Consider the following 137,420-nt stretch of genomic DNA (forward strand, 5'->3'; position numbering starts at 1 on the left):
TGAGGACCTGAACGTATTGGGTGGTCTACAGTCTGAGGCTGCAGTGTGTTTTTATACACAAATGTAACAAAGAGAGCAATAATCCAAGGAAGGTTGTCTGAGTTCAGAAAAACATGGTGTGGAAAATATGTAAATAAATGCCTCTAAGTTCATACTAAATATTAACAGAGCAGCACTTTTCCACTGTCTCATGACAGACCAATTTAAATACAATTGCCCTGCAAATACTATAGATCATATCTGGGAAAGCATAAAAGCAAAGCAGAAGTTCATATCCAGATTCAAGGTACACTGACCAGATTAGATGCTATATCCATGATATGACATTCAGCGAGAATCGGCATACCTTAGCAACTGAGTCTAAATTCTTGTCACAGGAGGCACAAAATCACATCCAAGAACAATCGAGGGAACACAATACACCTGAGGGAAAAGACGCTCTGCATTTTTTCCTGGAACTTCTCACACAGTTCCCCAGGGCATTGTTTTTACCATGTAGTGACACATGCATAGTCTTTTATTTCTCTTTTTATTTTAAAGGATAAAATAGTGGATGCAGGAATGAAAATTACTTTATTTCATAACTTTAAATATATTATCTCAGTCAGGCATGGTGGCACACACCTTTGATCTCAGCAGCAGGGAGACAGGCAGGCAGATCTCTGAGTTAGAGGCCAAGCCTGGTCTGCACAGCAAGGACCTCCAGGCCTACACAAATAAACCGTCTCAAATAAATTGAATGAATGAATGAATGAATGAATGAATGAATAAGTTTACATTTTCCTGAAGTTGGTGATTTTGCTAAGATAGCTCCTGTAACAGTTATGGGTTTCATTATGGCATTTTCATAAATATGCACCATCCTATCTTTGTTATTCATCTTTGTCTTCCCCCCTTCTCCATTATTTCCACTGGGCTCCTCTTGCTGATCCCCTCACATCTCTCAGATATCCCCTTCTCTCTTGTTTTCTCCCTCTCCACTCTATAAGATCCCTTCCTCTATTCTCAGAATTTCTTCTCCACATTTGAAAACCACACACACACACAGACACACATACATGTACACATGCATGCACACACATATTAGAGTATGCACATAAGAGAAAATATGTTATCCATCTGAGTGTGTTTCATTTCAGTCAATGTTGCATTCTTCTAATGCCATGATTTCGTTCTTTTTCACCACTTGGTGAAGTCTCATTGCACTACATGTACCATTTCTTTCTTCATTACTCAGTTGCTGATTATGTAAGGCTAGTTCTACTTCCTAGCTCTTGTGAACAGCAGCACTGTGTGGCACTAAGCATGAGTGTGCAAGGGTTCCTCCAGTGTGCTGACTGAGTTAAGTAACATTGTCACATGGTAGCTGCATTTTCAGGTTTCTGAGGAACTTCCACAGTAGTTATATTACATTTCTCTTCCCCGAGCTGTAAGTCAGGGAATCTCTTCCTCCAGGTCCTCACCAGTATCTGTTGTCATTTGTTTCCTTGACAACGGTCACTCTGACCTGAGTAAGGAGGAGTAAGAAGCCTCTTTAATCTGAATCCACATGCTGTTAACGATACTGGTTGTTTTCAGAGATATGTATAGATCATTTCTGGCTTTCTTCCATACTGCTTATTCTGCTCAGTAGCTTCTTTATGGATTGCATGCTGGTGGCAGTGTTTAAAATTCTCCTTTCTTCATATAAATCAAATACCAATCCCCTGTCTACAACATAGTTGGTGTGATGATTTGTATATTCTTGGACCAGGGAGTGGCACCATCTGGAGGTGTGGCCTTGATGGAATAGGTGTGACCTAGTTGGAATAGGTGTGTCACTGTGGGTGTGGGCTTAAAACTCTCACCCCAGTTGCCTGGAAGTCAGTCTTCCACTAGCAGCCTTTATATGAAGACGTAGAACTCTCAGCTCTGCCTGAGCCATGACAGCCTGGATGCTGCCATGCTCCCACCTTGATGATAATGGACTGAACCTCTGAACCTGTAAGCTAGCCCCAATTAAATGTTGTTTTTTATAAGACTTGCCTTGGTCATGGTGTCTGTTCACAGCAGTAAAACCTTGACTAATACAGTTGGTAAAGCTTGTTTCCCTCCCCATGGGCTGTTACAGTGTCTTTTGTTGTGCAGCCTTTTAATAAATACAAGCCCAACTGTCAAGTCCTGGAATTACTTCTTGTGCTATCGTTGGGGTGTTTTTGTTTTCAGAAAGTTCTTGCCTAGATATACTGTGTTGGTTTGAAGATGCTTAGCCCCTGGAAAGTAGGGGTGTGGTCTTTGTGAAATAGATGTGTCCTTGTTGGAGGGAGTGTGTCACTGTGTAGGTGGGACTTGAGAACTCCTAGTGCTCATGCTCTACCCAGTGTGGAAGGGAGAGTCTCCTGACTGCCTGTGGAAGACTTCCTCTAGATGCAGAACTCTCAGCTCCTTCTCTGGCACCATGTCTACCTGGATTCTACCATGTTTCCCACCATTATGATAATGGACTGAACCTCTAAAACTGTAAGCCAGTCCCAATTAAATGTTTTCCTTTATAAGACTTGCCTTGGCCATGGTGTCTCTTCACAGCAAGACTTCTGAATTCTTTGCTATTTCAAACATTTTAAACATTTGGGTTCCAATTATTGAAAACCTGAGAACATTTAGATAAGTTGTATTGCTTTGCTTCTCATATTTCTTTTGTTTCTAAGTTTCAATTTGGGCAACTGTTGAGATGAATAGCATTTCCAGTTTTACTCTCAGTGTCTTATTGTTGAGCAACCTTCTCTTAAAGATTCAATCCCAAGGGCCACTCAGAAAGGAGAAAACAAATTACCACATTATGGCTAAAGCAAGCCAGACATAGAAACACAATTACAGCCAAGTACTACCAACAGCTGTAGAAAAGAAAATTGCAAAGTAATAATGTAGAAAAAAGCACCTACTGGTTAACATTTAATGTAGGAACAATAATAGATGAATAAATAAAAAAGTAGGGGAGGGAAAGGAGGAGAAAGGATCAGCAATAAATGAAAGAAAATAAAAAGGATGGAAGAAGTGATGGAGAGGAAGAGAACGAGCAATAACCAGGAGATGATGATGGCTTCTGTGCCTTCTGCAGAGGGTCTGAGACAGGAGCCTGGGCTGTGTCCTGCCTGCCCTCAGAAGCTTTCTTTCTGTTGTTTTTAAAGCTGAGCTGCCCCTCGCATAGTCCCTCAGGCCATCCTTATCTTCACAGCAGAGTTGCCCCATCTTTTCTACCCAGGGCTCATGCAGGTCTCTGTGCTCATAGACCTACACTATGTGAGACTGGAATAGTAAATACTCAGGGCTGTTCCTTCAAGGGAAAGAATGCAATGCCTGTTATCTCCCCAGAAGGCTAGCAAACAGTGGATGAGGTCTGCTGCCAAAGATAACAGAGAAGTCACCATGTCATTAACCATATCTACTGCCAGCCTTTTGAGCAGGGGAACTGGTATTCTATTTTCTCCCCTGAGGACTTGCCTCTGTGTGTTTAACAGTCCTTGTTCCTAGTGTGCTGTGGGTGTGAGGACAGTTATGCCCTAAACACTTTGCTTCTCAGAGAGATTTATGCATGCTTTCCTGTGCATGAGGTATGGAGTCAGTCATCATGAGAGCAGTGTTCACCAATTGTGCTGTGCTCAAATATGCCTGGAAGAAACCATTCAGCATCAAGTTTGAACCATCACAGGCTACCTAGTCTTACTGAGCCCAACTGCTTCCTCTAACCCATCCCCACCCCCACAGATCGTTTCTCTGCTGTCTCCAAAGGTCCAAGAGATGCCCTGAACTTCAGCTTTCTAATATTTGTTTTTAAGGCTCTATTTTTTTTTGAATCCCATTTAGCCCTTATTTTGACTTATGTTTGGTTGAAAGGATTCCTTTCATAATAAGCAAATCAGTTATTTTTATAATGCAATGAGCTTCAGAATTATTGCAATATAGGCCCAGCTGCAATTATTCTTCAAGCAAATTCCTTCCACATGTTCTTACTTTAAGCTCATGTAAATAGGCAGATATCTAGATATCTGTATTCTGACGTCGTAGCCAGCTTGTATCTAGACATTACCAGAGTGTTGGAGATGTGGACAGTGACGATGGCTTGGTTTTTCTCCCCCACCCCCTCAAATGAAGCTTTACAAATATGGCAAATTGGCAAGAAGTCTTAGCATGGAAGACACACTGTATATGTATTTCTATACTTACTCCAGTTTTTTACATGTCTCTAGCCCTGTTCTGTGGCTCAGAACATGACATCTTTTGTATTTGGCCATTATTTAAGGCAGAGTGACAGAGGATAAATGTTGTCTGTTTCTGCTATAACATAAAGGGTATCACCCACAAATGGCTTTATCCAGTTGTCTAGGGAGCACTATTGGTAAGTTCTGAGTTGTTTACTAACTTATGTAATGTATCCACCCAATTTTTTGGTTTGTTTAATAACTAACTCTAAGCAACAAGTATTCCACCCTCCTTCTATTCTTATTCTGATTCTTTTATTTTTATTCTAGTTCGCTTATCCCCCTCCTCCTCCTTCTTCTTCTTCTTCTTCTTCTTCTTCTTCTTCTTCTTCTTCTTCTTCTTCTTCTTCTTCTTCGACAGAGTCTCCCTGTGTAGCCCAGGAAGGCCTCAAACTATGATCCAAGTACTATGATCAAAACATATGATGTATGTCCAACAACAATTGTTTCTTTTTAGCATATTAGTCTTTCACAGACTGAGATCACACTGTTTAATTTTGACTTTAAACTGATATCGGTTTTTAATATTTAATCTATTGATGTAATGATGATATTTCTCACTGTCATTAGTTTTGATCCAGACATCCGATTCACCTTCTCAGTCCCTTATTATTTAGTGTGTAGTGATGTTATAGCAGGCTGAAAAAAGAGAGTCATTGGTCTCATTAGCCTAATGGTTCTTGCTCTTTGAATTTTTCTGAAGCTGTGTTATTAAGCTATGGTTGCTACAGCCTGCTAGGCTTAAAGGAAGATGTATTTTCCAGAAACTGTGAGACCCATTGCTGGCATTTTTACAATGCACTGGAAGATCCTGTAGACCTATGAACACAGGAGGTGAGGGTATAGATCAGCCAAAAGGTTAAAATTTTAAATTGGGAGCAAAAAATAGAGAATGGATGTTTGAGCAGAGGCTGAACCTGCCTGAGCAGATCTCATATCTTAAATACCACAGTTCTTGATAATACCCACCAGAACTGAGGCATGCTCTTAGCTCTCTTGTTAGTTTTTCTGCACTTATTGATGCTGTTTACTGGATGTCATGCATATTTAGCATACCATCCTTATTACGAATACTGCTGTTCAACTATGTGAAGATGTTTCAGCATCTCATTGCTTGCCTCTGCTTAGTTTGTAGTGCCAATTAGTTAGACATAGGTGCTAGCTTGGAAAACTGAACCCAGGAAAATTGCTAAGTATTAGTGGTGGCTGCAGTGCATTCATTGGGGAACAGCTGCAATGTGTCTAGAGCTTTCTATTGTCCATTTTTCCCCACATCCTGATAAATTCCCTTGACATGTCACAGTTGATTATTTTCTACACCCACTTATCCTTTCTATGAAAATTTCACTGGTTCACATAATTTCTTTTAAAATCTATGTTTTTGTTTTATATGTATAGATGTTTTGTCTGAGTACCACATGCATGCTGTGCTCATGGTGGCCAGAAGAGGGTATCAGGTCCCCTGAGATTGGATTTATAAGTGGTTGTTAGCTACCATGTAGGTACTGCAAATTGAACCCCAGTCCTCTGAAAGAGAAGCTAGTTCTCTTAACCACTGACCCACCTCTCCAGCCCTATCCACAGAATTTGTCATGACTGTTTGCCTATGATGAATTGTTCCTATATGGTCTTCCTCTCTTATAGCACAGTTATAAACTTGAAACAAATTTTGTTAAGGATTCCATCAATTCTTTCAGTAAATAATCAGTGTAGGTTTTTCTCACTGGTAGAAATAATTTATACTTAAACATTATTGGATATTTTCTGGATACTTTATCAGGCCACATAGAAATTAGCTAGACACTGCTTGTGTAGGACCCCAAATCTAGGGACCCCCACTCTAGTCCAGGGACAGGAAGCACCCACGAACACAAGAATCCTCTCTTGTTGCAAGACGCACGAGGCTTTATTGGCAGAGCTCTGGGTCGACACGTACCTCACACAGGAGGCAGGGGAGTCGACGCTGAGGCTTGGGAGCTAGGGGTTTTAAAGAAGCAAAGGGTTAGGAATACAAAGAATTTTGACAAAGGCATGGGATTGATTCATTAACAGAAAGATTACATGTCAGCAAAAGGGGTATCAGAGCTTTGTTCCGGTGGGCTTGGGGCTTATCTTTGTACCCGGTGCCAAGGGGTAATAGACAGAAGGGAGGTTCCGGCCAGATGGTGTGGACTTAGATAAGATGACCCTGCCTGTCTTCGGATTGAGGGGAGATTCCGGCCAGATGGTGTTAGCTTAGATAATGTAGCCCCATTTGTCCTTGAATACCTTTTCATCTTTATGGCCAAGATGTTCTTAGGAATGCCTTAACAACAGCCCTGCCCTGGCATGCCTGGGGGCTGTTCTGCTTTGTTCTCAGTCCCAGATCAGGGCTGTGGGCTCCTAAACAAGTTACAATATTTCATCTTCCTTCACTTGGAAGTCTTATGGATAGACACCAGTTGTCATTATCATTTGATTCAACAAGAAGATTATTCTCGTTAAACAAAAAGTATGATCTCATCTATAATGTGACATGCATTTCCGTAAGTCAGCTTTTGCTTTATATACTTCCCAAGTGTCCTTCTGGTGCTATCTATCTATTTTGTAACTATCTATATCTATATCTACATCTATATAGATAGTTAGATAGTAGATAGATATTATGCAAAAGTTTGTGTGTGTGTGTGTATATATGCGTGTGTGTGCATTTATGCAAAGAGCTGCAGTTTGTTCTTAATGTTGCAGTAGAGTTTCTTTTAAAATAATGTTATTCTTTTCATCAGGGTGATAGTGCACACGACTTTAATCCCAGCACTGGGGAGACAGAGGCAGGCAGGTCTACACTGGTCAAGACCAGCCTGGTCTTGAAAGAAAGATGAAATTTCAAAACCTGTAAGACATATAAAGTACTCAGAAATTGCTGGTTGTTTGTGAGCCTAGAGGTTGCCTGGGGCTGAGAAAAAGGAAAAACAAACCTGGATATGCCCCGTAGTTAAAACATTCCTGGGAACAGCTTGACCATAAGATAAAGAGGAATGTGAAGACATAACGGGGCTATCTAAACTGAGTCAACAACTCACAGAACTCTGACGCCCTGCACGTACATGTAATTTTTCTGCTGATGTTTGAATAAGCCAGTAGTGTGTCGCTATGCTGAATTCCACACCCCTAAGCCCCTTACCTTATAAAAACCCCAAGCTTTTGAGCCTTGTGGTCGACATCCATTATCTCCTGTGTGGGATGCATGTTGGTCCAGAGCTCTGTAATTAAATAACCTCATGTAATTACAAGATGGTCCTTCGTGATTTTTTGGGTGCACGCTGAATCCGGAATTGAGTGGGGGTTTCCGCATTAGGTTCTAACAGTCTGCAGAGCTAGTTCCAGGACAGCTAAGGTTAAACAGAGAAACTGTCTAGGGAATAAAAGGACATAAAGACAGAAAATATTATTCTCATGTTCTACTGGGTTATCACACCTGCTCATCAGATTTTTTTGGTTTCCCGATAATCACTGCTGTGTTTTGTTTCTTCCTGCCTGTGTTGAATTGGGGAACTTTAATTCTTCTTCCATTTTATTCTGTTATAAATCTTTAAACTTAGATTTTTTTAAAAATAGGGGTTGTAGTGGTCTGAATGGGAAATGTGTCCCACAGTCTTGAGCATCTGAACATGTGATCTGCAGTTGAGGATGCTGTGTGGGGAAGTGTAGGAAGTCCAGCCCTGCTAGGGGAACTATGTCACTGGGGGGTGAAAAAGCCTCTCTTCTTCTAGTCTCTTCTCTGTTTTTTCATGCTTACAGTTAAGATGTGAGCATTCAGCTTCCTGTTCTGGCTGCCTCCTTGCCTGCTGAAAAGCCTCAATGCCATGAAGGATCCTTACTCATCTGGAACCTCAAGCCAAAACAAACTTCTCCTTCTTTAAGTTGCTTTGTGCATGGTGCTTTCTCACCATAATAGGAAAGAAACTAATATGGTGGTTAGACTCACATTCATTCTAATTTGGCGAATAGTATCTCACTGTGTAGCCCTGGCTTACCTGATACTATGGACTTCGTTTTTGGGTTGGCCTTAAACTCTTGGCAATCCTCCTGCTTCAATTTCCGGAAAGCTGGAATTACAGGTGTGAGCCACCACCCCTGGCTTTCTGATATATTCACATTATTAACAGATGCATTTAATGTATACCCTTCTAGCAGCATCGGACATAACGTATGCCCTTTAAATCATTCTTTAATATGAGATAAGCCAAGCAGGATGTGAATCCCCTCATCCTTAGCACCTGGGAACTATACAGAGATAGTGAGATAATTATTGTCTGTTGTTCATACTATATGCCAGTCATTAACTTCAACCACAGATTTTGCTAGTATTTAAAAAGCATTAGTGAAAAAAATCTTACATTCATCCTGTTTTATATGGTCATTTTTAACTTGCTTAATTTGTCTCAATTCTTTCAGAAAAGAATGTGTAGACAAACCCTTCGAAATACTCTTTCTTGCTTCCTTTATCTACTTAATCTTTAGTTGTAGTTACTCTTAACCAGACATGATCCAAATTAGAATTCCTCTGCCTATGCTTGGGGCTAAATCTGATGCCCATCAGTGTGGCTGCCCTGAGAAATTTCAACAGAAACCATTCGCTGACCACTGGCCATCACCACTGTGCTTCTGAGCATCTCCGGCAGCAGGAGTTGGTTTCACTGGTTCCTCCTCCTGCTCTGAGCAGCAGGGGCTGCCAGCTATAGAGAACATGGCATCCACTGGTCATGTCTCCATCAGATAAGCTCAGCAGTGTCATGGGTAGCTACATAGTAGATGCAGGCACTGCAGTGATGTAGCAAGACAGAATGAGGCCTTTCAAAGATGTCCTAAGCACTTGAGAATGTGTGAAGAAACGGGGGCTTATGTGAAGCACTCTAGTGAGTTCAAGTGGCATGGTCTGAACCCAGAGCATCACTATTGATGGAGAAAGGCGCCATTTGTACTCTACTAGTTCCTTCTTTGCTGGGGCAGCTTATGGTCATTTCAGTGTCATAAGACAACACAAGGGGATTAATGTACAATCTGAAAATCAGAACTCTGAAATGGAGCCAATGGCTCCCCACCCCACCGCCCACCCCCAGATCTGGGTCTCTTTTCGACACTGTAGAGGAGAATTGGTTTCTTTGCTTTTTCTAGTTTCTAGAAGCTTCCTACATCCTTTGACATATGACATTGTTTTGTTCCCTGGAATACTATGATATATCATCCATGCTCCCAACACATTTTAGATTAGTATATTATAGAGGGAGGAGTTCCCCCAATGCTCTTTAATTCTTCTATCTCTCTTTTTCTTTTCAAAAAGTGAACGGAAAGTGTGTTTGATCTAGCTAGGATTTTACTCAGATGTTCACAGAAGCCTAAGATAGCCCCTTAAGCAAGTCCCTTAACTTGTGGAATAGTTTGAATGTAATTGGCTCCCATAGACCAATAGGGAATGATGCTATTAGGAGATGTGGTCTTGTTGGAGGGAGTATGCCATTGTGGAAGGGAGCCTTGAGGTCTCATACATGCTCAAGTTAGACCCAGTGGCATAGTCTCCTTTTGTTGCCTGTGGATCAAGATGCTACTCTCTGTTGCTCCAACACCATGTTTGCCTAGATACTGCCATGCTTCCCACCATAATGATAATAGACTAAACCTCTGAAACAATAAGCCAGCCACAATTAAATGTTTTCCTTTCTGAGAGTTTCCTTGGTCATGGTGTCTCTTCACAGCAATAAAACCCTAACTAAGACAGAAGGTCAACATTTTGTTGTTGTTATTACACAAAAAGGAATCTAGAAGTGAAATCTCAGGATATAAAAATATCTGCTCAGCTAGTGAACACATTCCAGAAAGCAGAAGGGAGCTAAGGCTGACAAGGCCAAAACCTCCTTGAGGTTTTAAAACACTTATATCTCACTAGCTATATACAGCTGAAATATTACTAAAATATTACTGTCTTACCCAGCAGAGTCCCCAGGTTCCTGATATTAAGCAATGAAGATGATTGGATAGATGGTTGTAAGACATTTGGTTTTCTGCATTTTTCATACTATTATTAAAAATATGAATATAATATCCCATAAAATCTTTTAAGTGGTGAACAATTCAAAGATCTAGAAAACTTGGCCCCTCCCATTACAGACACATATACTGTAATATAAGAGTTCATGGGAGGGGCCTGGGATAACTCAGTTGGTAAAGTACTTACTGTGTTCTAGCCCAGACCCCACAAATGACCACACCATACCAACCAGCCAGCCTACAGCCTAGCCTATGTGAGGAGCTCCAGGACACCCCGGCAAAAAAAAAAAAAAAAAAAAAAAAAAAAAAAAAAGAAAAGAAAAGAAAAGAAAAGAAAAGAAAAGAAAAGAAAAGAAAAGAAGACAACGCCTGAGGACTGATACCTAAGGTTGTTCTCTGGCCTTCACATGCATGCACACACATGTGTACATGTATCCATGACTACCATGAACACACATGTACACAAACATGCAAGAATGAATAGAGAGCCACAGAGCAAAGATTCAGTCATGGCAGGGTATAGGTGGCAGATTTTCATCTGTTTAGTTGATTACCATGTGCTTAAAATGGAATTAGATCACTTTCCCTCCCTTTCCTCCCTCCAAGCTCACCCAGGGATCCTCCTTCCAATTCCCAGGCCTCTTCCAAAATTGATTCTCTCTCTCTTTCTCTCTCTCTCTCTCTCTCTCTCTCTCTCTCTCTCTCTCTCTCTCTGTATGTGTGTATGTGTGTGTATGCAGAAATAAATAAATACTACTTGCTGAGTCTGGTTTTGTTGCTTGTGTACGTATGCTGACCACTTTGTACTGGACAACCATTAAGAGGGCAGAGGATAAATTCCTCTCTCCCAGCTACCAAACATCCTCAAAGAAGCTTCTCTTTATGGCAAATGGAAACAATCACAGAACATCATGTGTTTAAGGCATGTGAATTGGCTCACATGAAATTAATAAATGGGGAAATGATACAATGTGATAATATCAACACAGTTTGAGTCCTATGCATGGGATGTCCCCAGTGCATCTCCCCCAAGTAATCAGTGACAACCTTTCTCCACAATTACAGAAAAGGTTTCACCAATACACGAGCTCATAAGAAAACCTTAAAGTGGTGCCTTCCTTTAGTGTTCGTGTATTCAAGAGTTGCTATGAGTCTCTTGATGGTTTTATGATTACTAAGGTGTGCTGACAGATAAGGTAGCTGCCAGGAAACAAGGAAAGGTCAGAGAGAAGGAGGGGTGGGGGGAAGAAGAGTCCCTCTTGATTTCAAAAAAAGGTGATAGTCCATTACTCAAGCTTTTAATTTTTATAAAGCTGGTCTGTTAAAATACACACCACACACACACACACACACACACACACACACACACACACACCTTAAAAATGTGGAGACAAGCCCCTGCCTTCAAAGCCATCTCAGAGTAAGACTGGGCAGGGGACATGCTCTTTTTTTTAATTTATTTAAGACATGCTTTTAAAATAGCTGCCTTGCTTTTGCTTGCTGCTTCTATTTGAGAACACGCTAAGCACTGTGTTCTGTCTTTCAGCCTGTGTATGCCATCTGCCATGTTGTTTATAGCATGTATTTTTGTAGAAAGCATTTTGTCAGACCCATGAGGTTTTATAAAGAAATTACAGTGAGAAAGCAAGAATAATCTCAAGGAAAACTAGACCTGGTGTAACATTCCCCTTTCACATCTTAACACCAGTTTCAGCCAAGGTTGGCTTTCTAGCCTGCTTCACTCCCTGCCTCCTTCCATGGCTTCATTTTATTTAATGTCTAGACTCAAATCTTTATAGAGGCAAAGCCTTAAGCATGTCTCTTTATAGTCTCTTTCTCAAGAAGCTGCTAGACAATGCATTGCCTACATGAGAGGGAAGGAAAGGCTTGGGACTCTCCAACTCAACACAGAGGGCCATGGGGGAAAACTCAGGATGATGCAGAACAAAGTCAAAGGCAGATGGCCATATGGCCTCCTATAGTGCACCTTGTCCATCTGCTCCAGGCACAGAGATAGCTGCCAGGAGGTGGATGGAGGTTAGAGCTAAGAACTGAGGGATCACAGCAGTTCCCCCTCATGTATAGGATACATTTCAGGACACTGTAATGCTTTAAAATTTAGGGCAGCACTAACCTCTTTATATACTATGCGTTTTCTATCCAAACAGGCCTATAACATAAATTATTTTATAAACTAGACATAGTGAGGGTAAGTAAGATGCTAATAATAGCATAGAGCAATCACCATTGACTGGAGGAGCAGTTAGGGAACAGCTGCTTCCCTATCCTGAACTATCTTTAGACTACTTGCCATCTCCCTGTGAAGCTGGGAGATGAGACAGTGTTGGCAAGCCCATCTTGAGTGCCAATGATGGAGGTTAGTAAGGAGCCAGGTAATTAAAGGTGATATGTGCAGCTGAGGGAAGATGTGACATAATTTATGCAGGGCTAGATCATATGCCCTTGCTCCTAAGGACATTTTATACATAATCACTGCAAAATGGCTTCTTTCCAGAATGAGTTATATAACCCATTAACATATAATGGGTTATATATAAAGAACTATATACCACTTGCATTTATTGCTTACTTATGGTTCCACAGACATTTAGTAGCAGCCATATCTAAACCTTTATCTTCCCCTTACAGTCTTTATTCCCTTCATTCCACATACCCCAGGCACCTTATTAGAACTGCCTACAGGAACAGTTCTTGAGCCCATCATCCACAGCAACACTATAGAGAAGAACAACATTTGACCAGTAATCAGGCTCTGCATCCTAAAGTATTATGGTTCACTTTAGGCTAGAGGAGATGCTGTGGTTGCCTTCTGGTCAGCCTGGGCAATAGGATCAGCAAACAAGAGACCTGTCACCATATCAGTACTGTAAAGGTACAAGCACAATCGTCAGACACAGGAAGGCACCTGACGTAGTCAACTTGTTAAGTATTAGGGGGTGCTTCTTGCCCATCTTCCAACTCGGCTTATTGCAGTCACTACTGTTTGGGGATTGCCTGGAAAACATAAAACATTGCTGAATGGTATTCCACATCGCTTCCTTCAGAAGACTCATTTTCCATTGAGCATTTATCTCTGCCATGGCCTTGCTCCCTGCATATCCTAGTTGCCAGTACAGCCATACAGCAGCCTCTTCTGCTCCTGGCCATTGTATCTACAGAATGCTGGCTAACCCACTGGCCTTACCATTCCCTCATACTCCTATGCTGAGTAAAGGTTTATGGCCGGTCACATGAAACACTGTCACAGACTCCTGTTTGTTTTCCTAGATGTCAAAAGACTTCGCACCTGGGGTGGCCCCACAATGAACATCCATCCTTTTTGTCTGAGGTATTTGCTTAGCCTCACCATCTACCATGGTTTGGTAGCTTGGGACTCTGGATTCTGAAAACAGCCCAAGGCAATCACATTGTGTTGTTATAATGAGGATACTGTGTTAACTTCTGATTCTCTGGCAGATGTGCAATCAGCAGCTGTGAGCCTGAGAGCTTCCCATGAATCACCTTCCCAAGGTGAAGACAAATTTTTCTCGACTCTCCAAGACCACGCCAATGGAGAGAAGAGCCTTTTCCAGGTCTGCCACATGGTGGTATCTAACCAAGGACAAGTCAGTTGATCTATCGAGTCCATGATGGTGGCACTACGGTACACATGAGTGAAGTTGCCTCTGTCAGTTCCTTTTAGCCCACAATCATTCTCCAGTTCCATTGACTTGTATAGTGGCCACTCCTGCAGTGTAAGGGGCCGTGCTGTCTGTGTTATTTTATCAGCTCCTTCTAATCGTTAAATAGTCTGAGCAATCTCTTCATGCTCCCTAGGTCGCTGATATCTGGGAGGCTGGCATTGTCCGTGGGTAGTGCTGTGGATGACCTCTGTCACTGGCTCTCAGCCTTTACTTACATTGTAAACTCACTGGCTGTCACTTGGAAGGTTGCCAGCACTCAGAAGATAGCCCCTCCCAGCATGTATTTAGCCACTAGAGACACATATTTTGTGTATGGCCAGGAAGTCTTGGTGATTTTGATTGTGGGGCCACCATAGTCATCTAAGTGTACAGTCAGCCTAGGAAAGAGAGCAAGGCTCCCATGAACTAAAATACAGTCATCTCCAGTCTTAATAAAGGCCAAACACTCTTCATACCTCGGTGGACAACTGAACACAAGGCCTTTGGTCTTCCAGAGTTCCCATAGTGTAGTACCTCAGTCATACCCTTAGCTCAAAGGACAAGGTAACCCAACTTAAGTAGTGGCAGAAAACCCTGGAGAAATAGCTTTCATATTTCTACTGGCCCAGACTTCATTTCCATGTCCTTAAGGAACCTCTAGAACCACAGGGGCGGGAAGAGCAGGGGCTTCAGCTGGTTCCACAACGCTAACAGCTCCTCCGTTAGCTGGTGATTTATCCCCCTTTTCTATCCCAGCTAGAATGAGTTCTACTCATATCTGTGCCCCTGACTTCTGCCTGGAGGCTGACTTAACCTGTGCTCTTCCCCCGTGGAGGCCATCTGAATAGCTCATAGTGCTCTGTCCCCATTTCTGGCCTTCTATATTGCCCAGGGCAACATAGTGTATACAGGTCATCATTGTATACACTGACCTACATAGTATTGCAGCCAAAGACACAAATGTGCTTCCAGAGTAGTAGCAAAACTCAAACCCCTCATTCTGATGGTAAAAATGCCTTGTATCAGGTCCCTGGGACTTCACGTCAAGCATAGCCCCTGCCATCCGTATAAAGACAGTTTACAAAGTCCGTTTATACATAGTCCCTGGCAACTTGTCCACATCAGATCATACCAGAGCAGTTCCAGCTGTTACCAAGCTTATTATCAAGTGTCCTCCCAGATTCTGTGCTCTCAAGACAAGCAAGCATTTCCTTAAAGATCTATGGGTGGAGATGGCGGTCAATTTCTCCAGCCCTCTGTGGTTCACTGCCTGCACCTGCCTTGCAGAGAGGCAGCAATCAGGCAGGGACTGGCTCCTCTGGACTCTGTCCTGCTGTCTAAGCTGCTGCAGTTCTGTGAGATTATAGGGAATGTAGATCATGTGTTTGTGACTGTCATGTGCCTTGGGCCTGACCACACTGACCCAGGGGCTACTCTGTCTTTGGCTTATTTGCCAGTGGAGCTTACAGTAGTAGGTGGGGGTATTTCTTCATACTCCGCCTTACCTTAGATGGTGGTTCCCTATGTAGCTAGAGTTCTAAATCACATTCTCAGGATCCCAGCTTCTCCCCAGAATCCCAGCTTCTCCCCAGCTCTTAGCACATTCACTGGCTTCCCACTGCAGGGCATTTTTATGACCAGGCAGCATATCTTTTCTGCTGCTATCTGATTTTCTTCTTCTTGTTGTTGTTGTTTTGTTGTTCTGTTTCTTGCCAGAGCATCTACCAGAATCCCCCAGAGCCTTTTCCCAGGAAGTGGAAGTCTGTGCACCTCATCCCAGCTTTCTGCTGGGAGTTCAGTAGGCAAGAAAAGCTACCTTAAGATATCAAATGCTGTCTTTGGGAACATCTCCTTCATGCCTCCTTCAACCACTGTTGAAGATGGTTCATTTATTTCTGGGGTCCTACACTACAATTCTATCTATACCAAATGCTGAGGCAGAGGTCAGGGGGTCAAGGAGTTGAGGATCATGAGGATCTGGGAGCTTAAAAAGACGTGTGAATGATGCTGCCAGCAGAGCCACTGGCAGGTGTGAGCATGCGCCATTTAGTAGCATTTGATAGAGACATTTTTAGAGAACCACACAAAAGTGGCATCTTGCCAGAGCTGGTTCCATAATAAGTTACATAATAACTTCGTTTCCTGATTCCTGTGGTTCCCTGGATATGCAGTAGCTGCCACGTGGATCCTCACACCAATCCCCTGCTGTCCCGGCTGGGATGAAATGAGAGGTGAAGTAAATGCTGCAGACATAGTGATTGTGCCTAGTCACTACTGTGGAAAGGTGACTGGCGCATGTGCTTTGCCGTATCTCATAGTCAGCCTGGTAGCCAACATGGCAAAAAGGACTAGTAGTTACGTGGCATGTGCAGTGTGGACACACTGGACCCAGGGCAAGTCATGTGTTGGATATGGCAGAATAGGATGAAGCAGACAGTATGAGATTTCATCTCGTACCCAAAAAAACAATCCAAAATTAGTGACTTACTTATGTCTAGAAATTTCTGTGAACATTTTTACTATTACTATCAGTAATAGTAAAATTGAAGGAACTGCACACCACAATAAAGGTGGGCACAATATATCTGGATAGTTTTGAATATAAGAAAAGTGACACCAACTTTTAGGTAGACACTGAGATAAATAATATGCAAGGACATGAACAGCTAGTTTTAATTTTACTTGCAAAACAAGAACAAAAGCAAAAACAAAACAAAAAACAGCTGAGGGCACTTGTATATCCTCACTATGTAGAATGGATTATGGGTCCCAGGATTGCTCTTGGGATTTAAATAATAAGAAAAATGTTCTGTGTATGTATGTGCAGAGTACATGTGTACATGTGTACATGCGCCCATCTGCACACACATGTATGTACAGACCAGAAGATAATCTTGGGTGTTATTCTTTCTCAGGAACCAACCACCTCATGATTTTGTTGTTGTTGTCTGTTTGTTTGTTTGCTTATGAGATGGGGTTTCTCATTGGTTGACCTAGAGTTTTCTAGTTAGGCTAGGCTAGCTGATAGGCGAATATCAGGCATTCTCCTGTTTCAACCTCACTAGTTCTGGGGTCCAAACTCATCTCTTTATGCTTTGCAAGCATTTTGACTCCAGTTCCCAGGCTTATAGTTAGAATAGGTTTATTTCTGCTAAACACAGAATACAATGTCAGTTTTATGTCAGTGACCTAGATGATCAATCTACCTTCCCAAAACATAGCTGGGACCCCATCTTTGTATTCTTTCCTAGAAGCACAGTGACAGCTCTGTTTGGGGTTCATCCACATTGCTCTTACTGGGAATGCTTATGGAGTCTCTGGCTTTAAATGCTGGTCGAACTCTTCAATCTCCCAGTACCTGGAATCCCATACAGCTCTTACTCCCAAGATATACTTGTTGATTCTTTAGGACTCTTACATAGATGTTCTGTGCATTGGACCAATTATGTGCACTGAGATGTAAGGCTTCTTCACATGGCCAGCTATCAGGAAGAGTTCAAAACCCTTTATGAGGAATAAGCTCCTTATATAAGAGCCGGAAGCACGGGGCCCTCTGGCTTCCATTTGTAGGCTTTGGTGGTCTTGAGTTACCTTTTCCTATAATCTGCCATCTTTATTGGCAACAAGGAAACCCAACTTAAGTTAAAGGCATAACAGTTAGATGTTGTCACTGCAAATGTTGCAAGGGAGGTGGCCATCTTCTTCTGGGACAACTACAGCATGTGACTGAACTTGAACAGGCAAAGAGAAGCGTCTCAATTTACCTTTTTTCCAAACACCATGACCACAGAAACCTTAAGGTCTGAAATGTTAGGAGTGAAAAAATAGTACAGACTTTGGGGCAGGGGAAGAAATATGGTTATTACAGACAGAAACCTTTTCAATTCCTCAGGCATTGCTCCAGGATCAAAGACAACAAAAAGCAGAGCCAATTCAGCTCTCGGGCGGTTCCCAGTCAGACGAATGGATGATTAATACTCAAGAGACAGTAGAGAAGAAAAGACCACTTCTGATAAAATGGAAAACTGTGTAAAGGCTAGAGCAAGAGCTAAAGGCTAAGATCCAATGCCTGGATAGGTGTAGTAGCTCAGTTTCCCACACGTAGGAAAATAAAAGAACTATGTGATTTTCTATAGGAATATGATTGGAAATCTTGTACTCCACTGGATGTGTAAATAAATGTGTGGCTGAGTCTGAGCATCTGGAACATCTGCTCTGAATAACTTGGAAATGAGCCTTTGGCACCTTTCCTAGGGGCATGTACAGTCACAGCTTTAGAGCAGAATCCTGGAGAGAGTTCCAAAATGAGAAGCAGAAAACGTTAGCACACTGGAGGAGTTCTGGCCATGTCCTAGGAAGGACCAATCAATAAATGATGGCACCAATGTCACCATGGCACATACCTGGCAAAGGACAGATGTGCTCAGGTTTGTTAATGACTTTATTCAGGTGTTCTTAAATAGTTAGTCCAGAGATTATTAAAATTTGAGCTGAGTATAAGTAGCCACCTAATATCGTAGTTTTCCTGTAAAAATTGTCCTCAACACTAGTGTGTTGCTTCCTCCTTACTAACATGCCAGTATCAAAGCTACTATAATATATCCTTGCACATTATTGATTGCTTCTTTTTATTTTCTGATACAGGAATCTTGTTTTAAGTGGGCTAATACATCTTAACCTTCCTCTTCCCATAAGTATCATTCGTGACAGCCAAGTAGACAAGATAGACTTTTGAGACAGTGACTGAGTCACCATCACCGCATGCAATGACTGACACTTCCTTTCTAGAGAAAGTCACAAGTTACTGTGACACTGCCTTAAACTTTTTAATATATATTTAGAAATATATTTTATAGAGGGAAGATATTTCAAAACTAAGTAAATTTTATTTTAGTTTCTAAGAAAAGCAGACACCAGACTAGAGGTATAGTTCAGTGATAAGGTGCTTGCCTCACATGTATGAGGCCTTTTCAGTCAGTCCCTGGCAGGAGGTAGGAGGGGCAGGGTACAAGGGGTGACAGAAGTTAATACATTACTTCTGAAGAGATTTTGATGAAAAGGTCTTGGGACTCAAGTGTTGTACAAATAAACTTATATTGTACAAATTGTGTTTAACATGCCTTCCACCGATTAACACTGTTTTTACCACCTCGAAGAGGTATGGGTTATGTGACTCTATAGTATAGCTAATGTTTCACAATGAAAACATATGCTATGATAGAACAACTTTAAAATTGCCTTGTAATGTTCAGTTTAGCCATGGGGAGTTAATAACTTACATAAGTATCATCTCTGCTACATCTATCTTTCAAATGATATTAAGGAATAATTATTCACTTTCATAAATACCTAGGCTTCGCACAAAGATTTATTCCACTGTTCTCTGTGTTGTTTGTTTGTTTGTTTATGTATTGAACCCACAGCCTCTCATGGTAGGTAAGTGCTCTACTACAGAGCAGCAGTACCAATCTTTAGTGTTCCTTTTAAATATGGTGCCACCTGTATGCATTTAGAGTGCCATGTAAAAGATAATGCAATGTAATTCTTTACAGAGCCATAGTCTCTTCTCCATGAGATTCTCTAGACTGTGCGGCAGCTGTAGTTGCCTGTGTTAAACGTGTACAAGATCTAATCAGTCATAATTCCAGAATGAATGTGGGAACCCCCCCCCCACTTTGCTAACTATTGGTAGTTGATGACTAGCTGTGGGGAAGGGGAGTCAATGTTCTCAAAGGAAGTTGCCTTGCTCAGGTGGGTGGCCCTGGACCCACGTACTTATGTTTGGGGATTTAACAGGTGGAACACACAGGTTCTACAATCTTAGTGCAGCATTCACACTGCTGTGAGCTCTGACTGCTGTGGCATCCCAGAGGTCTAGGTGTTCTGGAAGGGTGGAGTGTGAGATCCCGACTTAAAGCGTTTCTCCCTGAAAGGTAAAGCCCCTAAACGTTCCCCCAAGCTTGTTTTCCCTGATCTCTAAAAATAAAGCTCTTTGTCCTCTATAGCCAGCAAAAAGCCTTTTTGTTTCTATACCTTACAACCAGAGATGCGATAAGACCTAGCCAGGCGCTTGCCTGGCTCCCTGTACCAAGGACACGGAGATAAACTCCACAAAGAAGAGCTACAACTCACTCCCCACTCCTCATGCCTTGTAATTTTACCAAGGACACCCGCCAGAGAAGAGCTGTAGCCAAACTCCTCCCAACTCCTCCCAACTCTCCTCCCAACTTCTCCCAATTCCTCGCTTTTTCTTTTAAACCCCCCCCCCTACACTTACTGCTGGGGTCGAACTCCCTTTCCCTATGCAGCGAAAGGAGTTCGTCCTCAGCTAGCTGACAATAAAGCCTCTTGCAGTTTGCATCAGGTGTGGTTTTCTCTCGAGTTATTAGGGTGCCAGCCAGCTCATTCTGGGACTTGAGCAGAGATCTTCCCAGTTTCGGGGGTCTTACAGGAGAACTTGGGTAAAGGGCAAGGACAGAGTAGGACTGAAACCTGCTGGGAGTCCTCATCTCAACTGGCACTCCTGCTGCTGTCGCTGTGCAGTGTCTCATCACGCAGTGTCTCGTCATGCAGTGTCTCGTCCAATGGGTGGGCTCACTGGGTTATAAAAAACAGGAAGAGGACATGAAGTTAGCAGGGGGATCGGTGGGAGGAATCTGAGAGGAGTTGGAGGGTTTATAATCAAAATACATTGTATTCATGTATGAAATTCTCACAGAATAAATGAAAAGTGTAAAAATAAAACAGCATATTCCCCCACCCCCTGCCCAAGGCAGCTAGGAGATGTTTTAGGTGGTCAATTGTTTAACAAAATGTTTACAATCTTGCTGTTATAACTAGCGCTTTCAGGCTTGTGTGTTCTAGAACAAAGGCTGACCTAAGGACTTTCAGGAAGCTGCTTTGTCCTGTGGCTGAGACTTTTGCAAGAGGAAGTTACATCACTCAGAACATGTGACCTATGGGTGATCAACTCATGCTTTCTGGTAAAAGGAAACCTTCAGAGAGCAGCAATGCCAATTTTAGTAGCTCCACGCAGCTTGAACAGAGGAAATTCTCAGTTCTAAAGATTGATTTTTCTGATAATTACTTGCAGTTTTACTCCCTTCAAATAAATACCACTGTAGGCATAGCATGAGATACTAGGAAGATATTGCTGTACTGTAGGCATACCGTGAAACACCAAGGTGACTTTTAAAAGCAGCTATGTGCTTGGTTGGTCATGCTCTACCAGAATGGTAGCTAGAGTAATATACACTTACAGATTTATTTTTACATCAAGTTACTGAAAATCCTATCTGTAGCCAAACCGTGGTTGATACTGGATTTTGGGGGGAATCGCTTTAGGATCACTAGATGATTCCAAGGTAACCAGGGCTACCTCTTAGTTCCATTAATAAAATAATTGTAGGAGGCTACAGGGAAGGGCCAGTGGTTAAGAGAACTGACCACTCTTCCAGAAAATCTGAGTTCAATTCCTAGTAGCCACATCGCAGCTCATCACACAACTGTTTATAACTCTAGTGCCATCAAACCTGACACTCTCAAACAGACAAACACGCAGGCAAAACACCGATGCACATGGAATGGTAAGAATAAATAAAATGATAAAAGAGTTTTAAAATAGATTCAAGCAGAAGCTTGAGACAATTTTATTAGAATTCAAAAGAAAATATCACAGGGTAGGAGTTAGTTTCACAAGTCCTACCTACTTAATCTATCAGATCAAACTTGGTCATTAGTGTCTCCCTGCACCCCTCAGGCCCATCCTGTCACAAGGCCCTCCTGGATGATATACCCTACCCTAAACATTTCCAGCACAAGAGGCTGGGCTTCTCTGCCCCCCAGCTGCTCTCCCCTGTATAATCCAGCCAGTTTGGTTACCCCTCCTCTTTTGGGACTCATGGGTGCTGTACCTGGTCTCCCTCTCTTCCTTCCTCTCTCCCTTCTCACCTAGCTCGGGATGTCTATGCTGGACTCTCAGATGCCCCTGTCTCTGGCTATGTTCTCCCATGTAACTATCATAAACTTTCTCCTCCACCTACATAGGGACAGTCATTTTCTTTTTTTTTAATTATTATTTCTTTTTCCCCTGCATTTAGTCAGCTATAAGCCTCAAATGCTACTCAGAGGAGAGGAGTGGAAGAGGGAAGGAAATTACTCTGCTTCTTAGCTGGCATGGTATCAGTAATGTGGGACAGGCAGAGCCATGATGGAGATGGGGCGTTTTGAAGTCCAAACAGTGCTAGAGATAGAAGGAAGAAAAGAAAAAGCTACACTTTTCTGACTAATTCAGAAAAGCAGGCAGATTTAAGCAGCATGGCTATGCTCTGGGAGAGTTTGTGCTGGGGGTAGGAATTGAGGAAATTAAAAGTATATTAGCCCATTAAAGGAGAATGATTTTGTCTGTCTGTCTCCTTAGCATGACTTCAGGTAAACTACTTTCTTGGGAAGAGTCTATTCTTAAGTGGTGGCCCCTTGGCTAGGTGATTGACTCTCCGCCCAGTCCAAAGACTCTTGACCAAGGAGTGTTCCATTGATGGGTCTTCATTGGTACTCTAACATGATCATGTTTGAACCTGAAGTAATAATACTTTAATCTTACTATGTTTATATAAAGATTATCCAAATATGAGGGCCATGTATAGTAAATACCCTTAGCCTTTGAGCCACCTTTCCAGACATCTTTCAGGCACCTGTTAGTAAACTCACAACTATTAATGCACATCTGCCTTCAGATCTAATCAATCCTACCAACTGCCAATTGTCTTGCCCCTCTGTGTTCATTTCAGTGTACTCTACCTCAAATGTTTACCACTGTCAACAGCAGGCTTATATCAAAACCCTGGCAATTGGTTCCTTCCCTGTAATTAATCCAAACTTGACCAACCATGAAGACTTTCTAACTCCTTAAAGTTATTTAAATTTAGAATTTTCTACATGTCTATGCTCAGTAACTGAAACATAGCTATTGCTGGAGAGGTCTCCTGTACTAGTTCATCTTTCAGTTGCTATGTCAAAATACCTAAAGCTGGGCATTTAGAACTTTAATGAGCTCATAGCTTTGGAGACTGAAAGGCCAAAATATCAGATGGCCCCATCTGTTTAGGTTCTGGTGAGGATCTACGTGGCTGTGTCACAATTTAACCTAAATATAAAGAATTCCCCAGCTTCAGAAGAGGAAGACCACACGGGCAAGCAAGAAGCCAGAGCGTGATCATGAAATTTGGTCTTTTAGGTCAGCTAACTAATTCTACAAGCCGGGCATACATTTTTCCCCAGGAGAATGCCACTGATGGATGACCTTTAACTAGGCCCTGTCTGTTAAAGTTTCCAAATACCTCTTAATCCCACTATATTGGTGATCAGCAATGAACTTCTGGAGGCCAGGCCACCTGAAAGTCATAATGAAGGCTTGTCCTTGCCTGCAATCTGTCCTCCATGCATCAGCAGAAGCAGTGCTTTTAACGTGACTGTGTTCAGGAAGCATTTCCTATTGCCCAGCCCCATCTTAGCCATTGTCTTTTATCCTGGTGTTCTAAGCACAGTTGCCTTTCAGCTGCCTCGTGCATCAAGGTTCTGTTCACTAACTGCAAAGCTTTTCCAGTACGTCCCCTGCCCGTGCCACTTTCCCTCCATTAGTCGTTTGGCTAATTCCTATCCTTCAGGCTAAATGCTACATCTCCAAGGAGGCATTAGTGAACTTGTAGGCTAATATCAATTCCCTTCTAACATCATTTTGTATTGCCTGAAGTTTTCTTCTTTATCAAATGTCTATCAGAGCTTTGTATAGTTATTTTAGTTTTGTATTATTTTTATTCTTTAAAGCAGTGCTTTGAGGCATGTGTCAGAGCGCATGCCTTTAATCCCAGCACTCAGGAAGCAGGGACAGGTGGATTTCTGAGTTTGAGGTTAGTTCAATCTATTTGAAGCTAGCCTGGTCTACAGAGTGAATTACATAACAACGAGGAATATACAGAAAAGGCCTGCTTCAAAAAACCAACCAAACAAATAACAGTCTATTGTGTTTACAGGAAAACTGACCCTAATGGTATAGAGAGTTCACATATACTCCCTCTACTCTGAGCACAGCTTTTCATACGAAATGTACATTTATGCAGTAATTTAGTACAACTCATGAGTCAGGATGGATATAATATTAACTGAAAACCATAGTTTTCATCAGAACCCTCTGTGTGTTATACAGCATGTCTGCTCTGTCAACAATTCTCTCACACTGAGTGTTCCAGTAGTCAATTCAACTTTGATTCGGAGTGCTTCCAGTTCACAACAGACCCCAGCTAGGCAGAGATGTCCAATAAAATTGTGCTATCTTCCTTATGCTGTGCACACTTTCTAACTAGAGCACACATTTGAAAGTACTCACCGTCCCCGACCCAGGCTCAATGATTAGCTAAGAGATGACTCACCAAAGTCACCTGGAAGACCAGACTCTTGAGAGTAGTTTTATTATAGAGGAGACAGCTGGGCAGATGAAAAAGTACTAATGCTAAGATCTGGAGATCAAACTAGCAAAGGCCCTTACCCTCGTGGAACGGGCCTTCGTGTAGCGCTGCGTTCCCACTCAAGGCACCAGGAGCCGTCATAAAAATACATATATATTATATTATATTATTATATTATAAAAACAGATAACACAAATACATGCACACATGAATAAAACAGTGTTCTATCCTATGTTCTTTGACAAATGCTTAATAGCATGTATCTACTGTTATGGTATCACATAAAAAAGTCTACAGATCTTGGTAATTCACATTTCTCCATCTTTCTCAACCTCTTGGTGATCTCTGGTATTTTGGCTGTCTGTAATTTTGCTGTTTCTGGGACTGAGTATTGTTGGATCACACAGCATTGTAGTCATTTTAGGTTAGTTTCTAAAATGCATTTAAATATCTGTCTTTCAAATAAGAACTTACTAGGTAAGCCAGTCTGACCTTGAACGAACTTATAGTCCTCCTATACTTGTATTCTTAGTGGGGCATTGAAGCCACATATTGATATAGTGACCTTTCTCATGTCTTTTTGTGGCTTTATAGCTCATTAGGCATGTGTGTGTGTACATGTGTCTGTGTGTGCATGCATTTGCACATGTACACAGGAGTGCACACATGCACCTGTGTATGCAGCTGCACATTTGCACCCATGCATGGGAAGCTCAAAGGTCAACCATGGGTACCATATCCTTCCTCAGATACTGTCTGTAGGAAAACTCTGCTAATTACTTTCTAAGTCTCTGAGCTTGGTGCAGGTTTTCTCCAGTTCTGATCTTGTCCCCCACATTGGCCTCTATCTGAGGGAAGTCAAGTAGCATAAAACCCTGGAGTTCTCCATGCTAATCCGATATAGATAGGCCTTGTTCAGCTATTTCCCATTGGGGAAAAACATGAACTGAGGATCTCCATTACGGACTGTATCTGCTTACCCTGAGCAGCACTCGGGCAGCACTCCTGGGACTCTAGCGGTGAGCCAGACACACAGCCTGGCAACTGTCCACTCTGTTTTTTGAGGTAGTATCTCTTAATGTCTGGAACTCACTGACTAGGCTAAGGTGACAGGCCAGTAAACCTCCAGAACCCAGCTGTCTCTGCCACCCTAGTGCTGAGATTACAATCTTGTACCACCACCCCAAGTTTTCTTTTGATGTGAGTTCTGAGGCTGAGACTCGGGTCTTTGTGCTTACAAGGCAGCACTTTACCGATGGAACCCTTACCCAACTTTTTCTCTATCTCTTGAAGAACATCTTGTGACCAGCTTTGGTAATAATCAATAACTCTGATATAAATATTCATGGGCAGTTGTGTTGCAAACATAACTTTTCAGCTAAGTGCCCAGAAGCACAGCTAATGTTTCTTGAACATCATTCCTATGACAGAACCACAGTTAGATTTGTAAGGAAGTTCTACATTGCCGTCCAGTGGCTGGGCTCATGAGTGTCTCACCATTCTAGTTGGCAGTCGGTGTTACCAGTGCTTTGGATTTTAGCTTTCTGATAGATGTGGATTGTGGTCTCATTTTTAAATTTGCAGTCTCCTAGTTTTACAGGATTCTGAATTTCTTTTCAAATTGCTCTCCATCTGTATCTTTCAGAACTTTTGCCCTGTTTTTATTTATTTTCAAACAGGGTCTCTCTCTCTCTCTCTCTCTCTCTCTCTCTCTCTCTCTCTCTCTCACTCTCTGTGAGTGTCTGTGAGTGTTAGCTGTCCAGGATCTTACTTGTAGACCAGGTTGGCCTTGAAATCCTGCCTCTGCCTCCTGAGTGCTGAGATTAAAGGCTCATACTGCCACAGGCTGAAAGTGATTATTATAAATGCCCAAAGTCTGTATCTAGCTTTATTTTTATGAGAGGAAACCCACTTGTTAAGGACCTACCTATCCTCCACCCACTTCTCTCTCTTCCTCTTCCTATCTCCCTTCCCACATCCACTGCTTGCCCATAGCCAAGTAAAATGGCTGCCATTAGATTTGTTTCTTCTTCATCTTCTCCTTCATGATACAGAGGGGTCGAACTCACAGCTGTGTGACTTTGCTTCTTTGTTAAAGATCTATTCGGTGCATTTGTTGATTCTATTTCTCTGCTTCATTGCCTGTCATCTCTACTCTCCCTTGATTACTATGCTATACCATTAAAGGAGTTGTTTTTTTTTTTGATTTTTAATATTTTTATTACATATTTTCCTCAATTACATTTCCAATNCTATCCCAAAAGTCCCCCATAGCGCCCCCCACTTCCCTACCCACCCATTCCCATTCTTTTGGCCCTGGCATTCCCCTATATTGGGGCATATAAAGTTTGCAAGTCCAATGGGCCTCTCTTTCCATTGATGGCCGACTAGGCCATTAAAGGAGTTTTGTACTGAGTTACTGCTGTTATGAACAGAATTTTCGTGTCTCTAATTCCAATTCCTACAAGGAAGCCCACTCTGTAGTGTGATTCATGAACTCTGCCCTCTTCCCTTCCTCTTCCCCTCTTCTTTCCTCATCACCCTTGTTTTTCTCTCCTGTCTTTTAGATGCAATGAGAAGTTGGCTATCTGCACTTTAGGAGGTGGGTCCTTGTTAGATCCAAAGTCTTTAGCTAAACACAAGATATAACAGGTATTCCCTGTTCCCAAAATTGTGAGGGAAAAGTTTTTGTTGCTCCAACCACCTAGCCTTTGGTAATTTGTTCTTGTAGCCACAGTAAAACATCCTCAAGCTACATATTTTATCTTCTTCAGCATCCTTTATGATTAGTTTATTTATTGTTTGTGTGTGTGCCCATGTATATGTGTACAGCTCTCCTGCCACACAGCACAAACACGTGAAGTCAGAGGACAACATCTCCAGTTGTCTCTCTCTTTCCAAGTTGACAGTATTTTTTGTTTTTTTTTTGTTTGTTTTTCAGCAAATGCTTTTACTCCACTAAATCATCTTGCCCCTTGGTGTTTTCTTTTATTTATTTTTTTATTTATTTATTTTTTTTTTACAAACTGTGGAACCAGCTTGTTGATATCTATGACTTGATACGATTTTGACTGAGATTGGATGAAATCTATAGATGGTGGACATCTCCATAAAATGTTTCTTTGTATTTATAAAGGTGGGTGTCTCCCAGTTTACTCAGATCTTTCATTTTCTTTATAACTCCCTGTCAACACAAAGAAACCACAGCTCTCATCTTAAAGGGGATAAGAGATAGTTGATTTTGGAACCATTTTGAGTGACCATGGCCTGGGAACACAGATTTAGGTTACCTCAAATTCCATGTTCCAACAAGTAGCCTCAAGTAGCTCTCATAGTTTGGATTTTTTTGTTTGTTTTGTTTTGTTTTGTTTTGTTTTGAGACAGGGTTTCTCTGTGTAGCCCTGGCTGTCCTGGAACTCACTCTGTAGACCAGGCTGGCCTCGAACTCAGAAATCTGCCTGCCTCTGCCTCCCAAGTGCTGGGATTAAAGGCTTAAGCCATTTTACAGAACAGAGGAGGTCATCAGTCAAGGCAAGTTTACAATATGTAGGCAGGACATGGCAGTGGGGGTGAGGTTCAGGAAACCTTTCTGTAAGACGCAAGGTGTTTTCTGGCGACATTCTAAGCATTTGGATTGGTAGAAGCTAGTTGCCTGCTAATCCCATAGATTCTAAAGACCTGCTATCTATTGTCACAAGATGTTAGTTTAGACACAGGGGAACAAGGAATGGCTGTTCTGGAGGGCCAGGATTTAGCCCAAGATAAGGTGATCTTCCTCTGGACTTTGGACATTCCAACCTATTTATTTCCACAGCATGAAATTCTAATTAGGAGTTTTCCTTCACACAGATATACATTCAACTAGGCTTGTAGCTAAGTATTTTATCTTAATATATTTTTAATATTCAATTCAAATTGCTCATTTCATGCAGATAGGAAAGTAATTGACTCCTGTATATTAACCCTGTATCGTAGCAACCTTGCTGTAGCTGCTTATTCTGCTGATTGGTGTTTATTTTGTCTTTGTTTACACAGATAATCTTGCCAGCTGTGAATAGAATTGTATTTCTTCCTTTTCCATCCCGTATCTGGTTTTACAAGTTGTTCATCAGTTAAGCCATAAACTCCCTGGAGCGTCACATTTTCATTCCTCTTGTCATGTAATGCTTATTGTTTTACCAGAGATAAAATTTCAAATGACTGTGATGATGAATAATTTAGATAAACAATTGCTTGCATGCCAATGATGTCATATACTGTTACTAGGAAATGGCCTCAGCCATGGACTGGTGTAGATATTGTCAGTTTCACATATTCATGTACACCCCAAACATCTGGGTTCCCCTATCAGCACCATCAACTCCCAGAAAGCACATAGTTCGTGTTTTTAAGACTAGAATGTGGGTTTTATTTATTTCGGGGTGTGTGTGTGTGTGTGTTCAACACCGAGAGTAACAGTCAGCAGCCAATGAGCATTCGTTCTGGGAACAAAGGGTAGTAAAAGGCGGCGGGGGCTGCCAGGGAAACGAGGCTGGAGCCGGGTCTTGGGAGGATTTCGTAAAGGGAGGGTGGGCTGGAGGTCGCGCCGGCTGTGCCGCGTTGTCATGGGGACGGCGCGTGCGCCTGCGCGGCGGAAGGCGGGGGCGGTGATGACGCGCAGGGCGGGCCCCGAGGTTCGGTTGTGTGGAGCTGGAGCGGGCAGCAGGAGCGGCGCGGTCCTCGGGGCAGGTGAGTGGCCGCGGGGGTCCCGGGCCCCGGCAGGTCTCGGAGCTGGTCCGGCGCTCTGCTAGGGGCACCGGGTGGGTCTGGCCGGGTCCTCGCCCGCACTCGGTCGCGTCCTCAGCGGTTTCCGGACGGCTGGCAGGGCGCGACGGACCGGAGGTGACTACGGTTAGCTGCGGAGCCGCTGCTCTTGAAGGGGGCAGGGAGGGCCAGGGCTTGCAGCGGGGTGTGTGCACCAGGAACGGTCCCCAAGGTCTGGTGACTCAGATCTCCTTGGAGGATTTCCTTCTAATACCGGGCGGAGGGAGGCGTACAGACGTGGAAAGTTTCCAGTTTCAGAAGTGCAGTTATGGAGCCGTGGAGTGTGTGGGATCATTTGTTGTATTCGTCCTATCTTCGACACATAGCTTTTTTTTTTTTTTTTCCTGTTTTGTTTTGTTTTCCATTAGGTAAATTACTTAGAAAGTGTAGAGTTTTAAATTCTTAACACGCACGCTTTATACCGAGAACAAATGTTTAAGAACGAAAGTTACATTGAAAACAGCTGCTGCCCTGGTCAATTGTCTTACTTTTGAAATGTCAAGGTGATACAGTTCAGCAGATTTGTACTCTCATTTTCCCGAAGTGAGGACAGGACAAACCAGAAAATATGCCTTTCCATCCTGTTAACAACTTAGTTCCTTAAACTTGCAGGTCTTAAGTGGTACATAAGTATTACTGACCAGATGATGTGCACCAGGAAATAAGGAAATGGAATGACGAGAAGGCTCAGTAAACAATTACTCCATTATAGCCAGACTCACTTAACTTTGGAAGCAGATTTTAGCTGTGCTGGATCTATTAAAGAGGATTTAAAAATCATGAACAAGAAGGGGCGGATTAAGATTTTGATGCACTTTTTAATTAAGCAGCCCTTTAAAATGAGCACGACTCACCAATTTCCCCCCATTTTTGCCACTTTCTCTTAGGTAGTAAACATCCAGAGACTGTAAAAGACAACCACACACTTTAAAATACTTATACATTTAATAATAGTTCTCTTTGTATTTACTAATTGCCAAATGTTGCAACACTTACTGAAAATTTTAGCTTTTAAGGGTGTAATTAGTAAACATATGGCTCAAAATTTTAAGCAAATAAAATGTAGAGCATACAGTATAAAACCTCCCCTGTGCTTGGCATAGGCTTTGGTTGTGCCCACCAGCCAGCCATGTTTTCTCTGGCAGGCCAGTTCTTTTAAGGTCTTAGGTACTGGTTCAGATAGTGTCTCTATGGACAGACATGTAAATATGTTTCCCTCAGTTTAACACTGAGGAAGGCATGATTTTCTGCTGTATGTGTCTGTTTTTCCAGTTAGCAATAATATTTTGGATTATAACTTTCAGTTATGGTTAAGTTTGGCTGTGTTTTGGTCAGTGTCACTGTGACCAAGCTAGTAGGTATGATTGTCACCCTTTGCAAGTACATGTCAACTAAAGACATGAAGCGGTGTTACTGTGTCTGGAGTTATAATTGGAGCAAATGTCTAAATTGTAGGAGTTACTCTTCTTATATTTAACTTTCTTAAAGTTGTAAAAGGCTTTGAACAACTATATTTAAAAAACGACAGTTTCTTTCTGCTAGCTTTTTAAAAAATGGTGTGTGTGTGTGTGTGTGCTTGTGTGTACATAGTGGGAGTTGGATGGGGAGTGCAGGGAGTGGAGAGGCTAGAGTCAGCACGCCTGTGGGGTTGAGTTAGTGGTTTTGTCAACTGCCCAAAGAATGGGTGCTGGGAACTGAACAGCACATACTCCTTGGAGCTCCTGCATACAGAACTGCCAGAAACCTAGGCCCCTGGGGCCCAGACTCACAACAACTCTACAGTTTTAACTTTGTCGCCTTCTTAGTGTGTGCCCTTCTAGTGTACATGATCTGAACCTTCCTGGGCCCCACTCCTAATGGAGAGTAAGCAGAAACTCCTTCCACGTTTCCGAGGTGAAGGCTCTTTCCCCCTGCAAGACTCCTGTCCCATCACAACAGATCACAACATCTCCAGCTCCTCTTACAGCTGTTATGAAGGGTAACAGCTTCCCCTCTATAGACCCTATACTATCTTTCATTAATCTGTGACACATATGGGCGCAGTTCTCAGTGGCTGATCATTAGAATCCCCTGGGATATTTGGTTAAGAGAACAGTTCTCAAGTCCTCATGGACTCTATCAATCTGGGGAACTTGGGAACTTTTTTTTTTTTTTACTTTTATTTATTTATTTATTTACAATCCAGTCGTTGTCCCCCTCCTGGGAACTTTTTAATTTTTTAAATTTTTTTTATGCCTGAGGTAGTTTTTATCTGAAGATTAGCTAAAGTCAAATACTTCTCTTGGGACCTGACCTAAGTGAGTTCTCTTTCACTGTGTGTGTGTGTTCATTCCATGTGGTCACAGAATTTCTGTTAGGACTGATTCAGGTATGTTCTTTGACACATTACATGAACTACAAGGATTGTCTTTTGTTCCTCTGGACAATCAAGGTCCTTATTGTTTTATTTGAATTCAACACAACACTTTTTCTTATTTATGCTTTTAAATTATTTGTATTTAGTTGTCTAAAGTGAGAAGTTCCACAGTGGAGCATAACCTGAAATTTTAAGAGTGATTTCAATGAGGGAAAACTAAGCCATTCCAAAGTATTTGGGTTTGATTATACATAGTTGAAATGGGCCACATATTTGACTTGCGCTAATTTTCCCAATTACAATATGTGGTCCTACCTTTTAACCATTGTGAAGATTTCAACTATTATCTTTGTCCCAGCACATCATTGCTTTTGGTTTTTCTTGTATTTGGGTCATTAAAACACAATACTAATTCCAGATCGCAACGATCAATGAGTTATGTCAATACTGTTCGTTAATTTTTTTTTTTTTATTTCTGTGGGCAAATACAGTATCTTTAATAACTTGAGTGGCTTAGGATTATGGTGAGGGAGTACCCAATATTGTTCTTTGTTTAAAGACAATTTTCATTTAGGCTTATAAACATTAAATAGAATAATTGGTGCAGTTGATTTTTAAAAGTGCCTACATTACTAGTTCCTTCTGGTCATCTCTCTTATTTATCTGCAGTTGGCCTCTACAAATGATGCACAGGAAATTTGGAATACAAATAAAAGTTGTTAAAAAAAAAAACTGTACCATCTTAGTGAGAGAGGATGGATGAGGCTTTTCTGGAAATACTGCAGGACAGAGTTCTTCCTGTTGACTAAGGGATTTTGTTTCTCCAACTAAAAGAAGTATGTTGTTTACTCACTGATTCTCAGGTTTGAAGAATCCATCTAAAACCTCCCGGTGTATATGATCGGGTTCTTCATGTTAGACCTAGAATTCACCAGCTGGTCTCACATGCACCACCTTTCTCCTTAGCTTTCTTCTCTGTAGCTGTGGCTGAAAGAGCAGAATTTTGGCTTTCTTATTAGACTCAGCAGCAGAAGCAACAACCAAATCCTAGTTCTTCCAAAATATCACTTCCCTTATTTCAATTGTTGTGTGGGCCTAAGCGACATACCTTGCTCTGAGGGTGTTGGGGGACAGATAGAAAGTCCTTACTAATCTAGCAGTTACTTCATTAGACGCTTGATTTTTCCAAACCATGTCTACAGGGGTAATAGCATTGGTCTGAACAACAGCAGAGCCATTGGTAGTGATACAGCATCACTCTCAGGTTTTCCCACCTAAAGTAACCGTCCTTTCTAGAAGGCACCACATCTGGAGATAATATTTTTTGTAGTCTTTTTTTGTTATTGTTGTTGTCTTTGTGTTTTGAGGAGACTCTGGTATTGCCCAAATAATTAGGAGAAAAAATAATCTTCTTAACAGAAAGTCTTTGGGGAGTTATTTTCTAAGGCCTTACTGGTTCCATGGGTTCAGGGTTCTTCATCTGACATGACAGAGTATTATGGTTTCAACCAGCATGGGGCAGGCCACACATGCCTGAAGGGCTGATTGTTGAAAGGACGGGTTCTTTCCAAGGAATAAGATGAGCACAGAGCAGAAGGTTGCAGGCAGACCCCACAGATGCCAAGGACTTCTGGGGCTGCTTTGATTTCAGGAGCACTGGGTGATGCATCATGCCATCACTCCTGAATAGAAGACCTGGAAGCAGAATTCTGTGCTTTAATAGGAGTCCTAAAGGGTTAAAATGAGAACTCTTCCCTGGTGTTATCTTGTAATTGGCTTTGGTTATTATAAAGAGTCAAGAGTAGTCATAGTTCTGCAAAAAAGAGCTAAATACTTCTGACACTTGGAATTAGATCAAAGACTTAGAGCAGGGGCTTCCTCTCAGCCTTGTGACTGGGGAGGGTGGAAAGCCAGGCAACAGTTTATGGCAAAGGATGCAGTAATTTATAGGATGCAGTACAGGCTGCTTAGGGTGGTTTTATAATTGATTGCTCTGGAAATAGTAACTAAATGACCCACTTCAACTTGAAAAGGACCTGTTTGTTTTTCCAGTTACTGTATGAAAGATAAACACCTCTGGTTTCATCCCCTGTAATGATAAACAATGAGATTGTGTGATTTTGTTGGAGTTTTGGAGCACTATTTCTTATGCAAAAGTTAAAAACTGGAGGGTGCAGAGAGGCTGGAGCGAGTCTTTATCATGCAAAAGGAGGTCATTGAAGGCCCAGTTCTCTCTAGGAGCCTCCTGCCTGTGTCCACTCCTGCTCTTGTCAATTGTGAGGGGAATTTTATGTGGTTCTGGGAATCTGGGGCTGCTTGGGGAGAGTGCATAGGTGGCTGTGTAGAAGACTAGGATTGCTGAGGGAAGATGGGATGTTAGCTCTCCTGTGCTCTCTTCTAGACTGTCGAGTTAAAGGTGACTTTATTCTAAAGGAAAATTGCTAGAGCAATTGCTATGTATGAGATCTGTGACATCTCATTTGGTCTAGGTCAAAAAAGACTGACTGGATTTTTAGGCAGAGGAGAAACAAGGTGAGAACAGCATGGAGAGCCAGCATGGGGGAATGTAGCAGACTCAGCCAGTTCTTAGAGGGAAGGAAGGGGCCAGAAAGAAGGGCTAACCCTTGGCTCCAGCTGATAAGTAGAGCAAAGTGCAGAGGCTTGAGGGAAGGAGCAGTGTTAGCAGAGGTTGGAAAACTTTTGTTCATCTAGAAGGAAGCTATTCAATTAATTGCTTATATAGAAAAAAGAAACAAAACACAGCTGGAGGCTGTGATTGGCCTAAAACGAGAGCATCTGGTCCTAATGCAGAGGGGCTTGTTTGCAGTGTTGGGAGGGAAGAACACAGGGATGGAAGAGTGTTTCCCATAGTGGCTTGTGGGATCGGCTAGCCACTCCTGCTCTGAGTCCCTTTCTCCTATCTGCTGCATCTCTTTTCCATTTGTATGCTCTATCATAAACTGGAAATAAGTCGTGTTTTACTGAGATTCGAGTAGTTCTGTCAAATTATTGAAGCACTTGATTTGTAGCCATCATGCTGATAGAGAAGTTGTTAATCCCACTGTGGGAGAATAACACTACTACCACAACTTTTGAGCCAAATTTGAAGCAAGCTTTATTCAATGCTAGACAGAATGATGGCCACTGGCCAGGTCTGGACCTGAGATTTCTAGAAAATGTCTGTGTGTTACATTAGTCAGGTCCTTAAAGAGGCAAACTCCATAAGGCTATATACTTCCCACCTTCAATAGAGGCAGGCATACATCCTGATATACTTCCTGCTTATGTGTGGTCAAACATATCCTGCACAGTTGGGGCAGCCAACCTTGTTTACAGCAGTGGAAACACTTGGCTTGTTTGTTATGCTGTGAACAACCCCCATCATTCCAGGAAGTTTTCTGTCCTTGGGCAAGTGGGGCTTACACTTAGAGGCATTTTTGTTTTATATATCGTAATGTAAATATTTCATATGCAGGATACCTGATATGTGACTCCTCTGAAAGGATCATGCAGCCTCCAATGGGTTGAGTCTTGACACACAGGTTGAGAAACTGCTCTAAGTCCTTTACCTTCTATCTGCTCTGCTCTCCGCATGGACCATAACCCTTCCCTTCTGACCTCTTCCTCTAAGTTCACTAATTTGACAGAAGTGCTTAAACTTTAGCAAAATACCACTTATCCTTCCCAGGTTATTAAATGTGTTACTATTATATGATAGGTTGAGCCTGTTTCCTGAGGTGACATAGGACCAGTGGTTCTAAACCTGTGGGTCGTTACCCTTTAGAGTTGAACAACCCTTTCACAGAGGTAGCCTAAGACCATTGAAAAACACAGTGATTCACAACAGTAGCAAAATTACAGTTATGAAGTAGCAACAAACTTTTTTGGTTTGGGGAGGTCACCCCAACATGAGGAACTGAATAAAAGGGACACAGCATTAGGAAGGTTGAGAACCACTGGCTTAGGACACTAAAACAAAGGTGTGGACCTACTCAGTAGGTAAACAGCTATCTGCCTGCCTGCCTGCCCACCCGGATGACCTCAGATCCTTAAAATACATAGAGTAAATTAGGACAAAGGAGAAACAGGTAATAGCATAATAGATTTCCTTATCAGAGCTCTGAGAGTGGAGAGGATAGCTAAATGGAGCATTAGCAAGCGGTGGAGGGCTTGAGTAGTAGTACTGTAGACCAAATGGACCGAAAGCCATCAACAGGACATCCCATCCATTTCACAGAAGACATTTTCTTCTCAAGTATGTGTGCAGGTCATTTCGTCTTAACAATTTTAAAAATACTGAACTAGGAAGCATCTTTTTGATGACAGTAAAAGGAGAAATCAAGGGCTGGAGAGATGACTCAGCGGTTAGGAGCACTGACTGCTCTTCCATAAGTCCTGAGTTCAATTCCCAGCAACCACATGGTGGCTCACAACCATCTGTAATGGGATCTGATGCCCTCTTCTGGTGTGTGTCTAAAGACAGCAACAGTGTACTCACATACATAAAATAAATAAATCTTTTTTTTTTTTAAGTAGAAATCAAAATACACTCTTGATCACTTTTGTAGGGTAAAAGAAGTCAAAGGGGAAACTAGAAAATATCAGAGACAAAAATAAAATAGAATATATTTAAACTTGTGGAGCAGTTACCGGCAGTTACAAATGTCCAACATTGGTGCTGGACACTGAACTTCGATCCTCTGCAGGAGCAGTGCGTGCTCTTAAGCACTCAGCTATCTCTCTAGCCCCTCGATCTAAGTATATGCTTATAAGTGCCCAATTCTATACTTACAATTTGTTAAAAAGTCAGGAGGGGGGGAGAGTAACTAGATTCTAAAATTCACAGTAAACTGAAATGTATATATAGAGAGTGAATAACAATTAGAATCTTAAAAAAGAGTGGCGTGAGAAAGTTCATACTCAAAGCTTAATGCAGAGGTCCAGCAATGACTAGGGCGGCAGGTGGGAAGGAAGCGGTGGCAGAGGTCAGAAGTGACGACACAGTAACCACCAGCTGATTTTCAGCTAGGCCGCCAAAGCAATTCTTCTCAGAGTCGAGCTCTATTCTTTCCGAAATCTATTCTTTTAAAGAAACAGTGCTAGAACAACATCTTGACATATAGGTACAAAGAATTAAATTGCATCAGTGCTTCATCTGTGGTTTAAAAACAAAAACAAAAACAAAAAAACCCCCAAGATTCAAACTAGATCAAAGATCCAAATATAATAGCTAAATCTGTAAAATCCATAGACCAAAGCAGTGTTTTAATGACCATGAGTTAGTTCCTGTATGTTGTCTTTAATGTACAACTAGCCAGGGGAAACACATTTAACTTTATCAAATAAAAGACTTTTGTGCTACAAAGAACACTCAAAATCAAAGGCAGTCTAAGGAATGAAAGGAAAATGTTTGAAAATCTATCAGATAGGAGTATGTGATATGTCTGAACGTATACCCACCTTCAAAAGTCATTGTTTAAGTTCTGCAAACTTGAAGGTGAGAGTGAGTTTTGGGGAGTGAGATTGGGTGGGCTTTGCTCTTAGAACTAGAGCTAGAGCCCTTACAGTAGAGACACCACAGAACTGCCTTGGCCCTTCCTTCTGCCTTGTGAAGGCCCAATGAAAAGCTACTGTCTGTGGCACAGGACAGGATACTTCTCCCTGTTCTTGAGCCTTCTACTGTGCAGAACTTTGAGAATTAAATTTGTATTTATAAACTAGCCAGTTCCATTGATTTTTGAAACCTGAATGAATTTAGAACCTGATACCTAGAATTTAAGCAGAACCGTTACCATTCAAAACAAATCCAGTTAAATAAACAGGCGGGGTTTTAAGTAGGCATTTCTTCGTTGATGGAGGATGTAGGTGTAATAAGGTCTGCAAGTGGCCCAGTACACGAAAGGATGCCAGTGTCATTATTTGTTAGGAAGATGGAGTTCTGACCACATTGAGATGCTATTTCACGTCTAGCGTGGCTGTTAGCCGAACCAGACTATAGCAGTAAGGAAATGGAGAAATAAGAATTCTGAGAGTATAAAAATAGTGTTATCCTTTTAGAAACAGTTTGATCATTTACAAAAACGTTAAATGTATTGATTTAGAAGTCATGTTTTTAGTTATATATCAAAAGTATAAAAGGCATATATCTTATGCAAAAATTTCTGAAGCAAGCCGGGCGTGGTGGCGCACGCCTTTAATCCCAGCACTCGGGAGGCAGAGGCAGGCGGATTTCTGAGTTCGAGGCCAGCCTGGTCTACAGAGTGAGTTCCAGGACAGCCAGGGCTACACAGAGAAACCCTGTCTAGAAAAACCAAAAAGGAAAAAAAAAAAATTTTCTGAAGCATATATATTAACTACCAAGAACATTATTCATTATGGCCCTAAGGTCCAGATGAGAGTGAATAAACATAAAGTGGTATAGAAGCAATCTAATATATTCAGCTTAAAAGGATAAAATGCTGATAGATGAATGCCACAGCATCAATGACCTTTAGCATACCATATGGTAGGAAGGAAGCCGACAAAAGGCCGTACATTCCATTGATCTCAGTTAAATTGTCCACAGATGTAAATCCAGAGGCAAGCGGCCTACATGGCTGAAGCCGGAGTGTGGATGGCAGGGGAAGGGGCGAGGAGTCATTTGAGTGCATAATAATATTCCAGATATTAGAAGTGGAATGATTGAACAGCTCATGTTGATATGAAAAATAAATTCTTAAAAAGGATTTGAGTTTTTCTGTATGACAATTATTGCCCACCCGAGACATAGAACTCTAATGATTTTTAATAAAATGTAATGTACAGTATTAGTACCTATAGCATGATTAAATACATGGTGATTGGTTAGTAAACAGGAATCCATTTATTTTACTTTTGTTGTTTGAGACAGGTTCTTTCTCTGTAGTCCTGGAACTTGCTGTGTAGATCTGGCTGGTATGGAACTCATGATATGCTTTCTGCTTCTCCACATCTCCAGCTTTTTATTTTTGAGACTATTAAGTAATTACAACATTTCTCCCTTTCCTTTCCTCCCTCTAAGCCCTCCAATGTACCCTCCCTGCCATCTTTCAAATTCAGGACATCCTTTTTCATCTTATCATATGCATGTATGTATATGTCTTTATATTTATATTCCTAAATATAACCTGCACAGTCTGTATGTATACTTTCCAGGGCTGACCACTTGAAATTGAATAACTAATTAGTATGTTCTTCCCTGGGGAAGAACCCCCACTCCCCAGCATCTTTAATTGTCTGTATTTCTTTGTGTGGGTTGAGGCCTGTGTTCTTTCCCTGTCTGCATTGGCATGTATGTTATTGTCCATATTCAGCTCATGGATAGGCAGTTGTGTTGGTGAGACGTTTATGGATGTATTTTTAACATTACTAGGATAAATAGTCTTGCAGCAGCTCCCTGATTTCTGACACCTACGAGCTTTTTCACCCCTCTTCTGAAGTGTTTCTGAGCCTCGGGTACAGGAGGGTTTTGTAGATGGATCCACTGGGACTGGGCCTCACAACTCTGCATTTTTATTGGTTGTGGTTTTCTGTATTGGTTTCTATCTGTTGCAAAGAGAAGCTTTCTTTTTTTGTTTTTCGTTTTTCGAAGTTTTCTTGATGAGGGGTGAAACTATACTTTCTGAGGACAGATATTTAGAATGGAGTTAAGAATTATGCTAGTTTAGTAAAGTCGTGGTTGTATGTTCTTCCAGTATCCACAACCGCATTAGCGCTGAGTAGTTAGCTAGACTTAGGAAATGTATGGTGTCTTCACCATTCATCTCTGGGGCAGTAGCCATAGGGTGTATGTTTTGGGAGTCTCTTAAGACAACCCTGGCCAATAACTCATGTCTTTCGTTGGGGTGTTGTTTTAGTAAGTAACCATTACTGGGACTGAGAACGTGCACAGAGGGACAGATTGCCTGCTGATGGTTTCGTTCTGGGGCTTGTGAGATGCTTCTTAGGAGACATGGTGGGACTTAGAGTGAGTTTCCACTTTAGCATGTCACATTTTACTACCAATCCATAGGAAAGCGTTTCTGGGTGAACTGTTCCTTCGGAGAGAGCTTGATGGCTTTCTCCTGCTTTTCTGCTCATTATAGCATGGCTAACCTCGTTGAATCATCTCCCTGTGGTGGAAACTGCTAGAGAAGCAGGTTCTGTAGGAGCCTGGTTGGAGAGTGTGCTGGCTCCAGCATGGCTGAGAGGCTGGCTGCCCTTGCCAAGTGCTCAGCAGCCTCCTCCTCTCAGCAGTGCAGGCAGGATTGCAAAGGTTCAGCTCTGGGTTTGGAGAGCAGGAAATAAAGAATAGATTTGAAAGTGGGAGGTGATGGAGCAGGCTCAGTAATTTGCTAAGCCTATTAGTAATTAGAATACATTGTTTTATTTGGCTAAGTGGAAGACTCAGGTATTTACCTCAGAATAGCTAAACAAAACTTAAAATATGTGTCTGTAATATTTCAGATAATTTTATTTTAAATTGCTATGAAAAGCAATTTATGTAGCTTAACAAACATTGAACTGTTTATAGAAATGTTAACAATGAAAGGCAATAGTTTCCTTTTTTACATCCCTTTCCTCTAGATAAAACCATTGCTAAAAATATAGATGGCATATGCTAAGTTTTTCCATATACTATGAGTATCTTCCCAGTGCGGTTTGCGTGCATACTATTTTCTGTTGGCACTGTTGGTAGAAGGTACTATGTCTGTCCACGCCCAAGAGTGTCTTGTGAAAGGCTCTTTCCTGACCCTGGTTTAGCTGAGGAGCACTGTGTCAGCTGAGGGTAAGCCACATGCTTTTCTTCTTTGATTTTCACAACTTGTGAAATGAAGGGAGCTTTTCTTGACGTTTAAAATCCAAGATGAATGTAGTTTGGTAGCTGTGGGAACAGAGAGACAGTTTAGTAACAACTGTTAAATGTCTACTAACTATGATATGCCTTAAATAGTCCCATTATTTTTGTTGTTGTTTTATTTTTATTTTGTTTTTTTGAGCTTTTTTATTGTATTAAACATTTGTTAAATGTTTATATCCATATTGTTGGCTGTACATACTGTGTGATACTTTTTTTTTCCATTTTTTAGAAAATATCTGCAGAAATGTCTCTTTATCCATCTCTTGAAGATTTGAAGGTAGACAAAGTAATTCAGGTATGTTTGCTTTTCATTTAAAAACTGTTTCATAATGTTTTCTTTGTTAAATGAAACAGGAAGTATGCATTAGTTGGTATATTCCTAAGTCTGTTTAGGTCTCTTGTAGACTAAAACATTGATTAGAAATTCATTTTTATTTCTCTGTATCTATTAGCCCTAGGGTAAAATTTCTTTCTTAGATAAACAGAAGTTAAGTTGTATATGTGTGTGTGTGTGTTTGTATACATATTAAGTCATCTCTCCAGCCCTAGAGAGAGAGTATTTCCTTAAATTTGTTTTACAATTTTCAAAGATAGCTTACTTTTCTTAGTACAGTTTAAATTACAGAAGACACATGTAAGTTGTTGGAGTGTATACTATGCATGCCAGCCCTTTAGATAGTGGTAGTTTTGTTGGAGCATTTTTGTTTGTTTGTTGGGTTGGTTTTTGAGGTCTTTAGGAGGTGTGACGGACGAGTCTAGAATAAATATGCCTCCTCCCTGAGGATAAAGTGTACAGAAGCAATGAGGTAAGCGCTGCTGTTAGAGCAGGAGGGAGAGCTCGAGGGTAGACTGGAAAGTACGTCAGCTGACCTCTCTAAGAGAAGCAGAGTTCCCTCACAGGCCCTATGATGTTCCAGCAGAGAGCTAGCTGCTGGGAGATGGAGTGGGCAGGGGCAGGAAGTGGGGTGGCTCTTCTGTCCCTGCTATATTTTAAAATATTCCTGGTCCAGCCACTCAGGCTAAGAGGTTCTGATCCACGGATGGATGACACGTGTGGTTTTGATCTTGAGATGCCCTGTCAAGAAGTTACAGAAGAGTATAACATTCCTTGTATGGCCCATCTCACCACAGCAGCGAACTGGCAGTTGATGTTTTGTAAATTATTTTGCAGTAGCCATTATGATCGCTACTTATGATTGCTACTTATGATCGCTACTTATGATTGCGTTCAGCACCACATTATTGTAGAGCGTCTTCCAGTTCCAGAATCTTAACAGCCTGTGCTTGTCTGTGTGAATGAAGCCCTGGATCCGCCCATCCCCAGCACTAACTAAGCTGAGCATAGTGACATATGCCTCTCTCTCATCTAGTACTGGGGAGCTGGAGGCAAGGGCGTCAAGAGTTGATGGGAATGTCACACTCAGCTAAGTGATGAGTTTGAGGCTGGCTTCAAATACCAAGAAAGAAAAGAACATGCAGTTGATGTGTCTGCAGGCACACTGTTAGGCACTGACTGTGAGATGTGGAATGTGGTATCATTCAGTTTTTAAGGTATTCCACAATTTTTTAATTTACAGGTTTCCTTTGGGTGAAAATGATTTCTGAACTGTTTAAACTGTTTGAAGTAAAACTTCAGTTGTTAGTTTGTTTTGTAAAGTACTAGATTTGACATGTAAATAATATAAGAAAGATGTAGATATTTTTGTTATTTGCTAAAATTTTCTTTTCTTTTCCAGGCTCAAACTGCCTATTCTGCCAATCCCGCCAACCAAGCATTTGTTCTGGTGGATGCTTCTGCTGCTCTCCCTCCAGATGGAAGTAGGGTTATACTTTGCTCTTGGTGGGGTGGAGGGGCAGCGATGAATATAAAGGCCTTCTTCTCCCCTGAAATTCAGAATCTGGGATTTTGTTTTGACATGTTATTTTTTTGTTTGTTTGTTTTTTATTTATTTATTATATGTAAGTACACTGTAGCTGTCTTCAGACACTCTAGAAGAGGGAGTCAGATCTCGTTATGGATGGTTGTGAGCCACCATGTGGTTGCTGGGATTTGAACTCCAGACCTTTGGAAGAGCAGTCGGGTGCTCTTACCCACTGAGCCATCTCACCAGCCCCCCCCCCTTTTTTTTTTTAAAGAAATACTTGTTTAATTAAGAGTGATCTTTGAGTATGAAGATGAGTCTTAGGGCATAATAAACTTCTTAGTTTGATTCATAATCTTTAACATAGTCTGTTCATTAGTGGGAAACACACTCTTCCATGGGACTACAGTTTTCTCAACTGCCGCTCTCTCATGCATCCATCCTGAACTGCCTCTTTCTTACTTGGCCGGGGAACTTAGGACGTTTCCAACTGTCTACTTTCTGGGATATTTTTCAAAACTAAGAGTTGCTGTTCAGACGGGATAAACTGTAGTCTGTCCTCCTTCCACCCTGAATCAGGGCTTCAGGATGGAGCCTCTCTGTAAGACATGAAGATCCTAAGGAAATAATTAACTTACATCTTCTGATGCCATCTCTTTATTCTTTGTAATGAATCTACTCTGAAATCAAAGTAGATCATAGAAAAAGATTTTGGAAGAAGCTCACTTCAAAAAAAGTTAACTATTGTTAATGTTTAAACCGTCTGTTTGTCTCATTTTACTAGAATAAGCCTGTCAATCTTAAAGTGGTAGGACAGAGTCCATCACAGGCTTTGACATTGCCTCCTATTACTTGAGAGGAACCATCCCATCCTGTCCCATCGCTGTGTGTGGAGTGAGTTAAGTGGCTGAGGCACTAAACACTTCGGGGATTCTGAACTGAAGACTTCGTGCCATAATCCCCCAAATTTCTAATGTTGTAGGATTATGTTAAAAAGGGGGGGGGCAAGGTCATTTATTTGGAAAATTATTTTTACCTTTGAGTAGTTACCTCTCTGTGTCTTTCTATTTCTGCATTTTATATTTGCACTGGGAACTTTTTTGCTATTTTCTTAAGAGAAACAGCAGCTCTCCGTGTTGAGTAGTGTTGTGTGGGATGAATCTCCAGCAGGGTCGAAAGGAGACAGGATGACTCGCTCGCACAGGTCTACTGATGGCTAGATGACGACCTTCAGCTCCTAAGGTCTTCTTATCTAACCTTGGCTGGTCTCAGATTGTGGTAATTCTCTTGCTTCTGCCTCATAACTGGAGTCTGGGCTTAAACCCATGTTGCCACCATGGCCAGCTTTAGACCATTTTAAATGAGGACTTGGACACCTGCACACAGTGGTCTGTGGTGGGTCCTGAAGTGCACCATGGCCACAGACGGGTGACTCACTGGGTTAGAAAGCTAAGACTGCTTCAGATGGATTTAAGAGTTTACGACTTTGGCATTAAAGTGGTTATGGATTTTTTTTTCATTCTAATTGTGTCAGAGATGGGAAGATATCCTTCCATTTTACGCATCTAAATCTTTGTGCCTTATTTTGTTTTGTAAATTAAACACAGCAAGTCCATACTAAGTTGTTATTTTGAATATCCTGCCAATGCCCTTTTCTTTGTTTACTTTAGATCTGTATCCTAAACTGTATCCAGAGCTCTCTCAATACATGGGACTGTCTTTAAATGAAGCTGAAATATGTGAGAGCATGCCCATGGTCTCTGGAGCACCAGCACAAGGGGTATGTACAGTCTGACCTTAAGTCCCATAAAATGTTCTTTATACGTAGGTGTAAACCCATTTATAGGACACTCACATGCTTATAACTTTAGGGTTGAGCTGTCCTAAGCTTATAGAATTCTTTGTAGATGTATTTCTGAGCATTGTCATCCACTGGTGAATTGATTAGGTCTTTGTCTTCTGCGTTTTATCCTTCTCTAAGTGGGGTACGGCCCCTGCCGAGTTTCCAAGTTAGTTTTATCCTTTCTAGCTGTGTAACTGCACTGAGGTTTGGAATTCTGACATAGAGTTACTAAGTAGCACAATTATTTCTTAACATGTTTCACAGCAAGTCTTGTTCCAGACATAATTTCTTTCTGGATCGATTCGTCACTTGAAGTATATAACTGACATATTATTTTGCTCACATTCTTAATATTCCTCCTCTTGTAATTAGAAGCCATTTTTATTTCTATTTTTTTGTAATTAGACTGAGATTCTAGGTTTGAATGCAGTACATAGCTCTTGCAGTAATTATAGGTACAAGCTTTATGACTGAATCCACTTCTATCCTCTTGCTACCGCTTATACGGTCCCTGGCTTTTATATGTTGAAACTTCAATATTTATTGAAAGCTTACTTGCATTACTTATGGTCTTGACTGGTAAATTCGTTAATCTGCTTTGGCTCCTGGCAGGTCATGCTTCAGCTACATGCCAGAGCTGTCTAGATTCTCGAATGAAAGACACACACACACACACACATACACACACACAGAGAGAGAGAGAGAGAGAGAGAGAGAGAGAGCAGACAGACAGCGCATTATTTTTAATATGTCTAACTTGCTCAGTGGGTGGACACTTTCAAACCTCCCCGCGGTTAGGGCTAGCACATTCTCTCTTCTAACATTCCTGAATCAACTTGCTAAATGAGTATTTCATCTCTGCTACCCAAGACCGAATTGAGAGAGCAGCGCTTGGACCACTTTCCCCCTTACATGCTGGTCACTTTCTCTCCTGTAGCTCTTAGTCTGATCTCTCTGCTTCCCCATCATGGCAATTCTCCTCTCCTTACCCTCTCGCTCTACCTTCTCTCTCAGTCTCTTGCTTGCACACAATCTTCTAATCTAAATGTCCCGCCTCCATTTCTCTGTCCGGCCATTGGTTATTATCAGTGGAAGCCAGCTGGGGGGCCTGGACCTCAGGTCTCGGAGCGTGACTTTGGGAGCCAAAATAAGACAAAATATTAGAACTGATTCCCAACAATTATCCAGTTGAGAAAACAGTATTTCAACTGAAGCGATTTAAGAAATTAGATAAATGGTCAAAGATTTTCAAAGGAAAAAGTAGAACCCAGATAGAAGTAGTAAAAGCCACCTGCTGCCCTAGGATGGAGTGGATCAGTGCTGGGACCAGAACGCTTAGGGATGCAGCTTAGACCTAGGGGAGGGGTTCTAATCGTTGCAGCCTCTGAGCGGTTAGGCAAGTTGTAAGACGTGGCTCAGTGGTTACAGTGCTTGCTGCTATTCCAGAAGACAGCCCCAGAGGATATGACATCTTCAGGCATCCACAGAAGTGGCAAATACAGACATATAGATGAATTATATAAAAATAAATTTAAAGTAAAAAATGTAAAGTCAACCAACAGTAAAGTAAAAAGAGGCATGGAGAAAACAAAAATATTAATTGCTATGTTTATAGAAAATTTATCTTCTAACAAAGAAAAAAAAGCCAATTATAGCTATTATTTTAGTGTATCTGACTTCCTTTGTCCAGGTCTGTATACTTTGATCCCTTTATGTGAGCAGCATACCAGTGTCCCCTCCCCATTTGTACATTTCTTGCTTTGAAGGTAATCTGAAGTTACTTTAGAAGTATCTGCATTTATAAGGCTCTGTGGTATACTCTGTTCTTACTCTATCGTTTTGTTTACTTAATTTGTTCTGCAGATTTCTCTTAGCATATATTTCACTTAGTACATAATTCACTTCACATACCATGTAGTTTTTGTTTTTGTGTTCCACTTAGTTTTTCCCCCCAGCTTTATTGCTATATACAGAAGGTATACTGTAGCAGTGAGTTTGGGCTACACTGCTTTGTGCTCTTGGTGGGTTGAATGCTTCCAGCCACACACCCAGGAACTCTTTGGATTCACGGATGGAAGATACACACACAGTTAATTTTAAAATATCTTGGCTACGTTAAAGGCTGGGTACCCCTAAACCTTCCCCTAGACCTTTCCCTGCCACCCCAAGCCCGATTGGGGAAGTGGCCACTTATCACCCGAATTCTCACATGTCTGGTTGGCTCTTTCTCTTGTAGTTCTTGAGTCCCATCCTTCTACTCATGGTGATGTCTCTCCTCTTCTTTGCATCCTAGCCCGAGCAACTTTTAAGAGTCCCACCCCATCTCCCTTTGTCCAGCATTGGCTACTGGTATCTTTATTGATTAAACACCAATTGGGGACAAGGACCTTTAATGTTTGGACAAGCAGATTCCCAATTGAATCAAAGCATTAGAACCAGTCTCTAACAGTATACAGCATATTATATGTGTGTGCATTGTGAAATATTTCTACAATCAAGTGAACTAATACATCTTTCGCCTGCTAGAGTTACACATGTTTTAGTGTGCGGTTATAACCCTAGCAAACTTGAGTTAACAATATTAGCTGTCATGGTTACTGTGCTGCTCCGTAGAAGCACACACTTATTTTTATTATTGAAAGTTGTGTACTTTGTCCAGCTTCCTGTTTTTCCTCCGCTTATTACTGGCCCTGTCAAGTTCTTTCTCTGCCTAGCTTTTACAAACCCTGACAAAGGTCTTCTGCATCCTACTGTTGAGAATATAGAGACTTTACATAGGAAGATCACACTGTACTGTCTTTTTGTCTCTGACATGTTTCCTCTAGAATAATGTCTTCATATTATACCATATATACATGTTACACAGGGTCATTCATGTTGTCCACATGCCATTGTTTCTATGGCTTTAGTAGTAAGCCACTGTGTATATATAGACAGCATTTTCTTTAGTCTGTGTTGACAGCCACTTGTTTGTAAGCTTTGACCACTGTGACTAATGCTACTGTGAACTTGGGGATGCAGGCATCACTGGGATCTCAGGATTTTATTTCCCTTTTGATATAAGCCCAGAAGGGAGATTGTTCAATTGTATGGCAAGTGTGTTTTTCACATGAGGCTCCTGCATACTGTTTCATAATCGTTATTCCAAGTATGATCAGTGTCTTGACAGTACAGAAGTGTTTATCGGCACTTTTGTCTTTTTGATAGATAATACTTGCTGAGGGGTCTGTTTAAATCCAACATAAATTCAATTTGACTCAAGCACCAGGTTAATGTAGGTGACAAAATTTATTGCAATCAAGCCACTCCTGATTGAGTAGCCTGAAAGGATGTTGTAGGGCATATTTAAAGGAAGAAAGCATAAAGCAGGAGTAGTGCGGTGGGCTGTACCATTGTTCAATCATATTTTGACATAAAGGCTTAGCAAGGGAGTTTTTACCAATTGGAGGAGGTTCTTGGGTCTGTGAACATGAACTTAGTTTGACCCCACCAGCAACATGGAGCAGTTGTCCTTGAGATATCTGGACTCATTCAGCTGTTTCCTTTTCATAGAGGCTTTTCAGCTATTGGGAAGTCCCCAGCTCTCCTAGGGTCTGGGAGCTTGAATTTTGTTTTTCCCTAAGATTAAAGATTAAATGGAGTCTGAAAATGAAGTGGTAGTACTTAGAGTCAGTCTTGTGCTTGTTCCCAGCACACTGACACACGAGGTGGTGATGTCATTTTTCTGGCTTTGATTTTCTAATGATAAATGATCTGTCACACACCCACCCACTTGTTATCTTTGGGAAAAGCTTGTATGTAGGCATTTTGCCCATTTTTAAATTGAGTGTGCTGTTTTTGCTGTTGAGTTTTGAGTTATTTATGCATTTGGATATTTGCCACTTGCTACATGATGATTTTCAAATAACTTCTCCCATTCCATGGGCTGCTTTCCATTTGGTGAATGCTGCTTTTGTTGTGAAGAACTGTTTTGTTTGTTTTGAGGCTGTTCTCAAACTTGATCCACCCACCTCTGGGCCCCACCCCAGCTGTGAAGGATCTCATTAAGTTTGATGTAGCTCTATTTACACACAAAGATCATTGAGAGATTTGTCTTGTGTTTTCTCCTGGTTTTCTGTGCAGATCTCCACAGTTATGGCTTTGGAGTCCATTTGGAGCTGTCTTACCTTCTGTATGAGATCAGCCACAGTTCCACTGCCCTGCTCTTGGTGCCTCGGGTTTCCTAATCCCAATGTGTACACACGGAGATTTTGTCAAGAGCAGTTTAATATGTTTTTATGTTGTCTCTTTATTTCATTCCTGACTTAGAGCCTTGTTTATATTGAACTTATTTTTAAATTGATAATTTTATGATTATATCACAGAAAATCCCTGAAAAAAGAATGTTGCAAAATTCTAATGTGACGTTTAAGTTCTAGGAAAATATGTTTGAAATCAAGGCAAACTACAGTGTAGTTGCTGGCGACAGAATATCTTCTGAGAAATGATTCATGCTTGCTTTCACTGTTGCACCAACTTCATGGAAGTGCACTTACCCAGTCTAAGGTCGCATGGCCTCGTTGGGCAATGCAGTCTTTTGAGACAGCTGATGTCACTTATGTGGTTGTTAGCTGAGGCAGTTCAGCAGCAGATCCCATACACAGGGGTGCCAGTTGACTTAAGTAACAAGTCACTGAGTTTTCTCTATCCAAGGATAATGGGGGAAAGAAAACCACTGGCATTATTGTGGAAATCAGACTTCACCGGAGGGAATTTCTTAATGGAACAATATTTATAAGAACTATAACTGAGTGTGTTCCAGTTAATTGCTGTTTCTAAATACTGTCAAATTTTGTATTTTTCTTAGCAGTTGGTAGCAAGACCATCCAGTGTGAACTATATGGTAGCACCTGTGACAGGTAACGATGCTGGAATTCGGAGAGCAGAAATTAAGCAAGGGATTCGTGAAGTTATTTTGTGTAAGGATCAAGATGGAAAAATTGGGCTCAGACTTAAGTCAATAGATAATGTAAGTATATTTTTGAATTTATCTAAATAGATCACAGAATATTAGTGTCAGATCATTAAAATGAAAATAGTTTGGCTTAGCTGTAATAACCCATCTACAGTGGGGAATAGTGTGAATCCAGAGTTTTCACTTGGAGACACCCGCTTGAAGAAGCCATGCTGGAACTTGCAAGCAGATGCCAAGCTTCTCTTTTGATACTCCTTACTGAAATGAGGCCATTTGGTTTATATAACCATGTGAAAGAGTGTGTGTGATCAAATTCGGGCCTTCACATGGGCCAGCATATGGGAAAGTAAAGGGAAAATGGACCAGTGAGAATTGGGTGTACATTTTTAAACTAAGTGATAGTTATTTATGAGATGGTTCTGCAAGTTATTTCTGTCCATAAAATTTGAACTTAAATTATGAACAGGTCTTAGTAATTGAGTCTGTGAATCCCTTGTCACACTAAAGACATGAAACTAGTTCCTCAGATACATTTTAAAAGGTTAAGGACGTGGTGGGTCTTTACCTCAATTTATGATTTTCTTTTCTCTCCTTTTCTTTTTCTTCCTCCTCCTCTTCTTCCTCCTTCTCCTCTTCTTCACCATTATCTTACTGGATTCTCTTTCAGTCTAATAAATGTTCCTTAGCTCAGTGATTCCAGCTTTCCACATAGAAAATAAGTCTATTACATTATTTAACTGAATGAGGCTGACGAAGGCAGGGAAAGCCAACACTCCCTTTCCACTCAAAAAGCTGAGGGCGTGATTGTGTGTGGCCCTTTATACATGTTGAAGACACATTATAAAGTCCTGACCTCACTGACACTCGAGTGCAGTGTATTTCTGCAGAGATGCCTTGGAGTCCGTTAGCACCATTGTAGTTTACCTGCTTGGCAGAAGTCAGTGGGATGCTGCCTGTTCACAGTGCTTCATGTCTGGTCTACCATAGACTGTAGGATGGGTTTCCCTAGCCTTCCTCTTTTCTGTTTGTGCTTGGTTCAACACCTGATTGAATTTACATAAATGTGAATATCCTGTGAGTTTATTGTTACAGGTACCTTTTGTTTGTTTGTTTATTTAACCCCAGTTTCATTGGTTAAGAGGTGAATAAAGTTGTCTTTGAGTTAAAAAATTATGGAATTGTTACCCCAAACTATCACTTAAGTGTTTTTATAATTTATTTGTTTCTGTTGAGTGTTGGCTTGCGTATACATCTGTGTAGCACATGCATGCCTGATATCCTTAGAGGTCAGAAAATGATGCCAAATCCCCAGGAACCGGAGTTACCCACAGCACTGATGAACGATGTTATTTTCTTGTTCTCTAGGGTATATTTGTTCAACTCGTCCAGGCTAATTCCCCTGCCTCCTTGGTTGGACTGAGATTTGGGGATCAGGTGCTCCAGATCAACGCTGAAAACTGTGCCGGCTGGAGCTCTGATAAGGCACACAAGGTGCTCAAGCAGGCGTTTGGAGAGAAGATCACCATGACCATCCGTGACAGGTGAGCTGCTACCACCAGTCACACCTCAGTTTCCTGCTCTTTCAGGGTTCTGTAAATACAGTTGCTACTTCTCAATTATTCGGGGGGGGGGTGGAGTTTGCTGGAAATAAATAAATTTTCCTTTATTACAACATGATACAGATTTTCCTATTTGTTTACTTTTTTATTTAGTTTTGACATTTTAAAATAGTTACACCATTTTGAAACTTCCCTTTCCTGGTAAAAATCTGAGTGTGTGCCCATCCACATTCTCCTTCAAATTCATGGCATCTTTTTTCATTGGCAATCACCATATGCTTATATTTATCATAATGTTACATGAGTTAAAAGTTTTATATTTTACTAATTGTTTATTATATACCTATCTAAAATAATAATTTATGAAATATGCAATATTTATTTATAATTATAACCATTTAGTCCACATAATGTTTCTTTTTTGTATCTTATATTTGTTTTTAATTGTATTTTTTTTGATTTTTCAAATATCCTTTTTTTTTAATTTAATTTTACTTGTAATTCATTTTTTTTACACTCCATATTCCATTCCCCTCCCCTCCCCTCCCACCCTCCAACTGCTCCACCTCCCACACCTCCTCCCCACCACACCCTGTCTCCACTTGGATGCCCCCACCCTCTACCCCATCTGACCTCTAAACTCCCTGGGGCCTCCAGTCTCTTAAGGGTTAGGTGCATCATCTCTGAATGAACACAGACCTGGAAGTCCTCTACTTTATGTGTGTTAGGGGCCTCATATCAGCTTGTGTATGCTGTCTGTTTGGTGGTGGTCCAGTGTTTGAAAGACCTTGGGGGTCCAGATAGTTTAATACTGCTGGTCCTCCTATAGAATCACCCTTCTCCTCAGCTTCTTTCAGCCTTCTCTAATTCAACAACAGGCGTCAGCTGCTTCTGTCCATTGCATCTACTTTTCATTTGTTAAAGGAAAATGTTGATTTATTACAGTCTTGTATTTATGTGTTTTTCTATGTAGTTAGATTCTTTTCATAGAATTCTAGTTTTGGATATACATTTTACCATTCTTTCTGTGGATGTGTCCTCTAAGCAAGGGTTTTCCTGTCTATCTCTCTGGAAAGGTTTTATATGCTAGAGAAGTAAGTGATGTAGTAAGACAGCTGTGGGTTCAACTCTGCAGCCTATTGCTTAAGCATCCAGTGCCAGGGCCCCTGTCATGAGGACTGAATGTCACAGAGTTCCTAAGGAATCAGTTTTGAAACCAAGTCTGGTCTCTTAGGTGGTTGTGCGACTAAGTGAAAGTGAATAATCCTCCTGCACGGCAGGTGGGCTACTTTGCCCTTGGCTACTGTGCACAAAAGTGATGTGCCTCCTTCCTTCCAAGCCCCCACAAGTGTTAGACCAGTATCACACTGGGAGAGTAAACCTGGAGAGGGGGAGTTTCTTGAACTAAAAATGACATTGATCAAGAAATGTTTATTAAATTCCTAAATATAATGAAACATGAAAACGTCTATAATTTTTTTTTTACTTTAATGTGTAAAGCAGAATTTCGTAAAAGTTGGACCGGGTCTGGCAAGATGTCTTTTGTTAAGAGTACACATTCTTCTTCCAGATGACCCAAGTTTGGTTCCCACCCCAAGTAGGGCAGGTCACATCTGCCTTAATTTGAGCTCCAGGGCCCCAGTGTCTGTTTCTTTCTTCATAGGCACCTGCACTCACATGTGCAGGACCCACCTGCATCATTTATTTAAAAAACAGTAACATTGCAAGTAAAAGGGCATCACATGCTGAAATTAACCAGATCCAAAGACTGTAACTCTCAGTAAATCTCTGTACAGATAGTGTAGCTACTTGGAACAGAAGCTGTCGAGCTTCATGGTGGATTTTATATTTTCACTATAGAATATATCTTTTGAGTTATTCACCACTATAGGCAAATTCATGAGAGAAAATGAAATGATTTCATTATCTTTTATAACTCACATTGACTTCCTACATTTAGTCCTTGGTCCTTTGCCGTAATATTTACCGTTCCTTTTTCTTTTTCATGTTGTATCATGTGTACCTTTGTGTATATGCATGCACTGTTGGCTAGGTTCCGAATAAGAGGAAAGTGCTTGTTTCCTAAGATTTTGTGACTCTGTGTAGTACTATGCATTCTCAGCCCATCCATTTTTTTGTGCAAATTTTATGAATGTATTTTTCTTTAGAGCTGAATAATATGCTAAAATATGTATAATTTTTATTATCTGTACATTGAGGTTAATTCCAGTGCAGGACTAAGTGTAGGGGCACACATATCTCTGTAGCAGGGTGTGGAGTTCTCTGCGTGTACTGTATGACTAGGGGTGAAGTAGGAAGGTATTGTGTTAATTCTAGTTTTTAGTGTTCTTTTGAGAAACCTCCACAGTGGCTTTTTTCATTTTTACCCTTGTTTTTTGGTAATAGACATTTTGATGAGTGTGTGTGGGGGGTAGTATCTCAGAATAGTTTTATTTTGCATTTTCTTGATGGCTAGTGATATTGAACATGTTTTTGTGGTCTGAGGGGTTTAGACAGTTTCTCTGGGTGGCCCTGGTGTTCTGGAACTCACTCTGTAGACCGTGCTGTCCCTGATCTTAGAGATCTGCCTGCCTCTGCCTCCCACGGGCAGGGATTAAAGGGTAGATTCAAAGGCATGTGCCAGCCCTCCCAGCTGCCCTTTTTAAAATGGTTCCTGGACATTTTAAGTTATTTTGAAAAAAAAATTATTAGTTCATTTGGCCATCTGTCGATTGGTGGTTTTATTTCCTTAGTATTTAACTTCTGCGATTATTTATAAATCTGCATATTAGCTGCTTGTCTGAAGTGTGGTGAAGGCTGTCCATGCTGTGGCCTTTTGCTTTGCTGATTGGTTCCTCTGGTGTACAGAAATACTTTGCTTCCATGTGGTCCCAGCTGCTGATGCCTGGGCTTCCTTCCTTCCTTCCTTTACTCGGACCCCAGCTGCTTGATGGGTATCCCTATGGCTTCCTCTACAACTCGGAGCCATCTAGGTTTTAGAATTCTGGTCCCTTTTTATTTTATTTTTGTACCAAGTTCATCTAATTTCCCTCATCCACAGTAGAAACTCAGTTTTGCCAGTGTTATTTTTTGAATTGATTTTTCCCCCTTGTTATATGATTTGCCTTCATTGCCAAAAATTCTGTGGCCACAGCATTACCATCTGTCCAGCTCTCTGCGCTGTTGCAGTGATCCTGTCTTTATGGCCACTCCAGGCTTTGTTCAGGACTGCAGCAGTGGCTACCCTGCTGCACTTGTGAAGCCCAGCAGTGCTTGCTCCTCCTTAGCATGGCTTTCGCTGTGTGCCCTCTTTTAAGGTTCCAAAGGATTCTTGGTTTGTTTTTTCTAACCTGTAAAATCCAATATTAAAATTTTGATAGGTATTGCGTTAAATCTATAAATTAATTTTGTTGTATGTAGTATAGGTATTTTTATAATAATTCTGCCAATCCAGTTGCATGGACTTTCCATCATCAACTATCTTCTGTGATTTCCTTTCCCAGTATCTTTTGCATTGGGAGAGTCTGTCACTGTATAGACAGCTCTTTCACATCCTTGACTGGATATATTCTTAAATAATTTAAAAGGTTATTTTGAATGAATTTTTTTGGTAATTTTTTTTTTCAAAAGAGTTGGGCCAATAGGAAGATACAGCTACAGAATTTCATACTGTAAACAGAACAGATGGCCTTAAAATCTTACAGTAACACCATGGCAGGATTTTAGAAAGTCAGTGAGTGTTAAGTGGCATGACAGCTTCTGAGGCAGACCCTTGAGGCCTTTTTAAGGAGCTTGTGCCTTCCTGTCCAGTCAGGCTTGGGGAACGCCCTGCTGACTGCTTCTCTGGTGGGTCTTTCAAACTAGAGCAAGGTTTTGCCTGTAATCCCAGCAACCTGGGCTGGGTCCCTGAGCTCACATGGTGGAGAGAGCTTACTCCTGCAACTTACACTTTGTGCATGTGTATACATAATCAATAAATGAAACAAGTGAAAATTCATTCACATTTCAAAATTGAGATGTGACAAATACAGTGAAGGTTTGGTTTTTTTGTTTGTTTGTTTGGTTGGTTGGTTGGTTTTGTTTTGTTTTGTTTTGAGATTTTTGAGACAGGGTTTCTCTGAGTTTCCCTGGCTGCCCTGGAACTCACTCTGTAGACCAGGCTGGCCTCGAACACAGAAATCCACCTACCTCCAGTGAAGTTTTAAGATTTCAGTGTCTTAAGATGAGAAGTGCTGAAGGGACTCAGTGGTTTAGTGGAAAGCCATCTATCTCACTGTTACTGTAAGGTGTGCTGGACGATAGAGGAAATGTGTGTCAGTAACTCCACAGAGCACTATGCTCTTTTCTCATTCATAACGGGCGGAGGTCTTGGGAGTGAGTCAGTCAAATCATGTGACTGATAAAGGCTACTAAGGTGTTCCATATGTGTAGCAGAATCTTCCCCCAATTAATTTAATAGTAATACAAGAAGAAGCCTGTGATTGGACAAGGAGAAGGGAGGCTGAGATAAGAGTTTCAGAGACAGGGACAGAAAGAGAAGAGAGAAGGAAGGAAAGGAAGAAAGGAAGGAAGATGGAGGAAGAGAAAGACGATCCAGATTCTGCGTGGCTTTAATTAGCCATGGGTAGCTATGAATATCTTATAAGGGATGGATAATTACAGGACAGTTTGTCTTATCTTGGTGGGCAGTTTATATAAATATCAATTGGCTCTGTGTTCATTGAGTGGGTGTTTTGTGGGGTGAGAATTTACTGATATAAATCTGACATATATTACAAGCCTCAGGAATTTTGATTTTACTGGGTTACTGGGATTTGGGACCGCTGACCACAGGGGGTAGATGGGCAGAATCTGCGTCAAGAGCACCATGAGATGGGCCATCTCTGCTTGGGGCTAGCCATGGAGGCAGCGGGGTCACTGGGCGTGAGAGTAGCCAGTGATAGGCAGGTTGGTGCCATTTTTTATTATTTCCTGCAACAAGTGGCAAATCAATGTGTTGGGCAAGAATCCACTAGAAATTTAAGATTATTAGCCTGAGAGCTAGAATTTTTTTCTTTTAGATTTTTTTTATTAGATAATTTCTTCATTTACATTTCAAATGCTATCCCAAAAGTCCCCCATATGCTCCCCCTGCCCTGCTCCCCAACCCACCCACTCCCGCTTCCTGGCCCTGTACAGGAGAATTTTATTTTCTAAGTGGGAGAAAGGTGGCGCTAGGATGAGTCATGTGGACTCAAGCACGGGAACCTTGAAACAGAGAAAGGGGCTCTGAGGTCCCTTGCTGTGGAAAGACACAAGATGGCTGCTCTGAGTCAGAGAGTTGGAGAATGGAAGCTGCCTACATCTCATTATTTGCCTTTAGGATAGATTTATATACAGATTTTGTCCAAATCAGGTGGGGAATTTCACCCCGAAGTTCCGAACTAGGATGGGGAAAATTAGTCACTGACTCCAAGTAGAGAGAGCAGTGATAATTACCTGCTATTAACAAGTATTAATTAAGAATGTATGTGGCTCCAGGTAGAGAGCCCAGCAGATGGTAAGAGGACGGCTGCTCTAGGCAGAGCCCTTCACAAGTAACAACTACCTTCTTCCGATAGGCAGGTATTAGTGAAAGTCTGAATTAATGGCTTTAAAGGTGGTATAAAGATATATCGCTCTAGTAAGTCTTACGGGAGACTCAAATTCTGTCTAACGTAGGCTCCATGGGAATTTTGGGTTTATTTCCTGGCTTGACTAGCTGCCTGCTTATAAGCAGGTGTTGATAGAAGTGTGAATCAATTGTTTTAAAGATGGTATAATAAGGTCTGCAGGATAACTAACTCATATTCTCTATAATGTGGGTTCCACGGGAATTTTGGATTATCCTACATGGCAAAATAGAAAAAGCCTAAGAATAGGCACGTAGAACATTTTAGTTTACTTCATTTGTTGTGGATTATTTTAATTTCACATGGGTGTGAGTTTGAATTTTATGGTATTATTACTCCTCTGGGAGAAAGGTCAATATAAAGGGTTTCTGGTCAGTGGCTCAAGGATACGCTGATTTGGGAGAAAGGGTTTGTCTTTGCATTTTTAGAAAAGTGATTAGTGTCTGTCCACCTTCCAGAGGAATATGGATCAGGATAGCTATAATAAATTGTTAGAAACACTTATCACTTTCTGTATCAACATATCCCACGTGGCAGAGTTTGTAGGTATGTCATGTCTATTGAAATATGAAATTGAAGTCTCAGTCTAACCCTTATGCTTCAGGCCCTTTGAACGGACAGTTACTATGCATAAGGACAGCAGTGGGCATGTTGGCTTTATCTTTAAAAGTGGAAAAATCACATCCATAGTAAAAGATAGTTCTGCTGCCAGAAACGGCCTCCTCACTGATCACCACATCTGTGAGATCAACGGGCAGAACGTCATCGGCTTGAAGGTAAGGGACTCACATCACCCTGATTTCGGTACCTTTTTTTTTTTTTTGTAGAAAACATCATTTAGGTGGCAGGATTTTTGTGTTAACCCCCCCTCCCTCCTGGAATCCCTTGAGCTAGCATTCTGTAGAGATATGGGCAGGGATATATTTAGACATTCTAAATGGATGCATGTCCAGTTTTTTCAGACCAGAAATATAGAAAAGGAATAAGTCTTGGAATATCATAATACTTTGTTTTTAATAGACTTTGATTAAAATTTAGTCCATAAATTCTAGAATACAGTTAACTGTCTATGGGGCAAGCCATTCCCAAGTAAGGACTTTTGGTCAGTACCTTCAACTTTGTTACTAGCTTAAGAAAATTATATCTGTAAGATTAAAATTAAAATTCAGACATACCAGGGACTGAGACGCCAGAGATATCAGCAAGACAACATCAAAATATAGTGCGTTTGTTACCTAAGAGTAACAGTTTTGTTTATGAAATAAGGCCTAGTGAAATGTAATTCTATTATGTTTCGTCAGGATGCTCAGATTGCAGATATACTGTCAACAGCTGGAACTGTGGTTACCATCACAATCATGCCTGCTTTTATCTTCGAACACATTATTAAACGGTAAGTGGATAGCTCTTCAAATTTATGATCTCCAGCACCTGATATAAATGTAAACAGTGCTTTGAGCTTGCAGGTCTTCTGCATATTAGAAATGTAGTCATGGTGGTTCCTGACGGATGGCTTGCCTGTGAGGTATTAAGAGTGGCTGTTGCTATTCTTTCCCATGTTTCAGCAAGTAGAGAGGTACCTGGTGCTTGCTATCTATCTGTCGGAACTGAGGAGTGTAGAGTCCATGAGAGCTGATAAAGGCCAGCAAGGGCGATTCATTCCGGAGCCTTTCAGTTCCTGTGTTCCTTCATAGCTGTTACCATGCTACCTTGGAAACTTCTTCCAAAGTCCTGATATAGCACATGAAAGTGAGATTTGGAATAGACATAAACATAGCCTTTGTAATGCAATTTTTGTCTATATTTTTGGGTTTTGGGTAGAATGCAGCTAGCTACCCTCGGAGCAGGGAAAGGGGTTATTTTACAGTCTTTTGTTCTTTTAAATTACTGGTAGGTTCCTTATGCCCCTCCTTTCTGACTCGTCACAGCCTTGCTGCTTCAATGAAAGAGCCAGTCATAGTGTAAAGGATCCACACCTTCTCTAACAGATCCATCCCTGATGTAAATAGCTATTCTTTCTGGACAGTTTCTGACAACTTGGTTATCAGTTCCTTAGATCTGAGATCCATCGATGACAATAGGATAGGGCTAAGCTGGAATTGGGGTTGTCTTAAATTAACACAGCCTTCTTGAAATTAAGACATGAGTTACATGATGTGTTGCTCTCTTGTAGGATGGCTCCCAGCATTATGAAAAGCCTGATGGATCACACCATTCCTGAAGTTTAAACCTTGTACAGTGCATCACGGCTGAATGTTTCCAGTTTTCCTCTTCGGCAACTTGTCTATTTCGCACATGAAGCTTTCCCGGAGCCAGGGAGAATATGCTGCATGGAGACCTTTCTATCTTCTCTCATAGCTGGGAACCCACTCTATCTGATACTGGCTTCAGATTTTAAGATGGGTGTAGCCTTAGCCTGGTTTTACAGATGTGAGACTCTCAAAAGATTTACNGACTTTCCTAGACTGGGTTCTTTACTGGGAACCTGATGTTTTTATATAAGCCATTGTGATTAGGATGACTGGTATAGGCTTAGCTGTGTCTGAGACCTGGTCAGCTTTCTCCTAGAACAAAGCACAGTGCTAGTCATGTGCTTCAATTCTGTGGCATACTTGGACTTTAGTACGTCAGCATAGTACATTTAGAATGATTGCCTTTGATAGTTATTTTTTTAAGTTTTCTCTGTGTGAGTGTATAAAATTCCAGTTAATCAACACTGTTTTCATTCCACAAAAGCATTACACAGTTGTGTGTAGGTTGCAAGAGACTGTAATGATTGTCACTAATCTTAACTACCTTCACTTAATATGCTTCAATTGTCGCCTTAACTACAGTAAGCATTTAGAATAAAAGCCAAAATAGAATTATTGCTGCCTTCTGAAACCTGAGATGTTAGCTCTCTATTAAGCTGTTCTGTGCTAGCCCTGAGCAGCTCACTGGTAAAGCAGAGCTGCCTACTTGTATCAAGATTTTCTAGTCACTGCATAAAGGAAACGCCTAAGAGTCGCCGTATTGCTATCTGAGAAACAAATTGCTATATATTTCATGTAAAAGTTGTTATACTAAATAGAATAATTTTTGGAGTCTCTTTTTCACTTATAGATTAAGTGGGTAATATGTAATTTGGCATTTGAGTCCTAACATTATGTAACTTTAGCTAGGTTGGGTGGTTTTAGAATGTTTNCCTAGTCATCTTAATTTGTTCCATTTTCTGACTCTGTCCTATAAACNAAAATGGCAATGACACTTTATGATTTTTTCTTTCTTAGTTTGTGCCTATCCTATTATTTTATGTGATATTATTAAATGTATAAAAATGTTAAATTTTCGTCTGTCTGTGACTGCATCAGTCCTTACTGTGAGGCTAACACTCAGGTTCTTTAAGAACAGCTTTAGCTGAGACTGCCTGGAAATAAACTTGCTGGGCTTCCTTCTTGGCCAGCCTGTGGCCACCTTCACCCTGCGCACTTGACATCAGTGAAGGAACCTGGAAAGGCTGCTGTGTCTCTAGTGAAACCCGAGACCATCCACATGTATTAGTGACACTTAAAACTAACTCAAGGTTCTACTACTTTAGTCTGGTTCCTTTTCTCTATAACATGTTTATATCATGTTTCCTTTTCTCTATAACATGCTTCAGAAAATTTGTAATCTTGTAGTTGCTGTTCAGAGACTGAATGTAAAAGAAAATCATTGCAGTTTCTATATAGGCTACCTTGTTGGACATTTATAATTCTCAGTTTGATTATCCCCCTTGCTTTCTGGGCTTGGTTCTGAATATAGGTCCAAAAGAAATGAAATTGTGTTTGTTTCATTAAGTATGGTTTTGTAGAAGGAATAATACTTGTGATTCTTAAATTATTTAAATAAGACAAGAGTGCTTTCATTACAGAAAAATATTTTTAATGTAGAAAAGATGAACATTTAGTAGCATAATGAAATATAAACCATTGCTATACACAGTAACAGACTTACTGTTATTAAGAATCTGGGCACACAGCACTGCAGAAAGGAACCAGTCCATGAAAGCACATTAAAGAACCATGTTACCATCAGAACCTGGGCAGCTTGAATACAGAGTCTCCTCTTGGGGATTGAGCTGGCCAGTGCTGTCCAATGTTCCTCAGTCCAACTGGGTTTATCCTGAACACCCAGTAGTCTTCAAACGGTTGTCATGTTTGCTAGTTCTCTGTCCTTTCCCCTAACACTGCCATGTTATATCTGCTTAATGGATGACAACAAATGGCTCTGAATGAAGTCACCATGATTTAGGAAGTTGAAACCACAAATTCTTCATGTGGTAAAACTTGTAAGTACTATCATTGCACATTCACCAGTTTAAAGTCTGGTTGTACTTGATGGAGAGGAAAAGGCACTTAATACTGCAATTTCCAGAACATAATTTGTCTGTCTTCCCCTCCTGTGATGATACTGCTACACTGTTCGTTCATCCATATGCATGTCACAGCACCTGAAAGAAATTTCTGTTAGCAGTTCAACCAAGTGCAGATGTGGTGCCTGCCATAGGAAGTAATCAGCATACCTTGTGTTCCTATTATAAACTATGTAAAGGTTTGCTTTCGTTTTGTCAATACATGGTTTTATTGTTTTTCCTTTTTTTAATTAGGTATTTTCTTCATTTACATTTCCAATGCTATCCCAAAAGCCCCCCCCCCACCCCCCCACACACACACTTCTTGGCCCTGGCATTCCCCTGTACTGAGGCATATAAAGTTTACATGTCCAATGGGCCTCTCTTTCCATTGATGGCTGACCAGGCCATCTTTTGATACATATGCAGCTAGAGACATGAGCTCCAGGGTACTGGTTAGTTCATCATGTTGTTCCACCTATAGGGTTGCAGATCCCTTTAGCCCCTTGGGTACTTTCTCTAGCTCCTCCATTGGGGGCCCTATGTTCCATCCAATAGCTGACTGTAAGCATCCACTTCTGTGTTTGCCAGGCCCAAGAATAGCCTCACAAGAGAAAAACTTGCTTCTACAAAGAACTTACAAGGAGTGAACTATCTCACTATGAATCTAAAAACAAAATGATTGATGGAAACATACTCCTTGGCGAACGGTAAAAGACACATAGAGAAATGTATGGAAAGGGAATTGGGCAGCCTGTAGCCAGCCATGTGATTTTATGTCTTTTTCATTGAAAGGCTCACATAAAAATTGTAGCTGTTAAGAAACCAACTAAAGGAAGTGGGGGTGGGGGTATGGGGGACTTTTGGGATAGCATTGGAAATGTAAATGAAGAAAATACCTAATAAAAAAAAAAGAAAAAAAAAACCTACTAAACTGAGGGGGAGAACATAGCTACATAATTTTAAGATAGAGGTTTAAGAAATAGAGCATATGGAAATTGTATGTGTAAGAGTGAGAGAGGTAAGGTAGGCAGGTAAGTCTCACCTCTGCAGGGTGAGGGGAGCAAGAAGTGGATCTCCAGCAGTGTGCAAGGGCGAAGGCAAAGGCAGCAGACGAGCTTCACACGATGCTGTGCATACTGTGTAGCTCTATGCACACGGTGCTTTCAGTAAGATCCATATGGGACTCACTGCCAAACTGCCACTCAAGCCTGGGATGTAGGAGTTGCAGCCTGACACTAGTAGGCAGGAGACCTTAGTTTCCATGGTACTTTACTTTTGCATTGTCTTGGTGACTGCATTATTTTAAAAAGTCTGTTACTCAGCTTTGCCATAGTTTGCAATTTTCTATGTGAAAGTAAAGACTTCTTTCAGAGGCCAAAACAAATATTAACCTTAAAGAAACCAAAGGACATAACCACTGGCCAATCAGAATGTGCAAGGGAAATGTTAGCACAGAGAACACATTGGGTGGTGGCTGCCCAAGAGAGTCCTCCCTATTAGAAATGAGGACCTGTGTCAAAAGTCAACAGATGAAGATAGCTAGACTCCACTCACCAGTGTGGCCCTGAATCCGCTCACTGACTTTTGCTCCAAGGAGGTCCCAAACAAGCAGCTCACCAGACCGACTTCCAGATAAGACAGAATTTCCATCCCAGACAAAGCACCTGCAAGAGCATGATCAGGAGACAGTCCGTCATAAAAAGTATGTGACCCTGGCCAAGTGTGACCAAACGATCACAAATATATTGTAAATGTTATCATGGCCACTTGGCAACTGTACCTCTGCGGCTCCTCTGAGGCCATGGAGGAGATGAGCATGCCCGTCTGCACATCAATCACATTGAGACATCCATCTACACCCGTGCTGAGGATGTGGCGACTATCTGCCAGAAAGACACACATGGAGCTGCTTCAGAAAGTGCCTTTATTTCTGAATCTACTCCCTGTTTCATTTTCCTTGAGCTTGTATTCTTGAAATGGTTTGTTTTGTTTTCAGTTTCTTAGACCCTATAATGAGATGACCCTTGAAAAGGATAACACGTACCTGGGCTAAAAGCAGCATCACATACTGTCCCTGAATGGCATGAAGTCTGGTGTAATAAAGTGGCTGTAGTGAGGTCCCAAATATTCACCATGCCTTCTTTGGTGCCAGAAACTAACAGTGTGCTCACAGCATTTAAATTGATAGTATTGACCTAAGGAGAAATAGTGATAAATAATTGAATCAGATTACTCATTAGCTATGTATCCCAGGCTCATTAAACTGTCCACCCACAATGATAAAAATTAAACTACTATGCAATGTGCTGGTACAGCTAATGTGACTTATAACATTTTAGTAGCATTTTATCAAATGGATATTTGTTTTAAAATGAAGTAAAGGTCTAAGGATGCTAGAAAAAAAATACAAGTATATGAAACAATTCAGGGAGTTTTAGTGCTGTTCTCAAATGGCCTAAAATAATCTAAAAAAAAGAAGTCTGTGGGAATGTAGAGATGGTTCAGTGGTTAATAACATGCACTGCTCCTAGTAAGAGGGAGCTTCTGAGCGCCCAAATCAAGTGCTTCACAACGCCGGCAGCTCCAATCACCAGCAGATCTAATGCCCGATTGTCCTCCAGGAATGCTTGCACTCAGCTGTGCTCTCTCTCTCTCTCTCACACACACACGCACACACACACATGCGCACACGCACACACACAATCTTTAAAAAGTTAACTTCTTCCCTCCAACCTGCTGTCTGCAAATTCACCATCCCAATTGTAGACTTGAAGCAATGACTTGAAGCGATGAGTTCACCTGTGACCCCCTTTTCCTGGCCTACATCTAGAGCTGTGGTTTGGAAGCATTCTTTTCTTGGTCCAATTAAACAGCTGCTCCAGCTTTACTTGGCCTAGGTCAGGTGATACATCTCCTGCATTGGCCCAGTCTAAAGAAGGCCAGACTAACACACCAGACACACCCAAGAAGTCCACAAGCTGAGGTCAAATCAAAAAAATGAACAACGAAAGACCACAGCACCATGTCTTCTCACTCACTAACCCTATAGAAGTGTTCTCTACTCAGAACTCCCTAGATGAACCTTAGGGTACAATTTAAAAGAACAATCACATTTTTATCTAACAATTCATTTAGGAATTTAATGAGACATAAATACTTCACTTAAGTCTAACATGAGCATAACAAACACCTGAGAGATATCCAAGAACTTCAATAAAGATAATTTAAGATTTCAAAACTGAATTTAATAAAGAGATGGAAACACAAGCCAAGATGAATCGAAAAAATAACCCAATGAGAAAATTCAGGGGAAAAATCTTCTAAGCAGAAGACAGAATATCAGGACTTGAAGATAGAGGATGTATATTAAATAAGCAAAGAAAATGAAACTTTCTAAGACACATGAAAGGATTTTACAGGAAATATAGGACATCATCAAAAGACCAAATCTTCAAATTATAGGCATAATGAAGAAAGACTCCCAAGAGAGTAGCACAGACCAGATCATGGAAGGAAAACTTCCTCAAACTAAGGAAAGACATGCCCATACAAGAAGGCATGGGCACAAGAAGCACAGAGAACCTCAACTAAGCAAGACCCAAAAAGACAAACCTCACAGTGTATCACAATGAAACACTAAATGTACGGAATAGAGAAATCTGCAAAAGAAAAAAAAAGTCACATGCAGAGGAAAACAAATCAGAACAATTCCTAATTTTGCAAAGGAAACTCTGAAAGCTTGAAGAGCTTCGAACAATGCAGTCCACGTTCGGAAAGACCAATTGCCAACTTTTTACCATATCCAGCAAAAGTGTCTGCCATAATTGCAGGAGAAAGAAAATCTTTCCATGGTCTAAATATCCTGAAAAACAAAAATGTTCTAGTTAAAGAACAAAACCAAACCACTAAACAATGCTAGAAGCAAAACTCTGACTGGAGGAGAGGAGGGACACAAAGTACAGCATTTCTTTTCTAGAAAGAAAAGAAATGAAGCCTAATTTAAACAAACAAACAAACAAACAAACAAAACAACTAAACACAAACCAGAAAAAATCAAACTGACTGCAGTCTACACATACCTTTCAATAATAACTTTAAATATTAGTGGATTAAAAATCAAAATCCATTATATGTTGTCTATAGAAAACCTCAGCTTTAAAAATAGGTTCCACACATGGAAAGAATGGAAAAAGTATTCCAAGTAAGTAGAATAAAGAAGAAAAGAGGCTTGGCATTCTAACATAAGAAAGAACAGATTTCAAATGGAAACTAATCAAAGATACTATGAAAAGTACTTCATTTTAATCAAGACATTAATTAGTCAGAAATGTATGACAATATTAGACATGTATACACCAAACTCTGATGTGCCCAAGTTAGTTACAAACATACTAATGTAATTAAGGACAGATTAACACAGTCACAATCATAGTATAATTTTTAACAACCCACCTTCTCCAGTAGATAAGTCATCTGGACAAACAAGAGAAAACAAACAAAAACAAAAAAAAAAACAGAGAAACTTCAGGATGTTATCTTACCTCACATGGTCCTAACATATCTATAGAATGTTCTACCAAAAATACCAATTAATAAACATTCTCTCAGCAGCACATAAGAGCTTCTCTAAAATATGCTGGCACACAAAGCAAACCTTTGAACTAATCCACTGTATCCTTTGCAACCATTATGTAATAAAACAAAACAGCAAACAAAACTCTAATAAGTACACAAACTCATGGAGATTTAACAACTCATTATTCCATGATGTATGGGTCAAAAAATAAAAGAAAGTATTCTTGAGAATAAGTGAGAATGAAAGCATAGCCTGTGGGGCACACTGAAAGCAGGCCCACGTGGGGAGTTTATATGTAAGTGTCTACATTAGAAAGTCAGAAGGTAGCTGGGCAGTGGTGGTGCACGCCTTCAATCCCGGCACTCTGGAGATAGAGGGAGGTACATCTCTGTGAGTCCGGTCTACGTCTAGGACAGCCAAAGCTACACAGAAAAACTCTGTCTTAAAAAACAAAAGTGAAAAAATCAGAAATCATAGATAAATAACTTAATAATGCTATTCAAGAATTTAGAAAATCAAGAGGAGACCAAGTGGTTTGTAAGATAAAATAAAAATCAAGACAGAAATTAATGACACAGAAACAAAACAGTACAAAGAATCAATGAGTCTAAGAGCTGGATCTTTGAGAAAACTGACAAACCCTTGGCCCAATTAACCAAAAGAGATGACTCATATTAAGAGAATCAAGAATATGAAGGAAAAATTACAATAGACAATCAAAATACAGAACATTATAAGTCAATAATTTAAAAGTCCATTCTCCATTAAGTTGGAAAATCTTAAAAAACAAAATAAGGATGAATTTCTTGACTCATCTAAACTATCAAAGTTAAACCAAGAGGAGAGCAACAACCTAAACAGACATAGAAACAGGAGTAAATTGAAATGGTAATAAAAAGCCATCATTCTGACTGAAAATGTCCAGGCTCAGTGGATTCACAGCAGAACTACTAGATTTACAAAACCACAGCCAATCCTCTTTTCTTCATAAAAATAAAGGATCTCTCCTAAACGCTTTTCTGTGAAACCAATATTACTCTACTACCCAAATCACATAAAGACACAACAAAAACCAAAACTACATACCAATATCCCCTTTGAACATAAAATAAAGAATCCTCAATAGCATACTGGTAAACTGAATACAAGCACATACCCAAGAGATCAAGTTGGTGTTGGTGTTGGATCCTGGCAATGTAGCTAGTTCAACACACTTAAGTAAATAAACAGAATATGTCATACAAATGGACGAAAACACAAGAAGCACATAATCTCAATGGCCACAGAAAAATCCTTTGTCAAAATCCACCGTGCACTCAGGATACAAGTCCTAGCAGAGTAGGGCTGATGGGAACTGGTGGGGAACTGGCTGGAACACACCTCAACATAATAAAGGCGATATATGATCAGCTTGCAGTCAGCATCCTAAATGGAGAAAATTGAAAGCAATCTCCTAGTCAGGAAGAAGACAGGGCTGTCCACTACCGCAGGCCTTCTAAATATAGTGCTAGAAGCACTAGCTGATGCAATAAGGTAAGAGAAGAAAATGTAAAGGAAATAAATAGGAAAGGATGTTAAATATCCCTATTTGCCAGTGGTTTGGTACTGTACATAAAAGATCTCAAATATTCTACCATAAAACTTGGAGAAACAACAGTTTCAGCGAAGTGGCAGCATGCACTATCAAGTTACAAAAATCAGTACCTTTCTACACATCAACACACACACACACACACACACACACACACACACACAGAGAGAGAGAGAGAGAGAGAGAGAGAGAGAGAGAGAGAGAGAGAGAGAGAGATCATGGGTATGTGTACTTACAGTAGCATCAAACATAATAAAATATCTTTGAATAAACCTAACCAAGGAGGTAAAAGACTTCTACAATGAAAACTTTAAATCACTGAAGAAAACTTGAGAAAGACATTAGAAAATGTAAAGACATCCCATGTTCATGATCAATTTATGAAAAGGAGCATCTTGCCAAAGCAATTTACATATTCAATTCAATCCCAACCAACATATCCACAACAACATCCTTCAAAGAAAAAAAAAAAAGAATTGAAAACAAAAAAAACAAAATAAAATTCAAGAGGAACCAGAAAAGACCCCAGATAGCTAAAACAATCCTGAACAAAAAGCAGAATCAAGGAGAGACTGTTATTCCAGACTTGTAATAAAACTTGGTACTGGCACAAAAACAGACATGTTAGACCAAAGGAATAAAGGAGAAGACACAAATATAAATATATTAGTACTCGTAAGCACTGTCATCCGATTACTTGACAAAAGGCAAGAAACGTTTTCCTACAGAAAGACAGCATCTTCTTTAGTGTTGCTGGCAAAACTAGATGTCTACCCATGAAATTATACTATATCTATCCTGTTGCACAAAAATTAGATTCAAGTGGATCAAAGACCTCAATTTTAAATCTGAAATGCTAAAACTTCTAGAAAACATAGGCAAGTACCCTAGAAGATACAGGTATCAGAATTTTCTGAACATGACTCCATTAGCCAAGGAATTAAGGCCAGCAACTGAAATGCAGGACTACATAAAATTTAAAAGCTTCCATACAGCTAAGGAAACAGTCAACTTGAAAAATTAATATTCAGATTAATATTTGGATTAATATTCAAAATATAAAAGGAACTAAAAAAAAAACCCGAGTCAAGGAAACAAATGACTTAATTGGCTAAGGATCTAAACAGAGAAGGAAGAAATAAAAATGGCTAAAAATACTTCAAAAAGTATACGTTATCCTTGACAATTAGAGAAATGAAAATTTAAAACAACTTTGAGAATTCATCTCACCACGATCTCAATGGCTGAGACAACAAGGCAACTGACAAAGGAACCTGCATTCACCATTGGTGGGAATGCAGACTGGTGCAGCTACTCTGAAAATCAGTACTGAAAACTCATCAACTAAATGACCAAGCTCTTTGGCATATGCCCAAAAGAGACCCACATCCTGTGCCATAGACAGTTGCTCAGCCATGCCCGTTAGTGCCCTATTCACAGTAGTTAGGAAATGTAAACAGTGTACATGTCCTTTAGCAGATAATGGGATAATGAAAACATGCTACTTATGTGATAGTTACGTAATGGAATACTACTCAGCTGTAAAGGAATATGACTCTGCAGGTAAAACAATGGACCTAGAAAAGATTGTATTGAGTGAGGAAACCAAGACTCAGAAAGACAGATGGCGCGTGTTCTTTCTCATCTGCAGTTCCTAGCTCGAAATCTTCAGATGTGAGTCTATAAAACAGAAACCAGGGAAATGTAAAGGAACCGTAGGTGTGTGGGAGGGATAGCAGGTATAGGTGGAATGCGAAATAGAATATGAAGAAGTGGCTCCAGCTCAGGGAGGTCAATAGGGAAGTAGAGACGAGGGGCAAATACCAAGGTGGTTTGATAAAGGAATAATATTACACTATATTGAGATAAAATTATACACAATATTATACACAATACGAAAGCATACGTATCCACACACACACACACACAAACACACACACTAAGCCACCTGGACTGACAGTACTCCCCACAGAATCATAGCCTAACAAATACTCTAGTCCAGGCAGGCAGAATTGCCTTTTGAATGGTTACGGTAGTCCAAGTGACTGTTCAAATAATACAGATTATTGATATAGCTCTTGGGTGCCTCTCAGGGGTTGAGGGTGGACTCTTATTCCTGAAGACTCCACACCTCCACACTGTAGGTAAGACACATAACTCAGATGACTTGAGCTGGATCTGATCTGAAAACTCCTTTCTTGTGGCCTTGCTTCCACAGTTCAAGAAATTACTATACAAGCTGCCAAGGGAGGGAAGCCATTGAATAGTCCTACCCAGCTGCAGTGCCTGGGAACCAAGACAATTACGGCATGGTAAGATATGAGCGAGCACAGTAAGTGGCACTCCCATATCAGTGCCAACCAACAGCTATCTCATTCGACTTAAGGCCTTCTTAACAGGGGGAAGCACTGCTCGGACAGTCCTAAAGTAGGGGACTAGTGAGGTCATGACTTGGTAACTTGTTCCTACATTCTAAACTTATCCTAATACCCAAAGATAAGTACAATTACCACCCCTCTCTTACAATACAGCACATGGGGACCATCACAGAAAATAGAGTGTAAGAAACCCAGCCCCAGTGGATACATTTATATCCCAGCTCCTGAATCTATGGCTCAAGGAAAAATCAGGGAACATAGGGCAGAGAGCGTAAGAGCCAAGATACCAGGAAGTTGCCTGTGAAATCGTCTCTTTGAGAAAATGGCTGCATAAACAAGGTTGGAACAGTGGCACTAGCCATGGACATGCTAATGTGCAGAAGGGAAATTAAACAGGGTCTCATGACTAGACGAAGAACTACAAGCAACTGAGGACTGCTGGAGAGGGAGAACTAGCCTCTCCCACAGATGAGCCTTGTGTGGCTGGTGCTCAATGCAGAGCAGTCAGCCTTGAAACCATCTACACTCCACCAACACAACACACTCAGCGGGATGAATTTATATATTTTTGTACATACACATATACCTATGAGTATTAACAATTTTTAAAAAGAGGCTATCAACTTGAAAGGGGGAACTTGATAGGGACTTAAGGGAGGTTAGATGAGAGGGATTAAAGGGAGGAAAGGGGGGTAGAAAATGATGTGATTCTGTTTCAATTAAAAACATCTTAAAAAGTTATCTCTGAGTAATAAGTCATACAGAGGTGCCAAACTGCTTGCAGTGGGACTGACCCGTGATTGAAGGCTTTATGGAACAAAGAATCTCTCCATTTGAATCCCATCTTGAATTGAATACTAAGTATCTTTAACCTCGTATCTGGAGACTGAAAACTTAGCATCAATCCATGGCTGCTGAACAAAGCAGTACTGTACATTATAGCCCAGGAAACAGCAGAATGACTCCAAAACAAACGAACAAACAAACAGAAAACCACCACCAACAACAAACAAACCAGGAACAAGCTTTAGTTTGGCTCTGCTACAAGTCTGTGCACTGTTGGCCATCCCAGACAGCTTGTCACTGTTTTTAGCTTTGGGTATTGTGTCTCCTGAACAGATGGTCCCTTCACATTCTAGGTCAGAAAACATGAAGATACTACGTCCCACCTTAGAACTGACAGTTTGAAAATTAATTAGGAACAGAAGCTAATTCTCAGGGGAATGTACAAAGGAACAAATTAGAGAGGGAAAGGAAGGCAGAATCAAATACCTAGCAGGTCTTCCAAAGAGTTTGCCTATAGTCTCTAATATGAAAAAGGGAGGGGGAAAACCACACACAAAGCCAGGTACTTCCGCCCCACCCCGCTCTGGACCTAGAGCTCTGCTGCTGGACTCACGCTGACATCATGTTCAAGCTCAGCCAGTAAGTCAAACTGGTGTCTTTTTGTTCCTGGCATTTCTGCAGGAACACCGGACCACACCTAGGACAGAGCACATTGCAGAAGGGGTTTTTAAACCTTAATACAAAATTCTCAACACATTTGAAAAAACCTCCCATCCAGCCTGCCTGCCAGTAGATGCTGGGCCAGGTCCAGCTTTGCCCTTTGGGCCTCTTCCCCGCTAGCACACACCCGCCTCTGTCCATGCCCAGCCCCTGAATGTGCTGCTCTGTGCAGCTGAAGCACTGTGTGAATCAAGGGAATGTGAACACGGAAGTGTGGTGGTGTCTAATAATGTTTCAAGAACATTAACCTGAACCTCCAAGTTACTAAAATTGTATACAGGAAACACATCTATAAGGCTGGAGAAAAAATTCTGACAAACTTTGCAAAGAACATAAGAGTTTTTGTTTCCTTCTTCTTTCTTTTTTTTTTCTTGTACACAGAATCAAACTAGAAACCTAAGGAGCACTGGAGTGGCTTGCATGGGAAGACCATATAAGAGAAGAAAAGGCCTGTGGCATCCTGGAGCACAGAAACAGTGAATGTTACACGGATGCTTGCTCCACATCTAAACGCACTGATCTTTCAGTGATTCTTCAACTTTACTTGCACTGATAGGATTAACTGATCAACTAGTAGTTCCAGTCATCAAACAAGATTCTGTTCAGATTCTGTTTCTGAACAACATGCCTGTCAACACCGAGGTGAACACACTGCACAAAAATGCATAGTAAAACCCTATTTTTATTGAAGACACAACACACTTGTATTGAAGGATATAGGAAATCAAGTTGGAAACGACCTAGAAATTTCTTCTTTGCTGGCTAGCTTTTAGTGTCAGTCACTGGACCCTGTGTGCTATTAGACTGACCTTCCAGTCAAAGTGTGCCTACTTTGTACAACAATGGTTTTCCGACTGGATCTGAAGCCTACTCTAGAGGGAGGAATTCATGTCTTGTCCTATTAACCTGGTCAAAAGCCCACAGCTGGGGAAGTCCAGGGTCTTAGGTGAAAGCCTAATATTGCTGTTTTGCTGAAGATCCAAGTTGCCAATCTGCCTTCTAAATATATGTTTAGACCCATTGGTAGGTGCTGCCCTCAACCTGGGTCAGAGAAGATGTTCCCTGAAGTACACAAAGGCCCTAACCATCTGGAGGATGGGCAGGAGTGTTATGAAATGTTGTCTTCTTGATGTGACGGGGCTATGGCTCTCATGAACTCACAACAGCTGTGGTTACCTGCATTCGACTTCCACAATATCCCATCATGAACAAGATGGGTCCCCATGACGTTCTATTCTTAGCTAAGAAACTATTGGCAACTTGTTGGGTGGGGGTGCCATTTTCCTTCCCAGGTATGGCATCTGATGGGTTACTCAAGCTCTTGTGGATGGCCTACATCCATTTTCCATGCAGAAAACACTAATTGGAGTCTGGGTTTAATAGAAGAGGAGGAGGAGTTGAAGATGGGAGGGGGAAGTACTGGGAGAGTCCAGGGTAAAAAGGAAAGGAGATTTGTGTTGGATATGATCGAGATACATTATCTGCATGTATCAAACTATCAAAAATAAAACAATATATTTAAGAAGAAGCAATAGTAATATATCTTTATATATTATTTACACAGTTTCTGAAAAAGTGAAGTGATTGACTATTTTGATAGGAAGCTGAATGGCTCGCAATAGTTTATGATCCAACATTTTCAGTTACTAAGTGTATATAAACCTTCACAGTAGAGTCCCAAGATCCAGAGTACAGCCTGTCGTTATGCCAACAGATCTTACTGACAGCATCATCATGTCCCATCAGTGTATCTTGGCGTCTTCCAAATGCTATGGAATAAAAATAGCTAAAAGATAACAACAACTATTAAAATAATATCCAAGCTTAATTTTAAGATTCTTAAACATGCATTTAAGTAACAAATATTGTTTCTTAAATTCTATACTGCTGAAGCATACTGGAATTACAAATTTCTTGTTCTTGTATTATTAAGTAAAAAAAATTCAAAATTTGAATTTGAAATTAGATTATTTCTCAACTGTCTTAGCTATATTTCACCTGAGTTTAAAAGTTAGAAAAATAGATTCTAACTGGAGAAATTCTTACACTAAAACAATGGCATTTGAATCCAGTAATACTGTCCTCATCTCCAGTGTGTGTCTCCTCGTGAAAGGCCTTTTATCCCTCTTATCCACATGGGAGACAGCCATGAAGTATGCAGAATTAATCACAAAGAAGCAGGCACGGATACATACACGTTGTTATCCCAAGAAGAACTTATGACAGTGGTGTCTCCCGGCAAAAGTAAACAAGATGATAAAGCCTGAAATATAAAAGAGTTGATATCAATCATTTGTAATAATTAGTAGATCCTTCACTAGTATGATAAGATTGATATCAAATTCTTTCTATAGTGGCTTTCCTCAAAACTACCCAGGGCCCAGAGCTGGCTAAGTCTAGATGTAGGGCTTTCTCCCAAATGCTCAAATTTGCCAGAAATACACTGACCCATCTTGATGCCTCTCGTGCTCCCACAGGGCTGGAGTAATGTGGCTAATCTGGAATAGATTCATAAGAATGAAATACCCCTCTCTGTTTTGCAGACATGTGGCTATGCAAATTATACACTGTTCCTAATGAAAGTTCAAAATCTCCTGGAGAATTGACCTTAAAAATAAGGCACATTCTTTAATAACTTGTTTTATAGCACTGAACCTAAAGTATTTAAGTAGTACAGAAATATTTCTTTTCGAATAGCTAAAAGAAAAGATAGACTTATTAAGGAGAATTCTACTGAGTATTCAAGATTTTTGGTTAAAATGAAATCACTCTAGTATTAGAAAGAAGCACATAGAAACAAGCCCTCCCTCCTTCCTACCTCCCTCCCTTCCCTTCCTTATGCCAAGCCTCCCTCCACATCCAAGACTCACTCAGGCAAGGCCTTGCACATTCTAGGCAAATGCTCAAATCCTCAATGAACTTCTACCATAACACTGATAAATGAACTTACCATATTGGAAAATGATATACTTCTTTGTAGCATTTTGGATTCCTTAGAAAACATCTTCAAAGTGGAATCTAAGAGTCAGAACATAGACATGAAAGATTTCCTAAGATGCCAAAGGATAGTGGCCTTACTAACTGTTAGAGGGCAGCATCAGTGACATTTCACCGAGAACTAAGTATATATATTGAATAGTCTGAGACCTTGCCAACAGTAAGATTCTAGTAGGTATAATAACTTCATGATCAGCTGAAACCCCACAACTGCAGCACAGATATAGTATAGTAGGACATTTCTAAAGGCCTTCTTGAGACTCAGGGAAGCCCCACACATAAGTGAGTGCAAAGTTACAGAAGAGGGTTGGCAGAAACCTTAATATCAAAACAAAGCTTAAGAAAGATTTACAGGTTTGTGTGTGTGTGTGTTGTTTTTGCATGCATGTATGTGTATAATACATGTGTGCCCGCTGTGTGTGAGGCCAAAAGAGTGTTGGCTTCCCTAGAACTGGAGTTCTAGATGGTTACACAGACTAGGATGTGTGTGCAGGGAACCACACCCATGTTCTCTAAAGAGTAGCAAGTATTTTAAACTACTGAGCCATCTCTGCAGGTCCAATTTTTATTTTAAGAAAACAAAGATTTTGGCAATAGAAGTAGTTTTTAAAAATGAATGGCCTAATTATAGAGTGACATTCTTGTTCCAAATTACTTACAGATGAGAAGTATTTTTATTTTTATTTATTTTTCCTTTACTGAGGAAGAGAAATGATTTGTTGTATAGGGAACAGTGCCTAACGCAGGTACTGAAAATCCTGAGCTTAGCCCAACACACCCCTGTTTTATAAAGCTACCAGATGGAGGTGAAAAGAAAGGTAAGGTTGAAGATAAACCTGGAAGGGATCAGGGGTGCAGACACAATAAGAGCTGTAAATGTGCCTGTCAAATGCTTTCAGGCCCCGTGGCAGCTCAGATGCCAATCAAGTGCATACACTGGCTGGGAGAACGACTAACTTATAAAAGAATTGTAGTAATAATTAATAATGCAGGAATTAAGATACCCAAATGTTGAGCCAGGTGTGGTGGCGCACGCCTTTAATCCCAGCACTGGGGAGACAGAGGCAGGCAGATTTCTGAGTTCAAGGCCAGCCTGGTCTACAGAGTGAGTTCCAGGACAGCCAGGGCTATACAGAGAAACCCTGCCTTGAAAAAAAAAATAACATAAGCTACCCAAATGTCTAATGTCCTTGACTAAGAGATCCTGTGCAAATTCACCAACACAAACTCTTATGAACCCAGAAGAGAGGCTCAATGACAGAGCAGTCACCTATCATGGGGGCAAAAGTCTCAGAGATAACCTTTAGTTCTACAAATAAAACCCAAGACTTACAACTTACTTGAATGTTGATACAGATATTCCATCATGCATAACCTACTTTCTAGATAGCCAACATGGTACACTGTTAGAACGAACTTTGAATAAATTTCTTCTCTACAATAAAACTTCATATTTCAACCTAATCTTTGCAACTGAATTCATGAAAATATATAAACCTGAAACCTCAGGAAGACTTTCCTGGTCACTAACTTGAGAACAAACACAGAAGATAAAACACAACAGCATGGGACCTTTTCTTGAGAGATGGCATTAATCTTGGGACACCTTTCCAATTTGCTTTTGATTCTTTTAGGCAGGTCTGAGCGCTCACCACAAAATCTACTGAAGACAATTTGATCATTTTTCAAAACCAAAAGCAGCCACAACACTTTTCTCAAAACCAAGGATGCTCTCCTACTTAGAAGTTGCCAGGTTAAAGACAACATAAGTGCTAATCTCATAGGTGGTGGTGTCCCATGAATGTTCACAAAACCTAAGCCTACCGTGCATCTGAGGAAGAAATCGTAACCTTGAGGCAAATATCAGTAAGTATATAAGCCAGAAATATGAATCCTGAAAATTAAAACTTCAGGAATCGAAACAAAAACACAATTTTGACTTGTACAAAAATGCATCCTTTTTATTTAGCAAATCCACAAAGCAGTGGTAGTGTTTACTAAGCTGGGGAAGACCTGAAGCCTGATGGCCATAAATATAAAGCTCATGGTTCACAAGGCCACATGGGTACAGATGTCTGAAAAATTTGACAAGCGATGTCAGAGAAACTCTGCTAACCACTAGTTTTCAGCCTTCCTAACGCTGTGACCCTTTAATACAGTTCCTCATGTGGTGGTGACCCCAACCATCACATTATTTTGCTGCTACTTCATAACTATAATTTTGCTACTGTTATGACTTGTACTGTAAATATCTGCTATTCAGGATATCTGGTATATGACCCTTGTGGAAAGATCATTTGACCCCCAAAAGGGGTCACAAGTTTGAGAACCACATCACTAGAGCCTTTGTTAAAGGACATAACTGTCTGTTGGCTGCTTAATGGTCAACACAGTGCTGAAAATCTTCAAAACCCAGCTGTCCTCCTCCTTCCAGAGTGGCACTGTTGGTTCCCTGATGTGTTCAATGTGGCATCCTATACATTCATTCTGTATACCTTGTGCAGAGTTCTGTTTTACAGACTCCCAGGAGGTATGTGAAGAGAATGAAATGCCACAGATGACACAGCACAGTAACAGAATGTGGTAGCGGGGACTCATCTACTGGATGTGCTTAGCTGTACAGTATCATTTCTAAACATCATGTGTGGAAACTACAGTTTCCTGTGGGAATCTAGGACTGAAGAAGAGGAAACAATCACTAGCTCTGTTAGAACTGGCTGTCCTGATGCTAAAGCTCAGCAACTATATTCCCTTTCCACTGGGACACACTTCAATTAATGATGTTGACACACCTCCAGGAAAACACACGTGCTGTATGAGATGAATACTGCTAATGTTTTCATAGATCAGGGTAACCAAAGTCTAATGTATCATTAAGATATAGTTTTAAGTCTTATTAATAAGGCACAGGTAAATTATCAATATTAGTATTCAATGTCATATTATATCCTACAAAAAAAATAGAGCTATATGCTGAATATCAAGGTAAAACTAGCAGCAAACCTGCACTCCACAAGCTAACATGCACCACCACAACAGCCCAGGTCAGCCTCCGCCCTGGCTACTACTCCACACCATTCTGAGTTCTGTAGGCCACCAACAGACCTGGAACCTCTTGCAGTAAGGTAGTCAGAAGTAAGCCAGACCATAGCAAGAGACAATTCTTGCCTGTGACTTCATCCAGGCAACCATGTCAGCGTCAGGAAGCTTTCCCTTTTCTGGCAAACTACAACAAACATTTTCTAGTCTATTTTCTATGGAAGCAGCACATGCCAGTACAGCTCGGCTCCGATTCTGTGCTCGCAGCTAACGAGCTTTTCAGGCAGGAAGACAAACATACCTTGGGAGGTGGTAAAGACTGAAGAGCCATTGCAAGACACTGCTATCCCTGTAACCGCCCTGTTGAGAAGCAAAGTTTCAAGGATTACCGCCGGCTGTGTGTGAGGACACTTTTTCTAGGCTTCCTTCATTTTGTCTGTGTAGCTTCTTCACTTGGACTGTTTTCCACATGTCCCTGCCACTACAAGCCAATCCTTAGCAATGGCCACTTTTGCCCTGCTACTATAAAACATTCCCCCTCTTTGCTCTCCAAGCTGCAGCAGACAATGCTGAACAATGCCTGGCAAGTGGAAACTGTTTCTCCTACAATCCTGCCTTACCTGACCATCCCCAAGGTGGTGACACTAACTCTTTACCTTTGCTGGCTTCTTTCCATCGGAACACACTGTCTCTAATGTCTGCCAATGTGTATCTATGTGGGTCTAGTAGCCCCCTTTAAAGAACATCTGAGGTCAATCACTGTTACTTGTATAAGCACTAGAGGTTTATTCACACCTTCACTGCATTGTCTTGGACTACATGGTCGCTTCCTAGATGCCTTTGGGGGGGCAGTTAAGAGAAGCTAGCATGTATCTTTGGGGGTGTGTGCATGTGGAGTCCCACAGTTGATGTCAGATGTCTCCCTTGATGGCTCTCCACTCACTTTATTGAGGCAGGGTCTCTCCTTGACTCTCCAGCTAGCCAGCTTGCCTAGGGACCCTCTGGCTCTGTTTCTTGAGTTCTGAGATTACAGATGGCCACCCTACCAGCCTGGCTCTCACTTGGCCTCTAGGAACCTAAATTCCCACCTCAACAACTGCATGGCCATGCTGGCCTTGTTATTAATATGTTTTTAAGATGTACCTTTTCCTACACTATCAGTAAGTTCAAAGCTTGATGACAAACGTGCTTGTTCCATAATTTCCCACTTCTTAAGATTTGAGGGGTGGTATGTACAGCTTAGAGGTACAACACTACAGGCTGTGTGCAGCTAACCTCATCCCAGAACACCATATGACAGCAGTGATAGGACGGGAGAGCATGGCGACCCAAACTCATTTTCCTATGCTACCTTGACTTCACAAATCTGCATAGACATTTTGAAGGCCAGAACCAATGAAGGAAACATTAGATGGACACTTTCCCATGTGACTGTCTTTTACAGTTCATTCCCATGCCAAACTCCCAGCTTTTAAACAGACTAGGTGGTCTCAACTTTCTTAACGCTATGACCCCTTAACACAGTTCACCAAGTGTTGGTGGCCGCCACTATAGCATTATTTTATTATTTTTATTACTTTATTGCCATTTCTTAAGTGTACTTTTGGTATTGTTACGAACTGTACTGTAAATCTCGGAGCTGCGGGAGGACTGCAGGATGAGAAGCTGTTCGAGGCACTCTTACTCTTTGTGGATCTTGTACTGCTCATGTAGCTGCAGCTTGGTGATATTACTCCAGGCCAGAGTTTTGCTTTCCTCAGTCAGGTCTTCAAAGGACTCCTCCCCTGGAGAAACTACATGAAACAGGTGCTAAGCGAATCAGGAAACTATAGAATGGCAACTGTTTCAGATCCACAGGATACTCTATCAATGTTAAGGAAAATACACTTTCAAGGCACTTATCATACAGCCCAATACTAGCCAAGGAAACAATTTTACATCAACCATTGCCTTGAGAGCTCCAGGCTTCCTAGTGTTTGCAAAGTCCTGACTTGACCAGTTGCTTAGGCATCACAGGAAATAAAAGTCTGAGTGGCCACTTCCTTCTCAGCCCCTTCCTTTGGACAACCCAACAGTTGCTTAGGAACCCTGATGCTTTATTTTGGTTTTGAGAAGGAGAAAGAAAATGAGAACTCAAGGATGGGTTCTTGTTCCTCAAGGGGAGAAGTAGCACTCTCACTTCTGCAGGAAGACAAGCTGGAACATTTACCCTGTCCCAGGGGTCACACGATGGTGGTTAGGGTTGGTGAATAAGGGAAGATGACAGTCACCTGACCACCCTGCATGTCTTCACATGGCACTTTAGGCTGCCCTTCTCAAGCCCTCACAGGACGGGGTTGGAGGTGGGGCTTAGCTATTCTTGTAGCAGCATGCCTGAAAGGCTCAGCATGCCTGGGTGTCATGAGACAAAACTGGAAGGAAAGAAAATGCTTTGCTGATGAGAGGCTGTGGGACATCACGTGGCTCCTCCTGGGAGGCTCTGTGAGATAAGAAATGTGGTTATGTGGATGGAGGTGCATGACCCCTCCTTTCTTAAAGTTTATCTTAGCAGCCACGGGGCCTGGAGAGAGGAGATTATATACACTTGCCACATGTTAACAGAAAATTGTTAAAAGACAGAGAGACAGGAGAGGAGAGGAGAGGAGAGGAGAGGAGAGGAGAGGAGAGGAGAGGAGAGATCCAAGTTAAAAAGCAAAGCAGTTTGAGCTGAATTCAAGACCTGTATGTGGCTTTGGCAGAGTCAAGGCCAGGGCAGGTCTTTTCTAGAAAAGTATGGTGTAGGTGACTGTTAAAGCATGCACATCTGGGAGTATATATCTGCCAGTATTGCACAGCATGGGGCAGTAGCTTTAAAACCACAGAAAAGGAAGGATCCAGGGAAATCATAGTCATAATAAATGACCAGAAAAGAAGTGACTTCATTCCTTTCAACAAACAACCTAGAACAGAAACAGGAGTAGAACAAACATGTGTATTTGTTTGTTTGTTTGTTTTGTGGTGCTTGGGGCTGAGCCCAAGGCTGGGCATGTACTACAGGGTAGGCCTCTGCCACTGAAGCAGCCAATACCTCCTACAAAGGCAGACATCTCTGAGCAACTCAGGAGTCCATGTTTAATCTCTGCTTCAAAACTCTTCAGAAACATGTTAATCACAAAGACAGAAAAAAGGCCGCTCTACATTCACTCTTTACAAGGCTCACCTGGGGAGTCTGTCAGAGAAGCGTTGTAGCTGGAGGCTTGGGACAAACTTTTAAACTTGGGGGTGATCCTTCGAGGATGTGGTGTCACAAACAGCTGTTTTGGTGTCTGCCCAAATTCCAAAATTTGGGTCAGCATGGCTACTTTTTCATCAGGATCCTCAATGCTTTAGGGAGAATTATAGAAGATTATATAAAGCACAAGGTTCGGGTTCAAACAATGCAGATCAGCTGGAAGACAAAACCTCACAAAGCCACTACAGGCAAGGACTAAACTTCATACACCTTTCTGTAGTACGTTCTTTCTTAAATGATTTATTACTATTATTTTTATTTATTTGTGAATGTGTGTGAGGGAGGGCCACACATGTATGGGTACCTGACTAGGCCAGAAATGAGCACCAGGTTCCTCAGAGCTGGAGTTCCTCATAGCTCTGAGTTGCCAAACATGGGTGCTAGGAATCAAACTCAAATCCTTCCAACAGCAGTGAGTTAACAGTGCTGTTAACTGCTGAGTTATCTCTCTGGCCCCCACTTTCTGTGTTTTAGCACCTTGAAAGCAAGACATAAATAATTTCATAATTTAACTTCTCAATACATATATTAATAATTCAGATAGAACTGTTTTATAGTGAAACAAAAACCCTTGTAAACTTTTACATACCTGTTCAAGTCTACACCGCCTTCATAGGTCAGGGGATGAAACACTGAAGGAGAGATAGAAACACTATTGAAAAAAGTGTACATTTAGTTATATATACTCTGTCCAGAATGTAAGCAACTTAAACCTGTGTTCAAAGAAATTATTTTCATCTGTGAAACAGACTAATGTTCAAACTGAGTAAATGTTAATGTGTTGTTATGTTGTGCGCAAAGCTGTACTGGAAGCCATGCTGGGCTGTTATTTTGTACCTTCGTTGGTTAGCATTACCTTCTCCCTTAGAGAAGCATGAGTCACAGTACTGGAGTGGCTGCACCTCACTTGGGTCAGTCAAGTACCTCGTTCCTGATGGAGAAACTGAGGCAGTAAGCACTGAGGCCAGTGAGGCAGACTGCTTTGGCCTTCACAGGCATCGCTGGCACTCTTCTATCACAGAGTCTACTTGGTTTGCAGAGTCTGGACACAGCCCAGACTGGTTCTGAGCCCATGTTCTCCCTTCCTCAGCCTTCTGAGGTCTGGGACTCTAGCCTGTGTGCCCACATTCTCACAAGACACTAAGTGAAATGTCAGCCAATATCACATACCGTTATGGGCCCCTATGGCCTCATTCCCTTTTTGCTTATAGCCAAATATCAGATCAATCCACTCATGAAGGTGCTCAGACACGTAACCGCTTTCCAACGCATCCTTGTTCTTCTGCAGGAAGTCTTGGGGACCTGTCAGAGGAGACATCACCAGAATTTTAGGCCATCTTTGTTGTATTTTTTTTCATTTCTTATACTTATCCATGTGTGTATAAAACTTGGAAAGACATGCATGCTTCTATGTTTTTTCCTTTTAAAGATATACATACTTCTAATGACTTTTATTCTTCATCTTACATATTTTTTTTTCTAAAAAGAGTGGCAGGAACCATTTTTACAACATTTAGACCTGTCAAATATATATCAATCTCCTTGCAATGTAGACTCAGCACACTTCTGACTGGGATAGACAGAGTCTAGTTAAATTAGGTAGGTATATTTAAAACTCACAAACAATACCCTACAACAAAGAATAGCACAACTGCACTGCACTTGGGACAGCATGCTCAGGAGGCACTCACTTGAGGCCCAGGCTGGAAGTTCCACATCATCAACCATCTGCCCGCCTTGTCTCTTTCCCAGATCCAGCTTCAGACTATTGACCAAAAAGCTGACGTCTTCATCATAGAATTCTGGAATCAACTGCAAGGTGCAGGTTGGGGATATACAAACGTATTTTAAAGCATTCAGAAACCAAAACCCTATAGATCACCAGCTTCCGAGGCTACTCACCTCTTTAAAATCCGTTGCACCATCCAAACAGTTTTTCCAGGTTTCTGCAATACTAGACATGAAGAAAGTATTGTGCTGATAAACCCGAGCTATGGAGACGGCAGCAGCAGCAGGCTCTGCTCTACACCCTTCCACTGACCCCTACAGTTCCAGGTCTGCTCTGCATCCTTCCACTGACCCCTACTATTCCAGGCTCTGCTGCTCTAGCTTTCTCATGGACACAACTTTTAACATCCATGTGACCAAAAAGAAAAATATGTCCCAGTGGGTTGGTGGCACTTCACTAGACCACAGAAGAGTGAACCAAGCCCACCCCACAGGACCATAAGCACTCTGCCATGGGAACTACACTCGCTAGCCCCTAGGGGACACCATTCACACCACCACATGCACACTGCCGTAGAAGGCGCACATCCTAGATGATACCATAGATAGCAACTGCTTTGTGACGCCAGAAAAGATCAGACCACAGTCATGGTGAGACACAAAGGGATTTTGTTCACTTTTTGTATTCTGATAGGGAAATGTTAATCATATAAATGTGAAGCCAATTTTAACACTTTCACCATAGCAGAATTATTAAGAATAATAAAAATTGGGGAGACAAATCTAATTGCTCAATAGAGAATAATAGTTTAAGTAAATTAGGGTATAGTTTAAAACATGACATAGTGATTTTTAAAAGCATTATTTCAAAATAGTATGGGAAAAAAACTGCTCAGCCTGCGCAGGACAGGAGAAAAAAACATCTACATTTAAAACTTTGTTCTTTAACCTCACATAGTGGCACATGTCAGCAATTGGGTGACAGAGGCAGGTAAAGCTCAGAATTGGAAGCCACCCTGGTCTAAGGTAGATTGAGTTCCAAAACAATCAGGGCTACACAGAGAAATTGTCTCAAAACAAAACAAGACAAATAAACATCTGTTCTAGGGCTTTAGAGATGGCTCAGTGGCTACGAGCACTTGCTACTCCTCTAGAAGATGTGGGCTGGATTCCTAGCACCTACATCGTGGCTCACAACTGTCTGTAAATCCAGTTCCAGAAAAATCTTCTGGCTCCTGCGGGCACAGCATACACATGGTGGTCATGCAGACAATGTAGGCAAGCACTCATATGCATAAAATACAATTAGAATAATTAAAAATGTGTATTTTCCTATATCCACACACATTATGAAAAGTTTGAAAGAAACAACTTGTTTTTAAGAGAGGTCTTACTAGGTTGCCCTAGCTGTCATAGAACTCTGTATGTAGACCAGGTGGGCCTAGAACTCACAAAGATCTGACCGACTATGTCTCTTGAGACTTAAAGGAATATGGCTCCAGACCTTTCAGGTTTTGTATTTCTTACTTTTGTTTATACATACAATTTTTAAAAAGCATACTGTACATATATAATCAGAAAGTTTTAAAAATGGTGAAATGTTTTATCAAACCTGTTAAACATCCTATCTGCATTATCAAATCTTCCATTTTGTAGACACAGCATATACTCTGGTGCTAGAGGGGGAAAAATCAGGGTTAAGTCAGACTGTAGAGTTATCTGAGAACTAACATTGAACAGTGCACTGGGGCTTTAGGGATGGCCACTGATGCCCGAGCCTTACCGATCCTAACGAGGTAAAAGAGCACATAGCCTGGAGAAGAGTAGTGACTCCCATACATGAATCTCGGCTCAGGCATTTCCTGGTATCGAGTCTACAACAAAAGAATAAACAGCCCCGTGTTGACTCTGAGACAGGAACTGCCCGAGGCGTCAACCCTTAGCAGAGATCGGGATACACTGTTCCCCGTTCCTGCCTTAGGAACAGCAGAGGGACAATGAGAAGGCGGACTCTGCTTTTCTAGGTTTTGATGGTGCTGACATCCAACAAAACAGATGTAATTTTGTGTGTAGGAGAGGGTCTGATGCAAAGGTCCTGTTCCCCAATTGGTTCTTGATCTGTCAGTAACGAAAGTCATGGGTCAACTGCTGGGCAGAAGTGACAAGCAGGACTTCCGGGTCCCTGGAGCTAGGAATGGGATGCAAGGCAGGAGATAGAGTTCACCTTGCTTTGGAGAGAGGAAAACCAGGCAACCATGTGAGATCTCAAACCGGAGTGGCCAGACAGACTACTCCTACTGGTGGGTGGTCAGGGGAGTTTAGCAACTGATGTTTAGGGCAGGTGAGAGACAGAGATGAGAAATTAGTAAGGGCATGCTCTTCCCGGTAAGAGACAGTAGCACCCAACAACTGTTCTAGGAATGCAAGTTGTAAAGAAAAAACTGTGTGTGTGTCTTTTATCTTTGGATTCAAGGGAAGGTGGGAGGAGACTGGTAGTGCAGTCACTTCTCAGAGCTAAAGGCAAGTAGAATATGAAAATACACACTACATTTGTGCATTGCTTTTGCAATTTATCAAACAAGATCTGCATGAAAATAATTCAAGTAGGTTATCCTCCCACTTCCCAATTTAAAGCAAAGCACACAGGAACAGTGGGCACAGCAGCAAAAGGGTGAGGATGTCCTGCCCCAGCACACCTAAGTCTAGGGACTGGGCTTCATTTACTGAGTAAGCACAGGCCATGACCTGCAATGCTGCTTAGAAGCAAAGAGCCCCACACAGTACCAGCAGTCTCTCCAGTCGCTCCGGATTTAGGGCTCCCACTGGCTTACTAAGATCTCGGAAGGTTGCAGGATTTGACAAATCTGTGAATATGAACACAGTAGCATTATACTATTACTCTCCTGAAATGAGCCAAGCTCACACTTGCTTCTATAAAATAGTTCTGAAACCTGAGATAAATCCACAAGTAGTAAGCACCTGTATTATTTATAGAGCTGCAAAACCAAACAAGTAAACAAACAAAAATAATAAAACATATAAACAAACAAAAACCCAAACCCAAACCCAAAACAAAGACAAAAAAATCCAGAAACAAAACTACATTTACTTGAAAGTAACATTTGTAAATATGAGATACCCAGAATATAGGGTTTTGGGGTTTTTTTGTTTTGCAACAGGTCAAATGAATCTGTGGTTAAAGACACCTGCCATGGAGCCTGACAACCAGAGTTCAATCCCTAGACCCACATGGTAGAAGGCGTGGGCTGACTCCCACAAAAGTGTCCTCTGAACCCCACATGGGTTCTCCGTGGCATGAGGAGGTTGCATACTAATGAATGGACTGATCCTTTAGTTCATCCCTAATAAGATGTCATTGTTCGAAAGCAGTGAAAAGTAGGAGGCGGGGCCTTTGGAGAAGGTGGCTAGGGACCTGGCTTCCAGGCTGTGTCTTTCCTAGCCCTCTGCCATATTCTCTTTCTCTGCCTCCTGGCTGCCAGGCCTCCTGGCTGGCATGCCTCCTGACTCTGCTTAATACCTCCTTGGTATGATCACTGCACCCTTTGAAAGCATGGGCTGAAATCAACCTTCCTTCCGGTAACTTGGGTTTCTCAGGTATTTCCTGCCTGAGTGCAGTCACCTCTCGTAATGACTATGGATGACTTCCATTTCCCCCTGTGATTAAATGTTCCATAGTACATGACTGATTATTAGTTTTCTATTTTTGGTATTTAAAATTTCAATGTAAATTTAAAATAATGAACTAACTTAAAATTTTTAGTGAGAAACTTAAATATTTTAAAACTTGTCACTTACAACACATAATAACAGGAAGACTGAATTAAAATTATGCACTTATTTTTTATGTATGACCTTCGCAAATGTGTAAATACACATAAAACACTATATAACATTTGTCTAATATTTTGAAATAGAAATTGGCAGTCTTTGTTGAGAAAACTGAAATGAGCCCAAGTTTGTTCTATAATAAAATATGATATAAAAGGAATCACACCTGTGATGGTGTATATATGCTCGGCCCAGGGAGTGTCACTATTAGAAGGTATGGCCCTGTTGGAATAGGTGTGTCACTGTGGACATGGGCTTCAAGACCCTCGTCCTAGCTGCCTGGAAGTCAGTCTTCCACTAGCAGCCTTCAGATGAAGATGTAGAACTCTCAGCTCCTCCTGCACCATGCCTGCCTGGATACTGCCATGCTCCTACCTTGATGATAATGGGCTGAACCTCTGAACCTGTAAGCCAGCCCCAATTAAATGTTGTCCTTTATAAGACTTGCCTTGGTCATGGTGTCTGTTCACAGCAGTAAATCCTAACTAACACAACATGCTTCCCTTTGGAAGCAGCTCCTCGTTGGAACCCATGCATGGCTGCACTCACCTAGCTCTGGGCTGGAGTAATCACTTATTATCCATGGAAACACAGGGTACTGGGACAGGTCATTGCAGCTGCGGTCGGCCAGGTTGTTGAGGTGGAGCAGGTACTGGTAGTTGGAAAGGTGCCCTCGCTGCCACTGCAGCATGTAGCTCTCCGCAGTGTGTTCTGCAACGTGGTGTTCTGAGGGGAGAGGGGCCTTGGCAGTCACTGCCCTTCGCAGGGCACTGGCTAGCTTTGACTTAATGTGTCGGAACAAGCCTACTGAGTGTGGCTCCTTCTACGAGCTTCTCAATTGTTCATTTGTTCTCAAACAGATCCAGGAAAAGAAGTTATCAAGTATATTGAACTTCTACCAAGCCACTCCCAGACATTACATAACTTTACAACTACTGAGAATATGCCATGAATACACAAGTATTGTGTGATAACAGATGACAAGTCCACAGTGAGTAGCACAGAGTTCTACAGAACGTGCTGGGTTTGGACAGTTTTAAGAAAGATGGCCAGCCAGGCGTAGTGGCACACGCCTTTAATCCCAACACTCGGGACGGATTTCTGAGTTTGAGGCCAGCCTGGTCTAAAAAGTGAGTTCCAGGACAGCCAGGGCTATACATAGAAACCCTGTCTCAAAAAACCAAAAAAAAAAAAAAAAAAAAAAAAAAAAAGAAAAGGAAAAAAGAAACATGGCCACTTGCACACACTGCCCCCACATTTTTTATGAAGCCATAACAAAACCACCTGGGCTTAATCAAGCTTTCTGTAGATTCTGAAGAGGTGGGCCGCTGCCAGTTTGCCTACTACATGTTCGCTATGAACTCCAGAAAAACAAAACTCCAAAGAAAAAGGGGGGATTTTGCAACAGGACTAAGTGTCAAACCAGAACAAACAGGAAGGAAAAATGGCCTGTTAGTGAGAATTTTGGATTTAGAAAGGCTGGGATGACTCAACTTTCCCACAAATGAGTGGGTTTGCCATTTTGTTTAGAAAACTCTGCTTTTCTGCATCTAACCTCTTCCCGGGATATATCAAACGACTTAGCTCCTACCTATGCTGTTTGGCTATTTCTGTATTCTCACTTACTTTTTACCAAGTTTCTAATTAACTACCAGGAAAGGCTTGAAAACATGAAACATTTCTTTATTCTAGCTCTGGGCCCTTTGGGCAAAGCTTGAACAAACTTAGAAGTGAGTTCAGACAGAAGGAGTGGCGGCTGGAGAGCAGAGGAGCGAGCGGCTTTGGTGGTAACCTCCCTCGGCATTCACCTACACAAACATCCTCTCCCACCTTAGAACACCCTCTGGTCTGGTATTCACAAATTAAATCATGACGTGACCGGACATAAAAACACTTGAGTAGACTCTTTGTAACTCACTCAAGTTGGAGGTCATTAAAATGGGGACTTATTTAAACACATTCATCCAGAGCTTTAAAAACACACAAATGAACTATTACCAGAATAAATTCACATTTCTCTTGTTTTTAAAATATTATGTCAGAGAACAAACAAGTGTAACTATGGCAAAGTGGTGTCTGTTCTCTTATTTGCTGTCCCAGCTTCTTAGGTGCTTAACTATCTTTAATAAATAGACACAAAGAGACCAGCAAACCTAGGTATGTGGCGATATAAAAATAGAGGTCATCTCTGTCTTGAGGCTCATAGAACTTTAGGTATATGTCGGAACACAGGTCGTCATCTGTGCAAAACACTTCCAAGCCCTAAAAATTCAGAAAAAAAAATAAACAAATAGTACCATGTTCATCCTGAAATCACATATGTACATAATCTTAAAAGTCAGGTAAGCATCTATACGCTTGAGTTTTCGACCTTGTTTATATTTATAATTTGATTCAAGGATATGTGTCCCTATATTCATCTTTGTGGTCTTAAAACTCCTTAAGATGAAGAGATATACCTTAGGCAAACAATGCAATTCTCTTTGGTAGCAAACACTGCTACTGACAGTAGTTTCTATGAGTTTACAACTCTGAAATTTAAAATTAGATGGCCAATTATCCCACATTTCTTTCCTGGATATAAATGTTTAGCTTTCTTGTATATATTAAATAACCATGAAACATAACAAAATAATAATCAAATAGCCCATTCAATTATGGTTATTTAAAAAAACCTATGAGCAGAATGTGTTCTCAGCACTCAGGAGGCTGATGCAGGAGAGCATGAGTTCTGGGCCACCTGGTCAGTACAGTAAGGCCAAGTCTTGAGAGAAAAGAAAGTGGTAAGCTTTCTGGGCACCATGCTGGCAAAGTAAGATGGGAAAGGACAACCAGGAGAGCCCAGATGGGTCCCAGGCTCTGCCTCCTGGCATTAGTTAGCGAAGCGAGGGAGTGAATCCTGGATTCACAGCTGCTTTCTGTGTCTGTACAGCAGCTGTGCCTCCGGCCGGCAGCCAGAGAGCCGAACCAATGGGAATCTCGTTGCTCTGCTGACAGTGCTGGCCTATAGCAAGAGCACAGCTTTCTAATCAGATCTGTTTTCCTTGCTTTTCTCCCAACATTACAAACGGACAGAAAATAGGTAGCAAAGTGCTTGAATTTTACAACCTAAAAGTACAAAACCAAACTACTTATAGTCTGCAAGAGAAAATGAATTTATATTGACGTCAGTTCAGAACACCGAGGCCTCATCTCCTCCATGGTGATTAACTTCTAAGATGCCTATGAGAGACCAAGGTAAGTGTGCTGTGTGCACAGTGAGGGACGTGGTGGGAAGAGGCAGCCGAATGCCTTAATGGTTGTCTTCCCCATTTCTCTTTCATTGAGCTCAAGGGCTACGCTGTGGCTGGTTGTCTGTTCGCTCTCACTGTACTAAAGGACTTTGAGGGTCCTCCCAGTCTCACTCTGAGACCCAGCTACAGTGGGTACAAGGTGGGAGGCACACTGGACTGCTCTGCAAACACTGGTCTAGCCTCAGGCCAGAAGCTCTGAAAACTCACAAGGAAGAAGCTGGAGAACTCTCCAGTGTTTTGCTCTTTGAACAAAAAAATATTTTCTGCAATAGAACCTCTTATTTCCAGAAACGTTATTCCTGTATCAATTTCTAGCTTCCACATGCTCACAGACTGCACATGTGTGCTTCTAGGCCTGTGCAGTGGCCTATAAGTCATTCAGCCGCTACACTGCAGATGTGACAATCCCCCTCAGGCAACTGAACTCACCAAAGGCATGAGGCCGTGCCTCCTTTTGTAAATGCGCCGGACATCCTGCAGTGTTATCTGGACCACAGGTTTCTTTAAAAAGCACAAAGACAGTGTCAAGTGTCACAACTGTAGCTCAGTTAGAAATTGTTTGGTTGATTCTTGGGAAGAGAACTCCATCCTTGCCTTCCCAGTGCGCTGCAGGTAAACACCTAGGCGAGATCTTGAACAAATCATACCTGGTTTCACATTTAGCTTGGACACATTTCTAACCCTGGTCAGTAATCTCAGATGAAAATGGTACCTTCATCTTTCAGGTATCACAAGGGTTAGTGTATAGTGTGGAACATTCAGGAATAAGCATAAATAGCTATTCAAAAAGTCTGTTCTTTTAGAAAATTATTTGTCTGTCTGTCTGGTTGTCGGTATACCTTAGAGTGTCTGCAGGCACCTAAGTATGTAGGGCTACATGTATCTTCACTCATATGTGAAGACCAGGAGGACTCATCAGGTGCCTCTTGCTCTCTCTCTCTCTCTCCACTTATCTGTTGGGGCAGGGTCTCTCTCTGAACCTGTCTCCACTCTGCGGAGAGGTTGCTGGTATGCGTGGGATGCCATGTGCTGTGGGTGCCAAGGTTCTAGCTCTGGTCCTGATGGCTGGCAGCACATGCTCTTAACTACTGAACCATTATTGCTCCAGCCCTGAGTTTCTCTAGGGCTTGCTTTTCCCTATCATCTTTTTTATTTTAAAGAATTATGTTTTTCATCTCCTTAATATTATAGAGTATTAAAGCTCATAAATTAAAACATAATTAAAGCTGTTACCTTTTTAAAGGAAAAAATTTTGATTCTCTGGAACTTGTAATAAGAGAGAGTCAAAATTAGAAAATATTGTATGCTTAGGTAAAGGGCAGAGCTCCAACATTCCTGCTCGCAGGTGACAGGAAAGCCAGGCTATACAACAGTGAGGAAGCCTGGCCAGGGGTTAGTAATAAACACATGTGCACTGTGTCCCCCGAGGCTGTGGTGCCATACATTTTTTGCAAGTTTTTGACCAAAAATAGTAACAGTAGCAGCCAGTATCAGAGAACACAAAGCCAGCCAGCCATGTGCTATGTCACTGGAAACTTTGCCCAGTATGTGCCGCCATCTAGTGAACAAAACTGTTATGACACCATGTCTGAGGTGTTTAGAGCCAATGAAGCCTAGACAATTTCCAGGGCATACTCTTCTTCCACAGAAAACGCCCATCCCCTGTGGTTAAGGTTCCCTGCAAACGAGAGACGGGACCTGTCCTGCTATCATGGCCCACACAGAAAAGGCCCATCTCTGGATACGCAGTGAGTCTCTACTAGTGTTGGTGTAGAGATCTGAGTTTGTGTTCACTTCCTGGCATAGTTTTAGGTCTAGTGTTCTTCTCAAAGAGAAGATGGTTTCCTAGATGGTGGGAGGGGAGGGGTCCTACAGCTCCTGAGTGTGGCATCGTACATGATGCCACACTAGCTGTGAGAACCTTACACCACCACTCACGGAAGCCAGAGACCCACTGTCTGCAGTGAAAGAGAAGCAAGCAGTCCCCCTCTCCCCATCAGCTTCTCGTTCACCACAGCCTTTCCTGATTGTCTTACCCTGAGCTTCCCAGCAGAAGGAGAAGTCTCATCCATAGTCAGGAGGGGCGGACTTTCTTTGCACACTACTGGGTACAAGGTCCTTCAGAATGGCTGAAATCCAGGGGAGTGTGCACCTACTCCAACTAGACAGGGCACTAGGAAGTCACACTGCTATACAGGGTTGTCAAGTGACTTTGACCTTCCCCAAGATGTGAGGGCATAGTAATTATAATGTCAGGTTCCTGGAAAATTTAGCTCAAAGACAGAAGCAAGCACTGTACATGGCCCCGAGATCTACGTACCGGGTACCCATTGAGAGGCTGGAAATACAGGCTGGTGTCTGTAATGCACACATGCCCAGGGTTCGTCACTAGAGGCGTTACCATCTCTGCTTTGCACTCCATGTGCAGCTTTTCAGAAACACTTTGGAACCTGCAAAGATGTTTCCAGAAAAAGTAAGAAAAGTTAGGAACCAATCCACTGCCTAGGCTTAACCTCAGTGTGAGTGAGCTTGCTTATCTGTCGAAACACTACAGTCATCAAGTGACTGCTTAAATAAGCTTGACATGCTTTCAAATGGCACAATGGAGGCCTGGCTTCTTAATTAATTGAAGAGCTTACATATCACAGAAACAAATGTCTCCTAAATGGTCAGTCCTGAAGCTCTTCCTACATCATGTGACTTCCTACTTTTATATTGGTAAGACCTACTTTTAGAGCCGACTTAGAGAGCAGCGGTGCTACCTTTTATGCCAGCACTAGGGGGAAGCTGAGACAGGAGCTTGGGCCACATAGAAAGACCTCACCCTTAGCACACTTACTTTATCAGGGTTAGAACACATAATTACAATTGCTTTTAGGTCAGTTACATAAAACCACTCAAAGATGCCTTTTCTACTCCTAAAATGCTTAACTAAAAAATAACTCCATTTCTGATTTGTGAATTTAAAAAAGTAGTGTGGAAACAACTAAATTATCAATATTCTTGGGTGATTACTTTGTTAAATAACTGGATTAACAGTAAATCTCAGGGGCCTAGAAGTGCAGCTCAGTGCTAGAGCAGCGCTGACCATGCAGGAGCCTGGCTCAGTCCTGGCACCGTGATAACTAAGGAAAGAATCTCGTTTCCACGGCACAAACTTTCCTCTAACTGAGTATGTGAGAATTCGAAGGGACCCCTGAAGTTCTCGCCTAATGATCGAAATCAACTGGCAAGTGGATCAGTCCTCATGAGTCCTTAGACCCAATCAGAAACCCAAGAGAGCAAACGTATTTAAATGACCTTGACTGCAAGAGGGAAGGAACAGACCAACAGGTCAGAGGCAGGAGGAGGGTGGCTTCACAGGGATGAGACAGTCTCTAGGCTTGGACAGCTCCAGTAATTCTACAATTGTCGCTGTCAGCTTTAGTGTGTCTCTCCAGCAAATGACAAATGGATCAAGCAAGGACCACAATGGTCTGCACCCTTGGAAGGACCCTCAGCCAACTGAAAGGGAACTGTACTGCAGAAAGGGACTCAAGAACTGTATAAGGTTCCTACCAGGAACCAGGAAATATTCACCAAGAGCGACCATGCATTGGACTATGAGACAAATTCAAACACCAGAGGAGTGAAATACAAAACATGTTTTCTGATCAATTATTAATAACCAGCAACAGAAAGATAGCTATAAAATCCTCAGCTGTGTGAAAACTAAGCAACATACTTCTAACCACCTATGGGCAAAGGAAGAACTGGCAGCATTAATTACAAAATGGGTGACTGAAACGGGTCTGAAGCAGTTCTAAGTCCTTCTAAGTGGGGACCTTCTAAGATGAAGTGCTACTGTAACAAGAGAAAGTCTGATGCCTGCTCCTACAGCCTTGCTACTCGCAGCTACAGGAAGCCTCCTTTGCTCTCTATAAGCTGGAGAAAGAAATCAGAAAAGCAGACATAAGCTTTAAATAAAATGGAGGAGCAGAGCAGTGGCATGAATGTGCCAAGGAGCACGGCAAGATCCAAAGGGAACTGGAAATGCATTAACAAACATACAACTCATAAGTCATAGGATATCTGTGTTCATTAGATTATCCTTTAAGGTTGTCAGAATTTGAAACTTTTCAACATAAAAAGTAGGGAAAATATAGCCCTATTTCTTCAATAAGAGGCATTTCTTCAAAAATATAATGAAAGCTTATGTTTGCAAGTTTACTTTCCTTTTTTTTAGAAATGCACATCCTAAAAATTTTATACATTTCTAGTTATGCACATAATTAGAATATCTCATTTTATAACTACAAAAATTCCTCTCTAAATCCCTCAGTATAACATTTTGGGTTCAGGATAAGTAAATTAAAACTTTCAAAGTGAACCACTTTTTAATTTTTTTTAAGATTCACTTATTCCCTGTAGTGTTCATGAATCTTGCCCTCATATATATCTGTGTACTGCACGTGTGTACCTGATACCCTAGGAGTTCAGGTCCCCTAGAAGTGGAGTTATAGACAGTTTTGCCACCAGGCATCAATAGTTATTATAAAGATAAAATACAGAAGAGTATGACATAAAAATATAGGCAAGTAGCCCACATCTAATTAATATAAGGCAAGAAATGAAATATATCCCAAGACTGGAATAATAAAAAAGCACAATTATTTTCAGAAAATGTATTGCATGCTTAATAAAGCTAAGAAAATCAATGTGAAAACCATTAGAACAGTAAGTGCACTTTTTTGGCCCTGTGGGGAATGATAGGAAAGTACTCTAGGCAATTCTGAGGGCCAAAGAAAGATTCTCCTGAAGAACTGACAGCTAAGCTAAAATCAGAAAGCCCAGTTATCCAGGAGCAAGAGGCAGGTACACGTCCTAATCATGAGAAACAAGGGGCTAAGATGAGGGAGCAGAGGAAAGAGAATGTGAGGGAACAGAGAACAAGAAGTCTGTGACCAGCAGGATCTGCTCGGTTGCAAGCAACCAAAGTCCAGAAACTCACAAGAGCAAACATCTGTCTGGAGCTGTGAGCAGCGAGCAAGCACCACCACGGGAGAGGCTGAGACCATGCCAGGATTATACAAGACCATGTACAATCTTGTACATTGTAAGTTCCAATAGTCAAGTGATACATGTGTTCTTTACACAGGGCAAAACAGTATGTCATTGGGTTCAGGGATGATGAGGAGCTGAGGAGGAAGCCGAGCACTGAGAAGATGGACTGAGGGTTGCTATGATGCACTGGGCCAATCATAGTGGAGAAGACAAGTGGACAGGCTAGAGAGATGGCCACAGTGGGGATGCATGGGCTTTATAATGGCAGAGGTCGGGAAGGAGAAGGGCAGAGGAAGCTCTGAGGTCTCTCATTCATAGGCTGAACCATTCCCTAAGAGGAGCAGGTTTGGTGTAAGATGACGATGAAGGCAGCTCTGTCTGTGTTGCTAGAACCAGCACTCAGAGCCTCACTTGTTCCTCTCTCACAGCCCAGCCTGTTCACTGCATTCTAATCAGAAAACAAAATATGGAAATCTTACCTGTTTTTGTCAAATGATGTCCTAGCCAGACGTGACTGCAAGATAGCTGTTATCTATGAGAAAACCATTTTTAAAATATGGATGTGAATCTAAGTGAGATAAACAAAAGTTAATTCCTAACCGAACATAGCAATTGCTCAGGACACTCACCATGGCCATTTGGTCACCAAGTTTATCAAGGCAGGATGCTCTGTGCAGCTACAATGTTACAAACACACCGTTAGTTTTCCTTGAAGATAGTTACAAGTATTTGTTTAGAAGCACTGGGAAAATACTGACTACTCTGACAGGAACAATGAAGATTCTGATATGTCCAGCTTTTCCTTCTTAAATTTTCAAATTCAACAAATTCAAGTAAATCTGCAGCATGGATAGCAAAGTGACGATTATTTGTGCACTATGAAATACACGGTTTCTTGAGCATGCCTTTAGTCCCAGTACAAGGGAGGGGGAGGCAGGAGGAAGGCCAGGCTCAGCCACCTGAGCTCTCCTGCCTCAAAAACCAAAAGTGAAAACTAAACTAAAGGTTTCCGACTCAGGCTGCTCTGTGTTCTGCGGGTGCTAGTGTGGAAGGCTGGCTTACCTGTAGCAATGTCTCCACAACATCTTCCACCTTCCCAGAAACTTCCAGTTCAAAGACATACTCCATTTTTCCCTAGCAGGACAGAAGCAGCAGCTTGTCAGCCTGATGCTGTAAGAGCATCTACACAGCAACTGCCAATCTCCCTCCCCATTTCTTGTGGCCCAATCACGTCAACATGCGAAGTCAGTCACAAAAATGCAAGCATATTGTTTGTGTATGTCTGTGAAAGAGTATCTGAGTGGAATTCACACCCAAATCACTAGACTCAGTCAAACAGATTAACCTCTTCCATGTAAGTGAGTCTTGTCTGTCAAGGGCCAAGGAGAAGAAAAGACCAAAATCTCCCCCTTTGTGACTGTCTCCATGCTGGACACCGGCTTCCCTTCCCTTCAGACACACTGTTGGCTCTCCAGAGGCTGGATGTCCTCCTCACCTCACATGCTAATTCCTTGTAATAAATTCCTTCTATCACTCTCTGTCTTAATTTCCCTCCTGCACTATGTGTACACAGACATGCACAAGAACTCATGTGCACAAACATACACGCGTACACATACACACACATGCTCATACATACATAAATGCAATACCCTGATAATATGTGTTCTTAGAGAACCCTCCTATGAACCAATAGCTATATGGCTAGCAGTTGTAATACAGCTCTGTACTTTGGATAGTCTCCGCAAAGCTACCTAGTGAAGGGTACCCAGGTATGCTTTCGACTTGAAAGGAGGGTAGTCTATTGCTCATAGGGGTTTTTGTCAAAGAGTAGAGGCAGCGTCACAACAAGAGAACAGTCACAAGGTGAGACACACTTAGCAGGTAGGAAGGGACAGTTACACATAGTGGATGTGAACTGCACTACATGTTCTCTTGTCTATAAACTGCATAAGCACTTTATGTTTCATATGCTACTGGAGAAGATACAACAGGCTGGTCTGCAAATGGAGCTGACTGAGCACGTGAGGCTGGGTTTGCACAGACAACGTGGCTTTTCTAGTTCACAGACGTGTCATTATAAGGAGCTAGCTGCACCTGGCCCTTAGTGCTGTACTATCTCCTTTAGTAGGACACAGTCCCGCTGCAGTGTACTGAGTGCAAAGGATACCAACAGGAAGGAGAGCCCACCAAGTGCCTATGCATCCCTGAAAACAAATCCTTAGAATGTCTACCAAGTTAAGGCTAACAAATCAAAGACTGTGATCAAATATAGGGCACATCGAAAACTGTAAATATTTCTTGAATACTCTTAAAAATAAATTTTCAGTAATGTTAAGCAAAAAAATTTCAGCAACACATAGTAAATATGCTTACAAATTTACACGTTGAAGCTTCAGTTTCTTTCTGTTTAAAAAAGATGTGTGTGTTTTTATTGTGTGCATATGGATACTTTGCTTGCACACATGTGTATCATGTGTGTGCAGTGCCTTCAGAGGCCAGAAGAGGGCAGGAGAGCCACAGGTACCGGATTACAAATGGTTTTTAGATGCCAGGTAGGTAAGAAACCCTTGTCCTCTGGAAGAGCAGCCAGTGCCTAACCCTGAGCCTTCTCTCCATTTTTTTCCCTTCTAACACCATCTCTAAGCTTTTGCTATTAGGACTAAAGCCTGTGGAGTGCAGGGGTACTTTTGCAATAACTGTTAATGAACTTTGTTTTTTGTTTGTTAATGAACTTTGAAATACTCAGTATTACCATATTTGATTAAAGATGTTAACAAAATCATAAAAATCTTATTCATCAAAATCACTACATAAACCTCAATAACACATGAGAAACTTTACTTACCCGCTCTATCTTATACGGTGCCACAATATTGTGCTCTTTAATAAAATATATCTGAGAAAGACAAGTCAACATTGAAACAATAATCAAAAGCTTTCACTAAAAGGATTCCTATAAAGATTCTATGAACTCGAGGTTTAAATTGTTGTCACACAATCTCTATTTGCAGAGGTACCCATATTTATATTAGTATGGTTTTAAAGTCCTGACATTGAAATCACAAATGTTATATTAAAAAGTGAATCACCAATAAGTGGATACAATATGTCTTGTAAAGGTTATTATTTGTACCAAGTAGCCAATCACATAAGGCTAGGAAGTTGACAATCCAGGAGACAGTTCTCTAACAAATGGAAAAAGCAAAGGCATGGAGGTATGGCACATTCAAAGACATCAAGAAGTGATGTCTCCTCCCTCAAGGAGAGTAGCCTCATGGTGTCTGCATGAGGCCACCACTCCACCTGCATCCTAAAACAGTATAGAATCAATACCACCATCTCCAGAGTGCATCATACCTGGACTTATTTCCTGCCTTTCCCCTCACGATGTAGCTCCTCCCCTCTCCACTGCTCCTGAATCTCAAGGACAGTTGTTCTAGCAGTGTTCAGAATGCAGACACTGCTCTGTTCCTGTGTGTTCACTAAGCGCTCTGAGGAGAGCTATAATGGCACCGTCTTCCATTTCAAACAGGTAGCCGCACTGACAGGATCACACCATCCTCTGGCCATTTGTCTGACCGCCGCTGTGTAGCAAGACTCTTTGCCAGAGCTATTTGTAACTTCTTTGGGCCGTTTATCCCACTAAACTACTGAAGCCACTCCTCTGAGACCTCCAGGTCACCAAACCTCATAATCAATTGTCTAGCCTCTGTGGCTGCCATGGGAAGTTCTACCCTGCCCCAGAACTTAAAGTTCACTGGAAACCCCAACTCTTCTTTTATCTTTCTGGCTTCAGTCTCATGAAACCTAGACAAGAACACCCTGGTGTCTGCTCCAAGTCTCGGGGAGGTCTACAGACACCCCATTCATCAAATCTCCAGCAAGCTTTTCCTCCCATGTGCCCCAGCCCTGGCCTTTTATTTCAGTAAAGGGTAGCCCGATCCAGCTGGTTGGAAGTCTTTCTGGGTGCACTGCCACGCTTTTCTGCAGAATATATCCAGACAGACTAACTCTCACCATCCTGACATAAAAAAGCACCAGGGTTTCTGAGTGCCCCGAGAATCTCATCGCTCCACTCTGGACCATCACCAGAAAGATTGCAAACACATACAGATCAGGTCTGAGTCTTTGTCTTCCAGCTCCCAGTGGTTTTCTTATTTGCTCTGACTCTACAGCCTTCCACAGGTTCAGAGGTCACCACAGCAGTGTCCCTGCTCCTACCCCAGTCTTCCTGTAGTACTCGCTCTGCTTTGAATCTTCTCACTTTGACCAACTCCTATGTCTCCTAGCCACTTATCTAAAACAGCACCGCAGCAGTCCCTAACCTGCCCCACTCCCGCCCTGCTTCCACTTCCTCTGTAACATTCATCCGAAGTAGAAAAAGGACCCTTTCCTTCCCAGCTATGGAAGACCTGCAATAAGCTCAGGATGTACTAAGAAATACAAACTGTGCACACAGAGCCAGGGTTAATAACAGCGCTCCCTCCACAAAGCACCAGATGGCAGGAGCTGATTGCACCTGGAGCATTAAATATGAAGTTGAAGATAGTTCATGAATCTTTTCTTTTCTTAAAATTGGAATTCCAAAAGGCACTAACAGAAAGTTATTTAAACCAAAATCTAGCAGATTTCCTAAGATAAATGTCAACAAATGTTTAACAGTGTTCTAGGAACAAAGGGTTCAGTGATTCAGACAGCTGGGGTCACTCTTGCTACCTTTCCCTCTACTCCCAAGATGCTCCAGGCACTGTGCTGTGCAAATCTCTGGACCAAGTGCTCAAGAGCAGTCATGTCCCCACAGATTTCCTGCACCCAATTGATCACAGAATGATGAATGATGATTTGGACACTTTAGAAGTGCCCAGAACTTAACCCAGCTAACAAAGTATGTGAAGTTGCAAGTCAAAGGAACTATGAAAGACCTCTGCCCTTTCTTTACTTAGTATTTTCAGTCTACAAACTAACTAATGATATGCCAACAGAAAACTACATTTTAATTTCTAACGTGATGCCAATACTGGTTTGAGTTCAACTGTGGATGCATAAGTATGCTGAATACGGCATGCATCCGGAATGAACAAAAACCAATCCTGTAGTCATTCCAGAGAGGAGGGACTCCCCTTCCTGAGGCATGCTGGGCTGTCATGTAAGCCTGAGGTCACTTAGGCAGCCCGGCCCTGGCTTCCCACCTTTACACTGGAGGCCACAGAAGGAACTGCTGTGCTCTCATTCCAAACCTCCTGCGCTGGGCTCCTGAGGACAAACTGCAATTCTTATACTTAGTAAAAAGTACAGAGGGTTTTGCTGAAAGGACCTAGATATAGCTGTCTCTTGTGAGACAATGCCGGGGCCTAGCAAACACAGAAGTGGATGCTCACAGTCAGCTATTGGATGGATCAAAGAGGCCCCCAATGGAGGAGCTAGAGAAAGTACCCAAGGAGCTAAAGGGATCTGCAACCCTATAGGTGGAAGAACATTATGAACTAACCAGTACCCCAGAGCTCGTGTCTCTAGCTGCATATGTATCAAAAGATGGCCTAGTCGGCCATCACTGGGAAGAGAGGCCCATTGGACTTGCAAACTTTATATGCCCCAGTACAGGGGAATGCCAGGGCCAAAAAGTGGGAGTGGGTGGGTAGGGGAGTGGGGGGGGATGTATTGGGGACTTTTTGGATAGCATTGGAAACGTAAATGAGGAAAATACCTAATAAAAAAATAAAAAATAAAAACAAAAACCAAAAAACAAGCAAACAAACAAACAAAGTACAGAGGGTACTGTGAGAAAAACCTTAGTTTTTAAAAAGTTTATTTCTCAATGATTAAATTCTCTAGGCATTTAAACATCTATTGCAAGTGTTTTCAGTTGAGATTTATATAAATGAATAATTTCATCATGCAAAAAAATTACACACATTAACACCAAAATCTTCACACAAGTTTGAAAAAATACATACTAACATTTTAATAAGTATTTTTACTAAATGCTTTCTTACCTGACTGAAAATGAGCGAAATACCCCATGATTTTGCCCTGAAATGAAGATAAAAATCATCAGACATAAAACATCTTTTGTTGAAATAAACTTAAAAGTGAAAAATGACCTACTTTGCAAAGTGTTTATTGGCTCCATTTTCTCCGTGTTTTCCTATTTTTAAACAGTCTCTCAAAGGAATCTGGATAAAATTGAGAGAGATTATTATAAAAAAAAAAAGTAAAGATGAAAGTACACAGACAGTTAGACAGACACACACACACAATTAGGAATGTTTCTGCTCACATTCCAAACACCTTTACCTTAAGGATGGGCTGAGATATTGCATCTGGTTCAAAAATCACTGATTTTGAACATATCTTTAAGGAGCCTCTGATTTTCCTGGAGCCAGGGGAGAAGAGACAGATTATCTGATGAACACCAAGACAACCTCAAACGTTATTTATTTTAACTAGAACATGGATTGCTAAGGTGCCAGCTAATCAAAGCTCGGAAGTGAGAGAAAGGCCGTGGCAGAGCAGTGACCACGTTGGCCACCCTTTATCGAACGCCACTCTCGGGAGGCTGGAGAAATACGCACAGGCTGAAGTGCAACCTCGTGAACCCATTGATTACTAACAATTATCAGCTTTATCATCATTGTTATTTTGAATCTTCACAACTGCTCTGCACATAACCACAGGTGTGTTAGTAAACAGGAAGATACTAGACGGTTGCAAACTAATACTACACCACTTCATAAGGACCTGAGCATTCAAGGACTTGTGCATGTATGAGAATCTAAGGAAAAATCTCTGAGTCTCTATCTGTATATAACTTAGAAGATATATCTAAAGTGTCAAAAACCAAAAAACAAAAAAAATCCCACTAAAACTATGGTCGTTTAGTCTGAGGACATCCTCTCAACTTCCAGCGCAACACTCTCTGCTCTTGTGTGGAGGACGTTTGCTGGAACCTCCTGGTTACCTTCTCTACTCAATACACCACTGAACGGATGAACAGGGCTAACAAACAGGGGTCCACAGTTCAGCTTACAACTCTGCTTTCTCAAAGAGTTTTGAAATTTTACATTTTTCATGTTATTACGTCCATTTGCTTTTAATATGCAAACATACCCAAGAGTAAAACTTTTTAATAGTATAAAATTTCTAAGTATATGCAAATAAAATAGAAAATGCCCACCCATATACTAATCATGGAATTTTAGCAATTGTCAATATGTGGTTATTTTTGCTTCTTGCATGAACCCCTCCTTAGCCCTGCTGGTCTACATACAGGCCTATAACCAGAGACACTTCCATATAAGTCTTTAAGAAACACTTCTTCCTTCCTTTCTTCTTTCCTTCTCTTCTCTTCTCTTCTCTTCTCTTCTCTTCTTTGTTTTATAACATAATATTTTTATCCATTATTTAGGAAATTCCACATCACGAACCCTAAGCACACTCATTTCCCAGTCCCCCCAGGACTGCCCACCACCGCTACACAATGATCTCCTCTTCCCTCAAAAAAGGAGGAAAAATACCCAAATAAATCCAATTTCTGTTGCCCATATCCTACTGGAGAATGCTCAAGACTCTGGTGGCCAGACACTTAGAGAAAACTGAGTCCTTGCCTGCCAGTACCACTGTTAGAAGCCATCAAATGTGGAGAGCTATACCTCAGTATCCTTAGCACAATTTTAAGAGTTCTCTTCAGTTCTTCAATGGCTTTCTGTCTGGACTGTTACTTTTGTTTGTTTGTTTGTTGGTTGGTTGGTTTTTTGTTTGTTTAGACTGGGTTTCTCTCCCTGGCTGTTCTGGAACTAACTCTGTAGACCAGGCTAGCGCTGAACTTACAGAGATCTGCCTGCCTCTGCCTGGGGTTAAAGGTGTGCACCACCACTCCTAGCTTACTTTTTACATTTGTTAGTTTAAAATAATTTCCCCACATCATGATCATCGTTGTGCTTTTTGCAATACTAGGACAGAACCCAGATTCTCTGGAAAATTCTAGACAAGGGCCCTCCCACTGTAGCAGTAACTTCATGTCCCAGCCCCATAAATGTTGCTTCCTACATCTGTGTGATATTCCTCTGCCTCATCCTTCTTTACAGTATCTATGAGCTAGATCAGATTCTGTTCCCTAATCCATCAATGCCTCAAGGCATGGACACACAGTGTCTACAGCAGACACAAGGGACTTGAGATGAGATTAATCTTAACGTGCCCCCTACAAAAACTCTTGGTAACCTCTCCCCTAATGGTTTTAGCAGTCCTTGGAGATTATGATGCACCATAATTATGGTACAGTCTCTATGAAGAGCCAGACAAAGGTATCTTTATAGATCGTACAGACACGGGGTGGTCAAACATGGGTCACACAGGAACAAATGGCAGTGGCTGTTCCAAAACAACCAATAAAATTGGATGGTCACTCATGGGTCCAAAGACTCTACGTGGTCTGCTGGCCCCTCGTGCAGACCCATGGCTTCATCAGGGGTTTAAATGGTTCTACTCCATTATATTTACTAGCTAGAATATTTCAGCTAGGAATAAGTTCATATTAATCAGCAATGTAGTGACACTGAAGTACAATTTGTACAAGGGAAACAAGAATTCAAAGACAAAAACAGGCTTTGATGCACAGCTTTTAAAAATTGAATCAAAGCGCTGGATGGGTCTTTACAGGAGCAATTAGAAGTCATGGAGAAAGCAGACTTGCCGCAGTTCACACTGTAGTATTATTATTACTTCATACTGAAGAGGGTGACGTTTCTCACTGCTCCATGGTTTATGAGCAGTACTTGACTGTAACCCAGTGACTATGAGCAGGGGGCACCGCGTGACAAAGAGACACAGGAAGAGAGTGATGTGCTAGCCCACGGGCCTGCTCAGCAGCTTCATGGGAGCCAGAACCATTGTAAGCTGTGTCCCCATCTCACTGCCGAACTACAAGCAGGGAAGAGCGGCCGCTATGCAGCCCCGAGTTTAGTGTAAAGACGTCAGGCCTCAGAGTCCTGTGACCAGAGTTATCTGAGCTCACTCACCTTTCTTCCTGGCTGCCCTGGTGCTGGACATGGAACGCTGTGTGCTGCTCAAAGTAGTACTCCTCCAAGTTGAGAAGCAGTAAGGAAAACCTAAGCATGGAAGAGGAAGACAGCTTAGTGCATCTAGTATACAGAAAGCATTAAAGGCTTTACACATAAAATGCCTGCTCCCAAATCCCCAGTCAGCACTCCCCTCTGAAGTCCATGCTCCTCTTGCCCGTGCCCAGACGGAGCCCTTCTCAAGTTAACTGCACTCTCCTTAAACCAGTCCCCAACTGCGTGAAATTGTTTCTAAAGACCAGACTCTCTCCTCACCCCCAGGAAAATTTCATGTCCGTGTCCCCTCACGCCACAAGTCAAGCTTTCCTGCCATACCCCAACACCATGTCCCACACAGACTTCAGTTTCTGTGACTCCTGAGAACCAATGAGTTCTACGAGACAGGCGTGAAGATGGTTATAACCAACCTGATGTTTTAGATACCACAAGTATTTAATAAGCAAGACAAATCGACTGAGTTGAATAGTTCCTTGAGTTTTAAGGGCTTTGAACTTTAAAAGGAAGACAGGACAGAGACGTAAAGTGGGCAGGCAGTTCCTGGTCCAGCCTGATGACCTGCCCACTGACCTCTACACTCCTATCATGGCGCATACTCATGCATACACAACTAAAAAATATAATCAGTTGAACTGCTACAGAAATAAGTATAAGGCCAAAAGCATGTCACTGGCTGCAGAGTATGGGCAGGGAACACTGACAGCATCTGGAGTCCCCAGAAAGCTTTCAGGCAGGGTCAGACTTTAGATGGACCTAGACGCTCTGCTATCCCGGAGGGAGATATCTAGATTAAATGTGAACCACACAGAATATTGTTTACTTTGCCTCTTCCTGGAACAATACTAAGGCGTGAATAAAATATTTTAAAGTGATAAAACCCAAAGACATCAGCAAACTAGAGAAAGATTAAAGCCAGGAAGAGATGTGAGCCAATCTGCAGGAGGCAGAAAGCAGATGGGAGAATTAGCCGCACAGAAATCATTGTCTGTTTCCGAAGATGGAGTCACTCATCAGAAAACCAATGACAGAGCAGGACTTCCCCAAACGCGGACCCTGCAGGGTCACTGTGCAGAAGTCACTCCCACACAGGCGGCTTCTAATATGAAAACACAAGCCTCAAACAAGCATAAACGTACAGTACCAGAGAACTGTAAGTACCAGAGACAATGCGGGGTCAGAAGGAAAGGCCACAGACAAAAGGGGCAGAGTGACAACCAAACTCATAATGTCCTGCACTCAAAAAACACCCTGCCCCAAAGGACTGACTCACAAGATTAAAATTAATGAATACAGGAACCAGTTTTACCATCTAAGTTTTATTGACCTGTCCTCCAGTTTAAAATTTCTGAACAAAAATTAGTCATAAATTCGAATTAGTCTCCAGTTTATTTAAAAAAAAAATTAGTCATAAGCTAAACTTGCCAGCCCATGGCCTGAAATGTTCCCCAGTCCATCTGAATTGAGTAGTCACCAGACTGAGGAGTGTGGAGGCATTTCCTTTGATGTGTCAGGTAAGGTCCAGGAAGGCACCAGTCAGGAACGTCCTCACTACCTGCTGTCTATTTTGGGCACTACTGACCGCCTGCCCACTCCTAGCTCCGGCTGCACCCAGTGGGCTGCTGTGCACTCCTTCCCTGCTGCCCTGCCCCCATAGCTTCCACAGAAAGGGGAAACAAAGGGTCTTCAACAAGGCACAAGCATTGAAGACTTGCATCTTACGGCCAGCAAATACAGAGCACCTTCCCAAACTAGTGTTCTTCCACATAGTAACTAAGATATATGTATAGCTACTTCTTAGCATCATATCTATCAGAAATTTTGTTTATCATTACTTACGTTTGACAAGAAATGCAAACCTACAGAGAAGGACTCTGACCAAATCTTAACCAGTAACATTAACGGTGTAAGCAGCTGTTTAGCTTGTTTACACTCAAGTGTTTACTGGTATGCTTTAAATATTTTCTATGTAAAAAACATTTCAATTAACTTTTAACAATAATTTCCAAACAATATTCTATGGGGTAAAAAACCTAATGCTTGAGAAATCTTAAAGTCACTGTTATGCAGTTTCATACTTTTGTGCTCTCATGCACTAGTATTACAGCAAAGCAGGAATTACTTCCTTAGGAGACTTGTGTGACCCACTTTTATAGAGCATGGTCATTTTCTAGGTACAGTCTCTCATTTAGGAAGGCATCATATTAACCACGTTGTTCTAGCTTCACGTCACCTGAAACTTAAAGCATTCTAATATGCTTAACACCTGACCTGGCTCCACTGGGGCCAGCCAGAAGGATAACCCTACATGCTCAGAGACTCAGTTATTCCCAATCATGCCGACAGTAGGTCTACAGTAGGCCACTCCCAACTCTCCTGTAACAAAGGCAAGCACACAAGGGAAAAGCTCAACAAATTTATTTAATCAAAGTTTTGCATGACAGGAGAGCCTTCCAAAGACCCAGGGGAACCTCCTTCCTTTTAGGCTTAAGTCCCTGAGACACAAAGTAGACAGCTGTGCAGAAACTTGAAGCACAGAGGGGCTATGTGGGCAGGGATCCCAATAGCAGTTCTGTTCAGAGTCCTCCACCTCCAGGGTGTGCTCAGGACCCCTCACAGTGAAGGAGTTCATGAGAGGAACAGAAATTGACCTTTCTAGTTTCTGTGGCTGCTTAATGGAGACGGGCTTAGTTCTATGACGCAGTATGTGGAAGTCGAGTTCTGGATTCATGACTCACTTTAGAAGGGTGTAGAGGCAAGAGGTCAGACTTTCCGAAGCCTTCTCAGCTCTTTAGTTCAAAGTACTCAGCATGCTAAGAGCAGGCTCTGCAGTACTCCCTTCAGACTCTCCACCAGTCGCTTAGATTCCATCTAACTGTATGCACGTCCGCCTCCCATCTTTATTCTCTGCCCAAGTGAAGATGACTGATATTTACTACATGTTTTACCTACCAATCAGAACTCCATCAACAGAGACCAGCACACCAGGGTGGGACTTCACTGGTAATTCACAATGGTAAATGGTGACAACTTCCTCCTTCCTTCTCCATGGTCTCTGAACCATCTGTCTATCTAGATCTGCCAGCAGCTAGCGCATGCTTGCTCTTGCAGTGACTCTCAAAGTTCCTACATCACTAGACAACGGCAATTCTACTTGGAAGCTCCCTGCATTTTTATGTCGGCAGATACCTGCGTCCTCTGCATCTTACAAAATGAAATTCTCTTTTAGAGGAAGGTCCCTGCCATGAGAAGACTACAAAGGAAGAGACCTTCTCTTTGTCCTATATCCACGTGGTCCTGCTGAGGAGCTATGTGCAACCTCATTTCAAACACAACTTTAAAAAATTGTTTTGTCTTTTTTTTTTTTTTTTAATCTACAGCCTTTTTCAAAGCCTCCTTTCAGGGAAGGCTCCGACTTTCTTGAAGCCAGTTATAACTTCTAGACTCGGATCTGGAAAAGTTGTGTGTGTGTGTGTGTGTGTGTGTGTAGCACTAGTATATAGCCATTCTGTATAATGTTTGCTTGTCTTCCTTTCTGCAGCTCTTCAGGAAAAGGAGCTTGGACTAGAAATTCTGAATTATATTTTTGATGATGTACACAGTTCTTGAATGAAAAGGTTTTCCAGAACGTGTATGTATGTATGTGTATGTGTGTGTGTGTGTGTGTGTGGACATATATACATATATATGTATGGTGGGGGTTTTTGTGGTTGTCTTTTTTTTTTTTCCTTACTTGAAACTTTCAATTCTGCTTTCTTAAAAAATCTAGGTTTCAGGTAAGGCTGCAGCCTCGGTCCCTTGACTCAAATGGGTTACCCTGGCTAACTGCAGCTTCTGAAGGGTTCCCCTGCTCTTTGCTTCACTAGTTTCTCTTTAATGTTCAGAATTCAGTAAACTGGCCCAGTTCTCTGCATTAGGATAAATATACAGTGTCAGAAGGGAAGTGAGGGGCTGTCAGTAGCTCCACTAAGCTTCTCTACCCTTGTCACGATTACCACTTCCTGTTTCCTGGTCTACCCCAGGTACACATCTGTCACCATTTCCAGGCCACTGACAGGGCCTGCAATGAATGAATACAAGTACCTGATCTCTGTTTCTCTTTCCCAAGGTTCCTCAAGGGGGGGTCCCGCCCACTGTGGTCCTGAATTCCACACTCAGGAATGGTGCATCTTCTCCCTCCCCTGGCAGGTTGATACCTTCGCCCAAGTCTGTAGCTTTTCAGCACTGGATTTTACTCTCAACTCCCATCTCCTCAAGCTTCAGTGACCTCTAAACACCCATTACCCCTTGTTCCAATTGGCTTCTTGCTGCTGTGATAAACACCATGACAGAAAACAACCTAGGGAGAAAAGACTTTATGTATGCATACAGGTTATAGGTCTCATTTAGAGACATGGTTCTCAACCTGTGGGTCACAAACAACCTTTTCACAAAGGTCACCTAAGACCATCGAAGACAGACATTTACATTATGACTCATAACAGTAGCAAAATTGCAGTTATAAAGTAGCAACAAAAAAATAAGTTTTCGCTGGCTGTCACCACAACATGAGGAGCTGTATTAAAGGGTCACAGCATTAGGGAGGTTGAGAACCACTGATCTTGAGAAACCTGAAGGCAGGAACTCAGGATTCCTCCCAGGTTCATGCAAAACTACCTTTCTCCTACAGGGGACGCCAGGGACAAGAAGTAGAAATGGGTGGGTAGGGGAGCAAGGTGGGGGGAGGGTATAGGGAACTTTCGGGATAGCATTTGAAATGTAAATAAAATATCTAATAATAATAATAAAAACCTACCTTTCTTGAACAACCCAGAACCACCTGTTCAGGGTGCCATTGCCCATATTGGGCAGGCGCTCCCCCATCAATTAGCAATCAAGAAAGTGCCCCCACAGACAGCTCACAGGCCAATCTGATGGAGGCAGTTCCTCAACGGAGGCTCCCTCTCCTCAGGTGGCTCTAATTAGTGTCAAGTTATCCATATGCTACAAATTTGCATAGAAATGTCTGAGTGATTAAAGAGTGTTTCTAGTTCTGGTATTCTTTGGCTCATATAAATTACTGGTTCCTCTTCCTCTGCAAAAGCTGTGGGTCCCTAGCAAAACCAAGTTCACTACTTCTGCTGACTTGTGTAGTCCTTCCCCTCCACAGCAAGTCTACCGTGCCATTACTTAGCCCGACTCTTAAGAAATTACACTGTCTTCTCAATGGGGAGTGAGAAAATTACATCCTTACCGAGATCAGCTAACAAAACCCTTCCACCAACACAACCCATAAAGCCTGGTGCTTCTAATTTCAAGTCTCCACAACCTATGAGGATAAAGGGAGAAACACTGCCAATGCTCTTAAAAGTCTTTGGGCTTCCTTACTCATCCAGGCCACTGGCCAGTGTGCTGGGTGATAAAGCTGTGTGGGGGAGTGCTTACCCAGCACCTTCGGGGCCCTGCAGACAATCTGCAGTACACACACAAAGCCTGGGGAGCGTTGGGGACCTGACAGATGTAAAGAAGTGGTTGGAAAGAACAAGCAAACAACAGAAAGCCTGGACACCTGATTGACAGAACCACGAGCTTCTCCCACCCTCGGGTGCTCACAATCACAATCATTTAGAAATCAGAGTACAGCTGGAGTCTGATGTGGAGCTGGCCTGCAAGCTCCGGGCATGCTCATTCTGCTACCTGCAGGATACAGAGAGGCTACGATTCCACTGCCATATAAACTAGGCTTCTATCACTGCAGACTAAACTTCAGAGACCATAACAGTAAGTACTGTCCTACAGTTCAGATACTTTGTGCTTAAAACAGAATCAGTAAGTCACAGTGGGACAAAGGCTGAACTTGGGCCCAAGACCTCGGTGCTAGTGCCAGCTCCTGCTCAATCACGGTGTGTTTTGTCTTTGTAGCTCAGAGTGCATAGGTTTTATTATCTCCTGGTAGGGAGGCGTCGGCTGCAGTTAGCATCAATGTCCTTGCACATTTCCTTCCTTCCTTCTTTCAACCCATAATGGACATTCACATTCTGGGTATGCCTTGTTCTCTGTTGACCTTCTCTGGAAATGTCCACAGAAACATTTAAAGGTGTGTCCACAGGTGCTTCCCAATGCAATCCAGGTGACACAATCAACCATCACACATGGCTAAGCTAAGTGACCTTGTCAAACATTTACTTAATTACTTAAGTTCAACTCCAAAATGCAGTGGAGATACTGAATAGGCGAGCTTATTTAGAAAACAGACCAAATAAACCCGAGTCTAAGGAAATCAGCAGGGCTGGATAAATGGCAGCAAACACCACAGAGAGGAGGCCTCCAAAGCTTCCAGAGAAGACAGTCTACTTATAAATAGTTCAATAGCAGCAGTGCTGGTCTGTTACAGATGAAAACGTGGTATCCTGCAAAGCAGCCCAGAATCCAGCTCTGTCTTTGTGTTTAAGGTCATTAGTTCTGGTTGTCCACAGGCGTAAACCTTACTAGCCCCCCAGTGATGCCAGGGAATCAACTACAGACAGGGGTACCTCAAGTCCTGCCAGATCTTATAGATTTCGCCAGTCCCTCCTCAGGCCAGTGAGGGTAAGGCAAGGCAAAGCCTGGTCATGCTGCAGGGTTCAAGTTTCTCCCTATCTTAAGTGGCGAAGTTGAGTAGCTCAGTGCTGTTGAGAGTAGAGCAGGGCACACCAGTGACTGACCATCTCTCTACTAGTATTATCATGACCTATATTGCTTCTCCATCGAGTCCTCGGCTCTCCCCTGGCCATCTGCCTTTGTTTAGAAATGTTAAATGATAAATGCCAGCAAGACTATTCTCAAAGCAAGGGCAAAAGAAGGATATGTGTAGGCACGCAGAAATATGGCCGCTTCCTATCATCAGACCCTGCTCGGAGGAACATTTATAGGATATTATTACTAAGGCAGAAAATTTTCATTAGGAAGACATGACATGCAAGAAGGAAAACCCATCAAAGACTATAGCAAGTATGCCCATAAAACTATGCAATTATTAATCAGGCAATCCTAATTTAACAACTACAGTGGACTATAATTTAGTATGGGACAACAGGAGGAGTTGTTCCAGGGCCTGTGCACTGATTGAGAGGAAGCTAGGGAGAATGATTAGTAAATTACATACTAAATGTCAACTTATAAGCATCAAAGCAAAGAAAAAGTTAGAATATAGAACCCCATACATGGCGGGAAAATAGAAAGAACACATAGGGATTTCACTTAATCCAAAGGAAAAGGGACTAGGGGGATATAGTCAAAGAATATAGAAGAAATAACTCTGTCATAATAATAAATAAACTTTGTCTAAGACAAAGACTCAAAATGACCTGCTAACAAGGCCAACAACAAGGGGCTGGCAAACAGCTCAGTATTTGCTTCCATGCCTGATACCCTGTTTGATCTCTTGGGTCCACATGGTACAAGCAGAAAACTGACTCCTGCAGCTGACCTCCACTCACACATGCATACACATGCACACATACACACATGCACACATACACGCATGCATATATGCACAATATGAATGAAAAAATGTAATGGCTTTAAGTTTAAAATTTAGATAATTCATTATTCACAAGAAACATATACAAAACAAGGTTACAGAAATAATTAAGGGTGGAAAATTTTGTATAACAAAAATCACCTAAAACTCGCAGTATAGCTATATTAATATCAGACCAAAATTATTACTAGAAACAGTGAGGTTGTTATATGTTCCTAAAAGATTCACTTAAGAAAAAGATAACAATTCAAAGTTTCTCATAAAATATAAATTAAGCCGGGCAGTGGTGGCGCACGCCTTTGATCCCAGCACTTGGGAGGCAAAGACAGGTAGATTTCTGGGTTCGAGGCCAGCCTGGTCTACAGAGTGAGTTCCAGCACAGCCAAGGCTACACAGAGAAACCCTGTCTCTTAAAACCTCTTTATACAGTAAGTAATGGGGCTGGCTAGAACATTGCCTACCATCTGAAAGTCACTGTTCTCAATCCTCGGCACTCGGGAAAAAAGAAACAAAACCAAACACTCATTGTCAAAATCTTTTGAGTTAAAATGCTAGGCAAATTCTAAAAATCTGGTGATAAAAATTGAGACTGCAGTGGTATTTAGAAGAAACCAGGCCAAAGATATAACTCAGACTTAAAGTGTTTATCTACTATGCATGAGGCCCTGAGTTCGAACCCCAGTGTATCAAGAACAGCAAAAAAGGAAAATATTGTACCATGGTTTATACAATCTTAGGTATGATGCATGCTCGTAATCACAGCTCTTGGGAAGTATGGGCTCATAAAAAAAGGAAGGAAGAATGAGGGTGGGGGAGGGATGGAGGGAAGAAACTATAATTAAGTACTGAATCCTTAATGCCTTTTGCTATTTATACCACACTTAAAAGACAGAGATAATGCAAATCATACAGCAAAAAAAAGCCTCAAATTCTATTTATGAGTAGATTCTTGTTTGGGAATAACTTAATTTGAGATAATAATGGAATAAGGAGATGGGCTACTAAGCATTTTTGATGAAGCCGATGTAAATTCTAAGTTAGCCAAATATTTGCAATATTTATTTTCTCACTCAAAGATTTATATGTTAAAAAAAAAAGAATGAGCCAATTTCTTTAAAGGCACAATTTTATGATCCAAAAGCACTCCTGATTGACTGAGCCCTGATTCTGCAATCTATCTCTGTTTCTAATGCCTAGCATAACCTACAACGGAGAATAAAAAACTGGAATATTCCACATTAGAAATGGAAAGTTACACAGGAGAATAATAAATCACTTAGTATTCTAAAAACGTATTATAAATAAATGCAAACTAAATTGATAAGCAAATATGCTGAGTAAAAGAAATTTAATATCAGCATAACTAAGGAACTGCACATCCATGGACTATTTAGAGCAAAGTGGAAGTTTGTGAAATGACTGTGACATACAGGCATAACAGAAACTTCATAATCAGTAATGCTTGAGCTGAAACAACGGCTTACAAACCAACAGAATACATCTCTCCCTCTCCTCCCTCTCTCTCTCTCCCTCTCTCCCTCTCTCCCTCTCTCTCTCCCTCTCTCCTCTCTCCTCTCTCTCCCTCTCTCCTCTCTCTCCCTCTCTCTCTCCCTCTCTCCTCTCTCTCCTCTCTCTCCTCTTTTCCCCTCTCCCCTCTCTCTCTGAAGGCTCGGGCATCTCAGCCATCTAAACCTCTACATCACCTAAGATGAGAAGAGTTGGGACGACAAAACTTAAACAGAGATATTCCTAAGTGGAGATATCTCCCGTGGCAGTTTGTAGAGCATCCTCATTTGCTTACCCACAGAGCATTTCCGCAATGCCCAAGTATTTCAGAGAATATATTAGAACTGTCTCTTGACTTTTCATTTGCCTTTATTGGCATCTAATCGTGGCCTTTTGAAATAACCAGTAAAGTCAATACGGCTCCTGACATAATTGTAGGGATACAAGAATATTTTATTGAACTATTTCCTTTCTAGTCCTAAAACTTAAGCTTCCCCCCCACCATAAACGTCATCAAACAGCACCAGTGCACGATTATTTGAAATCTAAGTCAGAGTGCAAGGTTGTGCTGTTTAGCAAATAACAGTACAGGATGTCCAGATGGAAGTGGAGTTTTAGATAAACAATATATTTAGTCTGTACTGTGGTTTTAGTATAAATATGTCCCCAAATCTACATGTGACATATGCTAAAAAATTATCTAAAATTAATATTTAACCGAGTCTCATATCGTACCTAACAACTCCAGCCGGTTTCCTTCTCCAGCCCTTCTAAATGCCATATACAATACCAGTGCTGTTCATCTCTATCTCATTAAACATCTGGAATATACCGACTTTTCTCCATTCCTCTGTCATCACTGCGGCAGAATCTCCCAGCCAGGAGCTTCTACTTATGTGGAAAATGTACCCTATTCTAACTGCAGCCGAATCAGCAGTCAGAGAAACACAAGCTAACTTCAGTTTCTCTTTCTTGGGTTCACAGTTTGGTAGCTGTAGAAATCTAAACCCAGACTCAGTATGAGAAGAGTCTGCGAGTACACCCAGCAGAGAGGCCTCTGGTTATCTTTGAAGATAGCCTCAAGCTCCGGGAAAGAACAGTTCTCTGAGATAGCGAAAACCTGAGATAGCTGAAACCGGACACCTTTACCACGTTGCCCATTTGAGGCCAATGTTGCCAATTGATAAGCCAAGAAACGCGTGGGCAGAGATGGTAGATCTGGGACTCGGTAAGGTTGGTTTTCCAAAGTTAACTTTTAAAAGTTCCCCTTTTTAAAAACTAATTCTATGATTTATAAAGAATCTGCTTGGTTTACGTTCAAAATAAAAATTTGGGGTGATCAGGAAGTAGAATTCAGCTGCTGGTGCTGAGTGTAGGGAACAGTTGATGCTGGCAGCTAGCTGATAAATGTTTGGGATGGGAGCACTCCTACCTTGGAGTTCTGTGAGCCTAATATGTAAACAAACCAGCATTTGCTGGAAATAACCGGGGCAGCAAGTTCCCCTAACATTACAGAGTAGTGTAAGACGATTAAAATAAGTCAGAATCTATGACAAAACACCCCCTGTCCGATTTCGCTGTTTATCACAGGATTGTTACAAATGACTAAGTCCTAGAAACATGACAGGCCACGCGTTTAAAACATTTCAAACGTTAATATGAATGCTCTTCAATGTAATACAGAGCACCAACAAGTCTTAACAAATCGTCGGGTGCCAGACAAAGAAATTCCATTTAAATTCCGGAGGTGAAAAGGCAATTTCAGCACGGACCACCCTGGCAGCCCACTACATCTTAGAGCGATGCAGGGCTTGGGGAAGAGGGCTGGTTGAGTAATAGCTACAGGTGAAGCCTCCGCAGAGCCACCCAGAATAAAAGCTGCACCTGCATTTCCTGGCATAGCCTGCTTCGCTGAATCCACTCAGCAACAACGTGACCGTCGGATCCCAGCTCCCACAGACAAACCCCGCAGCTCAAAACAAACAATCAAAAATGTAGCCCGCGTTCCCGTTGGAACCACAGCTGGGTCACAAAACCGCCCCGGGAGGGACCCACGGGGCGGAAGTGCCCTTTCCTGTGCGGGGACGGGATCTGAGGGAGGCCGAAGCTCTACCCACGTCCTCCCTGGGCCGCGGCTGACCGCGGCCGCCCCGCCGCGCGCGCTTCCCCAACAGCCTCCCATGCAGGGCGCGGAGGGCCGGTGGGGAGACGCCGGCCTGGGACGACGGACGGCGGGCGGGCGGGCGCGGGGACCGCCCTGCCTTCGCGTCCCGAGGCGCCCCCGCCAGCCGGGCCCACCCGCGCGCGGCTCTGCGGCCCGGGAGGCGGCCGCGGCCTGCAGGAGAGTCCCCGGCTGCCGCCCGGCCCGGCCTCCCGCCCCGCGCACCTCTCCTTGGAGTAGAGCTGTAGCTGCTGCTCGCGCTGCCTCTTCCGGGTGAACGCCATGGAGGCCCAGGGCTCGCAGGCCGCCGACTGTCCCGAGCAGTCCCGAGCGGCCGCACCGGGCGGGCAGGCGGGAGCCCCACGCTGCGCCCCAGGGCCCGCGGCGTCCGGACGGCGCTCACCGCAGCATCCTCGCGAGGGGACTCGGGCGACGCCGTGACTCAGGCCCGGAGGAGGGGCGCGCAGTGACCTGAGGCCGCGGGAGCCGCGTCCTACACTGCCCCGGCTAACCTCTGCAGCGCTGCTGCGGCGAGGATACCTCACACGTGAGCGTGGGACCTGCCCGGGAGCCCCCCAGTTCGTTGGCGGCGGGGATTTGAAATAACAATGTTTTTGGATGTTTAGTCCCAAATTTCAGTCTTTGAAATAAATAATCGATGGGATTTTATTTTATTTTTTTCGCCCGTGTATGGTGTAGCAGTTCTTAGTAATATTCATATTTAGGTTGCAACTATTGTCACAGTGATGGGATATTTTTACCATCTCAAAAAGAAACCTTTACCTTTTAGCAATCACTACTCCTAGCTGCATCTCCACAAACCTTTGCCCCAGAAAACAGTACTTAACTTTCTGTCTCTGTGAATTTGCCTAGCCTGGACATCTAGAATAAAAACATCCATACAATATGTGGTCTTTGTGTCTGATTTCTTTCATTTAGCACAATGCTTCCAAGGTTCGTCTGAGGTATAGCACAAGTCAACATTCTATTCCTTTTTATCACGGAAGTGTATTCCATTGTATCACACACTGCATTTCTGTTAATATATTCAACAGTTGCCAGGCACGGCAGTGTTCCCACCTTTTGGCTATAAGCATTCATGTACCCGTATATGTGTGTAAATGCTTTCATTTCTGTTGAGTGAAGTCGAAATCAAAGAGTGGAGTTGCTAGACTGTTTTAATAAGTCCATCTGTGAACTCTGAAAGTCTGCTACTGTGCTTTCAAAGTATCCCTTTAACTCCCACTAGCAGTAAAGAAAGGTTCTTACCTTCAACAGTACTTATTATCTTTTATATTAAGTCTGTCCTACCTGCCAACTATGACTCGTATTTCATTGGGGTTATGATTTCTCAATACCCTGAGAATACGCTGGATATTGCTTACCTTTAAGGGACTCTCAGATAACAAGCCTCTAAGTTGTGTGTGTTGAAACACTCCTAGTGTTGGCTTAAGAATCAGGTTCTGCAGGGTTGAAAAAAAGCACAACAATGGCAGAGGAAGTATCAGTGCTTCTGAGCTGTGTTTCATCAATGGCAGAATGTGGGGGAAGATAGGAGGTCATAACTGAAGAGACCTGAGTACCCTGTGTCAGAGAATCTCTTCCTTGTATCCAACTGCTGCACAGACACTACCTATGGCAATGGTCCTTGGGAACGTGCTTGTGTGCAGATGTGCACAATGACATAACATTATGAGAATGGCTAAGATACCATCTGAACATTTTCTGTGTGACAAATAGTATAGTAGATGCTATGGACTCAAAGGAGAGAAATTAATTTGGCTGGAATAAAGTAATTAAAAAATAGACCAGAATCTAAGTTTTCTTTTCATTACACATTGAGGAAAGATGTGGTCCTGGTAGGTTGAGAGTGACAGAGTCTCTCCTTGGCCAAATTCTATCCAGGTCCTGAGTTCTCTTAAGTCGGCTTTAATCTTAGCTTACAAATAACGGTGGACTTCCATCTCGTTCTCTCTCCATATTAAGAACCTTAAAGCTCTGGCATCATTTCTAAGGGTTCCTCCCGATGGCCCTCAGCCCCTTTTAGTACCTGTTCAAAGCTGCCAAGAGAGCTTGTTGCTGTCCTGACTACTGTCTACATAGGCTGGAACTCGTGTGGGGCTGGGGAGATAGCTGCCAGCAAAGTATCTGCCACATATGGGCGGAGATCTGAATATGCATCCGGGCATCCATGTGAGAAAAAAATTAAAATAATGAAGCATATCAGGTCCAGCCTGTATCCCCAGCACACTGGGGAGTCTGGGGCAGTAACTAACTGGCTAGCATGGCCAGTGAGTGCTGGGTTCTGTGATAAGCCCTGGCTTTGATGCCTGGTCTCCCAAGGACACACAGCCCAGGAGCACACAACCATGAATACACTTCCGCACCTATACCACACACACACCACCAACAAAGCACTCCCAAGCTGCTTACATTTGCCAATCACTCCTCTGTTCCTTTGGTATGTTTATGTATTGCCTGCAGCTCAGAAGTATCTCTTTCAAGGTCCTGAGAGCCATTCTTTTGAAATGGGCGTGGGGAGACAAAATCTAACTTTTATAATTGCTGCTAGCAGACAAGCTGCCTGACCAGCCTTTTGTAGTCTTCTGTTTTCCTAATTCTCCTGAGCCACTGAGCCCTTCCTGAGCTGTCCCTTCAGAGTATTTACTCACTTTTCCACACATCAGAGCTCAGTGCAGCTCCCACACCTATTGTAACAGCCCACTTCTGATTATAAGTGATCCTTCCCACTTTCAGCGTTTCTTGGACAAAAAGAAGAGGGAAATATTTTTCAAAGGGTCTTTCTTTAACATTAGCCCAGAAGAGAGAGATTTCTGCTATAATAGTTTGTTAGGGACAAGAATTTAAGAGAACTGAGAGCTGGCAGTCTCTCACTTTCCTGACACTTAATCTCTACCTCACTGGCCTCTCTTCTCTTGTATTCTGTGTGTGTGTGTGTGTGTGTGTGTGTGTGTGTGTGTGTGTGTGTGTATAAAAGATATTCTTGTTTCTATCAAAGTTTCTTCCCAGCAATCAAGAATCTGAAATTATGCTTTCTTCTGTTATTCTCTTAGTTGATCTATCTTCTCTCAGTATTTGATTTTTCCCATCTGAATAGTAATGTTTTTTTTCATTTTGCTAAAATATATTATTTTTTTCATACAGTGTATTCTGATTAAAGTTTTCCCTCCCTCCACTCCTCCAGGTTCCCCTCCACCTCCCTATCCCCTCCCAATCCATTCCCTTTCTGTCTCTCACTAGAAAAGAACAAGCTACTAAGAGATAACAGCCAAACAGGACAAAATAAAATATAACATGAAGCAAAAATTATCATTTCAAAGTTGGACATAACCACCCAACAGGAGGAAATAAGTCCCAAGGACAGGCACAAAAGTCAGAGATGCTTCTGTTCTCAGAGTCAAGAGGCCTAGAAAAATACCAAGCTTATAGCTACAATATATACACAGAGGACCTGATTGCAAGCCCAGGTAGGCCCTGTGCTTGGAGCTGATATGGGCCTTGCTTAGTTGATTCAGAGGGTGTAGAGAGAATCTCTCATAGGCACCTGTCGATAAGAAAGCCTATGGCCAATGAGCTGAGGCAGGAAATAGGAAGTGGGACACTGACAGGAAGAGAGGATTCTGGGAAATAATAAGAGAATAAAAGGAGATGCAGGGAGTGATTCGAGGGAGAAACTGTGGGAGGTGCTCAGGAGACTGGAAGGAAGGAGCAAGCTGGGACTGAAGGAGTGGTAACTAACCATATGGAACAACCCCTCTGGTTCTTATTCTTCTTGTACTCTCTTCAGTGGGCTTCCCTGAGCTCTGGGTGGGAGTTTAACATATTTTTAAGACTGAAATAAGCTTTCCCTTATCTTGTACTTGCTTCCAGCATCTCATTCCTCACAGGACTCCTTGACATATTTATCTGCACATGCTGTCTCCATTTTTTCCTCTTTGCAATCAGTTCCATCCATTTCGATTGCACATCCATTACCACGCCTCCTCTACAATGCCTCCCTGTCAAATCTCCACATTCACTGGTCACTTTCAGCATACTAAAGCAGCATTTAGCATTGCTGCTGTCTGCAGTATTTTACCCAATTGCTTCCAAGTGTCCATGGTTCCCTTGCTTCTTCCTCCCTTACTCCCTGCTCCTGGGTCCCTTTGCCTGCCCCCGCCCTCACATTGGATTTCATAATGTTGACTGTCTAGTAACTTAACCAGTTTTGTAAGGAAGGAATTGAAGGGGTGTTGAAGATGGAAATTTCTGCTAGTCTGAAGCTGTTTGTTCTGACTTAGGGTAAACATCTCAAAGATTTGGGTAAGTCTATTTAAGAGTTAGGGTGTGTGTGTGTGTGCATGCATGCGTGTGCACATTTGTGCATGTCTGTTGTTTAAGAAACTAAACATCTTTTTCCAACAAGGCTACATCTACTCTAATAAGACCATACCTCCTAATTGTGCCATTCCCTATGGACCAAGCATTCACACACACACAAGTCAGTCCACTGGGCCAAACCTATTCAAGCCACCACATGGATTTTCATTTTTTTTTTGATGGGTAAGTATATAAGATATATTTAATAGTGAAAGTATCAAAACCAACCTGAATTGTCAGTTTTATAATAGCTCTTCTAACTATAGAAGTTCATTGAGATGTATAGTTTGGTTAAATTCAGTATGTAATTTAAATTTTTAATTTCCAAAGTTTAATTTATAATATGTTTAAAAACTTGCACTTGCAGCTAATGTTGCTTCTGAAATTCTCATTGCCCCTACCATCTCCCTTTTCCTCAGTCTCTCTCTTGAGATAGAGAGGAGATGTTCTGCTACGTTGCCCAGGTTAACCTCAAACTCATGAGCTCACGTGATCCCTACAGCCTCTCAACTGACAACATCCATTCCTGATTTTTAATGTGCAACTGTTAGAAATAAAATTGGGTACTCTATAAACCAGCGTTTTTCAGCCTGTGAGGCTCAACCCCTTTACAGGGGTTGCCTAAGACCTTTGAAAAACACAGAAATTTACGTTATGATTCACAATAGTAGCAAAACTACAGTTGTGAAGTGGAAATGAAAATCATTTTCTCGCTGGGGGTCACCACAGAATGAGGAACTATGTTAAAGGGAAAGTGGAGAACCACTGCTCTAAATCGATTTCACACAGCTCTCTCACTCCTTGAGTTCTGCATGGTTGTCAGAGGTGCCTATTATCTGTCATCTGTACAGCTTGTCTTCCTCACAGGAATAGACATCAGTGCGTTTTCTAGATTCGTACTTCATTTCTGATCTTCACCCTTGTACTTTATAAATCCAGAATATTTTTAAACAGCACATTGTCCATCAAAAATTAGCACAAGAAAAAAAAAATTAGCACAAGAAGGAAAATATAAATGAAACGGTGTAGGGCTGGAAAAATGATTCAGTGATTAAGAGCAGTTACTGCTATTGTAGAAGACCTGCATTGATTTCCAGTACCCATGTGGTAGTTTATAGCTATCTGTAACTCCAGTTCCAGGAATCTAATACCCTCTCCTGGCCTCCACTGGTACCAGGCATGCACATGGTGAACAGATTTATGTGCAGGCAAAATATCCATAAAATAATATTTAAATAAATGTATGTATGTTTTAGAGGTATATGGTTCTCTTTTCAAATACAGACATTTAGCATCAGTTAGATGGCTCAACCCTTGCCATGTAGACTGAAGACCCAACTTAGGTTCTTGGACACCACTGTGGAAGTTGTGAACAATCTCCCAACTTAATTAATTCAGTCTAGAATCTACCTCCCAGATATGCGCACAGATTTATCTCTTACATAACGTTAGATCCTGTCAAAGTGTTAATCAATGTAAAGTATCATGCCTACCAAAGTAATGTCTAGAAATATATTCTCTAAAATATATACTTATCATCAAGAATTATGAACTAAAGTATTCATTATCATTTTATTTTCAGTGTGTGAAAAATTAATAGTGATCTAGTATTAACAAAAGACCAATGATGATCTATTCAGTAGGATATTTGTTATATGTCCACTTAAAAGTCTGTTTCTAATGAAGATTTAATTACCTAAGCAAATAACTGCAATCTATTTGTAAAAAAAAATCATGAAATCGCTTATTTTATATAATACTACCAATCAACTTTAAAAATAAAAGAAAATACAGCAAATTTTTGTAATAGTTATCTTTGAATAGGAAGATTAAGATTTTGTTTTCTTCATTATACTTCTACATATTTTCAAAGAACAGTATATTTTTCTGAATTAGGAATTTACCGCTCATTCTGTTATTCAGAAAAATAGTAATTTTGTTGGTTATATCCCATGTGCTCTCCCTATTTCTCCTTAGTTAATTACCAGACACTGACTATGGTTCCAGATAAGTCTTCACACATGAGTTACTATTGGCTCAGGACCATTTCGCTAAGCTGCTTGTGTCTCTGCCTCTCCCTCTATGGTCTTTAGTGTTCAGTTTAGCTTGTGTAGTCTTGTGACTTCCAGAACACCCCATATCCCTTACAATTTGTTTCTTCAAGCTTGGCCATGTTCTTCTCTTTACCTATTTTCCCAACTCACATTGGTGCATGACATTTCTTTCTTTCTAGGGCTGAGACTTGAGATGTTCAAGAACACAGCACCTGCATCTGGCAATATGAGAAGTGTACCAAACCCATTCTTTTGTTTGTTTGTTTGTTTGTTTGTTTGTTTGTTTGTTTGTTTTCGAGACAGGGTTTCTCTGTATATCCCTGGTTGTCCTGGAACTCACTTTGTAGACCAGGCTGGCCTCGAACTCAGAAATACGCCTGCCTCTGCCTCCAAAGTGATTAAAGGCGTGCGCCACCACTGCCTAGCCAAACCCATTCTTTTATCAGCTACAAACCACACAAAACTGATCCACCCCTGTATAATCCACTCATGCTAACTCACTGTTGCTTTTAATGTGGCTGCAGTGGAAACTAAGATTCTAACAGAAGGTTTGGTGGGATCACTAATATCACGGTAGGAGGCAAACTGCAAATGCTGCTTGCAGTTTCTCTGAGTACACTTGTACTTGCAGTATAATGTGAGCTCTCTTGGGTTGATGCCAAGACTAGAGAGAAGAGGAGCTGTTCTCTTTAAGGCTTGGAAAAGAAGTTGTTCAAAACTGTGTGGGTTTGCTTTATTGTTACTGTTTTTCTGACAGGGACTTTTAGGCAAGGCTGGCCCAGAACTCACAATCTTCCTATTTCAGCCTCCTGTGTGCTAGGATCCTAGTATTGTTCTACTATGTTCAATTCCTTCTTGTGTATGTATAGATTTATTATATTATTATTATTATTAAAAACAAAAATACACATATAACCAAAGCTTTTGGAGAAAACACTTGTTCTTCCCTGCTTTGCACAGCTCCTCTACTTGACCTTGGCCCTGGTGGGGACAGAGTGACATGGTTCCTGCCCCAGACAGAGCACTGGTGTGAGCCTCCAGGAGATGCCAGGCCCAGTGTGTGTGTGGTCTTGGTGGGGAGAGAGTGACATGGTACTTGCCCCTGGGAAAAGGCACAGGGTATGCACTCAATGCTGTGGGTGTAAGGCTTGTTTGTGTATTAATGTACATATTTCACATTCCTTCTGAGGAATGTCCTCCCTGTTAGCATTTTTTTCTAGCAGGATCTGACTTGGTCAGAAGATCCAACAGTTTTTTTATAGGCGCTTTCCTGACTTTGGTCAGAGAAGGCATGAGTTATCCAGATAGCTTTTAGAATTTTTACTAGCAGAGAGAGCTGTCTCAACCAGAGAGTTTTTAGAATAGCAAGAAAAAGTTGTCTAGAGCAGAACCCACACACAGAGTGGGAGAGCCTGGAAAGTCACCTCAGCTTGGACCTAGGAATTGACTTCAATTCGTTCTTTTGTTTTGTTTTAATTTTTATTAGATATTTTCTTTATTTACGTTTCAAATGTTATCTATCCCCTTTCCTAGTTTTCCCTCTGAAAATCCCCTATCCCCTTCCCCACCCCACCCCCGCAACCCACCCACTCCCATTCCTGGTCCTGGCATTCCCTATACTGGGGCATAGAACTGTCACAGGCCCAAGGGCCTCTCCTCCCATTGATGACCGACTAGGCTGTCCTCTGCTACATATGCAGCTAGAGCCACAAATTCCACCATGTGTTTTCTTTGATTGGTGGTATAGATCCAAGGAGCTCTAGGGGTACTGGTTAGTTCATATTGATGTTCCTCCTATGGGACATGTGTGTTAAGGCCTCTATGGAAAAATACTACCCCCAATTAAAAACAAATAGCTATAAATCTTGTTAACAGGTACCTACCAACTCATTCTGTCCTGTTTCTTCTGCTAAACTTTTTACCTAGCCAATATCCTGCTTTTAAAAACAGGCGTGTTCTCCCAAAAACAAAGCAATTCTGCGTCATCCCCCTCCACATCCCCTGCTTCTGTGGGCATAAAACCTGCCTGAAAATAATAAAAATTTAACAGCTTAATCAATCAAACTTGCTGTCCATCCCTGTGTTTCTTGCCTCTCATTCTCTCCACAGGTGGTTCCTCAAACCCTGTTCAACTGTCCCGCGGGCCAACACACAGAATAGCTTTGTGTCCTGAGTTGTGCTGAGTAGTTTCCCAGATTTCATGAACTTGCCCATTTCAATAGCAAGCAGCAGGGACCCACAGAAGAATCTTACTTTTATGTGCAGGGCTGGAGTTCAAATCCAGGGCCTCATGGATGCTAGGCAAACACTGGCCACAGAGTTTTAGTCCTAGCTCCAAGGCAAGTAGATGTGATCTCAAGATTTGCTTTAGAGTTTCCTGGCACTTTATAAAACTGCAGCTCGTAGGTGGGCAGGGCAGTGTGCATCTGTGCATCTATAATCCTATTGTTTGGAGTAGAAGGAAGATGAGCTCTAAAGACAGTTACCAGAGCTAGCTATTCTAGTTTTCTTGGTTTGTTGGTATCTCTATGTGGCAAACAAGGGCTATAAAGAATGAAAATGTCCACCTGAGTGCACTGATGGGATCAAAGGTAGAGTGCAAAAGGATGTTGCAATTCCTACTCTGCCAGACTGAAGGGGAGAGGGCATGCCCATTCAATTCATCTCTGTGCTGTCTTCAGGAGGGTCATAATACAGTCTGCAAGTGATTGGGCTCTGGATCCAGATACAACTGGTTCTAGTTGTAACTCTTCCCTCATGAGACATATGACACTGTTTGGGGTTTTTTAGTTATAAGATGGAGATAACAGTAACCATATCACAGAATGGTTATAACTGGAAATGAGTTAAATCCTACAAGTCACCTGAAGTAGCCCCTAGAAATCTAGCCCATGCTGCTAGTGATACCAACAGTCATTATCCAGACCTGGCTGTACCCATGCTTGGAGCCCCAGAGGCTGCTATTATTTATCTAGTCAGTGACATTCTGCTATAGCAACATCATCAGAATAAGATCCTCTTTAAAGGGTTGTTGGTCCAAGGTTTAAAAATCTATGCATCTCTTTGCAGCTGCTTCATAATTGCTAATATCGGCACTACCAGAATTTACTCTGGACTTATGTTTTGGCAAACATTGATAACAGTTGTTTGCATTCATATCTTCCTCCTTTCATCCTGGTAGGAGAATGTTTTCCATAACTAAATATTCTCCATAACTAAACATCAACAGTTAACTCAGAGTCATTAAAATTCCAGGAGTCTCTGTCTTCCTCCTGCTCTGTTCCGTACCCCGCTTGCTCTTTCTATGGTCCCATCCCTATCCATAATGCCAGACATCCTCTCTCTTTCCTTCTTCCCCTTTCTCCCTCTCTCCCATCATCATTCTTTCTCTCCTGCCTTGTGTTTTAGGGTAGTGGAGATGAAAACTTCACCTTCCAGGGAACATTGGCTAGTATCCCAAGAACACACACAGTGCTTCTTCCCTAAGGTTATAGGGGTGTTTGGCAGCAGCGTCTCTGTAGATAAGGGCTTCTTAACCTTGGCATTTCTCAGGCATGACCAGATCAGGTGTATAGGATGTGCCTGGGTTCTGTTTTACCCTATGATACCTGAGTGTCTGGTTAATCTTAATTGTCAAGTTGATAGCATTTAGAATCACTGTGGAAACAACTCTCTGAGCATGTCTGTGAGAAGTTTCTAGATTGAAGTGATGGAAGCATACCCTACTCTAAATGTGGGCAGTACCATCCATGGTCTGGGGTCCTGGACTAAATAGTGGCAGGAAAGTAAGGTAAGCACCAGAAGTCCTCTCTTTGCTTCCCAGTGAAGAAACAATGAGACCAGCTGCTTCCAGCTCCTGCACAATGCCTTTCTGGGCGTGATGAACCGCTACGAAATAAATCCCTGCTTCCATAACTTGCTTTTCTCAGGCACTTTGTCATAGAAAACTAATACATTAAGGGGCCAGGGAAACTGACTTCCTGGTAAAGTTCTTCTTGGTGCCTGGTGGCCAGCAGCCACATACTGTCTAAATCCATTTAAGCCCACAGTCTCGCCAACCAACCAAACACCTGTCACCCGCTGCTCCTTACCAATGACTTGGCTTGTTGGCAAATCCTTCAGGTCACTTTGAGAGATCATTTTGTTATTTCCAGACATCAGAAGATACCCACTCGGGCTTTGTGAATTTAATAACAGGCATAGTTTGACTCAGTTAGTAAGTGGCAGGGATGTTATTTGATCCATGAGGATCTATTTTCCTACTGTTTACAGCAGCAATTTTGAGGTTACAAAGAATGTGATGGTAGTCAGAGTATATTGCTTGGAGTAAATCACTCAGGTGCCTCCTGCGGGAGGGTGTTCTATCTTTGTTTGTGCATTTGAGGGAGGTCTCAAAAACCTGTAGCTAAGGGATAAAAGTCGAACCCTTCTCAGTCATTTCAAATATTTTCTTGGAAACAGTGAATCCCAAAGAAAGGTTGAAGCCACAACAGAGGCTATAGTTTGTGATATTAATCTTAACATTTCCTCTTCTTGAGCTTCTCATAGTAGCCATTTAGAATAATTTGCACTTGCAAGTCCATTTTTAAATTTTATTTGTGCTTGGAGGCTTTGTCTGCACATATCTCTGTGCATCCTATGTGTCTGGTACCCAGAGTACCAGAAGAGGGTTCTGGATCCTCTAGGACTGGGGTTACAGAAAGTTGTGAGTTGTCATATGGGTGCTGGGGATTGGACTCTGGTTCTCTTCAGAGAGAACTGGATGGGTTTTGACAGATGTGTGCAGTCTTATAACTACCACAATTGTGATATGAAACATATTTTCTTGTGCTCTATAACAAGAAATCCTTGCCATCCCTTCTCTTCAGAAGCCACCCCAATCTGCTTTCAGTCACTATAGGTTTCTTTTTTCCAGATTTTCACACAATTGATATGTGGGGCACACGTGTGTTCATTTTAATTGCTGGAAATGACACTTGGAGTGTGATGTAGTTTAAGACTACCAAGAAAAGACCACCAGACTCAGTACAGATTGTAATTAGACAAATTTATTAAAACTGCTAGCAGGACTGCAATCTCTAAGCCAAATCAGACATATCATGCAGAAGCAGGTGGGGGTAGGGCTTTTAAAGGTGAAGACAGCAGTTACTTCAGTTTTGCAGAATTTGCAGCCACGTGAGGAACTGCTTCACTCCCCCTGCACACAGTGGTAAGTGAGTTTACAGAAGCCAGGGCAAGCAGTTAGTCACTTCACAACAGTGACTCCATTTTGGAGAGGAGACAGGTTGCCAGTTGCTCATCATCAGGAATTTAGTTCAGAGGCCAACATCTACTAAAAGGGTACCTGGTGCAAAATGGAGTTTCCTTAGCCATTACAAGAGCAGCTAAACCAAGTTTCTCCCTTCAACAGTTGATGGCTTTGAGTCTGTTGTTCTTAGGTATTATGAACAAAGCTGCTTCTAACACTGATGTAGATCTCAGTGGGATGGTTTGGATATACTTCTAACATTGATGTAGATCTCAGTGGGATGGTTTGGATATACTTCTAACATTGATGTAGATCTCAGTGGGATGGTTTGGATATACTTGGCCCAGGGAGTGAGTGGCACTATTAGGAGGTGTGACACTGTAGGAGTAGGTGTGTCACTGTGGGTGTGGGTTTAAGATCCTCATCCTAGCTGCCTGGGAGTATTCTGCTAGCCACCTTCAGATGAAGATATAGAATTCTCAACTCCTCCTGTACCATGCCTGCCTAGATGCTGCCATGCTATCATGCCTTGATGATAATGGCCTGAACCTTTGAACCTGTAAGCCAGCCCCAACTAAATGTTGTTTTTTATAAAAGTTGCTTTGGTCACAGTGTCTGTTCACAGAAGTAAAACCCTAACTAAGACACTCAGTTGGGATGTATGCTTCTCCACCTAATAGGAACCATTGCTTGGAGGATATCCTATGTTTACAGAAAACATTGCAACTATGTAGTATGGTATATGGTATAAGAGTTTCTCATGACCTAAAATTCCAGATTGTGAGAGGCAGTGTCAGAAGAATTATTATTATTTTGGAGCCATGTGAGGCTACAAAAGTGAATTTAAAGCCAATCTGAACTACAGCCCAAGATTCATTAGTAATTCTGTGATGGTAAGGACTAGAGATAGATGTGAACAGGACTCACAGAGTCTTAGTCCTTACATTTAAATGGCTGCATCCCATGACAAGAGCTCCAAAGACTAAGGGTTAAGATGGCCTGGGAAAAACATGCTCCCTGAGGTTGGCTTGTATACCCACCACCCCCAGGTTGATACCTTGAAGCCCTAACCCTCAGGGAAGCTATATCTGGAGATGCTTTATTTAGGACATTATTATAGCTAAATATAGCCATATGGGGAAACACTAATCTGATAGATCTGTGCCCTTATAGAAGAGAAAGAGAATAACTTCTTTTCTCTCACCCTGTGAAGATAGAAGTGATCATCAACAAAACAAAAAACAAGATTCTTCAGCTGACAGTACATGATCTGGTTCCCTAACCTTGGTCTTTCTTGTCCCTAGAACTATAAGAAAATAGTATAAAGCTACCAAGTCTATGGTATTTGATTATGGCAATCTGAGGGTAAGTGAGATCCATAGTTGGAGGTGAGAGTGTAACCAATCTGTTTTCTGGGATCCTGTTGCTCCACCTGGGTGACTACTCTGAGTGGGACCCGAGGGTGTGGGGTGCAGTTGAGTGAAACACATCCAGCATCTTTGGTAGCAAGAAGCAGCAGCAGACAAGCAGGGGCAACAGCAGGTGGTACCTGTCCTAGCTCTCAGGCAGGAGGCCTCAGATGGAAGGACCCTTATCCCTGCAATGTGTCATAGCTCTTATGTATCCTCAGATCTAGGACCCTTAGCTCTTCAAGGGTCAAGGTGTTGCGGGTGGCTCTGTGCTGCTTGTATTTTTATGTTAATTCTGCTTTCCAGAGAGGTTGTCTGGAATGAGGAATGAGGATGAATCATGTATTCAGGTGGCTTCTCGTGAACCAATCCCCTAATGAATAAAGGAGCCAATCACTAGGCGAGTAGGTAGGACTTCTGGGTTGGACAGAGGAAGTGAGGAAGCAGGAGAGAATTAGGTACTTTTGGAATGGGGACAGCATAAGGGTAAGACATAGCTGCTAGAGTTTCCTGATATCATGGCAGATCCACAAGGATTTGCTACTGGAGGAATCAGATTTTAATAAGGCTTACAAGATTAGGTTTTAGTTGTTGTGCTCAGAGATTGAGTTACCATTGTTTCTGAACTAAGTTTGTGTTGCGTTTTCCTTCACGTGGTGGCTCGTCTGGGTTCAAGAGAGAAAGGTATGGTGGCAAAGCATGGGTTTGCCTGTTGTGCACCACAAAGGCCATGGACTATTTAAAGCACTGGGGCTGGTGTGGCAATGACCTGCAGTAAGAACTTAGTGGACTGGGTGGAAAGTTTTTGGGAGCTCCAGGCCACAAGATAAAAACAGGTTGGCCATTGCCCACCAGTGCATGGCCATCCAGGCTGCCAGGGCAGGGTTGGTGGCACAAGCGCAGGAGTGAACAGCTTTTTTTTTTTATTTCAATATTTCACACAACATTAAGGCTCTTTGTGCAGGCTCAAGAAATTAATATTGCTTGGTGGAGCTTCCAGACCTAGGGCCCAGAGTCCACAGCTCTTGACAGAAGTTTTTGTTTTTGCTTTTGTTTTTATCAGCTTCTTAGCTTAGGTCCTTAGGACCCTTGGCCTTAAAGACAGCCATTACCACATTTTCTGTTGTCACTATTTCTCCTGTCATCATTGCCTCTCCTCTCTGCTGCCACTACTCCTCTTTCACTCCTGTTCTCTTGGTCTTGTAGCTCCTCCATTTTTACCCAAGGAATCAGTATTAACTAGACACCACAGGACTGGTAGACATGTGCACTCATAGAGATGGTGACAACACACACAAGACCTGCACTGGTTCAAGCCAGACAAAACCCAGCACTGAAAAGGAAAAGTGGGCACTAAGTCCCATGACTAACCAAGAAGCTATTTGCAAACGATGCTCTCTGAGAAAGGGAAAATAATTTTCTTCTGTGGAGTGTCACTGGCTATATCAACCACCCTCTGGGACAGGCCCTGTGCCCAGGAGTAGTGGCCCACATAAAACAAACCCCATGCTTTCCTTGGGCACCTCTTAGTGAGTCTTGTTATGTTTGCTTGGTGGGTTTTGCCTCATTCATTTACTTTCTCTCTCTCTCTCTCTCTCTCTCTCTCTCTCTCTCTCTCTCTCCTCTCTCTCTCTCTCTTTTTCCTGTTTTTACTTTTTGGGGAAGAGAGAGAGGGGGAAAGAGAGAGAACATGCTCTGGGAAAAGTTGAGGAGCATTAAATATGATCAAACCATATTTTAAAATATTAAAATTAAAATTAAAAAGAATTTAATTAAAAATATTTTGGAGAAAATGGTTAAAAAAGTAATTCACCAGAATGATAAGGAGTCTCAATGGCAAAACCTGATTCAAATGTCCATTGCAGTCTATTAATCCTCCTCCTCTTCTCTTAAATGGAAATCATTTAGCATTAATGTTTAAGTTGTCAATTAAACTATTCTAGGACCTCACAGTAAGCTAACAGATTTTAAATATTATTTTCTAGATTTATTCTTATTCCACAGATTGAGTGTGGTCAGTTCTCTCCTTCCACCTTGTGGGTGCCAAGCATGGAACTGGCTGTCAGGCTGGTAAGCAAGGACCTTCCCCTGCTGAGCCGTCCCAGATGGAGCTGGGCTTCAGAATTTCTCTTCAAGTGACTTCTCTTTCAAATAATGAGGAAACCCAAGAAATAAAGGATCGACATGGCCACTGACTAGAAATAAAAAGATGGCTTTCTAGTCCCAAGTGTTTTAATCTCTGTATTTTTTCAGCTTGTCCAGAATCCATCAGTGGCTGTTCAAGATTCCAGAGCATGTTCTGTGTACTATGACCTTAGCATTTCTTCTGCTCTCTACTGTGGAAATGCTGACATGGCCTAACCCTCAAGCAGTCCAAATGGAAGCCACTGAAACTGCCTACAGAGACTTTGCCTTCCAGCTCGAAACTCAATGAGCAAGAACCCAAAAGACACTTTCCAGAAATCTATAATTTAATTTTCTCGTTTACTTTGGTCACTCCTCTGGTCTGAAACCTTCTGAAAGTCCTTTCCTTCTTTATAATGACTGACATGTGGAAGTATATGTTTATTTTTCATGACTTACAACTTTGATTCATCTTTGCATTCTTTAAAAAATAATATTTTTAATGAATTGGCTCAACAGGTATGCTAGTTAATAGGTCTGAGAGTAAAATAGAAGTAGACATGGTTTTCAGAATAACAAAAGTATGTTCCTAAGGTATTATTACTAGCATTTAAATCAAGAACAATAATTAAAACTTTATACACAAAGAGCCTATAGATCACATTTATTTGATAATGTTTAGTTGTTAGGTAAAGTATTTTGAAAACTAACTGCATATATCCAAATTAAAGAACAGATGTGTTAAGTAAATCATTTTATATTGCAGGATTATGTAAACACTAAATGGACAATACATACATTTTTTTACTAAATGAACAATGAACAAAGAACAAAATAATATATACATATATATATAATTTATATATATTTAAATATATATTTAAATAAATATATGTATTTAAACTTTTCCAGTTAACAGAGGCTTAATTTTATAAGGAATAGTATATCTGCACATTAAGCTTTTATATGAACAAAATTCTAGCAACCATGAGCTGCATCCTTTCTCCAGAATGCAGAACCCCACAGGAATTTAGGTAATCTGTGAACAGTAGCAGTTCCTCCTGGATAGGGTAGATGCTGGAGTTTGCCAACTCAGAGCCTGTCAGGATCTAGACTTGACACAGGATCTAGGTTCTCATTTGGAAGCAGGGATATCTGGAAAGGTGCATAAGAAACACATACACATCACATGCACACACCCCATGCGTGTTCTCTCTCTCTCTCTCTCTCTCTCTCTCTCTCTCTCTCTCTCTCTCTCTCTCTCCTCACATTCTCTCCTTGTCTTTAACTTGCTCCAGTCTTTTATTATTACTCCAAAAGCAGGTAGAAAAAAAGTTATTGTATAATCTTTGCCAGATCAAATTCAAAAGAATGATTACATCTCACAAAGAATTAAGAATCACAGTTGTTCTCCAAAGTTTCAAGCTTCCACTATTCCCAGGCCCATGGCCAAAATAATCATTGTAAACTTATTGAAATTTTTGGCTTATTATACTTCAGAACTCAAGAGCTCTGAGGCCAACTACATGCATTTTTCTGTGAAGCTCTAATGATAAATAACATGGGCAAAGCTTCCTGGCAGTGGCCAGAAAGAACCAAGTTAACCCTTAACTTAGCAGTTCCACTAGCTTTCTGCTTCTGCACATTGCACACAATTACTCTCCTAAGAGTCCCAGTGTTTTGACTTAGTTTTCCTAGTATATAATTTTATGTATTCTATATTTTATTATCCATACATTTCCAAAGGAGAGCAGGAACCACTGTCAAATGTGTAAAACTTATTTCATAAATTCAATAGCTTTTATTTCTCGGGGTCATAATATTGGCTCTGCTTCATTTTCTTAATTTATTTCTAAACATAATTTCTTCAAACTTTCTTTGTTAGTCAAGCATTAATCTGGTACTACCATTGTGCAGTTATTGCATTGTTTCCGATAGAAGAAATCGGAAACCGCAGAGGCAGGTGGATTTCTGAGTTGGAGGCCAGCCTGGTCTACAGAGTGAGTTCCAGGACAGCCAGCAGGGCTATACAGAGAAACCCTGTCAAAAAAAAAAAAAAAAAAAAAGAATCAGTACATCAAGGAACATCACAGAATTCACCAGAGCAGAAGGAGAAGGAAATAGGAAAGTAAGATATAATAGAATAATTAAACACACCAAGGCTAAAATCTATACAGTCATTGTCCAGGGCTAAGGTTAGGACAAATGGGAACAACTTTTTTACAAATGAGCTTCCATGGGCTTTTGAGATCTCCCCACCAAGGCCTGCTGTGGGTAGTTCCTTATTTCTGATGGCAGGTCTGGAGGGATGTGTCTCCTTCTTCTCAGGGTCCCACAAGTCATCTATGTCATGGTATGCTGTCCTCAGCAAGAGTCCTGGATCTGGGCATAGGTGGAGTCTGAGTTGATCAGCCTGATAGCTCTGCTGTGCCCATACTACCAGGGTCAGCTCTATTATGCTGCCAAGGCGGGTAGTACGGTCTCACTCACCTGAGTGCTGTAGCTGTCAGGGTGCATACAGGGCCAATACTCCAAAGAGCTGTAGCCAGAGAGCTGAGGCTTTCCTGGCTTATTAAGCACTACGACTACTGTTAACACTTTTCTGGGGTTCCATTTTCATTAAGGACTTGACATCGGCTTCATATTTTCTTTTTTTCTACAATGTTTCTTTGAGCTTTGTTCCATGTTTCAGATCTCTGCATCAATGCTTTCTGATGCTACTCAAAAACTATACTTACAAAATGATTTCTTTAGGATTTCTGTGTTAGAAGCTGAAATAAGACATATGTAAAGCAATGTTTAACTCAGCTGAGGCTGTGTGTTGTTAATTCCCACCATGACAAAAAATGTGATTTAACAAGGTCACTACTCCCAAAGCTATTTGGTCTAAAATATCAACATATTCTCATAATTGTTAGATCCTATAATTCAATTTCTAGTTTTGTGTAAAATCTAAGTATTCACTGAATTGCCTATTAATTTCATCACAAAGTATAATTTAAAATCTGACTCTGGGCTCACAGGTCAGATGCTTCAAGCCAACTGCTTCTATGATCTTTTTAAACCCCGGAAATACATCTGAATTCAGGTACTTTAATTTCCCAAATGTTCTTAGAAAGAATTAACAGACACATTCTCTAATTTTTTGTTTTGTTGCTATTGTTGTTGTTTTTAGCACAATTCATCTGCTACAGCTAAGCCCTCCCCCTCTAGCAACACAGTTGCTCTCCACTTTGTGACTCAGGTGTGGTACCCTACTCTCAAAAGCATTCCCTCTTCACATGACAAGAATGAACAAGAACGGACAAGGGTCAACTCTCCTTGTTTAATTGATTCTTTGTTTGATGGACTGTATTATAAATACCTGATTTCAAGCTTACAGCAACAACAATCACTAGTTTTCTTAGTTGGGGTTTCCATTCTGTGAAGAGACCCCATGACCCAGGCAACTCTTATAAAGGACTTACAGGATCAGAGGTTCAGACCATTATCATCAAGGTGGGAAAATGGCAGCTTCCATGCAGGCAAAAGGAGCTGAGAGTTCTGCATCTAGATCTGTTTGCAGCCAGGAGAAAACTGACTGTTCTGAACTGGGTGGAGCTTCAGAGCTTACCCCCACAATGACTCACTTCATCCAACAAGGCCACACCTAACAGTACCAAGCATATTCAAACCACAGCAGTATTTATTCTAAAAGGGTAAATATATGTTCTGACCAGCAGATATTAATTTTCAACCTGTCCCTAGGAAGGACCTTGGCAGACACCATGCAGGAGGAACTGTACTGGGCAAGTGAGCTTCCTGGAGATGGGCCACCATTTTGCACAGCTGCAGTGGTGTATCATGGATAGGCAGGACATGAGAGTCTTCATCCCAGGATTGCTTATTACTGCTGCTGTGCCTTCTCATGTTTGTCATTGCTGTGCTTCTCGTACATCTAGCATGGTTGTCCACAGGGAGACCCTCACTGCCTCTATAGCCTGGTGTGATTATATCCTGGGTGATAGCCTGCTCTATTGGGAAATTTTCCTGCAGATCAATATGAAGATGAATTTTCATAAAATAATATTGTTTAGATAAACTAATGACTTCACAGAGTTCCTGATTTGACTTAAATAAAATTAGTTTTAGGAATTTAGGAAAACTAATAAATAAATAAATAAATAAATAATAAAAAATAAATAAAACCTGGGCGGTGGTGGCGCACACCTTTAATCCCAGCACTCGGGAGGCAGAGGCAGGCGGATTTCTGAGTTTGAGACCAGCCTGGTGTACAGAGTGAGTTCCAGGACAGCCAGGGCTATACAGAGAAACCCTGTCTTGAAAAACCAAAAACCAAAAACCAAAAACAAAAAAAACAAAAAAAACAAAAAAAAAAGGAAATAGTTTAGGAAGTTGATAACTTAGGGAAATAGTTTAAGTTGTTTTACCAGAAAGATAATAATAAAGTTAGAATCGAGTAGAATGTGCCCCCTCACTTGTAGATTAATGAGGGTGACATAGGTTAAAAAAGAAGTACAGTAAGTGTTTATGCACTATAAGCACATAACTGCACTTTGAAGAGAAAAATAGGCTTGAGACAAGTTAATGACCAAAGAAAACATTCATTCTAGGTTGGGTCTGAGTTTTGGTATCTTGTGATCTAGGGATGTGGCCATAGATTTTGGTGTGCACCATAAAAAGACAGGGTTATGAATAAAGAATAAATCTATTGTGAATATAAGAATAGAGAATAGATGATTAGCCAGTTTAGCTGAATAGGACATCAAAATTAATACCTAGATGATCTATTTCTTTGTAAATAAAAATTGTCATCAGCTAAGCATAGAAAATATCTTGTTAATATAGACTTAGCTTACTTATACTTTGTTAGTGACAAAAGAATTATTACTTTGGGGTAACATGGAATTTGTGGAGAGAAAAATAGATGGGCAATGTTTAGTTAGGTATGAGTTTCAAAAGCATAGAATATCAATAATTCTGTCATAATAATTTCCTTTTGTATAATTATTTCAATCTTATTTTGAAGAATATGTTTTTGTGGTGATTGTCATCAGAGAATGTATAACTTATGGCTATGAAGTTATCTTTTTCCTACTTAGAAACTTTTGTTTTAGGTGGTATAAAGGGGCTAAGGGAAAACATAAAGTTGTTAAAGTTTTGCTCTATCCACCCAATATGCCTGTCTGTCTGCCTGTATGTCTGTCTGTATGTATGTGCACGTGTGAAGTTGTTGGAGCTTGTCTTGCTTTATCCCCTCGTCCCTGTGTGTATGTGTGTGTGATTTCCCCCCCTTTTCTCTTTTCCTTCTTGCCTAACCCACAAAGAGTTTAAAGAGTTCAGAGAATTTCTCACTGGCCTCAGGGGCTGCCAGGGCCAGTGAATCAGGCTTTATTTCCTCAGGGAAAAGTGATAATTGCACATGTTGCTATAGGAAGTTTACATTTTCTTGCTGCAAACCACAGCACTGCTCTAGAAAGGAGTGCTTTCAAGAACAGCGAGAACTTTGTACAACACTCATAGTGGGATCATAAAAATAATTTTCTCACCTTCAGAAAAGATTGGAAGAGGAATATGGTCCTGGCCTGAGTCGTGCTGGCTTCAAGGGAAGCCATTTTTGCTTATTTATAAGACAATAAAGATCTAAAGGAGTGTTTTCTGTGAACTTCTAAGGCACCAAGGCTTGGAATGTAACTCACTGGTCAAGCCTCCTTGAAAAGCTTGCTCTAAGGTCTGTGCCCAGTACCCTACACTGTCCAAACCAAATAGTGCCCATCTGTAGTTGCAGCACTCAAGAGTGGGAGGCCGGAGCATGAGGATCTCACATTTCTTTTGTTGTGGTGAAACAATGTTACCAAAAGCAAACTGGAAAGGAAATCCTTTATTTTCTCACACTTCAATATACCAGCTCATCATCAGAAGCAGTTAGGGCAGGAACTTCGGGATAGAAGCTGATGCAGAGGCCATGGAAGGTTACTGCTTACTGGCTTGCTCATCATAGATTGTGAGCTTGCTTTCTTATAGCACCCCAGATCACCAGGTCAGGAATGGCACCACCCTCAATGGTCTGGGACCTCTCACATTAATCACTAATTTATTAATACCCTACAGGTTGACCTACAGTCTGATATTTTGGAGGCATTCTCTTAATTGAAGTTTCCTACTCTTAGATGACTCTAGTTTGTGTCAACTTGACATAAAACCCAGCCAGGGTAGTCACCCTTGACTATATAGCATTTGATGCCAACATACATGAGATCCTATTTCAAACTTAACATTTAAGCTAGGTCAAAGGTTAAAAATAATCTTATCATTACTATGAATAGTGATTTTAACAGTTTTTCATATGTCTTAATAGTGCTTAACACCTGTCCAGTGCCCCTGGACAAGTTGGTTCACTATCATTTGGCTCAGATATCAGAGAACTCTGATCAGGATAGGATGATGGATGGACCAGATACAGAGGTACAGATACTATGAAGAGTGGGGACCAGATAAAGAAAAGAGAAGCTCAGTGGGCCAGAGTCAATGGTTTCCTTTCTACGTACTGGTTGGAATTCCTAAGCTGTCTGTAAATGATAACAAGTCTTATACTATATGCCTGATGCCGTTGACTTTTAAGTAATTTGGAGGTCTGGGAGCAGGAGAAGCAAGAGCAATGGTTTAGGTGTAGCAAAGTGAAGTCAGGAAGACAGCTGTCTCTTGTTCATCATATGCTTGGGGCATTAGAACTCAGAATTATGAGGAATATAGAATTAGAGATTTAGAATGGAAAGAAGCTATTGAGGATGGGATCCAGCTGTGGACTCCCCAGAAGCTTAGACTCTAATGATGGCAGAAATAAATAAATGGGATGTGAAGAGCTGGTAGCAGAAGAGTATAGTATATGGGATTGATTGTATGGTATAGCCACCCACAGCTACACGAACTGGGTTCTGACAGGCAAGGCTGGGGCTGCATGGGAGGAAATGGCGAGAGAAATAATGAGACCAAGACAAGATACTGATCAAGGCCCAAAGTTTGCTTAAGAGTCTGGAAGGCCCATCCCCCACCACACCAGGTTCTTGATGCTTTGTCACCAGGCTGTCAGCACTTGGTCTCCAGGGGTGTTGCTCATTCAGGAATGTCTCAGGAAGGCAGGTTCAGCCTCTCAGTGGGCAGCAGCATCTTGGAGAAAAGTGCAGAGGTGGCAGAATAATAGACCTATCTAGGTCAGAAGGCTCCACGCTAGGTGGTCTCCTTCACAGTGGCAGAACCGGTTTGAACCAGCCTGCTCAAGACTGGAGAAGACTACAGTATGACTCTGTGGTTTCTGGTTACTGCTTACTTCTGCATCTCTCATGATATTCATAAGGCTGAATGGGAAGCCTTGCTGTAGGTGTGAACTGCACCAAATGATCTGAGGTCATTTATATGCTGAGGACTTTGCAAAGCTGTTGTGGATTAAGTGATTCCTCCAATTTGTCATTCTTGATTCAAGTCAAAATTCATCTTCTAATTTGGGTATCACCAACCACCATTCTATACAATCATACCCTAAGTTGACCAGAGTAGATACTGAATCTCCAATAGTCAAGTTTCCTATTGTCATCCTGATTATGGAACATAGTATAACACAATTATTTGCTTATTTCTATGGTCATTTTATTCTAAGAGGAGAAATTTAAGGGTAAAAATTATCTTGCCTTTGCTTTCAAGCTATTGTGTATCTACTCCACGTTTATTCCTTAGTGAATGTTACTTATTTTTTTATTTTATTTATTTATTTATTTTTAATTAGGTAATTTCCTCAATTACATTTCCAATGCTATCCAAAAAGTCCCCAATACACCCCCCCCTAGTCCCCCACCCACCCATCCCCACCCCTTGGCCCTGGCATTCCCCTGTACTGGGGCATATAAAGTTGGCAAGTCCAATGGGCCTCTCTTTCCAGTGTTGGCCTACTAGGCCATCTTTTGATACAAATGCAGCTAGAGTCAAGAGCTCTGGGGAACTGGTTAGTTCATAATAATGATCCACCT

General features: G+C 41.6%; 2 protein-coding genes across 3 annotated transcripts; one reads left to right on the plus strand and one right to left on the minus strand.

Moving 5' to 3' along the window:
• Nucleotides 1-29,053: 29,053 nt before the first annotated feature.
• Sdcbp (syndecan binding protein) lies at nt 29,054-60,088 on the plus strand. 2 transcript variants are annotated; one of them, XM_021160710.1, is made up of 9 exons: nt 29,054-29,139; nt 40,657-40,722; nt 42,164-42,245; nt 43,960-44,069; nt 48,979-49,140; nt 50,452-50,627; nt 56,901-57,072; nt 57,598-57,689; nt 58,470-59,616. In XM_021160710.1, exons 2-9 carry the CDS (start codon nt 40,672-40,674, stop codon nt 58,522-58,524), a joined length of 900 nt encoding a protein of 299 aa, XP_021016369.1. In that variant the 5' UTR covers nt 29,054-29,139; nt 40,657-40,671; the 3' UTR covers nt 58,525-59,616. The 2 variants fall into 2 exon arrangements, with proteins under 2 accessions (XP_021016369.1, XP_021016370.1); XM_021160711.2 differs by having other exon boundaries at nt 29,056-29,139; nt 48,982-49,140; nt 58,470-60,088.
• An 89-nt stretch (nt 60,089-60,177) lies between these two features.
• Nsmaf (neutral sphingomyelinase activation associated factor) lies at nt 60,178-114,702 on the minus strand. Its single transcript, XM_021160709.2, has 31 exons — nt 114,410-114,702; nt 102,963-103,052; nt 100,240-100,318; nt 100,051-100,118; nt 99,939-99,975; nt 96,791-96,841; nt 95,005-95,076; nt 94,572-94,619; nt 94,422-94,474; nt 91,220-91,349; nt 89,329-89,400; nt 87,760-87,868; nt 86,156-86,332; nt 84,542-84,621; nt 83,541-83,631; nt 83,370-83,433; nt 81,932-81,983; nt 81,721-81,841; nt 81,200-81,331; nt 80,619-80,661; nt 79,958-80,121; nt 78,443-78,551; nt 77,060-77,118; nt 73,673-73,740; nt 72,918-72,985; nt 72,385-72,508; nt 70,616-70,699; nt 62,716-62,866; nt 62,452-62,554; nt 62,226-62,335; nt 60,178-60,767 (listed from the first exon to the last, which is right to left on the minus strand). The coding sequence occupies exons 1-31, from the start codon at nt 114,466-114,468 to the stop codon at nt 60,673-60,675; spliced, it is 2,763 nt and encodes a 920-aa protein (XP_021016368.1). The 5' UTR covers nt 114,469-114,702; the 3' UTR covers nt 60,178-60,672.
• Between the last annotated feature and the right edge of the window lie 22,718 nt (nt 114,703-137,420).

This window comes from Mus caroli, chromosome 4, assembly GCF_900094665.2.
Source record: "Mus caroli chromosome 4, CAROLI_EIJ_v1.1, whole genome shotgun sequence".
In the NCBI taxonomy this organism is placed as follows: Eukaryota; Metazoa; Chordata; class Mammalia; order Rodentia; family Muridae; genus Mus; species Mus caroli.

Excerpts from the sequence above, each read along its gene's own strand:
- Nsmaf (XM_021160709.2), bottom strand. The coding sequence starts at position 114,468 with ATGGCGTTCACCCGGAAGAGGCAGCGCGAGCAGCAGCTACAGCTCTAC. Across the intron at positions 83,434-83,540 it reads CTTTTACCTCGTTAGGATCG|CACCAGAGTATATGCTGTGT; the intron begins GTAAGGCTCGGG and ends TTCCCCCTCTAG. Across the intron at positions 72,509-72,917 it reads TCTTCTTGGGATAACAACGT|CTATTTTTATTCCATAGCAT; the intron begins GTATGTATCCGT and ends GTTATCTTTTAG.
- Sdcbp (XM_021160710.1), top strand. The coding sequence starts at position 40,672 with ATGTCTCTTTATCCATCTCTTGAAGATTTGAAGGTAGACAAAGTAATT. Across the intron at positions 44,070-48,978 it reads CTGGAGCACCAGCACAAGGG|CAGTTGGTAGCAAGACCATC; the intron begins GTATGTACAGTC and ends TATTTTTCTTAG. Across the intron at positions 57,690-58,469 it reads TTCGAACACATTATTAAACG|GATGGCTCCCAGCATTATGA; the intron begins GTAAGTGGATAG and ends GCTCTCTTGTAG.